The 136,908-nt window shown below is 47.0% G+C and overlaps 4 long non-coding RNA genes across 4 annotated transcripts in view; 2 read left to right on the top strand and 2 right to left on the bottom strand.

The window, feature by feature from the left end:
• LOC144145529 (uncharacterized) overlaps nucleotides 1-8,223 on the top strand; it is a 15,019-nt gene extending 6,796 nt beyond the window's left edge. The window contains exon 2 of the long non-coding RNA XR_013317513.1: nucleotides 7,981-8,223. This is a non-coding gene — a long non-coding RNA (uncharacterized LOC144145529). The remainder of the gene's footprint in view (nucleotides 1-7,980) is intronic.
• An 11,896-nt stretch (nucleotides 8,224-20,119) lies between these two features.
• LOC144147233 (uncharacterized) lies at nucleotides 20,120-78,181 on the bottom strand. The gene is made up of 3 exons (XR_013317871.1): nucleotides 78,092-78,181; nucleotides 28,748-28,805; nucleotides 20,120-20,362 (listed from the first exon to the last, which is right to left on the bottom strand). It is a non-coding gene; the product is annotated as an uncharacterized LOC144147233 (long non-coding RNA).
• A 9,959-nt stretch (nucleotides 78,182-88,140) lies between these two features.
• LOC144145528 (uncharacterized) lies at nucleotides 88,141-93,444 on the top strand. Its single transcript, XR_013317512.1, has 3 exons — nucleotides 88,141-88,285; nucleotides 89,906-90,175; nucleotides 93,143-93,444. It is a non-coding gene; the product is annotated as an uncharacterized LOC144145528 (long non-coding RNA).
• Nucleotides 93,445-116,484: 23,040 nt separating this feature from the next.
• LOC144147232 (uncharacterized) lies at nucleotides 116,485-124,187 on the bottom strand. The gene is made up of 3 exons (XR_013317870.1): nucleotides 124,055-124,187; nucleotides 120,277-120,334; nucleotides 116,485-116,713 (listed from the first exon to the last, which is right to left on the bottom strand). It is a non-coding gene; the product is annotated as an uncharacterized LOC144147232 (long non-coding RNA).
• Nucleotides 124,188-136,908: the final 12,721 nt, after the last annotated feature.

Genomic DNA, 136,908 nt, shown 5'->3' with positions numbered 1-136,908 from the left:
GTACAAGTCAACTAATGCTGTAGCATTAAAACCACTGTGGCAGTGACATACTGCACCGCAGCGATGGAAGTAAGCCACTTGAAAGGGATCTCGGGAGTGCCATGGTTGCTGTTCATTGCCCAAGACGTATGATGAGACGGCACTCTCATAGTCAAGTATCTTTTGAACGCGCATCGACAGGGGCTCTCATTGCGGAAAAACGTGTCTGCAATTTCCTTTCGTTATTCTCCTCTGCAATTTCCTTTCCTTTGCCGACCAGCTATGTACGTCCTTATTCTAAACCTCTGGGTCTGCCGTGCGAAAGAGGAAGTCGGGGAGCTAGAGAGCGCACCAGAAAATGCGAGTTTTCAGTTTCGCAATACGCCCTTTTCCGGACATTGGGGGAGCGTAGCGCCCCGGCAGGGACAGCCGGTAAGGCACATATAGTTATACGGTTTGGTGTAAAAGTTGGTTTGACTCATTCAGCGATAGGTTTGAAAGCAAAGCTTTGTACCCCTACCAGCCAACGGTTCTTTCGTGCGTGCGGGACAGTAAACGCCCAACGCGCCAGAGGTGGTGGCGGCGGGGGGGGGGGGGGGGGGGGGCCGAGGGTTTCACTTACGGACCATACTGTAGATGGCACGGCAAATTTACCGAGCGTTCCCCGCGAGCCGCTTCTTCTCACCTCGGCGGTTGCGTTGGTGGGACCGTTCCGTCGGATTAGTCGTCTCCTTTAATGGCGGTCGTTTAGGGCTTGTTCTGGCGCAACGTCGCGTCTATTGCGCGCTTTCGTCGCACGGCTTGATTAACTTGTTCGACAGCACCTCCTGGGTAAACCGGACCCGAGGGAAGTTTATGGTCATACGGCAACGATAGGTCAACGATTGGTTTCTAGGGCGGGAAAACAAAATATAAGACCACATACAGACATCTGTCCGCTGGAGAAACGCTAGAGAAATGCACTGCCTGCCACAAATGCTACTACCTTTTCTAAATTGATCAATACTGATTCGGTTGTGCATTAACAGGTATTTCAAAAGGCGAAAGGGGCAGCTGCTTTTCATAAATAGCGATTATAAAAATTTTGTCAGCTCTCTCGCAATTCTCAAACTTACTAAACTAACTAGTTTAAATCGGTATAATTCAGAATCACTTAGCTCACATGCCGAATTGTTTCGGTGTCTGAACTTGTGTCGCGCGGTGGTGTAGCCCCAAGCTAGCACATCACGATAGCTAGGTTCCGCTGTTTCACCATTCGAAAGGCGCTGCTCTCCGTGTTCGTTCTCCAGACTCACGGCCGGGCTACAGCGGTGGCGTCAACGGCTCTAGCCTGGCCGTGACCGACGCTGCTGCTGCGTTCGCGACGCCGCCCTCCCCTCCCCCCTTCCCCCAACCCCGCGCCCATGAATTTTAGGTGACGTTGTATGGGCAATGGTTGCGGGTGTCGCTTAAAACTCTGCTTTCCAATCACCTTCACAGCATGGCGTGGATTGGAGCTGCTTTTTTTCTCAGACGATTTTTTTTCGTGTACTACGTCTATAAAACCTTAATTTGTTTGCGTTTGATGATACAACCTTAAAAGCAACCTAACCTACGCAACCTGTAGCGTGGTCTGCTCATGAATCGACACTTATGTACGTCTATGACTGCGTACGTGTTTTGAGCGCGCGCCCGTTTATATAGAAGCTGGTCCACCTTACCCATATAGCGCTCGCGAAAGAGCATATAGGAAGCGGGTTCAATTCGCGGCCGCGGCGACCGCTTTTCTGATGAAGGCGAAAAGCACAAACGCACGTGTGTACGAGATTTTAGCGCACGTAAAGATACTCGTATGATCAAAATTATTCCGGAGCCCTCCCGTACGGTGCGCCTCATCGCCTGCGTAGCGTCGGCGAGTTAAACGCGACAAAATCCGAAAGAGCCAGCAAAAGTTGCGAGGATGAGGAGTGCATTTTTTACCTGTTATGGTTAGCTTCTAGTCGGTTAATGAGGAATGCTTTACCAAAGCTTAAATTTAATAAATCAATCCTTTCTTGGTCTAATTGATGGCTGTGTCAGGACCAAAACGCACTGAAGTAAAGCAAATTTTACAAAAAGAGAAGGCACACTATGACGGCGATGATTAAAACAAAACGCTTCCCGTGGAACGAATAAAACGCAGGGCTCTCGCGGTACGAAGCCGACGTCTCTCCGATTGTGCCATCATCGGAATCCGGTTGCTCAGCATTTCTTTTTGGTTTATTGCGGGGGCGTCGGCTCTGGGCCTTCCCGGAGTTGAAGGCAATAAATTGCGAGTCTGTACACTCTAAACTTTTTTTCCACCCATATACTCCCTAGAGGTTCTTTTTCGCCTGTCCTCTAGTGATCCTCCTTGTAGGAGTTTTTTTACTACATGGAACAGGGAGGTTTTGTTTACCTCCTCAAAACAGGGTGTTTTTAGGTGATAGAAAGGAGGTAGTTAGGGAGTGTTAAGAAATGTTAGGGAGAATTTAAGGAGATCAAAATGGAGTATTCTTTACTTCCTCAAGGCGTTTTTAAGTGATGTTTATGGACTTTTTAGGCGGTTGAATAGGAGCTTATTATGGCTCCCTTGGGAAGTACTTATGTTATTTTAGGGGCGTTTTGAGGAGGTTCAAGGGAAGCATTTACTTCTTTTGCATGGAGTTTTACGTTTTGTAGGCCTCGCGAGGGGAGTTTTTAGGAGGTTCAAGGGAAGCATATATTTCTTTTGAATGGAGTTTTGCAAAGTTGGGGCGGTTTTGTAGGCCTTCCGAAAGGAGTTTTTTCAGGGCCACAAGGGAGAGTTTCTAGTTCCCTGCGGGAGTACTGATTTCACACGGTTTTGCTCGGTTTCAGGTTTATTTCAAACGAACTTTCGCATACAAGTTTACATGGTACATGGTGTACACAAGGAGGCTCCGAAATAAAAACTTAGGGCGACCTCCTATAAGAAAGCAAAAATGGTAAATTGCTAAAAACACGCCAGTTAGGAATGGAAGACAGCAATAGAATGCTAGTTGAACAAACCGTAGAATTAATATTACTACAAGAACTGGAAATACGCGAAAAACAAAGATAGGCGCAAACACAACCACATGGTAAGTGAAATCATTATATAATAATAGCGGATCAAGAACGAGTCAGTACTTATCAGAACTTATCAGAACGCATCAGCACTCAGTACACAAAGTGAAAAAAATGGTTGCAGTGGTTTACAACAAACAAAAAAATTTCAGTTGGTGGTGAAATGAGCGATCTGTGTGCTAGTTGAACAAACTGTAGAAACAATATTGCTACAAGAACTGGAAATACGCGAAAAACATACAGGCACAAACACAACGGCATGGTAAGTGACATCATTATATAATACTAGAGGATTGAGAACGCGTGAGTACTTATCAGTACGCATCAGTACTCAGTACACAAAGTGAAAAAAATGGTTGCAGTGGTTTACAACAACAAATTTTTTTTTCAATTGGTGGTGAAATGTGCGAGAGCTGTGTAACGATTTGATATTGAAAGGTAACGAGCATTTTGTAGATGGTAAAGGCACAAGAGATAAATGATGTAGGAGACAGACAGCAATGAGATGGCTATGGATAAATGAGTAATATAAAGAACGAGAAATATGCTGCGGAAAATACCAGTGCGTTTTGATAAAGACACAAATGCGCCAAGAAAAGTGACCCAGTCTGAGGGGTTAATTGCAAGGATATAGAACAGAATGGGTGGTATCGCGACAGCTTCTTCAGAGTCAGAAGAAAAAGCCATGTAATTCGTGTTTTTCCGATAATTTTGAGTTGATTCATTTGGCACCAGTTGCCAACATTATTTAGATAATTGTTTCAAGTTATATTAGTTGGTTAATATTATTGCTTCACTAAAAGATAGCTGTATTATCAGCATACAGAAGGGCCCATCAAATATCCCCTGTTCAGTAAAAAAAAAGAAAACGTCAGAAACATAATACGAAATTCTTGAAACTACTATCCAATGATTACAGGATTGAAAACAAATAAAATATTGGTGAGGGATATTGATGCGATAAAAGTTAATTAGTTCTAAATCCTTCACACGTGGTTTGGTGCTGGCAAGGTCCAAAAAGGCATGTTCCACAAACGTTAGAGCTCTGTGTGCCTTCTTGGGATATTGAATGTTGAAAACCCAGAACGATGCAAACAGACTACACAGTCCTCCCAGTAAAGATGATGCAGTCAAGACACTCTGGCCATCGATGCGGAGGCTAATTTCCCATTTCGCGGAATGCAGGCAGGGAGTCAAAGGAACATCTACCTGAAAAAGAAAAACAGAAAAAAAAAATGCCCCACATGTAAAATTCAAAACAGACACTATGGTTAAACGAACTTGATAATTCGGCACAGTAATAAAATTGTTATGCCAGGTTCCCTGCGAATTTCAGTACTTAAATTATGAATGCAAAGGCTTCATAAAACCAAGTGCCAGTACATTAACCATCGTGGCTTTTGCAGCAATAAAAAAGATATTACTTCCGCACAATATACTCGAGCACAACTTTAAATGACAGTGAAGTTGAAATGCAAGCATCTCTAGGTTGATAGATTAGCTCACGGGGAACACTATTATACCCCTCTTACACCTGGCATTTTTTTTTAAATAAGGTTGAAACTAGCAAAAACACGTTTTCACCGGAAGGGCTTAAGTGGCCTGACGCGCACAACTTCTTTCTTGGCTGCCGCTGGATGGTGCTACTCGTCCATACTTGGGGTGGCAGTACCGCTTTCCAAGGGAGCATGCGAGCTACGCATGAGAAAATCGTTCGACGCCAAAACTTGCGAGGCCTCAAAAGGCCAATGTTCTTCTTCAGTGAAGCGTAAATACTGATCACAGGTCCAATGGAGAAACATTTTGCTTAGTGGTCTCGAACGGCAAATGACAGGGGAGTTTGGGGAAGCATGAGCGATTTGACCGGAACTGACCAAACTGCTTGGTACGTGGTAATGTTGTATTCAGTTGCTTGTATACTGCTATTAATCACCGCTGCTTCACTTGCTTCCGGTTTATCCTGATGCAAATAGCGACTGCAGTCGTGTGTGCGTCACGCTTGATGAGCAGTTGAACAGTGATTTCTCAGCACTTAAGGCATCTTGGTACTAAATCAATGCTAAAATGGCTATGCGGATGTCCGACTTCCGTTTGAAATCAACTTGCTGGTTGTCTTCAATGACCCTTTAACAACAAGTTACCCTTATGCCTCATCACAGCAACCGATTGTTCCTCCGTGTGGTGCAAAGTGTGTTACTGTGAGTATTTTCAACGCGAAACGAACCGTTTCTGTGAGATGTAGGACTGATTCTGCTATTAATTACTGCAGTGACAACAAGCGATGAAAGAAAATTCTGCCATCTCCACGAAGTGAATGATGATGAGAGGGGCGAATCTAAAATGCTTATCAGCAGACAATGTGACGCATTAAGTGCAAGCTGCTTTCATGGTGTGTGCATTGACATTAGGATATGGCCCCCTGGCAGAATGATGCGCTGCGCGAGATTTTGCCGTACCTAAAAGGACAGGCAACTCATTTTTACAGAGTATAGGATCTGTAAAAGGGTTGCGAGTTGGGCGAGTTCGTAATTATGCATTGCGAAAAACAAACTGCACGCAAATTAACGAGGACAAGAACACATGAAAACGGCAAAAGCGCACACTCGCAACTAGTTTATTATTGCACAATTCAAAGCTTTAAATGCCCAAGCGCCCAATTGCCGCGCCCCCAGTGCGTCACAGTTCTCGGCGCACTCAGCCGAAAATACTAAAAAACCGTAACAACAAAACCACAAAACGAACTTTGAGGCGCACGAAAGGCGAAAAATCAGCAAAGATAACCGCATCATACATGGATTAAGACCCCCCTCCCACCCCCAACACGCATTCCCAGAAGCACCGAAATAGCGCTCAATGTGCGTCTAAATATGCGACTTCTCGATTAAGCAGGGCGATAGAGGGATGATTGACACATTCGGAACCAGCTTTTCTGATGTGGCTGGCTTCTACAATTTCTCGCGTTTGCTGGTTCTTATGTCGCAAAAGGATGGCTGTGCGCTCAAACACAGGGACACAATCAGGTCTGCATGCGCGGCAATGAGAAGATAAGTGGCTCAGGTCACGTTGAAAAATGAAAATATATATATATATATATATATATATATATATATATATATATATATATATATATATATATATATATATATATATATATATATATATATACGGTACTTTTAGACGTCGTACGCTCGAGTTTGTGACAACGTACCCGTGTGCGGCTCTTTCCTGAAGTTCGGAGAAATGCAGGCGGGTTGTGTTATATTTCTCGTCTTGCATTACGCTTTCTTTTATATATTAGCGCGCTCTTCCCCGACCTCTCTACCTTCCTTACCGCTTCCGTCTGACTGCGCTGATTCTCGCCAGCACGAAGTAACCGTCACGTTGCTTTGGAACGACGCCGCGCGCGACAAACGATTTTACCTCGAATGCCCTGTTACAAACCAGCCTACAAAAGAATGCGAACGCATACCCCAAAACCCACAAACAAGTAAAATAATACGAGTGTGCGCTTTTTTCTTTGCCCGTGCGCGTACGAGCGGTGAGCGGCACGGGTACCCGGGTACTTCGCTGTTAACCCTATCCAAACGTTTGACAAACGTATCGACTGATGAAAGACCACTTGCCAGCGAGCTGTCCACACCTGTCGCCGTATCCAAATGCTGTTTGCGGCCGTTCCTCGTGTGACAGGGGCACATGAAAATCTTTCCACCAAATGGCACTACTAGTCCTTCACAAATAAGAAAAAACGACGGCCCAAGGAGAGGCTTGAAGCTCCGGCCGCGCCGAGTCACCGGCCGCGCTGCGTTGATAGCACAGAGGTTGTATACATCCGGGCAGCCAGTCGTGCCGCCAGGGCAAGTTGAGTCGCTGCAGTCGGGTGCGTTGGCGCGCTGGCACGGGAATTTAAATCATCTATGTATGCGCAAGCAAGCGAAGCAGATGAACGTTGCAATTGTTTGCAACGGCGAGAACTGCCTCTTCGTTAGCAGCAGAGTTTGACACCACCTATCGCCAAAATAAACAGATTGAGACAACACGGCCGCGCTCTCTGCCTGTGATCGCGCTGGTTGAAGCATCTATACGGGTATACGTACGGTATTGGTTTTGTAGCTGCGTGCAACCGTTGCGTCCTGCTTACTCGTTCTAATTAGCATTAGGCGACGGTTGAAGTGCTGGTGCACGGAGACAACAGAAGACTAACATGGCGACCGCCCGCTTGAGATGATTACCTCAGATAGGGCATTTATTGTGGACGTGGTAGTATACAAGGAACCGAACGCCATCTCACAAATGGTGTTAAGTCGTTCTAAATCCTCCCTTTTGCTACCCGGATGGGCAACGGTACTACCGTGGAGGTTCGTCCACTTCTTTAGATCATGCCTAGGGAGTACATTTTTTGCTATAGGTACTTTTCAGGGCACATTACTTGATTAAAACTCCATTTCCGGCTAGTTTGCGTTTACAGTGATATTACGTGCCACCTCTTTATTCAAACTACCTCTTTAGGGCATTATCTTTTCAAAGTTGAAATACCCTCCGTCTAACGACGACGACGGTCTCACGACGACGATGGGTGGGAAATGGGCCCTCAGCTTTTTTGTGAGTGAATGTCTTGCTGTCGTCTGAGTTTGTACTTTGACTGGCAGGCCATTTCCACTTTGATCGTTGAGGCTAGAGGTTTGACTCTTCGGCTGTTTGCACTTTGGTCATTCATGTTTGACTTTTACTGCAGTAGCTTTGGCTTTGGTACTTTGCCATTTGACTTTTTCACGCAAAAAAACTTCGTGTTTTAACCCTCATTGTCGTTAGAATGAGGGGATTTAAAATTTTTCATATTGGTAGTTTTTGTGACCCTGTTCTAGATATGTCGTACCTGGGACTTGGCATGCTCACAAATATGTATGTTTGCTTTTTCAGTGCAATCCCAACGTAAATGCCACGCGAAGCGGTTGCAATAATGGATGCACTTGCTTCAGAAGAGGCGACTATCCGAAGCACGGCTATTGTTTCGATGCAAACTTTCGACTCCCAGCTTGGTTCATTCACCTTTACCAGGTTGGGCAGCAGCGGAGATACCGCGTTCCGCCGGGAGAAGAGTAGTCATGCACTATTTTCACACGAACTTTTATGTAAGAGAGAAAATAAAAGTTGTTGTTTTCAGTGGTTGCACTGTGGTTCTTTCTGTTTTCAAGTTTTAAAATAGGTAATATGACGTGGATAAGGAGAAGTTAGGGAAGACACCAAAATCCAAGCAGGGAGGATACGGGTTCACTCGGAGGCACAAAATTGGTTCTCTTGGTGCAGGATAGGAATGGGTGGGCGCTCATGGGCATGCATATTTGTGACATGTTGTATATTTTTGATCTTTCGAAATCAATAGCAGTGAGGTGTCAGCTATGATGTCGTCATCTTAAGTAGGCAATGTGTTGTAAAAATTTGGCTTGCTCCCGAAGTACCGAAGTAATGTGTCAGGAGACTTGGACGCTGGTAGGTAACGAAATGAATATGAAATGCCCCTTGGGTATGAGGGGGTGCACAAAAGGTTTGAATGCTGCACATTGACTAAGTTAGAACATAGAACTCGACTGATGCTCGACAAACGTAGGCAAAACGTCCATACAGTTTGGTCTACAACACCATTACAGTTTGCAGTATAATCTTAGTCGACAAAGGGTAGAGGGAATCGGCTATGTGAATGCGCTTTGAATCTATTTCCCCAGTTGTGGTGAACGTGAAGCAGCATGCAAAGCGAGGAAACTATTGGGTTAGTGGTGCCCCCCTAAATCAATCTGCAAATTACTTAAACGTATGACATGTCATTAGTATAAACAAGTTCGAAAGGACAGTTTCACATCCTTCGTAATAGATACCGCTATGATCGATTCCAACTGACAATATTTGGGCATTCATGCAATAGATAACCCTTGTTTCCACTGAAAAGCGGATAATATTTTGGTTTTTGCAACCTAGGTAATTTGTTTTGTCGAAACAACTGAATATTTTTTACGCGAAATACAGGTGCTGCTCTCCAACTTTTGAACACAAAGAAGTTGACTCCCCCTTCGCGCTGCGCATGGCGGACGGGGCCGCCGTATACTGTGCATAGATTGCTCCACGCGGTCCTTCTTTTTTGGAAGGGATTCGGGATGACCAATGCGCGGTGGTCCTTGGGCAATATGGGTGTTTACGTAGCTCCTGCAGGGGCTCTTATGGCCGCGCTCGGGGCCGCTCGCCGATCGCCTCTGGGGCTCTGTATTACGCGGGTGACCCTCAAGTTACATGCATGCTGATCGCTTTCACGTGTCGCGTAGAAAGCGGGCGTAGTTGTTTCCACCGAGGCGAGTGAACGGCACGTAGAGAGGTCTGCTTGGGTATGTTTATCCACTGATGTTTTATTTTTGTGCCGACCTCTTGGATGGGTATAATTTCCGGAATTTTAGATTAAGTATAGACATAAAGTATAAGGGCGTCGCTTTTACTCCCGAAAGTTCCCTATTAAAGTAGTAGAAATATTGTGCAGCGAGATCAGAAAGATCCGGAAGAGGTCGCGACATTGCCTGAGGGGCCATTATTGCCCCGATCGTAACCTTTAGCTGAGCGATCTCTGTTTTCAAAGCCACTAACCTTGCTTGAATATCAGGAGTGTTTCATGGAGATAAGTGTACTCAGATTTTTCGCTCCGCGAGGGCGTGCTGGCAAGCGTCATCGACAGTTACGAGTCTGTGATACTCCCGCTAGACGGCTCTGATGCCTGTGTTGCGGGTCTCTTAGGGAATGGAGGCGTGGCGGTGGGTGCTTGTGAGCTCGGCACAACAGTTAATTTAGGATAATTGCGCTGCCAGTAGTAAAATAGGTAAGTAAATACCTTGAAAAAGTGTAGACTAACGCCTAAAACCTCGATGGATAGTTACCGCAGTATGCAAAAGTGAGAGCGGCACAACAAACGGCTCACTGCCTCACCGAACGATTGCTCAATTGGAAATTACAATACAAAATTACACAAAAGAATTCGGTAAAAAGAAATGGCACCGCATCTGTACCAGCGCAAGGGTGCGCTACGTATATGAGGAAAACCTGGACTTACACTGAACACCCCTTCGACCTTCAAAACAACAAAACGGATCAGACCCGTGTCATTCAAAAACTCGTCAATCAAACAGCTGGCAAAATCTACCAACTTTTGGATCGCTTTAGGTCAATCTGCATCCGAGATGATGCGAGAGTGGCTCACCAAGACTGGAAGAGAGAAGAAAACGAAGTGCGCCCCTTCAAAACGTCATGACAGGTTCACCCTACGGTCCAGACGCAGTCAATAATAAAGTTATTATAAACGCAGACGATATATCCATCGCTTTATTATTGAGTATTGCAATCATTAAGGAATTATCACGCTACCTATGCAGTGGCGCACAGATAAAATACCCTTTATCGACAGGCCCGTTAAGGCTATGGACCTAGACCATCTCAGACCAAAATCCCTTACATCCTGCTTTGGAAAAGTCCTCGAGCGCATTATGCTAGCTTGGCTTACCTGGCACGTTGACCACATGGATGCACTAGCGTGCGAAATATAAACACTGTCCCTCCAAGTTGTCGACGCAAGACCTATTGCTGGAATTATCCAGGGAAGTTGTACGGGTGACCAGCCAAGTTGACAGCACAGTACTGCTGGCACAAGGCGCAAAAAAAATTCGCTCCAATCCACGCTCTGAAGGTGGTTGGAAAGCAAAGCATAAAATGACGCCCTCAATAACTGCGCAAACGACGTCACTTGAAATTACACACGTGACTCTACAAAAAGTGAAACCAGAGGTTCTTCCAGCCGTTACCTGGAATTCGCGTGAGTGGCGTCGCGAACGTAGCAGCATCGTGCACGGCCGGGGTAGAGCAGCGGATGTAGTGGCTGTAGGCCGGCCGTGCGTTCGCGGAAAGAAAACAGAGAGGAGCGTCTTTCGAAAGGTGAGACAGCGGAACCTAGCCATCCTGCTGTGCTCCGGGCTACACCACCGCGCGACACAAGCGCAGTCACCGAAATAATTTGTCATTTGAGCTTAGTGATTCCCATTTTACCTATTTAAACTAGTTGGCCTAGTAAGTTTCAGCATTGCGAGAAAGCTGAGGGGAACTTTTGTAATAGCTATTTCTCAGATCCTTTCGCATTTTGTAATACTTCCTAAAACACAACCGAATTGGTATTCACGAATTTAGAAAACTGATTACCATTCGTGGCAAGCAGTGCGCAAAAGGTAGTGTTCCTCTTGGGGCCAGATGCGTGTATGTGGTGTCTACTTTTTGTTTTCCCGCCCGGCAAACCAAGACTTAACGTATCTTTGCCGTACGACCTCTTCATTCCGTCGGGTCCGTGTTACTCAGCCGGAGCTTTCAAAAAAGTTAATCAAGAGTGCTAAGAAAGCGCGCAATGGACGCGAAGCAGCACCAAAACAGGCCCAAAACAACTGTCGCTAAAGCAGATGACAAAGCCGTCCCACCGACGCACCCGAAGGAACGAGCAGTCACCTGCATGCGAAGAACGCTGGTTAATAGCGCCCTATCGTCGCGCCATGGAACTCCGTGAGGGAAAAAGCGCCCTCCCTATCCCCAGCCCCATTGGGAGTTTCTTTTTCCGCACGCCACGAAAGAACCGTTGGCAGGTAGATGTAAAAAGCGTTTCTTTAAAAAGAAGTTTTGTGAAGCCGAAATGTTTTACGGCCTGCACAACACTATTCAGACAGAAGGTAATAAGACCGAAAGAAAATAAGCGTGTTTCATGCTTTGGCAAAGCATGAAAATAAACTGAAATATTGCTACATAACTCTCATATTGCTTAATTTTTTTGATAAACATTTCAGTTTTGCCCTGATACTGGTAAATGCATTCTTACAATACTAGATTAAATACATCATGCAGTGGCGAGGCAAAAGAAATACCCCAAGGCTAACACAATTTGCTCCAGCAACCCAAGGGGTATGCTTGCTGTGTACCTAGCCTGTGACAAGCCCTGACGTGACAACTTCTCAGTGCTGGACTCAGTGCTTCTTATGGGGTGGAAATGCCATGAAATAACATGCGATCAATGGCCTGGCCGACCCAGCCTCCGCTGCGCTACCAGCCAGCTGGCCGTGTGCTTCTCGTAGCACTATCGTTTTCTCGGGCTGTAGAGCGGCCCTGTCTCTGAGCGAGAACCTGCACATCAAAATTCTTACAATCATAGAATGGACGTAATATAATTACCAGTAAGCCAGCTTGCTTCCTGCTTGCACATCTTTCCCTTCCACTCACGATCCGCTGACTTCATAATTCATACAACTTTCAAGGAATGTTAAATTTGCTTGATTATTTGTCCTTTCCTCTGAGGTCTAAGCTCTTGCGATAATTACTATTAATTTGCAACGCACCATGGATATGCTCGGTTCGGGTTCGGGCGCACAACAGGTGGGGACGTGCGCAACACCCTGTCTCGCCGCGTTGGGTTCGCGCTGATCAACAGTCGGTTCGCGCGCAAGAACAGGTGGGGGCGCTCGCATCGCGCTCTCTCGCCGCGGTCGGTTCGCGCTTAAACCACATATGTCGTTCGCGCGTGCTCCGATCGCTAACATCTGTGGCGTGATCGTGACGTCAACATCACGCGTTCGTGTGGTGGCGCGATTTTGACGCTATAACACTCTCTCACGAGGGGCATTGGATTGAATTCGATTGGATTGGCTTGGATTGGCTTGGCTTGGCTTGGATTGGATTGGTTTGGATTTGGATTGGATTGGAATAAAGTGGATTGCGTTGGATTGTGTTGCGTCATAACCGCGCCACGTTGCGTCATAGCCGCTCCACGTTGCGTCATAGCCGCGGCAGGGGGTTCACGGCACGTTTCACGTTTCAACAGCGACTTCATCGACAATGTCTACGCTGGAAGACAACAATTACAACAACAACCAATTCGTAATCCATACGACTTGCAGGCGCGCCCCCGCGGAAATGCTCTGCATTTGATCGTGCCCCTCGCGAGGGGGATGTTTTTTATGTAAACGACATCTGCTCCCCGGAAATCAGGTACCTCGTGACACTACAGAAGCCACCTGCTGACCTCGTTGAGCAGATCCAGCTGCCGACCCTAGGACCCGGTGCGTATGACGACTTGAAGGCCGCTGTCCAAAACCACTACGGTATAGAAACGCCTTTGACCACACCACCACGCCTTTCAACGGCATCCGTGGATTACACGTCGCCGGCAGGTCCACCCTCACCTGACCAACAAGCGCAAGCCCAGACTACGACTTGCGGCACTTCCAAATTGGCTTTTCACTTAGCCAACTCGACACAACACCATGGCGCAGTCCCACACGTGGGGCTGCTACACCCTACACCAACTCGTACCATCCTCCACTCCCAGCCTCGTCCACCAGAGGTTTCCCCACAACCCGGACGCTACCTCGCCGACGACCAGGACCGTGCCGCTAGTCAACCCCTGCCACTTGACCACTGACTTCCCACGGACTCTTCCTGACAACGGACAAAGTGTACATACCTGTACATAGCGCATAGTGCATTTTCGTGCATTGTCATTCACGTTTGTCACTTTCCCGCGCTTCACGCTATAGGGGGAGCCATGTAGCGCCACCATCATCATCAGCAGATTGGCCAGCTGGCACGGAAGACAGGGACGCCGGAACTATTTTTGGAGGGGGGGGGGCAAGTACTGCCGTATTTTATTGTTTCCACTGTCCAGACCAACAGGCCAGACCAAGCACGCTTATTCGCCTGACAGAACGAAAAGTCTAAACAATATGCACGCAGCACCAGTTTCTAAACAATAGCTGCATTTCAATACCACCAGTTCGCGCGTGCGATCTCCAATAAACACACAAGATCCACGAAATGAAACACAAACAGAACAACATGTCCGCATACATGAACTCATAAGATATGACTCACGCCTATATTCTCAGAGTGCAAATTGGTCGCGCATATTTATTGCATGACTTCAATTAGCCAGCAATAAAAACCCATTACAGCAGATAGTGTTTGCCAGTGTGCCAGGCAACCTGATTTGGTTAGGAACTTTTAAGCGAGTTTTTTTTATTGTCACTTTTAACATGTTATACTAGAACTTCAGAAAAATATTTTCCTCCCATAGTTTGGCTGGCTAGTGTCGAGAGCAATGCTTAGACATACCGCATAACTCAGCAAAGGGTACCAACCGTGACAAACGGAACAGGTACGACTACATATACTGGCTTACACAATGCACTTTTGGGGCCGAAGAAAAGCACACAGATTATTTAACCAACTATGCCACTATGCTTTAACATAAAACTCAAAGCATTAGTGTCCTCACTGATGCGATTGTACGCCAATATGTCCAGCAGGAAAGCAAACTTTCTTTGACGATGATTATAAAAGATCGTGAGCGAAGTGAGAAAAAAAAACGCTTCCCATTGCCGGAATCTTACCTGAGACCCTCGCGTTATGAAGCCGGCGTCTATCCCACTGCTCCATTTCAACATGGTCGAAACGGACGTCAAGCAGCATGTATTTATTCGTGCCGTACACCCCTAACTCATAGGTTAGGCCTACGGATTGCCCATCCAAAAGTTGCTGTGAGTATTCTCAGCCGATGCAATCAATAATGACTCTCAATCAGCATGCTGACGCCACCTACGCAAAAACTATCAAGACCAGTTGCAAGAATACTTCTCCAGCGACCCCCCCCCCCCCCACCCCAACGCAATATCCGTCTGGTTTGGGCCCCTGCCCACTCGTGCCTTCGCGGCAATGTCATGGCGCACACGACAGCCCGAGAATTAGGCGACCGGGAACCACGAGTTGACTGGCCTCAAGCGGCTCATCCCCTAGTAACCTACCAAAGCATCACTCAGCACTAGAATCTGGGTAGGCAACAGTATCATCCTGCCCACCCGTCACTCACCAAGGAACCGGAGCATAAACTCAGGCTTCTGCCGACAAACACGTTCCCACACCAATCTAAACTTCACGCCATCAATCCCACCCTCTAAATCACCGCCTGCTCACACTGCGCTGACATCTCTACCCCGTACCACATGGTTTGGGCCTGCAAGAAAAACCCCAGTGTTCATACAATTGCCAACCCTTCTCATGAGCAGTGGAAGAGAGAACTGGTTTTCTCCGGCAGCGAAACAACTAGCTTCGGCTGGTGGGACGTGCGGAGAAGGCGGCAAGCTTCAACGAGATCCTGAAATGAGCAATCCGACCACGCTCTCTCTCTCCCTCTCTCTGTCTCTCTATCCTTTTTTTGGAAAAACAAAGTGTACTCTGTCTCTCTTTTTTGGAAAAACAAAGTGTACCCTCTCTCTCTCTCTGTCTCACTCTCTCTCTCTCTCTCTCCTCTCTAAAAGGAGTGCGTGCCTCGAGTAGCACGTACTCGCACTGTGAAATTGCCAAACTAAAAATCCATCACGAGAAATCTTCGCATTCAACCACCCTCGTCGCCAGGTGGCGTGGTGCATTATTTTTTGTTTTACCCCTTCGTTTAATGAACTAGATTAAGTACCATCATTATTTTGAGGCATGCACACTCTCTAGTACGTCTACTCGTAAAATGCCTCTAAAACTAGATGCATAAATATTTTTCAGAATATTCGTTTGCGACTGTAAGTATACGCAAGACCATCAGATTTTGATTTTACGGACATTTTTGTAGGTTTTAGATCCATATCTTTGATGAAGCAAACCACAGTCATGTTATTCCACGTTTGCCAACACATACATAAGCTTGTTATCACGCATGCACACAACTCAAAGCAGGTGAATAGGATCAAAATATATGGACATTTCTCTTAGCGTATCCATGGTGCGTTGCAAATTAATAGTAATTATCGCAAGAGCTTAGACCTCAGAGGAAAGGACAAATAATCAAGCAAATTTAACATTCCTTGAAAGTTGCATGAATTATGAAGTCAGCGGATCGTGAGTGGAAGGGAAAGATGTGCAAGCAGGAAGCAAGCTGGCTTACTGGTAATTATATTACGTCCATTCTATGATTGTAAGAATTTTGATGTGCAGGTTCTCGCTCAGAGACAGGGCCGTTCTACAGCCCGATAAAACGATAGTGCTGCGAGAAGCACACGGCCAGCTGGCTGGTAGCGCAGTGGAGGCTGGGTCGGCCAGGCCATTGATCGCATGTCATTTCATGGCATTTCCAGCCCATAAGAAGCACTGAGTCCAGCAATGAGAAGTTGTCACGTCAGGGCTTGTCACAGGCTAGGTACACAGCAAGCATAGCCCTTGGGTTGCTAGAGCAAATTGTGTTAGCCTTGGGGTATTTCTTATGCCTCGCCACTGCATGATGTAATTAATCTAGTATTGTAAGAATGCATTTACCAGTATCAGAGCAAAACTGAAATGTTTATCAAAAAAATTAAGCAATATGAGAGTTATGTAGCAATATTTCAGTTTATTTCCATGCTTTGCCAAAGCATGAAACACGCTTATTTTCTTTCGTTCTTATTACCTTCTGTCTGAATAGTGTTGTACAGGCCGTAAAACATTTCGGCTTCACAACACTTCTTTTTAAATAAACGCTTTTTACATCTACCTGCCAACGGTTCTTTCGTGGCGTGCGGAAAAAGAAACTCCCAGTGGGGCTGGGGATAGGGAGGGCGCTTTTTCCCTCACGGAGTTCCATGGCGCGACGATAGGGCGCTATTAACCACCGTTCTTCGCATGCAGGTGACTGCTCGTTCCTTCGGGTGCGTCGGTGGGACGGCTTTGTCATCTGCTTTAGCGACAGTTGTTTTGGGCCTGTTTTGGTGCTGCTTCGCGTCCATTGCGCGCTTTCTTAGCACTCTTGATTAACTTTTTTGAAAGCTCCGGCTGAGTAACACGGACCCGACGGAATGAAGAGGTCGTACGGCAAAGATACGTTAAGTCTTGGTTTGCCGGGCGGGAAAACAAAAAGTAGACACCACATACACGCATCTGGCCCCAAGAGGAACACTACCTTTTGCGCACTGCTTGCCACGAATGGTAATCCGTTTTCTAAATTCGTGAATACCAATTCGGTTGTGTTTTAAGAAGTATTACAAAATGCGAAAGGATCTGATAAATAGCCATTACAAAAGTTCCCTCAGCTTTCTGGCAATGCTGAAACTTACTAGGCCAACTAGTTTAAATAGGTAAAATGGGAATCACTAAGCTCAAATGACAAATTATTTCGGTGACTGCGCTTGTGTCGCGCGGTGGTGTAGCCCCGAGCACAGTAGGATGGCTAGGTTCCGCTGTCTCACCTTTCGAAAGACGCTTCTCTCTGTTTTCTTTCCGCGAACGCACGGCCGGCCTACAGCCACGGCATCCGCTGCTCTACCCCGGCCGTGCACGATGCTGCTACGTTCGCGACGCCACTAACGCGAATTCCAGGTAACGGCTGGAAGAACCTCTGGTTTCACTTTTTGTAGAGTCACGTGTGTAATTTCAAGTGACGTCGTTTGCGCAATTATTGAGGGTGTCATTTATTGCTTTGCTTTCCAACCACCTTCAGAGCGTGGATTGGAGCGAATTTTTTTTGCGCCTTGTGCCAGCAGTACTGTGCTGTCAACTTGGCTGGTCACCCGTACAACTTCCCTGGATAATTCCAGCAATAGGTCTTGCGTCGACAACTTGGAGGGACAGTGTTTATATTTCGCACGCTAGTGCACCCATGTGGTCAACGTGCCAGGTAAGCCAAGCTAGCATAACGCGCTCGAGGACTTTTCCAAAGCAGGATGTAAGGGATATATGTCTGAGATGGTCTAGGTCCATAGCCTTAACGGGCCTGTCGATAAAGGTTATTTTATCTGTGCGCCACTGCATAGGTAGCGTGATAATTCCTTAATGATTGCAATACTCAATAATAAAGCGATAGATATGTCGTCTGCGTTTATGATAACTTTATTATTGACTGCGTCAGGACCGGAGGGTGAACCTGTCATGACGTTTTGAAGGGGCGCACTTCGTTTTCTTCTCTCTTCCACTCTTGGTGAGCCACTCTCGCATCATCTGGGATGCAGATTGACCTAAAGCGATCCAAAAGTTGGTAGATTTTTCCAGCTGTTCGATTGACCAGTTTTTGGATGACACGGGTATGATCCGTTTTGTTGTTTTGAAGGTCGAGGGGGTGTTCAGTGTAAGTCCAGGTTTTCCTGATATACTTAGCGCACCCTTGCGCTGGTACAGATGCGGTGCCATTTCTTTTTACGGAATTCTTTTGTGTAATTTTGTATTGTAATTTCCAATTGAGCAATCGTTCGGTGAGGCAGTGAGCCGTTTGTTGTGCCGCTCTCACTTTTGCATACTGCGGTAACTATCCATAGAGGTTTTAGGCGTTAGTCTACATTTTTTCAAGGTATTTACTTACCTATTTTACTACTGGCAGCGCAATTATCCTAAATTAACTGTTGTGCCGAGCTCACAAGCACCCACCGCCACGCCTCCATTCCCTAAGAGACCCGCAACACAGGCATCAGAGCCGTCTAGCGGGAGTATCACAGACTCGTAACTGTCGATGGCGCTTGCCAGCACGCCCTCGCGGAGCGAAAAATCTGAGTACACTTATCTCCATGAAACACTCCTGATATTCAAGCAAGGTTCATGGCTTTGAAAACAGAGATCGCTCAGCTAAAGGTTACGATCGGGGCAATAATGGCCCCTCAGGCAATGTCGCGACCTCTTCCGGATCTTTCTGATCGCGCTGCACAATATTTCTACTACTTTAATAGGGAACTTTCGGGAGTAAAAGCGACGCCCTTATACTTTATGTCTATACTTAATCTAAAATTCCGGAATATATACCCATCCAAGAGGTCGGCACAAAAATGAAACATCAGTGGATAAACATACCCAAACAGACCTCTCTACGTGCCGTTCACTCGCCTCGGTGGAAACAACTACGCCCGCTTTCTACGCGACAGGTGAAAGCGATCAGCATGCATGTCACTTGAGGGTCACCCGCGTAATACAGAGCCCCAGAGGCGATCGGCGAGCGGCCCCGAGCGCGGCCATAAGAGCCCCTGCAGGAGCTACGTTACACCCATATGGCCCAAGGACCACCGCGCATTGGTCATCCCGAATCCCTTCCAAAAAAGAAGGACCGCGTGGAGCAATATATGCACAGTATACAGCGGCCCCGTCCGCCATGCGCAGCGCGAAGGGGGAGTCAACTTCTATGTGTTCAAAAGTTGGAGAGCAGCACCTGTATTTCGCGTAAAAAATATTCAGTTGTTTCGACAAAACAAATTACCTAGGTTGCAAAAACCAAAATATTATCCGCTTTTCAGTGGAAACAAGGGTTATCTATTGCATGAATGCCCAAATATTGTCAGTTGGAATCGATCATAGCGGTATCTATTACGAAGGATGTGAAATTGTCCTTTCGAACTTGCTTATACTAATGACATGTCATACGTTTAAGTAATTTGCAGAGTGATTTAGGGGGGCACCACTAACCCAATAGTTTCCTCGCTTCGCATGCTGCTTCACGTTCACCACAACTGGAGAAATAGATTCAAAGCGCATTCACATAGCCGATTCCCTCTACCCTTTGTCGACTAAGATTACACTGCAAACTGTAATCGTGCTGTAGACAAAACAGTTTGGACGTTTTGCCTACGTTGGTCGAGCATCAGTCGAGTTCTATGTTCTAACTTAGTCAATGTGCAGGAATCAAACCTTTAGTGCACACCCTCATACCCAAGGGGCATTTGATAGGCATTTCTTTACCTACCAGCGTCCAAGTGTCCTGACACATTACTTCGATACTTCGAGAGCAAGCCAAATTTTTACAACACATTGCCTACTTAGGATGACGACATCATTACTGACACCTCACTGCTATTGATTTCGAAAGATCAAAAATATACAACATGTCACAAATATGCATGCCCATGAGCGCCCACCCATTCTTATCCTGCACCAAGAGAACCAATTTTGTGCCTCCGAGTGAACCCGTATCCTCCCTGCGTGGATTTTGGTGTCTTCCCTAACCTCTCCTTATCCAAGTCATATAACCTATTTTAAAACTTGAAAAGAGAAAGAACCACAGTGCAACCACTGAAACCAACAACTTTTATTTTCTCTCTTCCATGAATGTCCGTGGGAAAATAGTGCATGACTACTCTGCTCCCGGCGGAACGCGGTATCTCCGCTGGGGCCCAACCTGGTAAAGGTGAATGAACCAAGATGGGAGTCGAAATTTTGCATTGAAACAATAGCCGTGCTTCGGATAGTCGCCTCTTCTGAAGCAAGTGCATCCCATATTGCAACCGCTTCGCGTGGCATTTACGTTGGGATCGCACTGAAAAGCAAACATACATATTCGTGAGCATGCCAAGTCCCTGGTAACGACATATCTAGAACAAGGTCACAAAAACCATCAATATCAGACATTTTAAATCCCCTCAGTCTAACGACCATGATGGTTGAAACACGAAGTTTTTTTGCGTGAAAAAGTCAAATGGCAAAGTACCAAAGCCAAAGCCACTGTAGTGAAAGTCAAACATGAACGACCAAAGGGCAAACAGCCTAAGTGTCAAAGCTCTAGCCTTAACGATCAAAGTGGAAATGGCCTGCCAGTCAAAGTACAAACTCAGACGACAGCACGCCATTCACTCACAAAAAAGCTGGGTGCCCATTTCCCACCCATCGTCATCGTGAGACCGTCGTCGTCGTTAGACAGGAGGGTATGTCGACTTTGAAAAGAGAATGCGCTGAAAGTGTAGTGGGAATGAAGAGGTGGCATGTAATAGAGACACGCAATTTATTGCCTTCAACTCCGCCAAAGCCCAGAGCCGACGCCCCCGCAATAAACCAAAAAGAAATGCTGAGCAACGGGATTCCGATGGTGGCACAATCGGAGAGACGTCGGCTTCGTACCGCTAGAGCCCTGCGTTTTATTCGTTCCACGGGAAGCGTTTTGTTTTAATCATCGCCGTCATAGTGTGCCTTCTCTTTTTGTAAAATTTGCTTTACTTCAGTGCGTTTTGGCCCTGACACCGCCATCAGTTAGACCAAGAAAGGATTGCTTTATTAAATTTAAGCTTTGGTAAAGCATTCCTCATTAACCGACAATAAGCTAACCATAACAGGTAAAAAATGCACTCCTCATCCTCAAAACTTTTGGTGGCTCTTTCGGATAGGATAGGATTGTCAAGTTTAACGCGCTGACGCAACGAAGGCGATGAGGCGCGCCGTAGGGGAGGGGTCCAGAATAATTTTGACCACATGGGGATCGTTACGTGCGCTGAAATCTCGTACACACGGGCGTTTTTGCTTTTCGCCTCCATCAGGAAAGCGGCCGCCGCGGCCGCGAATCGAACCCGCCTCCTATATGGCTCTTTCGCGAGCTCTATAGGGGGAAGGTGAGCCATCTTCTATATAAACGGGCGCGCGCTCCAAGCACATACGCAGTCATGAACGTAGAGAAATGTCGATTCATGAGCACCCCATACTACAGGATGCATAGGTTAGGTTCGTTTTAAGCTTGTTTGAGCAAACGCTTTATGAAAGTAGCACGCGAAAAAAAAATCGTCTTAGACAAAAATGGCTCCAATCCACGCCACGCTGTGAGGGGAATAGGAAAGCAAAGCTTTAAACGACACCCACAACCATTGCCCATAAAACGTCACTTGAATTCACACACGTGGCTCTACAAAGAGTGAAATAAGAGATTCTGCCAGCCGTTACCTGAAATTCATGGAAGGGAGGGGGGGGCGGAAGGGGGGGTGAGGGATGGCGGCGTCCCGAACGTAGCAGCACCGTCGGACACGCTCGGGCTAGAGCGGTGGACGCGCCGCTGTAGCCCGGCCGTGAGTCTGGAGAAAGAAAACGCATAGGAGCGCCTTTGTAATGGTGAAACAGCGGAACCTAGCCCCCTGATGTGCTAGCTTCGGGCTACACAGCCACGCGACACAAGCCCAGACACCGAAACTATTCGGCATGTGAGCTTAATGATTCTGTATTATACCGATTTAAACTACTTAGTTTAGTAAGTTTGAGAATTGCGAAAGAGCTGACGAAATTTTTATAATCGCTATTTATCAGAAGGAGTTGCCCCTTTCGCCTTTTGAAATACCTGTTAATACAAACCGAATTGGTATTCATCAATTTAGAAAAGGGAGTCGCATTCGTGGTAGGCAGTGCGTTTCTCTAGCGTTTCTCCCTCAGCCAAACGTCTGTATGTGGTCTTATATTTTGTTTTCCCTCCCTCGAAACCAATCGTTAACGTATCGTTGCCGTACTACCATAAAATTCGGTCGGGTCCGGTTTGCCCAGGAGGTGCTGTCGAACAAGTTAATGAAGCCATGCGACGAAAGCGCGCAATAGACGCGAAGTTGCGCCAAAACAGGCCCCAAACGACCGCCGTTAAAGCAGACGACAAAGCCGACGGAACGTCCCGCCAACGCGACCGCCGAGGTGAGAAGCTCCGGCGCGCGGGGAACGCTGGGTAAATTTGCCGCGTGATCTACAGTGTGGTCCGTAAGCGAAACCCTCTTGGCGCGTTGTGAGTTTATTGTCCCGCACGCCACGAAATAACCGTTGGCTGGCAGAGGTACAAAGCTTTGCATTAAAACCTATCGCTGAATGAGTGAAACCAACTTTTACACCAGACCGTATCACGATATGTACGTCACCGGCTGTCCCTGCCGGGGCGCTACACTACCCAATGTACGGAAAAGGGCGTTTGCCGAAACTGAAAACCCACATTTTCTGGTGCGCTCTCTAGCTCCCCAACTTCCTCTTTCGCACGGCGGACACAGAGGTTTAGAATAAGGACGTACATAGCTGGTCGGCAAAGGAAACGAAATTGCAGAAGAGAATAACGAAAGGAAATTGCAAACACGTTTTTCCGCAATGAGAGCCCCTGTCGATGCGCGTTCAAAAGATACTTAACTATATGAGTGCCGTTTCGTCAGATGGCTTGGGCAATGAACAGCAACCATGGCACTCCCGAGATCCCTTTCAAGTGGCTTACTTCCATCACTGTGGAGCAGTATGTCACTGGCGCAGTGGTTTTAATGCAAGAGGATTAGTTAACTGTACTATTTTTTTCAGTATTAGGGTATACTAGACGAACACAGAGCCCCTGGACCACCTTGACTCTTCTAGGACCGTAAAGGAATACTGAAACGAATTTATCAAGCTCCCATTTTTGCTGCACTGCATAGAGTGGCTCAAAAAAACACACTTTTTATCGTTTATCCTGGCGATAAGGCTCTATTTTTTAATACGCCTGGAAGAAGAAAAACTACCATGCTGTTTGCAGCGGCTGCACCAACTAACCGCAGTGAAGTCAGGTAAAGGTGCTACGTGATTGGACAATGTCCAATATTAGCATTCAAACAAGTTTTGGTTTCGGTTCTGTGAAACAACATGCTTGGCATCCGACGTTTTGTTGGATGGGCATCCTCGATATCTCAGTAATCACCATACCACGCTCCTGTCATATTGAGAACTTCTTGCTGGACTAGTTGGTGATCAGTCGTCATGATTTGGAGCGCAACAAAAAACACGGACGACGAAACAGAGTAGACGGGACAGGCGCTATGAGAGGGCCGTCACAAGGCTTTATTACCGCGAACCATATACGGGTTTGTTTATTTATTGCTTGCTTTTAATGTCTGGCTGCGCCCGGATCTGTTATCTGTGTCCCATGCGAAGCGCGTGTTCCATTCTTTATTTTTATCCCGCACGGGCTATCTCATTCAGATAAACAGAGTGTTTCGCCCTAACGCCGCTAGCCCAGATAAATCTTCTGTGATCTACAATGTTCTGGATGTGAATCGACGGTTCCAGAAACTCTCGCGCCGAAAGATAAAAGCCTGCACAGCAGACGCCGCGGCATTCGATTCTGCGACACTCGCCGACGCAAGTCACTTTGTTGACCGCTGCTTCGCCGCCTCTGTATTCTTTTGAGTTGTTAGGGGAGCACAAGTTCGCTCCAATAAACTTGTTTCTCCTTCAAAACAACTGCGCCGTCCTTGGCTTCGTGACAATAGCCTGTCTCGTCTACTCTGTTTGTTCCTCTGGGCTTTTTGTTGCGCTCCAAATTCTGCCATATTGCCAGCTGTAAAATGCCTCACATAAGCCTACCAGCCTACCAGGACGGCTTAGAATCGTAGAAATCACTAGATGAGGCCTACACAGTGGATGAACGCCCTCCGCGTCACCTCAGAACTCAAATGCCATGCACTTTTCTCCGATCTTTGGAGCTTCCTTCACTCATGCCTGTATCGCAAAAAGCGTGTTCGCACCATCCAGGGGTCTGCTGATTCAAGAGAGAGAGAAACGTTTATTGTCAGAGCATTTGAGGTGTTCTTTTTCCCTTGCGGTGTTCCCTTTTCACAGGAATCCATGAGCTGTCTCAGCACCGGCTGCCGTCTCGGTGAGCAGGAGCTGGTCTGAGAGACAGAGGCTGGATACCAGTGTTTCCAACTACCCTTGAGGATTTGGGATACAGGAAAGGGGTGGTGGGTGCTTGTTTTTTCTAGACTCTAGAATAATATGTCTTAGTGTGCCAGGCTCTTGGCAGCATTTTCATTCTGCTGGAGAGAGAGACAGAGAGAGAGAGAGAGAGAGAGAGAGAGAGAGAGAGAGAGAGAGAGAGAAAACGTTTATTCGAGCTTTCAAAAGTGGCAGTGGTTCCCTAGTCCGGGAATCCATCAAGTGAGCGGAGAGCCTTCACTCTGGATGCCAGGAGCTGCTGGACGTCCAGATGGTCGCTGGTCAACAGGTTCTCCCACCGCTCAGGGGTGGGAAGATGGGATCGCAGAGGTGGGAGTTTGGGATTGCACACACACTGTATTATAATATGAGCTAGAGTTCCGGGTTGTGAACAAAACTGGCATACAGCAGAGTATTGAGTTGGAAACATATGATGCAGTCGAACTGGATATTGTGTGGGGGATATCTGGTGTGGGATATTGGATGCGGGAAGGTGTTGGTTTGTAAGAGTCTAAGTGCTGTTTCATGAGTTTTCGTATGATTGGGGGGAGGTAGCGGGAAAGTCCGTCGATTAAGCTTCTAATGCTGTAACATTTCGTGGCATGTTACAAGAGGTATAGGTTTCTCTAGTTATTCTGAGGCCTGGTCGCCAAGTTCTCGGGCCTTTTGGTGCGAATATTTGTTGCCCTCCATGAAAGCATGTGCAGGCGGCCACACAATTCTTACATTTCTGCCGGGGAATTCGGTTGAGATCATGCGGTGCGTTGCTGGTGCCACCAAATTCCACGTGAAGCTCCTGCACGCTTCCTGGGAGTCTGTTACAACCACCGTGGCGTCCGTCTGCGTGAGGGCCAGCGCCACAGTTAGCTCCACCGCTTCTTTGGTCGATGCGGTTATTACGGTGGCACTGACAAGGAGCTCTGCTTTGTGGTGAATACCACTGTCTTTTCTCTTCTACCACGGATGGCGGCTGCATCCGTGTAGGGTGTTTCCGGGAGGGTGCCGTATTTCTTGTCTAAGGCCCTCGCTGTAGCTTCTCGTTGACCGGAGTGGTGAAGCAGGTGCATGTTTTATGGCAGTGGATTGGATAAAACATTATGCCGCCACCGCTCAGGAAGCTGCTTGTTCGGCTTTACGTCTGGGGAGCTTCATTTGGTTCCGTGCAACAGTTTTTGACAGGTTTTTGTCCTTGCGAGCCGTGCTCTCTGGCTTGAGAGGTGGCCCTCTATGAGCTCGTCTACCGTGTTGTGCAGACCCATGCGAAGGAGCCTGTCAGTTGACGCGCTCATGGCGATCCCAACGGCTTTGTTCGTAGCTTTACGGATAAGGGTGTTACGTTTTTCTGTATCTATATTTGTCAGAGTCGTGTAGGGCACTGCGTACGTCAGCGTCGATAGAACAAACGCCTAGATAAGACAGATGGTATTGTGTTCTTTCATGCCCCGGTGTCTCTTTGTGACTCTACGAATCATATTCACATGTTGTTCGGTCGTTCTGGTGATGCGCTGGAGCATTATGTCCCATTTTGTGTCAGCTTGCACAAAAAGCCCAAGTACGCTGAGTGGGTTTCGATACCCTGAAATTATTTCGATGCTGTCCTTGTCACTTTTAGTACGACGACGTCGGACCACCAAGAGTTCTAACTTCTGTGGGGAACACTCCAGCCCGCTTTCCTTTGCGTACTACTTTACGGCGTCGGCTGCTTGCTGCAGGCAGTCTTGAAGTCTCCCGAGTGAGTCAGTGTAAGTCTCAATTATTATATCATCTGCGTGAGCCAATGGTTTAAATCTGGAATACTCTCCAGCCTTGCCGGGAGACCCATGAGTGCGATGTTAAATAGAAGCGCAGAGAGGAACGAGCCTTGGGTGTACCTCTACTTGCGAGGGTGATGGGATCTGAGGTGATATCTCCGACTGTAAGTGTGGCTGTGCGGTCTGAAAGAAAGTCTACATTGTAGTTCCATGTTCTCTCCCCGCATCCTGCATTGTTAAGGTTTCGCAGAATTGCCTCGTATTATACGTTATTAACAGCCCCTTTGAGGTCGAGCGCTAGTATTGCTCGCGGGAAGTGTCGAGAGGCGGGGACAAGGATTTCTTCTTTTATTTGAATCAGCACGTCCTGGGTTCCAAGATGCTTTGAAAATCCACAGATGGTGTCAGGCATTTGCTGGATTTCGTCCAGGTATTGCTCATACGGTTGAGCACAACCCTTTTCATCACCGTTCCCCACGCACGATGTGAGGTATATTGGCTGTAAATTATCAATGTGCGGGGATTTGCTTGGCTTTGGAATAAATCTTATCTCTGCTGTTTTCCACTGCTGCAGGATCTTGCCTCTAGTCCAAAGTCGTTAATAGACTTTAAAAAGGTCTCGAGAGCCTCGTCGTCAGGGTTGCTTAATACTTCGTAGGAGATGTGCTTCTGTCCTGGAGCGCTGTTGCGCTTGTTTTCGGCAGTTACAGCCCGTAGTTCGTATAGTTGGAACGGTTTGTAGAGGCCTTCATTCAGTATTCCTGTGTAAGGTAGTTGGTGATAGCTTTTTTCGGTTTGGAGGTACTTTGTTTCCAGATCCTTGAAAAGTTGGTTCGAGTCTCCTTGTATGAATTGATTGTGCGGATCAGGTGGCGATTGGTTGCCTCCTTGCTTGTTATAAGGTCGATCAGGTGACGGAGGAGAAAGCAAGTCTTTCTGGTGGATAAGGTTCCCGGCAGGCCGTCACAAAGCTGAAGGCAGTTTTCCTTGCATAAAGACAAGGCGCACTGCCCGCAAGCAGTCACTGCCAACGAGCATGCCAACGATAACAAAATGCCTCGTTGGCAACAGCCTGCCAAAGAGATTTCGCTAGCACGTCAGAGTCAGTCTGCGCGCGTTCTGTGAAGTCGCTCGTCTTCCAATGAACGTTACAGCGAAAAAATGGTGAATTCAGTATAGAAAACATCGGACGAAACCGAAGAAATCAACAAACAAAAAAAGAGAATGTGCTGTCGGGTATTCGAACTTGTTAATTGTAAAATAATATAACTAGCGCTACAGACCAATCGGCCCCGAGCCAGCGCTGCCGGAAATGGAAACATAAAGTATATATTCTATTCCAAGTTGACATTTTTATTTAATTTTAGCATTTCAAGCAGCTTAGATGACTATTTGTTTTATAGCGCTCGTGCAGTAGGCGTCCCCCAAATTTCCGCAATATCTCATGTCTACCAATTGCATTTCTTAAAATTGCATTCATTAGACGGGAAAGCGTTCGCACATGTGTGGTCGTGCTGCTGGCTGCTGTGCTTGTTCACCCAGCGCAAAGAAGTGCTTTCTGATCCCTAGTTTTATACTTTACAGCAAACGTTTTGGTTGATTTTATTTCTTTAGCACCTATATTAACTGCGCTGACTCGTCTTCCGCCTTCAATTGGCCTTAGATTTTCGTAATAGCGTACCAGTCAGCCAAGCGTCGCATGTGCAAAGCACCTTGTAATTGGTGCTTGATACAGTGTATTAACTAACAAACTAAAAAAGGCATACTCTTCCATTCAGAAAACGTGTCGTGGCTGTTTCTACTAAGCAAACGAATTGCGACGACAAGTCGGCGGCAGGCGGACTAAACGCTTGGCCGACTAACCCTGTCGGAAGGTCGGCGAGCCCTGGAGTGTCGCAGTCAAGCCAAGCCATTTTTTCTGGCGTCATACAAGACTCTACAGGAAATGGGCGATGATGCAAAGAGGAGGCAAGCATTTCTGAATTGATTTTTCTGGTTAATAAAGATGTGCAAACGCAGCGAGAGCGGTCGAAACATAGCCTACAGACTCCATGGACTACAATTTGCGCTCCTACTCACGCACTGTTTATTAGTCACTTCAGTGTCCCTTTAAAGGGAAACTAGAGAAATGTTGTCGCCTCTGACTTCAAACCCTGTGCAAGAAAGACGTACTGGTACTACACGGGAAATGATGGCATGGTAGTTATATAAGTACCCATTGCCTGAGTAACTAAAAAAGCGCGTTCCTGCTAATGGTGTGTGTATACTGCTATGAAGGGTGATTGCTCAAGCCGGTTAGTCATTTTAAGTGAAAAAAAAAGAAAACTTCGCAAAGACAAACGATTATAGTAAGAAAACTCATGCATAGTACTAGAGAGGCACCACGTCAGTGCCGTTTAGAATAAACAGGTTGAGTTTCCACGTGACAATGATTACGAGTTTATGTTCAGTAGAGATATGCTTGTTCTCGAAACACGGGTGCTACTTACGTAGCCAAGGCAGCGTTGGTGGAAGATCCCATCTGCACTGGGTGCCCAGCTAGTACACCTGAAAAAACGAAGGTTTCTAAGTCGTTTCACAACGCCGTAATAATAGATTGAATATTGCAAATGTGGTGGTCACTGTCTTGGTATCAATTCCCGCAATGCCCACTATCACCTTAACCTGCACCAGCCGGGACCACTCGAAGTACCTGCGTCATTTTTACTCACGCATCGGCGACTATCATCAGCTCATCCCACGTGCTAATGTGATCACCCTCATTGTTGTGGCTGAACTCGGAAAGGTAGGTTGGACCACTGCCCCTCAATAAACGAATCACTGCGTCTTTGGCCCGGGTATTAGTTACTATTCAAAATCTAGACTGTCGGGGTATTTAGAAAACGTGAACTCCTGCATATAGGGAGGAGTATATCCTGCATATACTGTATGTATATTTAAAAAGCAGCGTGAAAAAATCAAGTATTTGAAAGTGTTGGTCTTTATACCCCGTTGCTGCACCTCGGCTTTATGAGCGCGCTAGTTTAAAGCTCCAGAATAATTTGGAGTGCCTGCACAACTTTAACCCCTTCCCATAAACCGACACTGCGCCATTTTGTTGCTTTCCTCCATTAAAAAACGGGCACCGCGGCCGTCCCAAATTATTTACGTCCATCTGTTCGGCAGGACAACGCCCTAGGCGCTGAGCCTGCCTGGAGGAAACACTGAGATGATGGTGACAGTGATGATGATGATAGTGATGGTGGTGGTGGTGCTTGGAGGCTCAAGGGCTACTGTGTCAAAAACCGCCAAAAGTAGTGCCGTGTGTTTCGGTTGGAGATGCTTATCTAAAACTTTGTGCATAAGGCAACGGTAAGCGATTAAAAGTAGATATAAAAACAGTTTGAGGCACATAAGCACGCAGGTTCCTCAAAACAGGCGGCCTCGACGACTTTTTGCCGAGGAAAAAAATTTGAGGCCCCTGAGCATCACAGAAAAAGCCCTCGGCACTGTCTTCATCGCTGAGGATCATGCTGCGGTCACACACCGTGCGAACGTTTTTTTTTTTTTTTTTTGAAAAAACGACGTCCGCAAGGTAAATCAGCGCTCTTGTGGAATATACTATTGCTTCTTCCAATATGAGTATGCTTAAAGTTGTAAGATGTGGTTTTGCATAGGTCAGAAAATTTTCCGCGTCTTTCTGCTTCGATTTATCTACATACAGTAGCGCATGAACTACATACAGAGCACCATTCTCATCTATCAGAATTTGACCGTGGTGTCTTATTTAAAATACGTCTACGTGAGCAATATGTGTGCCCCATTGTTAAACGAGGAACTGCTACTTCCACAGATATGCGTTGATCTTCTATTGTGTACCTGCCTGCAATTTATTTATTACATAAAGCTTGTTTTCTGTTTGTGTATCGCCATCTTTTCTCCAGATTTCAGAAATTTTTCTTTTGATATGTAATTTCATGTCCGAGTACGGCACAGATGTAATGTCTACAATGTTACGAAAGGCTGGAGCAGCCGTCCTTTGAATTGTGATTTCGAGCCTGATAGCATGGAGTGACGTTGAGGGTATTTAGGAGCGAGTTCAACAATGCATTTTGCTGAGGCTTTGCAAAATACAGGGCAGCCACTGCTCTCAAAGAGACCTTATATATGTCTTACCGATGTATTTTCTATCGTATTAGAGGCGAACCTCCTTAGGGGCTGGCGTCTCGTGTCGTCGTTTCATGTCATCGTCGCTGTAGTTACAGTACCAAAGCACTCGTTTACGCCTCGCGCTAGAATGTCGTCATCGTCTTATGTCATCGTTGATGTAGTGACGGTGCTAAAACACCGGTACAACCATTTATTTAGGCCTCGCGCTAAAACGTAAAGCGTACTAACAGAACACACCTAGCTGAACGCTTGTTTTCCGGTGCCTCGCGCAAGAACGCTTTGTGCTTCAAAGCCCCGAGACTTTCACAGCAAAGCTGTTTAGGTCTACTTCCCAATGGTTTCATGTCCGTTGGCGAAAATACACCTAAAGAATACACCTAAAGATTGCATGCTTCGCACCTCCCCAGGTTTCACGTTAGTGGAAAAGTCCCAACATTTTTATGTTTTACAGCCATCACAATTCTATGAGCTTCACCTGAAATGTGCTGGTGTTAGCTTTAGGCCTTTCAGAGGCAAAGAAATTGGTATCCAAGCACCACAGGATACAGCAGTGTGTTTCGGGTGCCGCCATGTAAAATTCCGTGTAATGGTATCTGTGTTAAAGGATTCAAAATGTTGGTGTACGGAAACACTGGGCGCTTTGTTGTTGCCGATATTTGCTAATTACACGTCACATGCAATGGCGAACGTTTCTATGGTACACTGGCGTCAGTAAAGCTGATGTTGTACGTGTCTTTACACGAAATTCACATGTTAGGTGCGAAAGTGGTTCGAGATATTGCATAAATATGCGCAAGTAAAGCAGTTTTTTAAGAACATGCCTAGAGGATGTGTCATGTATTAAGTTGTTCTAAGAATCTTTTACAAGTGAAGTTTTTTTACCTGTGTGGCGTGGCGCGCTGTGTTTATATAACGTAAGTGCTCTCCGGCGCACTTACGCGCGACTGCGGACTCCGGCTCTCTCCCTCTTCTCGTTCCCACGCCGACCCTCCGACACCAGACGCCGTGCCTGCGGCCGCGGGGTGCTCGCCCCTCGTGTGCTCGCCCCTCGTGTGCTCGGAGCGAGAAATAAACAGTTCTTGTCTGACTGTAGAAGCGTTGAGTCGTGTCTGCGGCCCTGGCCGATCTCTTTTTCCCCAACGGCTGCTCTGCGCCGTCACATTTGGCGCCCGAACGTGGGACCAGGGATTTTAATTAAGCAGTTATTCAACGTATGTGGGGTCTACGCTCTCTTCGACCACCCCTTGTATCACCGCTTCCTACAGGTCAACGTCGCCCACGTTTTGTGAACATAATGGAGCTATCCATCGAAAGTTTCGCAGCCATGGACGACACGGACAAGACGGAAGCGTACAAAGCCAAAGTCGAAGAGGTGAGAAGTTTGAGGGAAGAAGTTGAAGGGATGCGGCGACAACTGACGGAGCTGAAAACAGCAGCCTCGCTATCCTCACAGACTTTTACAGTGCGTCAGCCGCCAGCAACTGACATTGAAGTGCATCTGCAAGCTACGAAAGAACTGATCGCGGATATGCTTTCGCCAGTGTTGTGCCGCCTCGACCAGGTCGAAGCAGGGATGCGTGGAGCTTCTTCACCTGCTGACACGAGCGCTTCAGGTAGTCAGGTGAAAACCAAAAAGAAGAAAAGCTCACCACAGCCAGGAACCTCGGCCAAATCTGAAACTGCAGGAACTCCAGGTAAAGAGAAGGCGCCTCTCACTTCCGTTGCGGCTGCCTCACTTCCACTACTTGGAAAGGACGTCACGGCTTGGCTCTACCAAACACAGTTTTGGTTCAAAACCTTCAGAATTGCCAACGACGTAGCCATCCTCCTGATCGTTTCGAAATTGCCACCGAAAGACTTCATGTGGATGAGACACCATTTGAAGGCAGCGGACCTCACAACCTGGGATCAGCTGAAATCAGTTTTCCGCAAGCGCTACAACCTGGATGATGAAGTTGAAACGACGCAGAAGATGTACGGCGCGAGCCAGCGTTCTGGAGAGTCATGCACGGACTTCGCCCTCCGAAAATTGGAGCTCATCGAGCAGTGCAGCTACCTCGAGGCCGAGGCCGAGAAATGCAAGCTGATCCTGGCCACTGTTTCACAGAAAGCCAAAAAGCATTTCTTCGACAAGACTTTGAAGTCTCTGGACCAGCTGTTCGATTCGCTAGTGCGCTTCAATCAAGTGTCGTCAACTACAGGTAAAGCGCCAGCACTCACCGTGACCATCAGTACACTGAAGGCTGCACCACCCAAAAAGCAAAGCCCACCAGTTTCTCCCTCAAGGAAACAACCACCCAACAGATCCGGAAGCACGCCCCCAACTTCGTCTCCTCGATCGCCGAGAAACGCTGCAGGGATGTCGCAACCAGCGTCACCTTCACACAGCGCTCAGCGTTCAACTCCCCAGCAGACACAGGTACGCCGTCTTTGCCTGAACTGCAAGAAATCTGGACATTTCGTCCCGCGCTGTAGACAGCCGTTGACACAGCAGTTTTTGGAATGGCAAGAGCGTTTCACCAGTGCCAGCCAGGGAAACGACGATGTGATGCCTCTGACGCCCGTGAGAGGTCATCATTAGTCAAGCGTGTTGCATGTCACACGGAAGCGGGCGGAAAAAGCATCGATGTTTCCATTGAGAGAAGAACGATCTCAGCACTTTTGGACCCAGGAGCAATGAGAAGCCTAATGAATGTTGTCTTGGCACAGCAGCTTGAGCTAGAAATTAAGCCATCTTCCCTGCATTTAAAAGGAGCAAACGGACAGCCACTGATCAATTTAGGAGAAGTGACTGCGTCTATTGTTGCTGACGGCCAAGCATTCCTCCAAACCTTCATCGTTGTCCCTCACCTCGAGAGCGAACGACTTCTCCTTGGGAATGACTTTCTGGTGACATCGAAAGCCATTAATAACTGGGGTACGAACACCTTTCAGGTGCCTAAGCCTCAGCGACTTTCGAAGATTAACCTTATAAAGAAGACCCACATTCCAGCAACATCGCGGAAGCTTGTAAAGGTCAAATTTGCTAGCTCACCCCAATTGGAAGAAAACGCAGAGGTGGAGGTTGGTGGAACGCGCTTGCTATTTGAGCGACACTCCGTTCTTCTCGAACCGGCGCTAATAAGCTCAACGGAACGAATATTCTACGTCCTCTTTACGAACTGTTCAACGCAACCTGTTATCCTGACTCCTGGCATGACAGTGGGATTGGCGGAAGTCGTCTCCGACATCTCAGAGTTAGATATCAGCGCTGACGAAGCAGAGAATATATTCCGCTGCACTACTTTGCCGTCTCCTGAGGATATGGAGGAACCAGCGTCCGCCCCTTGCAGTAAAGCTCAGCATCAGACCTTAAACTTGAATGGCATTTCATTCAATGCTGGTTCAACGCTGACACATAGCCAGTTCGAACAAGCAAAGGAGCTCCTCGCAGCAAACCTCGCATGCTTTTGCTCAAGCAGTACAGATGTTAGGAACTGTTCCGTTGAGGAACACACAATACCGACCGGAGACGCAAAACCAATCGCACAAGGCGCTCGCCGACTATCTCCTGTTCAACGCGACATCGTGAAAGCGATGATCAAGGACCTAATTGATGCCAAAATAATTTCACCATCCAAAAGTCGATGGGCATCACCGTTGGTACTGGTCACAAAAAGAGATTTCTCGATACGCATTTGTGTCGATTACCGGCGCCTCAATGCAGTCACGGAAGACACAGTCTATCCTATGCCAAGAATTGAAGACGCATTGCAAGCTCTCACTGGTTGCAAATTCTTCTCAGTCATGGACTTGGTTTCAGGTTTTTACCAGATTCCAATGAACCCTGCCGACACTGAAAAAACTGCATTTGTCACTTAATGGGGACTGTACGAATTTCTTCGTATGCCTTCTGGATTGAAAAGAGCACCCTTCACGTGTCAGCGCGCAGTGGATTCAGTCATTGGAGACCTCAAGTACGACAATGCTCTAGTTTACAGGGACGACTGTGTAATCTATAGCAAAACATTTGAAGAACACCTGAGCCACTTGCAAGAAGTATTCGACCGATTTCGCAAGGCTGGACGTAAGTTCAAGCCACAGAAGTGTTTTCTCTTTTGCACATCAATTGTTTACCTTGGACACGTAGTCACAGAAAAGGGAGTTTCTCCGGATCCGACGAAACTGACAGCTGTGAAGAAGTTCCCTCCACCGAGGAACGTCCAAGAGCTTCAGTCATTTATAGGACTTACGTCGTACTTCAGGAAGTTTATCCCCAACTACAGCGTTCATGCCGCACCTTTGCGCCCGCTGTTGAAAAAGGACACTCACTTCCAATGGGAAGACCCACAGCAAGATGCTTTCGAAACACTAATGGCTTGCGTTTGTGAGCCACCACTGCTGAAGCTATTTTCAGACGATTTGCGGTTAAACGTTCAAGTGCACACGGGCGCATCGCGGCTGGGTCTAGGAGCTTTACTTCTACAAGAGGACGAATGTAGCAAGTTACGGTCTGTAGTCTACCTGAGCCGTTCTCTTAAAGGCGCTGAAAGCAACTACACCTCAACAGTACTCGAAGCGTTAGCTGTGAAATGGTCCTTGGAACAACATCGCCCCTATCAAATGGGACGGAAGTTTCAGGTTGTGACTGACCATCATGCGCTCTGTTGGGTGATGCGCTAAAAAGAGGGAAATCAAAGATTACTCCGTTGGTCTCTTGTCCTGCAAGAGCTCGATTTTCAAGTAATCTACAAATCCGGCAGACTACACGGACCTCCTGATTGCTTGTCTAGAATCCCTCACTCTGAAGAAAACTCCGACCAAGTTCTTCAAATTTCTTCTGAAGACGTACGCCAACCGCTGGCAAACTTCGATGAAGCACAATATACAGACGCTTTCTGCAAAGAGATCTTCATCTTCTTAGCGGGAGAATCCGGTACCAGAAAACAGCTGAAGCGAGCACGATCTAAGTTCGTCATACATGACGGCGTTCTCTACAAGAGAGATCAGGGCCCGATTCACCAACGCTTTCTGATGTGCCTTCCTGCAAGCAAAAGGGCTGAAGTTGTTAACGAATTTCACGGAGGCAAGTACGGAGCTCACATGGCTATCCGACGCACGTTCGAAGCCATCCGCTTGAAATACTTCTGGCCGAAGATGTACCAGCAAATCAAAAGTTTTGTCAACCATTGCGACCTTTGTCAACGAATGAAGACCTCACCAGTTGCACCGCTAGGTCTCCTGCAGCCGATTGAAGTGCATTCTCCATTCCACACGATTGTTCTCGACATTGTTCGACCATTCAAGTCGTCACGGGGATACAAGTACATCATCGTTGCTATCGACTACTTAACAAAGTTCGTAGAGGCCAAACCGGTCCGCAACATAGAAGCCGTGACTGTTCAAAAATTCATTGAACGTCGGATCATTCTGAAGCATGGCTGTCCAGCGGTAATTATTACCGGCCGTGGCACTCAGATGATGGCAAAATCTACGGCAGCATACTTTCAGCACCGTGGAATTCACCATTCTCCTACTACAGCCTATCACCCAGCTGCGAACGGACTGTGCGAGAGGGCCAACAAGACACTGAAGCAAATGATCAGCATGTTGACCGCCAAAGGCGAAAAATAGGTTGATATCTTGCGATACGTTGTGTTTTGTTACAACACCGGCTACCAAGACACCATTCCGGAGACGCCCTTTCTTCTGGTGTACGGCAGAGATCCAGTGTTGCCTCTCGACGTCAGCTTCAATCGCAAAGAACTTGCCGAGCTCCGGGAATCATCAGATTACGCCGCGCTAGTACGTGAGTGACTGAACGAAGCTCGGACATTGGCATCAAACAACATCAAACTGGCGCAAGAAAGGCAGAAGACCTACTTCGACAGGGGCCGTAAGATTATCACGTTTGAAAAATACCAGCTGGTGCTCCTAAAGATACCTCCCGTCGGCATCAAAGCTCAGCGGAAGTTCACAGGTCCTCATCGTATTGTGTCTCGTGTTTCTCCTGTGAACTATGAGTTTGAACTCATGGATGGTTCGTGCCGCGAAATAGTTCACGTGGAAAAGCTGAAGCCATACTTGTCGCCCATTGCAGAGTTCTCGCAGCCGTGTTGTGACTCTCAAAACTAAGTGTTTCCTGTCTACAGCCCGCAGGGGAGTGTTACACATAAATGTCAGGACGACATTTTTCAGAACCCCGGAATGTGGCGTGGCGCGCTGTGTTTATATAACGTAAGTGCTTTCCGGCACACTTACGCGCGACTGCGGACTGCGGCTCTCTCCCTCTTCTCGTTCCCACGCCGACCCTCCGACACCAGACGCCGTGCCTGCGGCCGCGGGGTGCTCGCCCCTCGTGTGCTCGCCCCTCGTGTGCTCGGAGCGAGAAATAAACAGTTCTTGTCTGACTGTAGAAGCGTTGAGTCGTGTCTGCGGCCCTGGCCGATCTCTTTTTCCCCGACGGCTGCTCTGCGCCGTCACAACCTGTGTGTAAAAAGGCTGTATAGTCAGGCTGGCTTTGCAACGACCACATATCTCATTCTACATACAAGCTTTCTTGGGGCTTCTTAGAAAAACACTGCTCGCTAATCAAAGTCCCATGTGGCACACTAGTTCTAGGAGTTTTACAGTAGGATTTGGGGCTGATTGATAAACAACACTGCCGTAATCAAGCCTCCATCGAACTAAGCTATTGAATAATTTCAATTAGCAAGCTTAATCAGTCTCGTATAACTGGCCTGAGAGAACGTTCAAAATACTAAGGGTTTTCAAGCATTTAATTCTCAGACTTTTGATGCGGGGGATGAAGCTTACTTCTCATCCAGCTTAACGCCAAAGAACATCTGAATTTTTTCACCGGGTTGAGTTTTCCATCCCGAGTGACGTATGGAGCTTTTTGCATGCATCGTAGTTTTGAGAAAAGCAGGTATATAACGTCGTCCACTACAAATTTAAAATCGTTTTCATTTGCGCATCTCCACCATTCACTTCAACTTGCACGAGTTTCTCGCAAATGAACCGATTGCAAGACCCAAAACTTATCTGCACATCCTCCACGCAAACTGGATAAAAACGTGAGCGGGGTTAATAATATTTAAAGTAATAATTGAAAAAATTAAAACCGAGAAACTGACGACACTTTCCTGAAGCACGCCATATTCTTGAGTTAACATTCATGTATAATAGTGCCAAGCCGCATCCGAAATGTTCTGGGTGCATGGTAGTCCTTTGGCATATTAAACTTTTTGCCGCAAACTCTAAATGATACGAGATCACTTAAGATGCCGTAATGCTTTTCGGTATCATGGGCCTTTTCGAGATTACAGAAAATAGAAGCACAGTGTTGTTTATGTAAAATGCGTCTCTTTTGTGATGTTCACACCCTACAAGCCTGTAGGTGGTTGACCTCCTGAGCGGAAACCACACTGAGAGCTCTTTAAAGTTCCCTTTTGTTTAAAAAAATAGATTAGGCACCTGTTTTCGTTTTCATCTTTTCTAAAAGCTTACACAGGCAGCTCGTTAATAAAATAGGACTTAAGCTGCCCGCTAAAGACCAATCCTTTCTGTATTTCACTACTTGGACATCAATGGCTTCTTTCCAGCATTTCGGTACACGTTGGGCTTGCCAATATTTGTTGAATAAAAACAATTTTTTTGCGTGTCTTGATGGGCAACTTTTAACATTTCAGATGTAATATTGTCGGCCTTTGAGCCAGTTTTATGAAAGGTAGAAAGCGCAGCATGAAACTCGTGCTTAGTGAATTGGCAGTTGTTACCCATCCGTCTGCTTAAACCTTTACGTCTTTGTCTTCTAAAAATTGTGTAGTGTAGCGAGAAGAAGTGGAGACACCCTCGAAGTGTTCCCCAAGAGCGTTGGCTTGACCTCCAAGGTCGTCTCCAGCTGTGCTCACTACTGGTAGAGGGCTTGTGTTATCTCCTTGAAGAGCACTAATTATTTTCCAAACTTTGTGTCTGTCAGTGCGTGTGTAATGGATGTAAAAACCATTTTCCTACTGCCAGTTCTTACCGAATGTCTAATCCGCCTGCCCTTCACTTCTGCACGTTTGAAAGCAACCACGTTTCGGGTTGTAGAATACCTTCTACGGGTTGTCCAAGCTTTGTTTTGTTCCTTCCTCGGCATCTCGCGCTCCGCGTTTCACCAAGGCCTTGGCTTGTTTTTTTTTTCGTACAAAAAATTTGAGGAGTGGAGGACTGTGTAGCATCTAGTACGGGTGCAGTGACTATATCAAGAGCTTCGTCAATGCCTACCGTATTTACTCGCTTAATGAACGCAGTGTTTTTTCGCTTAAAACCGAAGCAAATTTGGGGTGCGTTTATTATACGGGGTAATTTTTTTATTATGTGGGGTATCAGTATGCCCGGCGTTTACTATGCGTTGTATCAGTATGCGCGCTGCTATAATCTCCTCTCACAGTTCAATTGGCACATCCTGATACCGTCTCACTAGAGGGGATGTCATTCATAGTCTATCTAGGCGGCTTCTCCCAGTGAGAGGTGACCCTATTTGTCGCAAGTTTTATAGATGAGCCTCGGTGACTATAGCCACTCTATTGTGAATACCCACTTTTAAGTTTTTATTCGAGGTGCTTACTTGGAGCCCGACAGCCTCCTTATATGTCTTTCCGAATAATGCGTCCAATTTAGCTGTTGCAGACCAATTGAGTATCGCATATTGAAGGCAGCAAGCCAGTCGGGATATCACAATGACTTCGAGGAGCCGAAGAGTGTCCGCCTCTTTCATGCCCATACACTGTCTTCATTCCTCGGAGCATGTGTGTGACTTGCTCGGTAGTGCGCTTGAGGAGGCTGATAAGAACTGCATTCCCGCCGTCCGTCTTGAAGAACATTCCTAAGATCCTGATGTCAAGGGAAGGCCTGGTGGTATGGCCATCTAGGACGATCTCGATGCTTGGGACTTGCCTCCTTCACTTGTGTGCAGTGAGGAGCTTTGATTTTTGCAGTGAGCAAGAGAGGCCGCCGCTCTTGGCTTATTTATTGACTAACTCGGCGGCCAGTTGCAGGCAGTCCTGCATCCCCACCAAAAGCCCTTACCAGTCCGCACCATTATATCGCCGGCGTACAAGCCGTGGCGCAGATTTGGTGTGACCCCTAGTTTAGTGGGGAGGCCAAACAGGGCGCTATTGTACAATATGGGCGACAGAACCGCTCCTTGTGGCGTACCCCGCCTTCCCCAGGTCGATGGGTCGCGAAGCCACGTCTCCTATCTTAATATTACTTTCTGTCCTGACTAGAAGTATCGGACATAGTTGTAAGTCCGGTTCCCACAGTTTAGACTATTGAGGTTGACTAAAATTCCCACAGTTTAGACTATTGAGGTTGACTAATATAGCGTGGCGGGTGACACTGTCAAAGGTCCTCTTTAGGTCGAGAGCCAGCACGACTTTTGGCGTGTGGCTGTTCGCTGGCATCATGATATTACCCCGAACCGTGCATTAGATTTGTTCTTTTTGTGATTTTATTTTACCGCCAGGCTGCGGCGGGCTGTGTTGTCTGTGCCCCGAGTGAAGCGCATGTTCTATTCTTTCTTTTTCATGCCAAATGAATTATCTAACTTGATGGGGAGAATGTTTCGCCCCAACGCCACTAGCCAAGAATAGTCTGCTTTTTATCTACAGTGTTCGGTATTCTCAATGTAGTTCGACGGTTCGAGAAACACCCGCGGTGAAAGATAAATGCAAGCAGAGCACACGCCGTGGCATTCGATTCCCTGACACTCGCCTACGCACGTCATTGGTTGACTGCTGCTTCACCGCCGGTGTATTTTTTGCGTTGTCGATCAGTCATTTTGCGTGTCGGTGGAGAACAAAGCCGTAAAAGCTAACATAAATGCATCGGCAAGGCCAGTCGCCCACCACTGAGCCCAACAAGAGAACGGGACTTTGCGGCACACACCCATTGTATGTTACCAATATAACCCTATCTTTGAAATGAAGAGTGATGTCTTTTTTGTAGGGGTTAACCCTCGCCGCCAAGACAAACGTAGAAATGAAAAAGAAAAGAGATGACAGGACTAGGTTTCTATAGAAGACGAAAGGGGAATAATTGAAAGCAGGACCGCAAACGGCGACTCGCTGATTCACTCCGTGATGGATCAGACCGGGAGAACCATTTACCCGAGGGAGGGCTACAGTGACGTCTTGCCTCCGTCATGGAGCCATGAAGGTCCAAAAAAACCGCGTATTTGGCTCAGCCACCAGGAGGCCATTTTCCAAGGATGCACCAAAGCCGTGCCCAGCCTGGGGTGCGGCCACATGCTCTCGGGTCCGTGGTTTGCAAGCACCAAATGTCTACAAGTATGTCAAGATACACTCCTGTCCATCTTGAGACCGTGGTAGCGCTACTCACCATATACCTCGACAACTCAAGGTGCCCCGTGCGTTGGCGTAGTATAAAGAACAAGCATGGAAAGCCAACGAAAGCTTAAAAATTCAGCGATAGGCTTCATTGTATGCAAGCTACATAGCATGTTCAACGAGTGACACTACAAACAGCTCAAAAATATTGAAATATTTTTGGGAAAACATTAACCGCGCATTCCTCATTTTGAAATATTCTTGAACATTGCGGGACGCGTAATTTATTATTAGTATTCCATTATCAGGCTATGATTACATTATGAAGACCATCAGGCAGGAACGAACGTCCAGGTAACCGGGGAAATATAACTGATGTCATCACTCAAGATAGACATCACTGATCATTGCGGCGGTTAGCAGACTCGAGGCAAAGCTTCTGGCGAATTCTCGATCAGTTACGAGAATCTGCGTAGTTCTCCCATCGCCTTTTGCTCAAGGTTGCTTAATAAAAGAGTGTTCCACTCAAAAATACTTTTCAAATAATTAAGGCAGCGCTGCGGTCGTCGAAAAGTGCAGACGTACTCACATCGGCTCCGGCTTCAATGTCTATTACCGCAGTAGTAATTAACAGTTTCCACGGTATAATTGCTACCAATTTGTGCAAGAAGTTGCGGGAAACCAACCGGCAGTGTTTTCGATCAAAGGGTACCATTTTTTTTTTATTTACGGGGACTACATTTTTCGAGCGACGGCGGCTTCCCGTTAGGCCTAACCTAGAGGCCGAGGACTTCGTCTCACTAGGCCTATGCCTATTAGACCTTACCCCGCCGTGGAGTCGTATAACATGGCGTCCCAGATGGAGATTGCAACGTCTCCGAAGTAGTCACCGACCCCTGGCCCTAACAATGGCGGCCAGATGTGCATCGAAGTACAGGTTAAGGAGTTTTCCTCGGAATAATTTAATGAGGGCACAGACTGGTCGCACGTTGGCCGGCGTATAAGAGCCCCGGCGGCGAGTTTGGATCCGCCATTACTCGCCAGTGCAATGTAAAGACGAGAGACTACACCAGAAAAGTGATCGCATCGATAACGATTGCAGCGAGGATGCCAGGCGTGTTGCCCAGAGAGGATATCAAGGTGATCGTGAGGCCGCGGGAGGCCTAAACATGGCAAGGACGCAGACTGCTGTCGTGGCATTAGTCATGATGGCGGTGGCGAGGGTCAAGAGACAGGACGGCGCGGTGGAGGCCTTCTGCCCCAACCTACACCAAAACATCATATTGGTGATTTCCCCCTTCGAAGGGAGGCTCTGTGTATGCCAAGCTTCAGACCATACGTGTTAGTGACAAGGTACATGGAGTGGGTGCGTACAAGACTACATTATTGGTATGGTCAAGGGCGTCATTAGGGGCATTTTTTATCGAGGGCAATCCAATGTTGATCGATCGGAACGTCGTTAACAAAAGAAATCTCCTAGCGTGAGGCGCAAAAAGTTTTGGCAAGACAACCACCGTTATCGTTGCCTTCTAGGGCGAAAAGGTTCCGAATTATATGTGTTATGGCCACGTGTTAAGAACGTGCATCCTATATCGCAAATACTTCAACACCTGCAAACAGTGCAGAAAAGGTACGCCACAAAAAGGACGTTTTCCCAACCTTGATGCCAACGTGTGCTTCGCCTGTGTGGTCAGTAACCCCGTCGAAAGAGAGAAGAGACAAAAGCTTTTATTAAATATTTGCACGGAGGCCTGCTTAGTCCTCACATTCCAGAGGACCTCTGGCGACGTCTTCAAGCCACTGCTGGATGTACGCCGCCAGTTGCCTTTGTTCTTTGGTGCTGCTTGTTGCGGTCAGCCATCCTTTGTGGGGTGTGTTTATAGTGTTGCATACGGATGTGAAGTTCCACAGGATGTTATCTTTGCCTAAAATAACGTTACATGCGGAGCAAGTAGGCGGTGGTGTGTCAGAATCTCCCCATATCTTGTGTAATCTTGGTGGAGTGTCGAAGGTGTGTGTTTGAGCTTGTCTTTTTAGGGTTGCTTGGTGTCCTATGAGCGTGTCCGAGAGCTGTGGTAGTCCCCTCCTTCCCGTGGTGTAGTCCTTCAGTTTAGGTTCTCTAACGACCATGAGCGTTTGATTTGGTTTGAGGTTGGCAGGAGCCCGGGCTGCGGCTTCTCTGGCCAGCTGATTAGCTTTCTCGTTACCTGCCATTCCTTCGTGCCCAGGTATCCAGTAAACTGTTACAGCTCCCTTGATGCTGTTGTTGATGGCCGTAGCTATGGGTCGGGGCAGTTCCATGCTTAGCAGTGGGTGACAGGCGCTTTTGAGTCCGTGTATATGTACGTGTGCTTCGTGGGGCTCGATGTGTGGGCAAGGGCAGTGGCGATAGCTGTGAATTCAGCCCAGATGGGTTTCATAGGGGGATGCACTGCTGGTACTCCAATTTTCCTTTGAGGTCAGCATACGCTAGACTTGCTGTTTCATTTCATTTCATTTCATTTCATTTATTTCCACCTTAAAGGCCCGAGGGCATTACATAAGGGGGGGCTCTTGGCCGAGGTATACAGCATATGAACAACAAACAAGGGTAAGAAAAAAGGAAGGCAAAAAAAAAATTAATTACAAGATAGCAGAGGTAAAACACAACTCGCAGAAGGGAACAGCATTTCACATGTTTTAAACAGAGTTTAATCACATCAGTATTGGTAGCGTACCAATTTGACAGTTTAGCTTGTCACGAAATGTTTTTCGGTTAGTACATGAGGCGATATCATCCGGCAATGTATTCCACATCGCTATAGAATGAGGAAAGAAGGACGAGTTCATTGATGACGTATGGCAAGTGATTCGGGCAATAGGATGATTGTGATTCAAACGGGATGACGTTCGTGGCGGCGGTATCAATGAAGCGTGTCTAGATTCAGGAGGGTAATAGAAAGCGTGAAGAAGGCAAAGGCGAGAGATAATGCGACGAGATGCAAGCTTGGGAATACCGAGGGTTTGTTTGAGTGATGTGACACTTACTTCGTTCGAGTACTGTGACGTGATAAAACGAGTTGCGCGGTTTTGAATTGATTCCAAATCGTTAGAAAGATATGACTGTGAAGGATTCCAAATGGATGATGCGTATTCCAGCTTAGGGCGAACGAATGTTAGGTATGCCAGCTTTTTAATATCGGATGATGCAGACTGAAGATTTCGGCGCAGGAATCCAAGTGTGCGGGAAGCATCAGAGCAGATGAATTCAATGTGTGGTACCCAGGATAGAGATGATGTAAGGTGCACACCGAGGTATTTGTACTTTTCAGTCCTATCAATCACTGTTGATTTGATGCTATATGAATGCTCGGTTATGTTGTGCTTACGAGAAAATGACATCACTTTACATTTAGAAAGGTTAAGAGGCATCAGCGCTTTATCGCACCATGAAGAAATGGAGTCGAGATCATGCTGCAGGGTGCTGTTATCGCTGGAGCGTTGGGTAGGGTTATATATGACGCAGTCGTCGGCAAATAACCTTAATTTTGTTTTAATATTAGTCGATAAATCATTTATGTAAATTAGAAAGAGCAGAGGAGACAGACATGCGCCTTGGGGTACTCCAGATGTGACGCTGGAGAGGGGTGAGTGTTTGTTATTAGCAAGAGTTAGTTGCATGCGGTCAGTTAGGAAGTGTTCCAGCCAGCGCAGCAAGTTCGAGGGAATGCCGAGGGTAGATAATTTAAGCATGAGGTGATTGTGCGGGACGCGATCAAATGCCTTTGAAAAATCTAAGAATATGGCGTCGACTTGTATGTTAGCATCCATGCAGTGAAAGATGTCGTGTGTAAATTCAGCCAGTTGAATCTCACATGATAATGATTTGCGGAAACCATGTTGGTGAGGGTAAAAGAAGTTAATTGATTCAAGGTACTTCATAAGGTTTGATGCTATGATGTGTTCGAGTAACTTGCAAGAGACACACGTAAGGGAAATGGGGCGGTAGTTAGATGGTACTGCACGATTGCCAGATTTGAAGAGAGGAACAACTTGGGCTATTTTCCATTCGGCGGGAACGATGCTGGAATCTAACGATTGTGTGAAAATTAAACAAAGTATCTGACTGGAAAGAAATATGGTGTTTATTAGTAGTTTGCTGTTGATTTGATCAACACCGGCTGAAGAAGAAATTTTTAGTGACTTGATAAGGTTAGAAATACCCTCAGGGGTGATCTGAAGTACAGGCATCGTGTTTGAGATAGGAGGTAGCGCGGAGGCGATGACAGAAGTGCCAATAGGCGAAAATACAGAACAAAAATAATCATTGAGGGCATCGGCGCATTTTTCAGTGCTTATAGGCATATTGTCGGGACCAATAAGTTCTATAAGGCTATGTTTTGACTTATTGCTAAGAATACGCCAGAATTTAGTAGGGTTCGACTGAAGAATAGCGAGTAAATCGGATGAAAAAAATTTATCTTTAGCGGCACTTAACTGTTGAATATACTGTTTGGAACATAGCTGGTATCGTTGCCAGACTTCCGGACTGTTAGTTTGGTTGGCTTTCCTGTACAAGCGTTTTTTTCTATTAAGGAGTGATTTTAGCTGTCGATTAAACCATGGGTGGTTAGAATCAGATTTGACAAGAATGTTAGGTACGTATTTATTTTTCAGGTTTAACATGATGTTCTTGTATATCTCCCAATTAGTATTAACTGAGCGGTTTAAGTACGAATTCTTAAAGTCTTGAAAGAAATCACTTAATTCCCTGTTAAATGCTTCAAAATTGCCTCTTTTATAATCAGATATAAACTTTTTCGAGGGTGACCTTTTGATCACTGGCAGTGAGATCGAAATATGAATCAGATTATGGTCGCTTAATCCAGGAAGGAGAGTTAAGCCTTTTACATCGTCAGGATTGGATACTAACAGCAGATCAAGTGTATTATCGCCCCTTGTAGGGCACGTAATGATTTGATGGAGGTTGAAGTCCAGCGCTAAATTAATGAACTGTTTGGCTTCACTAGATGGCGAACCACTAAGTGTAGTCAACAGCGGCCATGAAATGTGTGGAAAGTTAAAGTCGCCGAACAGGAAGACGGCAGCATTAGGAAACTGAAATTTAACAGAATTAAGAGATGATTGGAGGCTGGCACAGAAAGTTGGAGGGTGATCGGGTGGGCGGTAACAGATACCAAAGACTGATTTGACAGTGTTGTTGGAGACAAGAACCCATGTTAGTTCTATTTCATCGTCGTGAAATATAAGTGAAGATGACAGTGTGTTTTTGATGCCGATGAGCACACCTCCTCCTCGCCTGCCGTGGCGGTCATGACGGTACAGGGTCAAATTAAGATCTGCTGGAAATACTTCGTTATCAGAGATGTCATCGTGTAGCCATGTTTCTGTTAGTAAAACGATATCAGCAGTGATATCTTCAATGAAGCTGCATAATGAAACACGTTTGGGAATGATGCTGCGGATATTAGTAAATGCAATGTTCAAGTGCACACAAGATGGTGCTGAGCAGTGGGGCGAAACAGGGAAAGTTTGTTTTGTTCTGCGTCATTTTCCAGCATCAGAAAGACTTTGTGGTACACTATCTGCAGTAGTATCTGTAAGAGCGGCTGATGCACTTTCTGGTGGTAATTCTGTGCGGTTGTTTGTGCTTTCCATTACTGTGTCTGAAGCGGCGTCGTAGAAGTAACATTTTGAACCAACATGAAGTTTATCAAGCTGTAATTTAAAGGCACATTTTTTGGGTCGGATGAACTGCAACAATTTGGAACGTGCGAAACGTGTGACCGATGCGAAGTCTTCCCGTATGGCGTACTCTGTATCTTTTAGTTTCCGGCCACACGCAAGGATGCTTTCTTTTGTTTTGTAGTTGACGAGCTTGATGATAATTGGGCGTTTTTTGCTATCCTGAAATTTACCAAGACGATGAGCTCGTTCTATATCCGTGGAATTTATTTCAACATTTAACTGAGTTGTGCAAAATTCAAGTATCTTTTTTTCTGATTCCTTCCACGTTTCTTTTTCACAGTCATTGAGGCCTAGGAAAAGAAGGTTATTTCGACGCATGCGATTGTTCGCATCAATGTGTGCGGCTTTAAGAACTTCAAGTTCTTGTTTTATTTGACATGTTTCTTCCATTTCAGCACTCATAGTTGGTTCCGATTGTTTTAGTTCAATGAGGTTGATTCGATTACTCAGCGATGAAATCAGTTGTTCGTGGGCGGATTGGGCTGCTTTTATGTGAGACAGTTCTGTACGGAAAACGGTTTGGGCTTCTTCGAGGCGTTTAATGGAGGTGACTAGAGCAGCGATGTCAGGTTTAGGAGGGCCAGGATTTAGCTCTACATCACCCGAAAGCAATAAAAGCAACTCCGACAACATTTGGCATGCAATTGCATCAGAAAGCACAACAAGCATACTTCGGTGTCTGTTACTGCTGCATCAGCATATACGTGGTTCTTGAATTGTTCCGCAGCTGCTCGTTTATCCAGGTTTTTATCTCTATTGCTCCTTCTGACCCTGTTGCATTGCCAATGCATGTGTCTTGGTATCGGTGCATCTTTGAGTAGGTTGGCAGTCTGTGGGTTTAGACGTTTCAGCCGTGTAATAGGCTGCTGGGGTGTGTACCCCAGACACCGAAGTATCTGCTGCCCTGGAACTGTTTCTTGGAGTCGGAGCTATACTTGTGGACAGCTATGATATCCTCCAGCGTATTGTGCGTTCATGCCTCAAGAAATCGCTAGGTGCTGGCACTGATCAAATTCTCTTGCGTAATCTTCGTCGCCCTCCTAAAGAGAGCGTCGATTCTTTCTTCCTGAGTTTTAGTGAAGTTGGTGTAGGCTGCATAGTACCTTATTCGTGAAATAAGGACTGCATCCCGTAGTCGTAAGAGGTCTTGTTCCCTGAGTTCATATTCCCTGTTCGTGATTCTGCGAACCATGCTCAGGACTTGTTCTCCTTGCCGACGTATGTGCTGTGCTGTGGCATGGCCTCCCCCGTCGCTTTGAGGGCCACGGCCACGATTTCAGACCTACATTTAAGATCTCCGAGGGACAGCACTCAGCGGGCTATAGAAAATGCAAGAATGGTTTAAAACAACGTCTGTGGTAACGAAAAATTGTAGGGGTGCAAGATGGCGGAACAGCGAGAAATGCAGAAACAGCAGGCACGGCTAGCACCCTTGGAATTTCCACCACTGGCGACAGCGGGCGCGACCGTATCAGCTGTGCTCCGCGTATGTCACGTTCCAGGAGACACGCAGACATCAAGAGCGGAAAACGAAACCAGGGCGGAAGCCGCGGAAAATCCCAATCCAAACAGAGTAAGCTGGGAAGCATCGGCAAAACAGTGGACTAGTAGCGAGTAGCAGCAGCAGCCGCCGCCTCAAAGGGGCGGGAAGGCTAGGGTCGTTCAACCGAGAGAGGACGAGGCAATGAAGGGGCTCACACAGGTGAACGAGGCGTTACGAAGAAAGAAAGAACACCATGTTAGAAGTGACGTTTCAGAAGATTAACAAACACAGGGCGGAGATCAAGAGAATGCTGGCGGCCCAGTTACAGCATCAGCAACAGCCGCAGCTACCACAGCAGTAACACAAGCAGGCCCAGTTACCACCAACACAAGTGACTACCGAGAATGAACCACAGGCAGAAGAGAACTCGAGGACAACGACCGCGACAGCGGGTCCGGCGCTGAAGAAAAGGGCGATAGAAAATCTCAAAGTGCGTAGACCCAGCGACAGAGTCGCCATCGCCAACTCGGAGGACAGGCTACACTGATTCGAAAAGTATCTGAAGACAACCTTGACTAAGTTATTCACAGACTGTTTCACCACAATGGAACAGGCATGCCAGCAGGTGGCAACGACTGTGCAGCACTTCACAGTGCAATTAGAAACGATGCACCTATTATGGGTAGTGCAACAACAACCACCGCAGCAGCAACCCCAGTGAAAGGTCACACATCCTGGCACTGCAACTGCAACGGATATGCTGGGAAGAAGGTGGAACTTTAGCAACACATAACACAAGTCAAGAGAAAGACAGACGTAATCCTTTTGCAAGAGACCCGCACAGAGAAAGTCAAGCTCTCGGGCTACAGGCCGCAGGCCAGCCCGCCATTCCAGGCTGCCGGGCGCAGCAGAAGACAAGTTAGCGCCTAGCTGAAGAGAGGGATCACCTTTGTGAGACAGCTGTTAATCAAGCGCACGATCGAATGCGCCTGCGTGTAGGTGGTCAGGGGGAGAAGAAAAAGAAGAGCACACTTTTACTGGATGTGTACAGCAGCCCGCCACACGGAAAGGTGACATTCACGGCAATTCTAGACAAGGCGAGCAGCGCGGCGGTGCCCAAAAACAGACTGGTGGCCTGCATGCACTTCAATGCGGCGAACAAGCCCGGCATGAGGTTACCTTAAGGCACTAGAAAAGGGCGAGAATTGATGCAAGACGATACCGATTAGCGCTTCAGCTCCATTAACAATCCAGCGTACCCCACGAGAATCGACAACTCAGTCTGCAGAGACACGATGCCCGAACTCAATCTCGTCAGGGGGAATGCCGGCGGGGCCGACCTTGAATGGGGGAACATCGTCACGAGCTGGGCAGCGACCACTATGTCGGGGAGGTCATTGCCCGCTTGACGGTAACGAAGACGTCAGAAGCAATTGGAAACACAAATTACCAGTTTGGGACGCTTTCCGCGGTCTGTTACCCGTCGAGAACGCAGGAATTGAAGACATCGAGGCTTTAATGACGGGAGTTGCGAAGAGGGCCAAAGAGGCCACCAAAGAGATCGATACTGACGAGCGCATAGACAAAACCGACAGCCGCCTGGCGCACCTCATCAAGGCCAAGCGATCCATCTTGGCGAGGTGGAAAACAGAACGAACGAACCGAAGGCTACGCGAGAAGGTTGCCGACCTCAACAGCGAGATCGAGACCCACAGCAGAACATTATGCACGCAGCAGTAGAACGAGGCCTGCAAGGCGGCAGACGGACAAATGCACTGCCGCAAGACCTGGAGTATGTTAGCACACCTTCTAAACACAACTAATACAAAGTTGCACCAGCAGAACATCCTGGCCGAAATCGTCGACAGGGCGTTGACTGATCCCGGGGAAGAAGAGATGAAGAAACACCTCGAGGACGAGTACCTGCCGGTCACCCCCGCAGAAACGCACCAAGAATACTAAGGGGTGGTGAACGAACTGCTAGACCCAGACATCGGAGTGTGGGAAGCTCGGGTAACCCTGCATGACCTTAACTGGAAGTCCTCCGCGGATCGCGATCACGTAAGGAACAGAGTACTAAAGAATCGAAACGAACCGGCCATCGAATATATAACCAAATATTTTAATAAATGTTGGCGAGCGGGGTCGCTGCCCAGGGAGTGGAAGGCAGCCAAAACCTTCATGATACCCAAGCCGGGCAAGCCGCCAAACATCGAGAACCTCCAACCGATTCGCTCACGTCCTGCGTGTCCAAGACGCTACAGCACGTGCTTATGAATAGGTGACAGACGTATTTGAAGGGGACAGTGCAATCCTGGCCCAGGAGCTGAGACTGGAGATGGGAAAGGTCGTACGAGTATAGCAGGGGCACTTTGACGAGGCGGACCACCGCGATGAACACCGGTACCTGGGGTTCCAAGAGAAAAGGCTCGGCAGTGTTGGAACCCCCGAGGCTCGGTCATCTCGCCGTTACTCTTCAACTTAGTAATGATCGTGGTGGCCGAGAGACTCGTGGGTCGTGGGGTCCGACACACCATCTATACCGACGATATAACGCTATGGGTCCCAGGTGGAAGCAATGGGCACATCAAAAGAGCGCTGGAGGAAGTGGTTAACGCTATCGAGGAGCAGCTGGACGGGTCCGGGCTCATCTGCTCGCCAAGCAAGGCCGAGTTGCTGGTGGTACCGCCGAAGGGAACCAAGGGGAGCAAACAGCCCGCGAGGGAGCAAGAAAAGGTCAAGGTCACGACGACCAGTAATCACACAATACCGGAGCTGGAGAAGATCCAATTGCTCGGTGTGTTAATAGAGCGCAAGCGGGTGAACGGCGAGATGGTCAATTGCCTCGCTGCCAAAGACCCCCGCCATTACCCTCATCAATAGGGTATCGAATTAAAAAGTGGGCATGGAGGAGCGCCTGACTAGGCTGGTCGATTACTTCGACATTCATTAGCAACATAACGTACGTGCCACCATTCATGACTGGAGGCAGTGCTATATAAACAAGATTATTGGGGTCATTAGAAAAGCGTACAAGGTGGCGCTCGGCCTTTCCGACTTCCCGAACACCGGCAAACTCTTGGCCCTGAGGCTGCCTAACACCCTGGCAGAGATTGCCGGTGCACAAGGGACCGCTCAGCTGGGACGTCTCTCGGAGACTAGAAGGGGTGGGCAGGTGCTGTGGAACCTGGACCTGGAACCGACATCCGAAAAGTAAAGCAATGAGGTGCCCGTGCCGGATGTAATCCGCTGACGGTTAGTGGTGTGTCCCACACCAAGATACATGAACCCCAAAGATAACCACAAGAGGCTCTCCTCGACGACTCTTAACATCGATGTCTCTTAACAATATAACAAGAAGAGGCGCTCATAGCTCAATGACGAGCCAAGGACCTTATCCATGAGCCAAGGCGCTCATCCGCCGCCACGCCGGAGACAACGAAGCCGTGTTGGTGGACGTGGCGAAATATCACGATGGCAGGGCGGTCACGGCGGTGGTCCTGGGGCATCGACCGGTGCAACGGGGGCGGAGGCGAGCTTCCGGACCCAAGAAGCACATCAGGCCGAGGAGGTGACCATTGCCTTGGCAATCCCAGACATTCAGTGTAAAACTGTGTTGTGTGACTCCAAAACAGCAGTATGTAATTAGACCAGAGGCAGTGTGTGCAGTGAATGCGTGCGTGTTGTGCGTTGTCGATCTCGCGAGTGCAAACACAAGTGCGGTGATGAAGTGGTTTCCGGCATGCAACAAGGGGTCGGAACGCAACGCAGATCACAACGAGTCGACGAACGCGGGGCGAGGACTTGCCAACCGCGCTGCCGCTACCGACCCGTCTCTGATCTGGTGGAGGGAATTCAAAGCCCGCATGACCTCCTTCAGTGATATCGTCACGTTGGATCGTCAGTGAGATCGTCAAGTTGGCTGGAAAGGACTATGCCCTCACCTCACACGGGCCTGACCCGGGAGGAAGCAGTGTTATACCGACAGCTTTAGACGGGGTCACTTACTAGCCCGGTGCTGACGAGGCGCGTGTGTCCGAGTGTATACGTGATTGACCTGTGTTTTGTAAGGCAAAAGGAGATGGGCGGTGCGGCCCACATCCTTTCCGACTGTTCCAAGAATCCTCACGACACGTCAACGAGGCCAACGATCCCGCCGCTGATCGGAGCCCCATCGAGACGCTACAACCGAGAAGCTCAATGCCAGGCCTTCCAGCAGATCTCGGCGGCCATCGAAAACCAGCGGCCGATCGAAACCAGAGGGTGGCTGCCGCCCCAGAAAAGGGGTAGGAGGACGACCAAGGGGAGTAGTGAGGCCGCGGTCTGGGTAGAGACCGAAGACGAGAAGATGTCGAGGCCGCGTCGCCGTAACCGCCTGAAAAAGGTATCTGCTATGTGGAGGCGAGTCAATAAAGTCTTAACTCCCTCAATCAAGGAATGCAATTAATGCTACAAGCACCTCGTTAGCTACGAAGTGTTTTGCGCCCGAGAGATTTTGAGCCGAAGTTAGAAAACGCTAGTGAAACACCCTCAACTCGTCAGAGCTCGGCTGCCCCTGAAAGGGCACATTAGGGTGTTGGCCGCCGAGTTTGTGACCTACCTTTAACAGGCATCAAAGCCTTGAAGGCAATTTAGGTCTACCCGCGACAGAACTGATCGGGACCCTTTCGCCAGTGACATGTATCCGCTGGGCGGATGAATATTAGTCGACAGAATGGGGTGCAAGTATTTCGGTATATTAGCCCTCTGGAACAGCTTAAACATTGCCAGAGTCGTACAACCACATTTTAGTTTTGGTAAACAGCTTTCAGACCATCTCAGCAAACTAACACACCGTGGGCTGAACCTCAGCTCTGTTCCGCTTGCGCCCACTTCATTTCATCTGTTACAACGTGTTGTAAACTGTGCCTTCATTTCACTTTATTCATGCCATGCTTCGGCAGTGCTGTGCAGGGACACAACCCCTAAACTAGGTTCCTTGCAGGTGCATTGAATCTTTTTTCGCAAACGGTAAATAGACATGATGCACGTTTTGCATGCTACAATTGTCACTCTATGCGTGCCCCATGTAGGTAGCATTTTACAGCCTTTTAAAAAAAGCCAGTGCTTCACAGGTAACATGCATATTCGGCGCGGATAAAGTGCGTGCATATTGCAACGGATGTTGCATGGCTGCGGCATCTGAAAGACATGGTTGGTTTACCCGCAAGTGATTCCAGAGGCTGGCACGAGCAGGCACCACGCCAAAGGTGTTTCTCCAGGTAAAGCCCATAGCAGTATTTGTCTATTGGGCAGTGTACAGATGCTACTACCGAATAATATGAAATAATTGCGAGGATGAGCATGTATTTTGAGCTGTTAAAGCATCCACCGAAATGCATGTTGCAATTGGTAGGAAGCCTATACAGCTACAAAGGCCCAGCTTCGCAAATAGGAAGTTTTCTGCTTCATCAAACCAATCATAGTTCTGGCTCTTAAAAACAAAGCTTCTGCCCTCACCAGGCCACGTGAATGGTTTCGAGACACAGTACATAATTCCTAACAAATTCAATGTAGTTACTTAGGACCACTAAGCTTCTGGCTACACTAAACATGGGCTGTCCATCCGGTTACAGGATATGGCGCTTTCTGTTTTTGCAGCGCAGTTGTTTAGCCAATTGTTATTAAGCGTGTCTGCAGTTAAAAGTACCAAGAAAATGCCGAGCGCACGTGTGACTCATCCCAAGCGGCCACCCTCCGGAAGGTAAAAAACCAAGAATATGCCGATTGTTCGTGTGTGCGTACACCTTAAAAACCGCTCAGGGTCCCCAATGCACGTTTGTCGAGCCAAGAATGCCCACTTATGGAGATTGCCCAAGAGTACGGCCAGCGCTCGACAGTTTAAAAGCCAAGAAAATGTCGAGCGACCGTCTGCACGTGCCTCGTGGCGACCGCCCGGGGTCTTTACGCCCGCTTGTGAAGTCAAGCATACCCACTTAGAGAGATTCGCCAAGCTTGCAGCGACCCCGGGCAGTAAACAACCAAAACAATTGGGCCCATCTCCCCGCGAGGGGGACTCGAGTAAATGCGTCGCATAGGGGATGGGTGTATTGGCTTAACATTTAGTGTTTGGGGAGTTGCTGGTAGTGAATGCGTTGCATCAGCAGCTTCTTGACGTAGTTTGAATGAGTCAAGGATATAAGGCGCGTTCGTAGCCGCCCATTCTGTGTCGGCTTTGTGGCGCAGTGGGTAGAGCACCATGTACATTGCGTTCCGCCAGCAGGGTCGAGGGATCGAAACCAGGCGCCGGATAGTATTCTGTTATATACTGTAGGGGGAGGGGTGCGGACTACGACTACGGACGTCAACGCGGGTGACATCGTGAGTTACTGAAATGTTCTGCATTTAAAATGCCGAGCGCTCGTGTGTGCGTTACTCGCGGTGACGGCCCTGCATCCGCGGCGCAGTTTGTCAAGCCAAGCATACCCACTAATTGATATTGGCCACGAATGGCAAAAAACAAACTCCAGCGTTCGCCGTCACCGTGGTAACGCTTGCTCGGTACGAGAAAGACACGTCAAAGGGTACGCCCCTCCAAGGTGATGTCCAATTATTCAATTATTATCACTTCAAAAAAAAATCAAGGGAGCTCACACTTATAGCAGCAATGATGGAGTAAAGGTTGTTGCGACAGCGAGGAAGAACCGAATCGGCTGCAATCGTAGATCTAAACAGTCATGATGGTCATGAACGCTGCGTACAGCTTCGCTAACTACAAATCTTGCGCGTTAGTGTGAGCTTCCTTCATTTGTACTGCCCCAGCCCGGGAGCAGCGTTCCTCTGGGTTACTTCAGAATAGTGCATGCCCTTGTTCGTAACTGGACATAGCTAATCGAAATTGCGGCTGTATGCTGCTTTGCGACAATGTTTCTCATTACTGGATGATGGTTGTTTATACAGCGCCTGGCTTAAAACAAACCAAAACCCTTCAAGTGTTCCTACCGGCTCATTCAGAAAACCACCGTTATAGTCTCAAATGCAGAGCCTGTGAGTGACTGCAATAGAATATTGGCCAAATTATTGAGGCGCTACGCCCACAAGCACTAAAAGCAGCGTTCAGTACATGTTTTAGGTAGGGTATAGCGAAGCAAAGTCAGTGCACCATGCAATGGTTGCACTGAGGTGTGGCTTTTGTGTACAAGACCTTCACCTGGTTTCGAACGCAGGCTCTCCTTTGTGTAACTTTTAGAGGTGGCTGAAGGCGTATAACACGTTCTGTATGCGCGCGTGTGGTTTCGCTCTCCGAGAACATCAATATCTTACGGCTTAAAATCTGGCTTTTGTCCAACTCCTCAGTAGCATTGCCAGTTGGTATCATATTCATAGATTTTTTCTCGCCTGTCTCAATCATCTCACAATTTTTGGTTCGGGAGAATAAATAGGTTAGGTTTAATCCTTCTGGCATCTTAGGAAGAGATCAGCACCCTTGTAGTCTTGAAAACCTTTTTGTCCCTCAACATATCGAACGCTTACTCTTTCCCAACTGGCACTTGGTGTTTTTAGAATGTTCGCTGGTTCTATGGTTCTTTTGTATTTTATTGCATGCCCACCTTAGGATGTAACACCTCCAGTAAAGCACCTTATATCGCAAAATACCTGCCAACCCGGACCAATACGTTTTTGAATAATTAAGCTCAGAAATATGTTAGGACATATTGGGGACAAAAATTCATTGCATAAATATATCTTGTATTCTATTTACAGTGCGGAAACTTTCTGTTGACAAAATAGTGAAAAATACCATATTTCAAACCCAAACGAAGCTGTTGTAAGCACGTTGCTCCTTGGTTTATACAAAGGAGACTGGATTACACACGTTAAAAAAGAAACTGCTAAAACAAGGCTCCTTTTCGTTGTATAAAAGCAAGCGCGACTACACACGTGGAACAACTTTTTGCAGTTGACAATGCTAGCAATATCTATATCCAATGATGTGTTCCGTCTGGTAACAAAAAAAATATATGGCTCCATCGTCGGAGACGCAGCTGCGAACTGTTCAAACAGCCTAGCGCGGTGGAGCCCGCTAACGGTCGTTACTCCTTTCGTACAATGCGTATGAGGACGTGCATTGTGTTCGCGTATTGTACAATCCAGCACAAGGACGCGTAGTTGTGTACACAATCAGCAAAATAAGGTGAGCAAAGGTGCTTTTTTTGTCTTCAAGCCTCTGATTGCTAAGATCGATTTTTTATATTGTGTGGACAACTGTGAACACCCCTGAACACGAGCATGAGGCAGCTCTTGCAACCCGTAACGCCGCCAGCTCTTTTTATCCGCTGCACACGTTTTGCAATCTATGCAAGCAACATTGCTACACTACCTTATTTTAAATTATGCAGGTCCTAGCGCGGATAATCTTTTGTAACAAAATATTCGAGTGATTGAATATGCAGCGAGAATATCCGTCATCTTTGTAACTCAGTGGTAGCACCAAAGCCTGCCCACGAATGTCACACAAAACGACCGAGGACACAAATAAAAATGGTCAAAGAATGCGTTATTACCGCTAAATTACTCAGCAATGGTATTGTGAACAAAGTCATTCCGTTAAACACCAAAGATAGTCAATTTCAAACCAGGTGGCACTCCAACCAACCGCATCCAGATAAGAAACGAGCGCACATCTCGAACCCCACGCGACTCCACCCCTCTGTTTGAAAAAGAGTATACCGAGAAAATGCTTTCGAGCACTCGAGTTGGAAAGGTGAGCTAGAGCAAGGTACTAATGTACTAAAGTCTGCATAAGTAATTTAAGCTTGCTATTGGCGCCAGTAGCTGGCAAATTAGCAGTGGTGTAGGTTTCCGCTAAATGTCCACTTTGCTTGGCGGTGCGAACGCAAGTACGGGCCAGCCCGGTGTTTTTCCGGGCGTTCCGCTTAAAGCTAAGGCATCGTAAAACGGTACCTGTGAATATTGTGGTGAAGGTTCGGGGTAATCTCATGCACTTCGAACCAGGCGAGTTTATCGACCCACGCGAATGTCATCTGGAGACCACACCAGTGCACAACTCAAGTCGCCGCATTCGAGGTGAACCACCAGAATTTGCCCTGCTGGTGACGCCTCCATGCGTCATAACAACCACTACGGCATGCCAAACCAATCAGGGCAGTGGAGCCTTCTCGCCGCTGGTAGTGCATTTGCCGCACACACCGCGGCCGTTCTACGGCGACACCTTCCAAGACGTCGAGGACTGGCTCGATAATTTCGACCGGATCGCTGCGTTCAACGAGTGGGACGACACACGTAAGCTGAGAAGCGTTTACTGCTCACTCAGAGAGTCGGCAAAGACGTGGTACGAAAACCCCGAGCCTACATTTACAAGCTGGTTGGAGTTTCGGCGGCAATGGCTACAAGACTTCAAAAATAGTGAGCGGGAGGAAAACGCCGAAATTTCTCTACAGTTCAGGGCGCAAAAACCAAACGAGAGCGTCTCTGTGCTCGTCGAGGACATGACACGCTTGCTTCGTCGAGCTGACCCTGGTATGAGTGAAGCAAAGAAGGTGCGCAACCTGATGCGCGGTATGAAGGAACAGCTATTCGCTGGCCTTGTACGCAGCCCGCTAACGACGGTTGCTGATTTTGTTCGGGAAGCGACCTCAATGTAGCGGGCCCTGCAGCAGCGCACCGTGCAATACGGGCGTCAAGCCAGTTTGGCTGCCTGCGCTTCAGCGGTGAACGATGAACACGCCCTCCGGGAGCTCGTGAGAAGCATCGTGCGTGAGGAACGGCGACTTCTTCAGCAGGGTGACTGTCGACAAATTTTCGCTGCCTTTACCGACGTCGTCCGAGACGAAGTTCGGCGAGCAATGGCACCCGCGGCACCAGCCGATGTTTCAAGCCCTGTTCGAACGTACACGGATGTGTATCCTACGCCGGCTCAAGCAGTGGAACATTGTACTTACACGGACGTGCTGCGCACGCCGATCACAGCACCGCCCTAGGTGTTACCAACTGTGACACAGCCGTTCGGATGCATGTTGAACCCGGCCACACGGTATGAACCAAGACGTCTCGAACGGAAAGCGACCGTGTGGCGCACATCAGACAGTCTGTCCCTGTGCTACCCTTGTGGTGAAGAAGGCCATGTGTTCATCCCAGTCCTCGTCGACAACTATTCGGTAACTGCTCTCGTCGATACCGGCGCTGACTATTCTGTTATTCTGTTATTAGCTGGTCACTCGAGTCCAAGCTCCGTAAAGTAATGACGACATGGTGTCGACCGCCAATCCGACTGGTGTGTGCACCGCCCGAATTCAAATTCAAGATTCAACTTTCCCAGGCTGTTTTGCCGTGCTGCGGGAGCGCTCGAAACAACTTATACTCGGTTTGAACTTTCTCCGCGAATACGAGGCCGTGATCGACTTGCGGGATCTTTTGGTTACATTTTCGAACACTCTGCCAGTCGACGACGAGAGGGACCTCTCCAGGCCTGCGTTGGGCATTTGCGACGAGATTGTTACTTTACCTTCCCGAAACAGTATGTTCGTAACTGTTTAGTGTGAGCAATCACCTGTCAGTTGCGGTATCGCCGAACAAAACGTTTCCCTGCTGCTCGAAGGACAGGTCTGCGCAGCCCGTGGCCTCGTCGACATCAACAACCAACGAACAGAAATACTGCTTACGAACTTCAGTCCGGAACACCAGCATTTATCACACGGAACAGCAGTTGCATACCTGGACGCAATAAGCGACAAAGAAGGGAATCTTGTTCTAGGAGTCTTGTCCACGCAGAAGGAATCGGAGAAAGTTGCCAAAATTGACGTAAACCCTGACCTGCCGATGTCGCAACAGAAACAGCTTCATGATGTTCTCAACTCGTTTGGCGACTGCTTTGCTGTAACGTTTAAAGTTCGACAAACAACCATCGCCAAGCATCGCATCATCACCGGCGAACACGAGCGACCAATTCACACACACCCTTACCGCGTTTCAAGGAAAGAACGTGAGGCTATTCGTCACCAAGTGAAATAAATGCTCCGAGACGACGTCATCCAGCCGTTGACAAGTCCTTGGACATCCCCCGTCGTCCTTGTTGAGAAGAATGGCGGTACTCTTCGTTTTTGCGTAGACTACCGGAAGCTTAACAAAGTTACGAAGAAAGACGTCGTTGCTTTGCAGCGTACTAATAACTCGTTGGAGTGGTTGCGCCATGCTAGATTTTTCTCGTCTAATGATTTGCGCAGTGGTTATTGGCAATTTGAAGTAGATGAACGAGACCGCGAAAAAACAGCTTTCGTTACTCCGGGCGGCCTCTACGAATTTAAGGCCCTGCCGTTTGGTTTGTGCTCCGTTCCCGCCACTTTCCAGCGGATGATGGACACTGTTCTATCTGGACTAAAGTGTCAGACGTGCCTTGCATGTCTGGACGACGTGGTAGTGTTTTCGAGAACGTTCGAAGAGCACCTAGTGCTTCTCAGGGCAGTTCTTGAAGCCATCCGATCCACCAAACTCTCGTTGAAACCAGAGATGTGACACTTTGGGTACGAAAGGCTGAAGTTCTTAGGCCACCTGGTCAGCTTCCAAGGCGTCCGCCCTGACCCCGACAAGAGGGCTGCAGTCACCGCTTTCCCAACACTAAGCGACAAAACGCCGTACGCCGTTTTCTCGGCCTCTGCGCGTACTATTGTCGCTATGTGGAGACCTTTTCCAATATAGCGGAGCCGTTAACTTGCCTAACAAAGAATGATGTCCAGTTCAGTTGGGGCCCAAAAGATAGTGCAGCGTTCGACGAACTGAAAAGTCGGTTGCAAAGTCCACCTGTGCTCGGCCATTTTGACGAGGGCGCTGACACTGAACTGCATGCTGAAGCAAGCAAGATCGGGTTAGGTGCAGTGCTTGTACAGTGGCAAGATGGTGTAGAGCGGGTTATCGCTTATGGGAGCCGTACTCTATCACGCGCCGAAGCCAACTACTCTACAACCGAGAAGGAATGCTTGACTGTCGTGTGGGCCGTCACTAAATTTTCGCCATATCTCTATGGGCGACATTTCAAGGGGGCTACTGACCACCACTCTCTGTGCTGGTTGGCCAACCTGAAAGACCCGTCTGGACGTCTCGCCCGCTGGAGTCTCAGGCTACAGAAGTTCGATGTCAGTGTCGTCTACAAATCTGGCCGTAAACACAGCGACGTAGACTGCCTCTCCGGTGCCCCAATAGATAAATTCTCTACCGAGGAAGACGATGATGGCGGCTTTCTTGGAGCCGTCACGCCTTCTGACCTTGCTCAAGACCATCGAAATGACCTGGCGCTTTGCCCAGCCATCCATTCCCTCGAAAGATGTACCTCTCAGCTACCCAGATCTTTCGCACGCGCAGTACATCATATTGTCTGCGTAACAACATCCTGTATAAACAAAATTCGATGCGACGGAAATAACATACCTGCTCGTTCCACCAAGAAAACTACGTACAGAAAGCCCGCAGGCCTGTCACGACGAACCGTCTTCCGGGCATCTCGGCTTCACCCGTACCTTTGCCCGCATACGTCTATGGTATTACTGGCCGAAGCATGTGGTTGACGTCAAACAGTACGTACAAACTTGTCGAGACTGCCAGAGGCGGAAAACTCTGCCCGAAAAGCTTGCCGGTCTACTCCAACTGGTTGACCCTCCAAAATTATCGTTTCAGCAGATTGGTATGGATCTTCTGGGCCTTTTTCTTTGTCATCCTCTGGCAACAGATGGATCGTCGTCGCTATGGACTACTTAACGCGTTACTGTGAAACAAAGGCCCTTCCCCGAAGCACGGCCACAGAAGTTGCCAAGTTCTTTATCGAGAACATCGTCCTTCGTCACGGTGCCCCGACAGCAGTTATCACAGACAGGGGAGCTGCGTTCACAGCACAACTTCCTAAAGAAGTGTTACATGTCAGCTCCACAAGCCACCGGAGGATAACCGCCTACCACCCGCAGGCGAACGCACTAACGGAGTGGCTAAACAAGGCCATTGCCGATATGCTCTCTATGTACGTTGACGTCGACCACCGGAATTGGGATACCATACTACCATACGTGACCTTCGCCTACAATACCGCGGCGCAGGAAACAACACGGTTTACCCCGTTTCGCTTGGTGCATGGTCGAGGCGTCCTGACAATGTTGGACTCCATGGTTTTACCTGACGAGTGCTCTGTCGTCACCGCAGACGCCGAAGAAATCGCACAGCGTGCAGAGGCCACACGGGCGCTGGCTCGCCAGCGCATTCGATGTCAGCAAGTAAACGATGCCCGTAAGTGTAATGCGCGTCACAGAGGGGTGGAATATCGACCAGGAGACCTCGTCTGGGTGTGGAGCCCTGTTCTCCGGGAAGGTTACTCTGAAAAATTGATGCTTCGCTATTTTGGACCCTAGAAGGTTCTGCGCCAGACAAGCGACGTAAACTACGAAGTTCTTCCTGAGGGCATGGTACGTTGCCCTCGCACGACGTCACAGTCCGGTGTCGTCCACGTAGCATGACTGAAGCCGTACTACACCCGCTCGACTGAATCCTGAACTGCTGTGTTTGCTGTAAGACTCTCGGGACCATCAATGAGGAGGATGCATCGGGACGATGCTTTCTCAGGGGAGGGGGTAATGCCGCATGCCTGGGACAACCTCCCTGCTTGGGTATGTGTCTTTCAGAACGTTGGGTCTGAGAAGAAGAAGAGGCTAAGGTGCTACCACGGCAGCTGTGGTTGTGCGTCAGCTTCGGTGCCATCTGTAGGTCTTTTAAACCGAGTAAATACTGCTTTTCTACCTTCTGACAATATATGTACAATGCGTGTGACGTCTCTTGACTGCCACAAGGTTGCAGCTACGGGTACCTAACCGTACGCCTGCACGGTTACACTTAGAGAGAGAAAAAATAAGGAAACAACAACAATGATATTTTGTTCACAAGGAAAAGTGCTTTTCTGCGATGGAAAATTTGACATCCACCTAAAATCAGCCCGACAGCTACAAACTAAAGCTATACTGCTTTATCGGAAACATCACCGTTTGAGGTATTTGTCCTAGACCAAGAAGGATTTCCATCAACTGCGAAAGCCATCCTGAGAGGGCTGAAGCGCATAGGACCGGGCATACGGACATAAAACTATGTTCAAAGATTTCTATCGCACAGAACAGCCACAGAAAGGCTGGGTCACTTAGAATCACCAGCACTCCAGCTCCCGCCATTTGGCACAGAACAGGTGTCACTCTTATCACACCAACTGTTCAATCTAGCAGCGTCACACATAGCCTCCGTTCTGGATCAAGTCCCCAGCCTCGATTAGAGCATGTGTACAGACAGAGCCTTATGGGTCACTCCAGTAAGTGAAGCGTACATATAAGAAACCCTTCACGCTGGTGTTACAGCCGTCATACAAGAAGCGCGGCGCGCCTGCAGTCCTCTCCGACAAAGTCAAAATATTTAGGTTTGCATGCGAAAAGATCAGGACCCTCGCGAGAAGCTTCCATCCACGTTTCAGTGGACGGAAAGTCTGTAGCTTGGGTCACCAGCTTCAAAATTCTAAGACTCCCACTGCAGGGTAATTGGCGGAACACAGAGGAGGTCAAAAAGCACTTGGCGCATGTTACTCAAGTGATCGGCCTGCTCCAGAGGGCTGGTGCTCCAGGGCACGGCCACAATGAGCATGACCGCCTGAGACTCATGCATGTGGCCCTAATAAGCCAGATCACATACGTTCTTTCCTATCTTTCTCTCAACGACATCAAGATGAGACACGTAGGTGGCCGCATCAGCAAAGCATTCACAGCTAGGTCGCCCTTACCGATGAACGTTTCCACAGTCACGCGGGGGGAAGCAGGGGCATGCAGTACGGTAGCAAAACTGATTGAGGGCCGCCGCACGTGCAAAGTGAACTGCCTGGCGCGCTTCTCCGAGGGAATAATTTACCTAGAAGAACTGGGATTAGCCCAGCTTAAGGGCATGCGTTAGTTTGCAGCAATAAATCACAAATCAAAACTCGTATTCTCGGCCCACCCATCCCAAAAATATGCACGCATCATGCCATACCGAAAGGCATACGCACCTTGTCATGGCACTATCTCGATAATTGCCCCCTTGCCGAGCGACCCCCTATGTCGACGCCACAAAATATCGCATTACGTGGCGTTCGCTATCGCAGTTATTCACTCCTCATCATGTCCTCTTCTTGCTGCCCTCACCCTTCCTACCTGACACCCGCATGTAGCTGAAAGGGGGGCCGTAGCACTGGTATTAACCCAAAGGCTCACCCCGGAAATCAAATCCTCCGATTCTGAAACGGCCGTTTAAAACATTGCCAAAGATCTCATTTGCCAAAGGCCGCAAAACTTTGCCAAAGGTCCGACGCACGACATTTTCTCTAAAGTCGCACTTCCACACGGTACAACTATAACGGTTTCCGGCTCACACGGAAATTGGAGGGATAGAAACGGCTCAAACGGCCGTCCGAGCACTTGACACCCGGGCGTACAATGTCGACTCTACCCTTCATGTAGCGACATAACCAGGGACAGTCTCCTGACCTTCAGAGAGGTCACGCAGCATTATCGCCTCTTCCGCCGCAAGCTTCCCCCGCCCTCTCGTACCTCACTCTAGCAGAGAAACTCCTCTGGCGTCAAGTACAAACGGAATCCCTACCCTGCAGAGCCGTCCTCCATCATATTCACCCCTCCCTGTACCCATCCCCACTGAACCCGCGCTGCAATTAAAGCGCTACGAAACAACAGCAAATGGGGGATTGCTCAGAGGACCTATTCCCTACCCTTAACTGCCGTAACCATTTGATGGAGGCGTTGGGCCGCTGGGACCCCAGACCCAGAGGCAGCCCGTGAGTCGAGCGGCTGAAGTCGTCACAATCCTCAGGGTTGCATCCACCTCGTCCTAATCGATCATGAAAATAAAATCTATTTATCTTCCTCAGTCTTGACTGCGAAGTTTCCTGGAAAGCTGTATTGCTTTCCTTTGAAGCCATACAGCTTACATTACGTGGATGCCACGTTTTCGTTCGCAGAAACTTACTCCGCCTTTCGGATTTCTCCTAAATCTAGTCGACTAACAGCTGCCCTTCGCTTGGAGTTATTCATCAATTTGATCTCGCGCTACCAACGGCTAGCCTCCTGTCTAGCTCAGTTGGTAGAGCGACTGGCTTTAAATAGGCGGTTGTCCCGGGATCGTATCCTCGACCAGGGCGAATATTTCTTCAACTGGAAGCTTCCTAGAAAGCTGTATAGGTTTCCTTTGTAGCCGTACGGCTGCATTTAGGTGGATGTTAATTTTTTCTTAGCAAAAACTTATTTCACCTTTGGGATTTCCCCTAACTCTGGTCGACAAGAGCTTTTCACAACCGATGAGCCGTCTTCTAACACATGCCCTTGCCTCGCCCTGCGTCCGAGCAGTGGCCTAATGGCTAGCGTGTAATACCCCCGCCAACAACACACGCACATCTCTTCGGATTGCGGACGTTAATGTTTTCTTAAATTTTTGGTAACCCTTTCTTTACTCCAGAGCTTACATCAGCGAAGTTCTCGTATTCCGACTGCAATGCGAGATTTACGCAAATTTTACAGCATTTTGCTTATACAACAACAAGCAGTAACTCTAACACTTCTCGGTCTTAATATTTTTCCTCCCCGTACGCTGTGTATATGTCGTAATTTTACTCATATTATTACGCGATTTTTTATCTCGTCTAGTTTCCCAAGATTGCAAAATACCCCCGTATTCCCAAAATAGCAAAGGCCGACGAGACATTGTTTCCTGTTTACCGCTCCATTTTACCTACTTTGCGCTGTAGTAACACTCTCGAACGCACTGCACCTGACTACACTGCCATCTTTTGAATAAATACTTATGGCATCACTTTCAACACGGCTTTCGGACGTTTTTCTATAATGACGCAACATGGCTTATGACTGCTGCCATTTTTCACAAAGCAGCCAATGTCGATGCTATATTTCTACATTTCCAGAAATCTTTCATATTTTTTTTCAATGCTACGTTGTTACGCAAAAAACCTCTACCCCCCTTTCTTAATTTAAAACTAAATGCATTTTTTTTTCATTCTTGTCCAACCTCCCATAGAAGGCTTGAATGGATGAACACTCTCCTAGCTGTTATGTGGTGGTTTAACTGGTTTATTGAGTGGAGAGGTTGGAAGCGAGTCTGCTCTCGGCTACTCCATTTCACCAATACAGGGTCATAGACCCGGTCATACTAGTGCAGCCTCCGAGCTTTTCTTGAAGGCAGGGAGGTAGGCAATTTATTAATTTATACTATTTTATAACATTTAAATTTGTTGCACATATACAAACTTATTCGTTTGGTTACTGTATCTGTTAATATTATTACAAAGCCGTGAAGGTCCAACTACTCTCAAATACCAAACTTGGCTTTGTCGAAGCATGCTGTAAAGAAGAAGGGATGAAGATAAATTATTAAAATTTTCCATGCAACGCTAGTCTATCAATAGAGCCTGCTTACACTACCTTCACTTCGTTTCGTATTGTACATAGCGCGTTTTCAGCGAGTTCTACTGTGAAAATGAAAAATTCTTAAAACTCATTTTGTAAATAACACCATGTAATATTTCGACCATCCCCCCTGTAACGGCCTAATGGCTAACTGTATCAATAATGATACCTTGGCGACACCCCGGCAGATATTCTAAGCTGGAACAAGCGGCTGTTGCCCGCATTCAGAGACTATTATGAAAGCATGCTGTGATTAGAATTAAACTAAAATATCCCCTTTAAAATCATGCTACTCGCATTCATCCCTATTATACACGATATAAGAATAAAACCCGCCTGTCCTGCCTTCACAGGCAAAATTATTTTTGACGCTTGTGGAGTGATTCGGTGCTAAATCGTTAAGGTATTTTTCGGAGGGATCATTTTATGTGCGTCTCGACAAAAATGTAATAACAGCGTGGCAATCCAACACTTGAAGCGCTCCGTCAAATTAAAAAAGTAAAGTTTCTGTTCCCTGTGAAAAGTAGCCTACTTTCACTGCACCGCCCTCCCTACCATCAGCCACTAGCCATTCGACTAATACGGCATAGACACCTTTTTTCTCTAACTCATTCAGTACTCCTTCTAAACTTCTTTAAATATTTGGTCTTTCTTTGCTGAATTTGCAACTTGAACTTGCGACCATAGTCGGCTGCACCAAAAATTGACTCGATTCAAACATTTAAAAAAAGAGGCGTATTTTCTTACTAAAGCGCAAGCATAAAGCGAGACCGTTAAGGTACACAAAGCGGCGTTCTCACTACATGGCCCTAGAAATTCCCATGCACGAAGCCACGTGCGCGGGTGCCGCAACGAAATGTTTTTGTTCCAGTTTCTGTTTCGTTCCACCTATAAAAGTTCCGTTCCGATGAACTTCAGAACGAAAAAAATTGTGGCTCGTTCCAGTTTTAACCGGTTTGTGTTTGCGGACACGAAAAATTAAGGTCTGTGAAATTAGGTTAGAAATACTGAGAATTCTGGTTATTTTAAAATACACTATATGTATTGCTTGTTATTTTTTTTGTAAAAATCTCCCTTTTAATAGCTCAATTGCGAACACAAATAACTGAGGCCACCTAAGCCCGCCTTGTCATACAACTCTTCATGAGGCACCGGCTTATGACGCTTCAAGCTCCCACTCTGGCCACAGAAAATGCATACCGGCAGTCCTCAACCTGGTCAATTGAAGCACTATCGTGGATAAAAGATACTTTAGCGCAATTTTTTGTCAGGCGTGCCATTCCGCTGCGGTGTACTATTTTTAGGTACCAACACTCCAATCCTCCACGAAACCAGCGGGCTGCGCGCGTACGCTGAATTCTTGTGTATGCCGTCTTGGTTCGGGACGAACGCTGAAACCCTTCTCAATCAATCTGAGGCAATTCAAAATCCGGCTGTGCGCTTTGTTGCTCACTCGTATAGTTGTGGTATTAACATTACAAGTTTAAAACGCTCTGTCTAATGGGACATTGTCAAGCTTCGGCGCACCTTTGCTGTGTTTAATCTTAAAACAGATTGTTTGAGACTAGGTAGCAACGGGTAAATATCAGCACTTTCTGCGCCCAACCAATACATTCAAAGCAAAGGATAACAGCAAAAAAATGGTAAATAATAATGTCGCATATCCGCATTCCAAGCGTATTTTTCGAGGAAATACTAAAGGTAGGGACGTTCTGCCCGACACTGTTCTGTCCGCTCCTCAGGAAAAGTTTCCAGCTGCGCTTTGACAGCACTGCGTACAAGCGCAACATAATAGCTGTTTCCTTAGGGTGCGGCTGTATTGTATAGTTTTCTCTGCTAATTGTGTATGCTGCTGAAATCACCCCGAACATGGTATTTGTCTTCGTTTTTATGCCGTGTTTCAGAATAGTCGTGCTTATTCATGTATCCTGCTCCTTACAACAATTTTTACGGCGAAGGTAGGTAATTTAAGAAGATAATATACAAATAAATATGGCCGTGACGTATGCATCGCCACCTGATGCGTGCGCCGATCACCCGGGCAGCTCAACGAAATGGGTACAGACGGGTAGAGTATAGAGTATAAAAGGTAGAAGGGTATAGATGCAGACGGAGGGAGTAATAACGGACGCAGCAAGCCTGCCGGAGAAGAGAGGGCCCCACCGAGGCAAAATTGATTGATTGATTGTAGGGTTTTAACGCGCCGACGCAACGCAGGCGATGAGGCGCGCCGTAGTGGAGGGCTCCGGATTAATTTTGACCACCTGGGGATCTTTATCGTGCGCCGAAATCTCGTACACACGGGCGTTTTTGCTTTTCGCCTCCATCAGAAAAGCGACCGCCGCGGCCGGGAATCGAACCCGCGACCTCGTGCTCAGCAGCGCAACGCCTTAGCCACTGAGCGAGGCAAAATGGGATTTTATACCAGCAAACGAACGGCAATTTCGCACCACACTGCATTGAAATTGAAATGAATCCAGAAATGCCTTGACTTTCCTCACACACTGACAATCGAAACGAATTTGTTTCGGTTTTGTTCTTGCACGAAATAATTATTAGCGTTCAGTATTTTTTTTTTCCTTCCGACGGAAGCATCATTTTTTTTCGTTTTCTGGTTCCGGTTTTTTTTTGCGTGCCGACACCCCGCACGTGCGGTTATAGAACCCAGGGGAGGAACAAACCGCAAAAGATAAAACTAGCGCATGACCTTCTTCGTGGCCTAACAAAATCGCGGGAGTTGGAGCTATATAGCGCGTCTTGTGAAGCCGATAGTTTGCCTTGTGTTCGTGGAGCTCCGGGGGTTGCGTCACTCGTGGATCAATCGACCGGCAGACGAAGCCGTCAATTTTTCCTGTGTTTTTTAGACATCTTAGGGGAACGCCACACTCCTACTTCAGTAGCACGCTGGGCGAACGGCCAGTCTTCCTGGTGTCCGTTACAGGTGTCGGAGGGATTTCCGCCCTGCCTTTGGGTAAAATACGCTTCGACTTCAAATGTACCACCTGCTTTTTCTCCGGATATTCGCGGTCAACCATGCAGGCACATCGACATGGCCGAAACAATATAGGTGTACAATGCCAGTATAAGAAATCAATCGTGTGAATGTAAGCCACTTAAGCAAATTTAGGCGCCCTATATTTTTTTACTATTGTTTCATTTCTGAATGCAGGTGCACCGTATTCCTATCATTGTTCCCACTTGAACTGACTCTATCAGGTTACGTTATAAACCTTGTGTTTGGGGCCTTCAATTCCAATTGCACTCTGTACGTATTATTTGTTGAATTCAATTCGATTCATTCAACATTTCAATTATGTTTGGAGCGCAGGCAAAAAGCCTATGAAAGCTTGACAGGGCCTGCGTCCCAACGCATGGCCCACAGCACGGCCAAAAGAACAACACTAAACTGTGTTGCGAAAGCAAAGATAACAGCATGGTACAGCTCGGCTGCATACGGTACAAGTATACATACATACAGTGCGAAAAAACGTGCCAAGGGACAACTTTGGTGCGGAAATGAGAAGTGTAAAAAAGAAGCAACCAAACTAAATATAAAAACGTAATAGCAAATAAACATAAAAATGCACTCACAAATAAAACAACGAACGCGGCAAAATTACAATAAACCGTCAAGTATACACGGACATCTCGCGCACCTCCTCAATAGGTATGGACAATATACCTATGTTGCGATGTCGAACCACTTCATTTATTTTGGCGGAAGTCAAAATTTTACCATTTGTTTTCCTTAATTCGTGCCGCATTTTCAAATTACCCATTCTTCGGTATGTCGACTCCGGTACTGCGGGATACATTTTTCTAGACGGGATAATGCAGCCAACGCCTTGTGGTTTTCGCTTACCTCCAGCTTGTAATAGCGACAGAGTCAGAAATTACATATTTCACCAACGCAAAATATGTTGACTTCTTTAAACACTTTACGTGTGTGACCTAAAGAGCTCTACACATCATCCCTACAATACGTTTCTGAAGTGCATGTAACGGTTGAGTGTTACCCATGGTGGTTGTTTCCCAGAACAGTGACCCGTAATTGAGTTGAGACGAAAACAAAATGTTGTAGAGCATAAAATTGTTGGAAATTGGAAACATTAAGCCGTGAAGGCAGAGGATTCCAACCGTACTATATACCTCATTAAGCAAGTATTCCATATGGCTGTCCCTGGTCATATTTTTGGAGCATTACTCAGCTAAATTTTTGAAAGGTTTCACAACTTCTATTTCGATGTCATTTAGTATGAGGGACAGCCGTGCATGTAATTTGTTAAGCGGGTGAGCATGACTGCTTTGGTTTTGGTTCGGTTTAACTTCAAAGCATTATTAGCCGAAGAGTTTGGTTACCTCGATTAGATAGGTGTGTTCCCGACCTATCCAAAAAAAGGAGCTAGTGTCATCCCAATAAATAACGCACGTTGCCGTGTCCTCACTACGTACGATTCAATACGGTTCATCAGTACGTACGTGTCATCAAAACGTGCAAACACGCAATGGTTCAAATACTGTCTTGGGGGACACCGGCAGGTATTTGTGCCCACTAATTAGCGGAAATTCACGGCCTGCCATCCACTAATTTCCACGTTGTGACTAATGTTTTAGGCAAAATGAGATCAGGGACAGCACTGTTCCTTTTATGCCATAATGCTGTAATTTCAGCAGAAGTCTGTCATGATGAAATATGTCAAATGCTTTTTTGAAACCAAGGAAGGTGCCAAGCACGAAGTTTCTGTCTTCGAAATCCGTGTTATGAATTATTTCTGCACCAATAATGCCAAACCTGTCGGCCTATTATTGCGAAATATAAGGCGGGCGTTAAAATATTGTAATGCTCTGTAAAAAAACTCAGTCACATAATAGTCAGTTTCTCAAATTTTTCAGAAAAAATGGAAAAATAGAAGTCGCGCGGTAATTCAATCAGTCATTTTTGTCCTATTTTTTATATACTGCTGTAATTTTCGCACACTGAATGTTACGACGAAACGTTTTATATGCTAATGAAATATAAATGTGTACCGGCCAATGAGAAATTAATGCAATAGCATGTTTAACCGGCTGTACCTGCAAGTCCCGCAGATCGCTAGACCAACTGTTTCTCAAGTTGGTGGGAGCCATTACAACCTCACTCTCCGCAACAAATTCAAGAAACACACTATTGTCCAGGCAATGTTTTATATAGAGTAGTTTATGGGCATTTGCTCGTGGGTGGACAACATAATAAAAACAAGCGTTAAAAGCATTGGCCAATTTCGCACTTGAAAATCCCACACTATTCTTGTCAATTTTTGTAACAGGTTGTGACGAATTACCAAACAGTAATTTGAATTTTTCCAGACCTTCCTCGAGGACCTTGTGGATGAAATGAGAAGATTGTATTAATAGCGGCTATTAGCAGAACGAAGTTTTTTTGCAACGTTCTTTTTCCGTACTTTGTATTTTTCTAAAGTATCAAGACATTTTGTTTGGACAAATCTTTGGTAAAGTTTGTCTCGATTTGGTATGAGCTTTAATGGGGCACGTGTTATCCCTGGCTTACGGGCATTTTTCGATCAGGCAGTGATTTTGGATGTAACACATTGATAATAGAGAGATGTCAATATTTCCATCAATTAGCCGTAGGGTATTTAAGGGTTGTATTCGTTCAGTACATCACCCCATGCATCATTTCTATCGAATTTCTAAATTGTGAACACGTAGACGTCTTTCAGCATCTAGAGGAACACTGTTATTGCACTTGCTTCATATTCTAAACATGGTTCACTGATAACAATAACCGAACGTGAATACTTGTGGCGTAATTGATTACACCAGAGTTAACAGGACAAGAATATAGATTGGTTATGAAAATATCTAACCGGGTTTCAGATGCTTCTATCCGCCTTATTGGCAATGTAATTACATTACGACCAGTATCAAAAATCTACCATCCCTCTGTAAAAAAAAGTTGAGAGAAACGAGAAAGCGATGATTTTGAGCGGACTAAATAAACGCATCTACGAACGACCCGCCGCGGTGGCTCAGTGGCTAAGGCGTTGCGCTGCTGAGCACGAGGTTGCGGGTTCGATTCCCGGACGCGGCGGCCTCTTTTCTGATGGAGGCAAAAAGCAAAAACGCCCGTGTGTACGAGATTTCGGCGCCCGGTAAAGATACCCAGGTGGTCCAAATTAATCCGAAGCCCTCCATTACGGCGTGCCTCATCTCCTGCGCTGCGTCGGCGCGTTAAACCCTACCATCAATCACGCATCTACGAACGATCTAAATTCACACCGATACGGGATTTATGAGGTAGAGGTGTACTATTCTACACATCCCTCATTATCGATGCGTGTATTGTCTGAATTAGAACCATTCCTTTTTCACCATTTTCAACTGACTGTTTTAACACGTTGCAAGACCGGTTTCACGCATGTAAGTCGTCTTAGCGGGTAATTTTCATACAATTTGTTTCGGGATACTTTTGATAACACAAGAGTTAGAGGGGTTTTCTGCATTCCTACTACAGCAGATGTCCATATTTGACTGCAGGACAGGCAATATTACAAAGGCAGGTCACAAAGACCAGGCTTACACTGATATTGTGAATGTCGGCTCCATTCCTAAACTCGAAAGCATAGCTCGGAAGACATTTCTCTATGAGCAATTTAAGCCGTCTTATGTCAGAACATGAAGGCCCTTGCCCCTTTTTCTTATTTCTTCATGGCTTTTCGCTCAACCAACCAGTGTATGGGGAAATACCTTAGTTTTTTTGACAGGACGCCAGCGGCACCAGTGACAAAAATTTTGCTTCAACAAATAACTAAAGCGTCAGTCCAGAACAACAGTAGTTGCGCATAGCTTACATGCACCATACATATTGTTTGCTCTCCACATTGTCGCCAGACTTCCTCATGCACCTGGTGCTAAATGTGGCCTTCATTAAAGGAAATATTGCATCTTATATTATTATCTTTGTTCAAACATAAACCTGTTGAAATCATTGAGCCAGAGCCAGCTCGAAGACTGGAAATGCTGCCGGGCTCAAACTAAATGTGCGACCAGAAAGTAGGCTGTAATTGTTTTCTGCGATATGCCTGGAGTTTTTAATACCACCAACACAGCATTACTGCGCTATGAAGCAGATTACTTTACTGCTATACAAAGCACACTCCCCTGTTTTCTATTTTTTTTTAATTTCTTTCAACCCTTTCCCTTCACACGGAGACATTAAAACTCTCAAACGCTGCAAGGATTCAAAGAACACTCCGCAAAATAAATGCGCAAGAATCTTTTTTATTTCACGGAGCTCTGTGCTGTTGAACTTTACCAACACGAGACCGGTCTATGCACTCTTAAACAAAAGGCCGACTTTGATAAGAAACAAACTGTGCTTCTGTTTTGCTATGTTCAATGTCGGTCCGTGTGGCGTAATGTATAAGACAATAGACTCTTAAGGGCAGAGTCATCGGGAGGATACTCAGAGTCGCAGGAGCTTTTTTTGTACTGGGGAGCTCTTCGCTGCACAAAAAAACCTGGGCCCAAACTGTGGGCCCAAAAAACCCCCTGCATCAACTTTCAAGCCTCCAAATGTTACGCGAGTCTTCTTGTGTGTCTTCTGTCGATTTCACTTTTATGCTCTAATAATTGTCTTTACTACCTTGAAGTTCATTTCCACCAGTATGCATGGTGCTAATTATACAGGATGAGTAGACGACAGAGCCCTTCGAGTCCTCATACATGGTAAAAGTTTGATACAGTTTTAGGTGCGGAACGAAGACTATTTACACAGTAGGGCTGGGTACAAATACGACAAAACATTTCATGTTACCGCATCTATGTACAGTGTTTGTAAAAAATGGCTGGCATTCACGATACTCCCTATAGCGTTATTTAGGCGCCGCCGTGTAGCTGTTTTGCCTGTGCAAAATATGTTAAGACAAAGAATTTCAGGCGGACGTATTTGTACGGTTACACATATCTTTCATTTGCAGTGGCTGACGAAGCACCGGTGATGCCCCGATTGCCTCGCTCATTTTTCAGCACTCACTCGCGGTTCGGGCGTCCCCAGGGCTGAGCCTCCGCTCTGGCAGCTCGTCTAGTTGCAGCGGCTGGCGAAGCGCATGACCGGTTGCCTCCCTCGCAGTTAAGCACTCACTCCTAATGGCTCCAGTGCGCTGAGGCAGCACTCACTCGTGGGTTCTTTCTACGGCAGCTATAGTGAGCCTCTGTGTCGGCGGTACGAATTGCGTCTCACGAAGGGACCGCGAACTGCGTCTTAGGAAGCGAATGCACATCATCGTGTCGCGCATGACCCCCTCTCACATTTTCGACAAGCGTCGCGCTGTCGAGCGTCTCGAGTGGGCACAGCATACTGGCCCCTCCCCCCCTCACACTTTCGCAGAAGCGTCTCCCGCCACCGGGGCAAGCAGTCCTTCCCTCCCAATTTCGCGGCAATCTCCTCCTTTGCTTTCTTTCACCCTTTGATCTTGCCATCGTTCACTTGGTGATCAAGACGGCAACGCCGCTCAGCCCAGGAACGGGTGCCAAAGGGCTGCGCTCTAAAATACTCAAGACCACGGCGACGTATCTGGCCCACAGGGACTTAAAAACAAATGACTAACTTGGAATTCCTGCCACAGAAAATTCTGACAGTTAGAAAGCTGCCTTTGCCAGTTTTCTGGTTAAACTTTTGAGGCTGAATTTGAAATTGTTTGCAGAGCGAATTCTCTTTCCGTGGCCTGGAAGCTGTTGCCACAACTATTACTGTAATAACGACGGATCAGAGGGACTTTGTTCCCCTCGAACATTGTAAATTGACCAAGCTTGATCAAGGCAACTCAGAAAATTAAAATCAATACGCATCATCGTGTACAGCGTACACCCTATCACTGAGGTTTTTATATTCGCTACTGGTTTAAACATTTTTGTCACTTTCGTAAACGTTTTTCTGACAAAATACGCTCGGTATCCTCTACTATATAACCACAAAAGCAGAACTTTTTTTCTCAAAGTTTTGTATGAGGCATGGGTCTGTGTTCGGTAGATTCTCGACCATGCGTGTCGGTCTTAGCGCTTCTGTTACCTGCAGTGGAGTGACTAACATTAAAGGGTGGTCAGGATATTTCGAAACTAGCTCTGTTGTGTAGATATGTAAAATTGTGTACACTCTAAATATAAACTTTGCGTAGCCGTTCTGTTGCCCCATATCAGCAAGTAGGCAAAAAACGCAGTTACGGTTCCTCCGGGCTTCCCTCCTTTAGCCGTAAAATGAAATCATGTTACGCATCCAATCATAGCTCTCCATGCGTGCACAACATGTCGGCGTAGATGAAGCTTCAGTAGGGCCCGACGCAGATACATCATCGTCCCTATGATGAAATTCGCAGGCAACATAACGGGAAATGGCTGAACCCTGATACGACTGATCAACAGGCTAAACTCCCATTCAGTAACTCTTGCGTACCCGAGCAAGTGTTGCCGACACAAAGCCTAAAGAACAAGTTAACAACACAATAGAGCAAGCAACTAGTAAATTCAACATTTGTATATTATTCTCACAGTTTTGTAACATTCTAAACTGTCATTTTGCTAACCAATATTCCTGTTCCAGCATACCGCCGTATATATCACTTAGCCTCTGATGTGTGTGAAGCCAGGCAAAACTTTCTGACCTGACGACTGATGGCTTAAAATAAGAGTTCATGGCATGTGCACGTTTATGGAGATAACTTCGAGTTGTGGAGTAGTAAAATCAACCCTCCTTTGTCGCTAAGCGTTGAAATAACGAGCAAGAACCACGCATATATTGCGTCGGGTATTTTCGTCTCGACGCAGTTTAATTGTTTTTCTGTAATAAAGAATGCTCCCAACGGTGGTTAGTCAGCTGCATGTGTTTGTGGCGGCTTACTGCAGAAGCGTTCAATAGTAATCTGGTGGTTAGAGTTCTTGATAAATTATAATTTATAAAAACTATACCTGAGTGCGGTAATACACACACGCGCCGAGTTTTGTGCCACATTTTCAACAGCCCACGCTTTGTATGTTTCTGGCCGGGTGGTTAGGGTGTCCGAATTCCTTCGTGGCCTCTTGTATACTACTCCAATGCAAGCCGCCCAGATCCGGCGAATTCTATTAAAGTGCTAGGGAACATATAATAAACCAAAGCTTTAGTGACCTCACTGATGCCGTTGTACGCCAATACGCTCTGCAGGAAAGCGGATTTCTGTGACGATGAGAATTAATGATGGTCGGTGATGTTAAAGACAAAACGCCTCCCATGGCTGGAATCGAACCTCGGTCCTTCACGCTATGAAACCGGCATCTATCCCTTTCCCCCACCCTCAAGAGCAGTGGGAGAGACACTGCTGTCTAGCCCCTCCCTCGCCGACCAGGTCATCCTCGTCGAGAGGGAAGCCGTGGTGAAGATGGCCAATGGATTCCCGTGAATAGGGAACCACTCCCACATGATCTTCTGATCAATGCTCCTAATAAAAGTTTCTCTCTCTCTCTCTCTCTCTCTCTCTCTCTCTCTCTCTCTCTCTCTCTCTCTCTCTCTCTCTCTCTCTCTCTCTCTCTCCGAATGCTCCATGTCGACATGGTCGAAGCGAACGCCAAGAAGCACGTCCGATTTTCGCTGTACATCCCAGCCCCAAACATTGGACCTACGGAGCGCACACCCGAACATTGGTGTGGGTATTCTAAAAAAGTGGTGCGTACCTCCATAGCAGAACATGCTCGCAGTGTGGGACTGCCGAACCAAAGAATCCATCGCGAAAAGCTCGTGTTCAACCATCGTCATCGTTAGATGTAGGGGTGCAAGGCTTTTTTTAGCGGGTTTAGCCGGCAGTTGTGATACGAGAAAAGTAAGATTACCAAGATAATTCGGCAAACGAACCCAAAATGCAGCAGGAAAGCTGTGTGTAAAGAACCGGCAGGTTGGAGTATTTTTACAATGGTTGCCGGGAAACCGAAGTCATTATCGACGCGGTCGCGCCGCTGGTCACATGAATCCAGAATTGCTTATGACAATCCACAAAGGACGTGTTATGTTTAATATGGCTATAGCTTTAAAATATTATACTCAGGGGTACTTAACTCTCAAATGTTGTAACATGACGTCACTGTTAGTCTTACCGCTGACCGACTAAACGGCACGTTCTCTTGAGATGCGCTTTAAAATGAGCATTTCAAAGACGTCTCGTGACAACTAGAAGCAATGACTTGCTACATATATCCGGTAAATTTTCATATCTGTTGTCATCAAATCAATCAACAGTAGAATGTGGACAGATTCAATTGAAGTTTTTGCAAATATGTGGCCATACGACCGTTACAACGTAGGTCTGAACCCGAAGAATAAATAGCAGTTTAATGCCTTGCATACCTTACTATGTACGCGATCTCAGCAACCAATAAACGGCATGGTTTTTTTCCTCCTGGTGTAGATAAGAGAAAGCTGACTAGCACGCACAGAGTGTGATGCCCTCTCAATAAAATTTGTCTTCGAATATCGCAAACAGGTAATAGCAAAGTTTGATATGACATACAGATATAAAAACAATTCATTTCGGTTACGCAGGAAATAACATTCCCTTCGTACGCAACTACGCACAATGTAACATTTGTGTACATGCGACCTCGCAAAACATTTTTTATTAGGACCAGTTGTAAAACTTGTGCGTGCACCGAGAAAGCAACATCGTATATTTGGTTCCGAGACCTAGCGGAACTTCGGACAACCCGAAGGGACAAGTAAGGCGTGCGGGGCAGTTCTTACCGTACCACCCCAGCTAAGGCTCTCTCATCGCGAACGCCCTCTCACAATTGAGTACAAAATCTACGCGTGTGCACGAAAGTAATGACAAGGCACGCCTTAAGATCATCATCAACCCTGCCAACAATCATCATACATAGGCCCGCATGCTCCCTCAACACATTCAGTTCTTTGTAAAACAAGCACGGGAGCAGCTAGCGAACTATCCAACCCTGCTTATCAAACTGGTCAAATCACCTTCAGACCCCCTCGACTGCGATAGATGTGCCATTTGCGCCTCTGACGAGAGCTTTCTATGGGAACACCAAAAATATCGGGGCACCCTCCGTCGGAGAAAGGCGTACACTGCACCGATAGTGTCACCTGGACACGGTCCCGCCCGTCCTTACAAGACTGCAAAGCTGCTGTATTTTTGTTGCCAGTTTTTGCGGCCTTGTTGAGTCACGTTGAATGGCGGCATCAACTGTTAGGTGAGAGCGTTCACTGCGTAAACACACCTTTCATAATTTAATTGCTATCATTCCCTCGTTTGTCCTGTTGCTCTTTTTACGCTGCCACATAAAAAAACCCATATCAAGCGAGTAATAGTTATATGATATATTATGGCGGACAGCAATTCGTTTAAACAGTGCTCCTATCAATAATTTTAGAGGCTAAAAAACTATTCAAGGATAAATTCACAAATTAGTTAACCAATTTCTCAGCTCAAGTTGCCTACAATTATCCCAGAGGCACTGTTGACCGCCGCTGGTTTATTTTTTTGAGGCGACAGAAATTAGTTATCACTGGAGTTACATCGACCAGATTACGCTTCGACGCGACTATAAAATGCAGATATAAGCATTGATATAATACTTGACGCAGACACATAAATAATTTGGTTTAACATGCGTACTCACATAGCAGCCGTTACTACACCAAAAAGCAGTATAATCTGCAGCAGGTTCATGTTTTTAGTACTCTACAGATCCCCTTTGCGTAGGCGGTCCCAGAACACTTCCAAAGCAATTTAATACCTGCACTGTTCTTATATTATCCCTCATACGGCAATTACAATGCAGCATACAAACTAAGCAATGCCCTCTAAGATTTGCCTTCGTGTTTGACTTAGTGACTTTTCTGCACTGAGGTCACTCGGTGTTATGGGCAGGTACACAATTGGACAATAGGGTAATCGCTTAACTTTGCACCTTCACCCGTTCTATATTCCTAACTCTGGCCTGCTGGCCACGCGAAATTGCTGGAATGACGCACCTCCGAAAATATTTCTTTCTTTACGGTCACTTATTATACTGCCGCACGAAGGGGCAAAGTTCATGACACAGACTTGCGGCTTGGTTAGATTTAACCACAATAATTAAACTCCAGTGCGCTTCAAAGTCAGTTCAGCGACTGGAGATCAGCATTTTACGCGACATGAAATATTGAGTACCCTTTGGTTCTTCAAGGGCAAAAGGGATTGAAAAGCGAAATGCGTGGTGCCCTCTCTGCAATATTGGAGCAAGGAATTGTTAAATTATCATTTTGTGTCTCTAAGGTGCAGATATCGGGATTCGTAAGGGGTTTCCGAATGCCTTCTTCTGATACCTGGGTGTACATAGTGTGAAATTATTCAATGTTCTTGTAAGAATCTTCTTCAACAATTTTGGAAGAGCGAGAAGTATGAGTTGAACTATCGTAAGCCAAAAGAGCGGTTTCTCGCCACTGCCGTTTCTACCTGGGTTCATCATGATCCTCGCTGGCGCACGAAATTTTGCGGTAGATACTCATGATGCTTCTCTTCTCGCCGACGTCTGCAACCAGTCCGTATTGCGCTTCGCTAACGGATGCGTTTGTTGCTGCGTCACAGGCATAGCTTTTGGACGCACCCCTCCCCCTCTCCCCCCACACACACACTTTTCATTTATGGTTCGTGTCGTTGTTTATTGATTATTTTGTTTATAGGTCCCGCACTCCGACTACGCGGGAAAGAGATAACGGAGGAACTGTGGTGGGGTTTTTGCGCTTCCACACGGCTCGAGATGTCACACGTAAAGAGGATAACGTTGCAACGTCAGATTCACCAGAATCACAGTACGAAGCTTATTTGTAGCAACGCAAACCTTAAAATTCCGCCTTTTACGTTACACGGTGCTTTTCTGTTCGTCTTACTCGGAGCGTCCTACGACCGGATGTTCGCGTGTTTGAAAGCTTAAACTAATATTTCACCGCAAGAAGGAATATTAAGTCACGCGGAATTGTCGAACGGAGTTTGCAATCTGGAAGCACCTCGACGTCGACGTCACCTTAGTGCACCGCACGCGGTAGCCAGACTACGTAGTACCCCCCTTTTCTGTCATTACACCGGCACAAAAATCTTCGAAATGCATCAAATAAGCTACGGACCTCTTCAAAGAACTTCGCACGTTTTATTTTTGTAGAGTGTTTCTTAATAAAAATTCAGTTTTGGCCGAACGGGCCCGTACTAACACATTCGAACAGTCATTTTTCCTCGGCGCCTCGGAGACTGAATAGGCTACCTGCTCCAGCTGCTACTACCACCAACGAATAACCTTTCTAACAGGCCTTTAAAAAGCATGTCCTTTAGAAAGGAGGACATTGAAGAAGGCCCCATAAGTACTGAAAACTCATCTCGAGCTCTTTTCTTGCTCTCACACCCCTTTCAGGTGCCATGCCATGCCCATCCCTCATAACATATGTCCACGATACCTTTGAGGGATAAATGAATAAGCAACTATTATAGTCCTGAGAGCTTTCTTGTTTCTCGTGTGTTTTACTTCAGCGCATTTTCCTCTTCCAGCCACTTTAATATGAACTGAACGGCGAAGCGGAGGCCGCTGTCGTATCCTCGCAGTGCCGCCCGGCGAACTTTCGACATCGTGCCTCTGAAGATTTTCTGCCACACAAATGTTGTCTAGAAAGTTTATTTTGTAAATTGCGGCCTTTAGTCGGATAATCAGGCGTTTGCGATCACTCTCCCTGCTTTTCTGCGGAACTTGCTGTCTCAGCAACCCCACAAGTTTTAAGTGTAACCACAGACATGTCCTCACATCCGCGCACTCTGGATGTGCATGGCTATGGCAGTTTCGTCGGGACGAACATGAGTGCTTTGCAGTGTCATGCACGGCAAAGTTACGTAAGCCCCAGGCTGCATCACTCAACGCAATTTTCAGGCACATCGCGTGTTCCTATGAAACCACCGCATTACGGGGCGCTTCACGTCACCTCTCAACCCACATGAGGATGGCGCGTCAATAAACCGGGAAATGTGTTCATAAATTGACAGCGTCCTCAGCACCAATAAAACCTCCGCCACATCTCCACCTTAACGGGACGCAACTGCCGCTTCAAATCGCCTTACTAGTCCAGACCGAAGCAGTGGCGAACCGCGACCAGGGGGCCGACGCACTCAAAACTCCCTACCCAGAATTTAATGTTGGTTGTAACTTTCTTTGGGGCGACATTAGGCGGGCGCCTTGTTGTCTTCAGGTTTCAACCGTGGTGGTAATCGCAACGGAAACTCAATTATTTGAGTTTGTAACCCACCTACATCAGGCCTTTCGCAACGCATCCGAAATTCATGCCACATTCATAGAGTTTACAAAAGCATTTCATAAAGCACCTCATGAACGCCTAACGATGAAACTTGGCGCTCTTAAGCCTAACAGCGGCGTTATCAATTAAATTGCAACATTTCTACCCAAGCGCTGTCAATAGGTTTCAGTAAATGACCAGAATTCCCCTTTAACAAAATTCAAATCAAGAGTGTCTCAGGGCTCTGTACTGGGACCAATTTTATTTGTACTTTACAATAATGACGTGAGTAATAACTTTAGTTTTAATGTTGGGGTATTCGCTGATGATTGCGTGACTTCGAGACAAATTAACAGGTATAAAACTTTAAGCTTTACACACAGGCCTGTTCAATATTTTTAGCTGTTGTGAGCAGCGGCAAATGAAAATAAATGCTCCAATTACGAAAGCTATGAAAGTTACCAGGTCTACTAATATGTATCTTAATTCATATTCTATTAATAACATGCTGATCGGAAGCGTTACTACCTTAAATATCTATTTGTCTATTTGTCGTTTACACTCACGTCGAATGAACATACTGATGCTACAATTTCCAAGGCGAGTAGAACACTAGGCTTCATCAAACGAAGTTTGCATTTAACAAGCCAGTCAACTAAACTTTTAGCTTATACTTCACTAGTTAGATCTAAAGTTGGGTACGCGTCGATTATTTGGAACCTGGCTCAATGTCTCAGGCGTTCTGCTGCTGAGCACGAGAACGCGGGTTCGATTCCCGGCCGCGGCGGTCGCTTTTCTGAGGAGCCGAAAGGCAAAAACGCCCGTGTGTACGAGATTTCTGCGCATGTTAAAGGTCCCCAGGTGGTCAAAATTAATCTGGAGCCCTCCACTACGGCCCGCCTCATCGGCGCGTTGCCGCAGTAAACCCTACAATCAATCAAATCCTTATTTCGAATCCAAAACAGACATACTTAACAAACAAATTGGGGGCCTTACAAAATAAAGCCGCACGTTTCATGTCTAGGAACAAATCCCGCAGGTCTAGCATCATGCACTGTCCTTGAAGATTCCCTGCAGCTGCCCTCCCTCGAAAAACAAAAATTACTAGCATTACTTTCTCCTTTCCACCGGCTGCATCATACTGCGTCATCATTTTCTGCATTGAATATCAAACCTGCCCATCGCATTTTTCCACGTCTAGATCACCCTTTCAAAGTCATCCCCTTGTTTGCCAGTATTAACCTTCTTCGTCATTCCCCGCTGTGTTTGGCGATTATTCATTGCAATCGATTACCAGAAGGCATTGCAACAATTCATATTCATGAATCGTTTGTAGGCCATTTCAAGCGGTTTTTATGTAGACATAGCTGAAATTATCAGATTCATGAACCATGTACAATGTGCGCTGACTTTGTATGTTTTGGTTATTTACTTTTTTGGTGTTTTCCTACCTTTTCCTTTTACATTCCCGCTCTTGACTGTGTTTGTTCTTGAATTGAAATTGATCGAACACAATGTTACCTTCCCCCTATATAATGCCCTCCTGGGCTTTTAGAGTATATGAATGAAAAACAATGTAGAGCAAGGTAACGCCCTTTACAGAAGCTTTCGGTTGAAGCATAGGCGCGTCTGCTTTTTAGCAGCTCCATGTGCGGAGACAAATTTGTTCTGCCCTACCCGAACAGACCATACATATCATGTTTCCCGAAAGCGTACAGCCTAAGCCAGGCATATCTGCTGACCAGTGATTGCCGCCGCGCGTGCTTTCGCTTAAAATTCTTCGTTGGTGCTGATAACGCTAACCGTTGTCGCTCCCTAAACAATTGCTACGGTGGAGAAGGTACGCTCTCAAAGCAGCAAGATGGCGAAAACTGCGAGAAGCAGGCGTCTATTTCAAGCACTTGAGCTTAGTCTTCAAGCCCTCGGAAGGTAAGATGCACGCGGAATACGACCTAAGGCATCTCTCGGCATGTGTTGGTGAGGTGCACTTTCAGGTTTTAGCTTTTCGGTGTCATCTTGCCTTCATTATCTCACAGTGTTTGAAAAAATGAACTATTCGAATGTTACAATTGATTTTTATAAATTTGCTCCTTGTTGCACACTAAACTTTTTAACACCCTTTAAGGTGCTAAAAGGGTGCACTCAACATTTTGCACCCTTTTTGCACCTTCTAGGGACCAGAACATTGCTCCGGCGCCCAATCATGAGGGTGCCACAAATTAAGGGGTGTAAATCTTAACATTTTTACACCCTTTAAGGTGCTAGAGGGGTGTACTGAACATTTTGCACCTTTTTTGCACCTTTCCAGCGCCCAAATATTGGTCGGGCACCCCACCTCGAGGGTGCCAAAATTCGGGGGTGTAATCAACAGTTTCAAAGGGTGCTACGACCGTTAAAGGGGTGCTAAAAAGTATTTCTTCTCGATTGGGGTCTTACCACGGCACCCTATCGTTAGGGTGCCTAAAAGAACGGTGTGTGAATGCAAGCATGCAAAATTGCACAAAAACAGGCTGAATGTTTAAACCGCACATTGCACTATTTCACCTCCCGTTGAGAGGTTTATATATGAACTCTCCACATAGACCAGGGGAAATGCTCTAAAATTGCTGTTCGTAAATTGAACAAAACGTGCTGAATGCTTAAACTCCACTCTGCACTAATCTACTTCTTCGAGTGTATCACAAGGTTCGTTTCGATGTCTGGGTGCACGGGAAGGGAAGGCTACAAAATGCCTCTTGTAGTCCTATAAATAAAACTTTTACGCAAGGCATCCGTATCCTCAACGAAATCGAATTTGCCTAAGAATTTGTTCCCGTATTATTATGCCCCGGGCAAAAAGTCCAACAAGACTTTCTTGTTGGGCTCACAGCACGCCTGTGGGGCTAGTACGAAGTTCTGTCGGCACTCTATCGTTACAATAGCCTAGTCTTCCTAAACAGGGAGTTTAACCTTGATGGCGTTTGTGGGGCCAATAAGAAGCTCTGTCGGCACTCTATCGTCCCAACAGCGTAGTCTTCCAACAGGGAGTTTAACCGTGATGGCGTTTACCGGCTCGCCAACACGATCAGTGAACGCCAACAGACGCCTTGTTCGTAATCAGCGGCGCGAGCGCGCCATCAGACAGAACTGACAGACGCCCTGAAGGTGGTTTTTAGGGCCTAAACAGCAGCGTCTATGTCTGGCATAGACGCTAGACGTCAACGTTTGTGTTCTGAATTTTCCCTTCAATAAGTAACAGTCAGACGGACGATAACATAACGATGTGAAGATATGCTTTGGCTCATACCACGGCAAGCACAATCGTTTGTGGCTGCAGCCTCGGTTGCTCTTCGTCCACAACAAAATTAATCGGCTGTACAGCTTTCTTCGAGGGCGTGTATGCAGGGGTTCTATCTTCCTTTTTTGGGCAGGCCGACGGGGGCGGTCGTGTAAAATCATTTTCGCTCGTCGCTGCCGTAGGGTTGCCACCTTCCCGGTTTTGGACCGGCCCGACCGGTTTTTTAAACAGCGGGCTGGTTGCCGGTCCATATCTAAAACTGGCCGTCATCAGCCGGTTTTTTGGCTTTTGTGCCGTGATTATGTCCGTTTTGGCGTTTTATAAGCGTTAATTCAACAACTAAGACGATACATACGTGTCGACAAGCTGCGCAAAGACACGCGAGCAGAGAAAAAATTTCCCCGCATTTCCCCGAGGGGAAGAATGTGAAAGTGCGAATGCAGGAGTTGAATTTGCGCGGTTCGGTAATGTTCGCGAAAGAGAGATCACACACAAACACACACAACTACAAAGAAAGAAAGATGCATTTATTCACAGACACCTATTTGTGTTGTGGTTGTACTTGATTGCTAGAGCGGATCTCAGCTTTGAAATTTCGTGTCAGTACTCCTTTAGGCGGGTGCATTAGCCCTTCTCACGCCCGATTCCTGGCCAATCCCCCACGTGGGTATGTGCCATGTCAGCGGCCAGGCAGCCCGCGCCCATCTCCCCCTGTTGCCAAGGAAGACGAGGAGATTCCTGGCCAATCTCCCACGTGGGTATGTGCCACCTCCCCCCGTTGCCAAGGAAGACGAGGAGCGCGCGCACCCGCAGCTGTTGCTATGTGGACGGACGGCGGTCAACGGAATTCAGGGTCGCTTATAAAGTGCATTCGTACTTAAAATACGCGGGCGAGCGCGCTGCCTCAGATGGAGGGGGACCTAAGGGAAGAACAAAATAACGAAATTCTACGGCCGCGGTCAGGTCAGCAATTGCGGTTACTTTTCCGTGAAGCACATGCAGAGCGATTAACCAAACTCTCAATCACTTTCAGTACAAACGTTATGTTGATTTCTCTCTAAGAAAACACTACAATAAATGGCACTTCATGTTAAAAAACATGGCGTCTTTTTTCAACACAAATCCCCCTCCCCCCCCCCCTCCCCCCCACCCCGGAAGGCCCGTTTTTTTTTCGGGGAAAGGTGGTAACCCTACGCTGCTGTTCTGCCTACCTGCTTACTGTACCTATTACGTCGCCGCCACCGCATGCTTCGGTCGCGTTCTAATAATCCCCACTTGTTACAAACTCAGAGGTTTTCGCACTGTTAGCAGTCGTTTTACACGATGGGTTTGATGCGCCTGACATGCCAGGAGTGACATCGCTTGTAGTATTAGAGCGACGTTGCTTCTCTGCAAGACGGTACCGGTCAAACAAGCGTTATCAACGCCATAATTCTAACGGCACATTCCATTTATTTCGTGGCTACCGTGGCTTGCGCAGGAAAGGTCGGGTTGACTGCGATAGCTTTTCTTGAGTCAAATAATGGAGCTTTGCCTCAATCGCTTGCAGCGCTAGCAATGCGGCCTCGTCTGCAAGACCGGTGCGTGAGAAACAAGCGTTAGGACAGCCAGAATTTCAAAAATGCTGCATAAACTAGACACAAGCGACAATATTCGTTGAAAACTTACGTAAGTATAGAGTTGTTTTAGGCGCCCCGTACACGGCCTGCCGAGATAGCTGATTGTTAACGCGTCCGTTTACTGTTTTGTAGGTCAATGGTTCGATTCCTCGTCGAACGTGGTTTTTTTTTTAGGTGAGGGTTTCATTAGCTCCTTTTTTTACGACCAGGGTAAGCGCCTGTTCCTTGCTTTCTATCACGCCGACATTTACCGCCCTCTTCCTAAACCCAAAGTAGCTCGTTTTCTCGCACGTTCTCTCTTGAGAAGCCCGCCGTGAAAATAAAACCAAAACAAACGTCAAAACCTATTCACAATATCAGTATATATGTCAATTACTTTATGTGTATTCACTTTTTCTGTTTAAAAACCTTAAATTTAAGTTATAAACACATTTCAGACTTTGAAAGCAGAAAGATAATTACCAACATTACAGTACTAACACAATTTTCGTCAAACATAGAGGTCTGGCATTTGTAGTCTGGCAACCATCTCTCACTTTTTGTGTGTTTTTTCATGGCGTTTTGTGCCGAGTGGTTGGTGGCGTGATTTAATCTGTTTTATCTATTTCAAGCTTAAATCATAGTTATAGAAGCTTTATGGGTGATGTCTACCCTTCCAACCTACGCGTGTGTTGAACATAGGCCTCCTGCGCTGCCCAGGGGGCGCTGCGCAAGCGGCTTCCGGGCAGTACTTCCGGGTAGTACAAAGCTGCGCGGGTCCCATAGGATCCCGTGTTGACAGAAGCAAAATGAGCTCGACGCTCCCGATTATTCTGCGACGTGGTCACCAGTTCATCCCCGACGCGTCCGATCTATTTCAGCGATCAACTTGGCATTAGGGGAAAAAGCTTTGCAGCGCTTAACACGTTTACAGCGCCGACGAAAGTGCCGGGACCGTGACGGCGTCTGCTACTCGCAGGTTCACCGATCGATGGTCGTACGAAGTGAAATTTTAGGGGAAATTTCTAGTTTAAACTAATACTCTAGGTGACAGAGACTTCTCAAAAACAGCCAAGAAGAGTGACGCAATCGGTGATGATCGCGCTTTAAAAAGCCAGCGAGTCCGGCGTACCGCAGGCTCGCCTGCTGCGGTGCGCCGTTCTTTTGCGTACCTGCACACTATGCGTGCACTTTCATTAATTAGTGCTCGTTTGCGTCGCTGTTACGAATACATGGTGCAGCGTTAGCTTGCCGTTTTGTTGCGTGTCTAAGTGACAAATTGCCGCGACCGTCAGAAGCGTGAAATCTGTTTTGCGATTCCGAAATTAGTGGCCGGAAAACAAAGTGGTCGGGCGAACTAAGAGGCCGCTCGCTTTCCTTGTTTGCTCTCGCTTTACTTAATTACGCTCTTGCAGTATACATTCCCAGTTTGCACTTAATAGCCTAGAATGACGGTCAGCAACGTCCGAGTTCCGTGCAGCCGACACCGCGGAGGGCTGGACGGCAAATCGGAAAAGGGAAGGGGGGGGGCGGAAGAGGGGGGCTTTGAATGCAAAGAGAAAAAAATTCAGCGAATTTCTAATAATATTTGACAATAATCTGGCGAAGTGTGAAGATGGGGGTGCAATTCAACTGGAGGACGCCAGTTCTCTGTTCTTGCCTCGCTGTCTAACTCCATTTGAAGTCAAAACTGGCGTGTCGGCGTTCAGATTCGACGACCCCTGCACTAGAAAACCAACACAGTCAGTGATGATCGTATGTATACATTCGGGGCCCTGTGCCGTGTATGCGGCTGTGTTATGTTATGCTGTGTTATGTGGTGTTATAGAAGTACACATCTCTGCAGGCAGCGAGCGTGTGATTTGGTGCATGTTTTGCGTCCTTTAATAGCGCTTAATTTGTTTATTTGGCGCTATTGCCCCACCTACTTGCTAGTATACATGTACCCTCCCGTTCGTAAATCGTGCGGCGTAAAACGTTATGCATGAATCATTTAGTTTGCGAAAATACGAAACAAAATTTCCACTCGTTTCAAAGCCGGTGCCAGGCCAGCAGTGTCAGCTGAGTCGGCTGCGCAATTCTTGCGTCCGCTTGCATGCTCCCGTTGAAGCAACCTTTTGCAGTTACCTCAGGATATAGGATAAGCAGCGTTCCGTGTTTATGCTACTCGTGAACTTTCCTTTTTCGCCCTCACGCAAGAAGAAAAAACTGTAACTGTCGTGAAACAGTTAAACCACCCGACCTGGCGATACTGTCCCACGCCGCGACCATCGCGAAAGCTCGCTAAAAGAAAGCCGACAAATCGGCTTCTTTTAGCGGATATTATTTTGTTTAGCCTCTGCAACTACTTTAAGGGCTATTTCATACAATATGCAGTCATTTAAACTCGCCACACAGCGCCACAACCAACTTTCACTCTGGCTTGTAATTGAAAACACATGGAGGGCGGCGAGGGTCGTCTGCTTTTGTACTACCCAGAGGCGTTGGCCGCTAGGGGCGCTGCATGTCGCCAAACCTCCAGCGCAGGAGGCCTATGGGGACCCCGGAAGAACGATCATCGCCGGATAAAATACTGCGTGTCAAAAGTGGATGACATTGCATCAGAACAAAGCGTGTTCGTGTGTCCGCGAGATGAAGACGACAGTGAAGGAGAATTGTACGTTGGAAACATCGTTTTTGCTCGGGTAAGTACGCATTTTTTATTATTCTGTATTTGGTTGGAACGAGTTCTGGTGTTTATGGGTCAGTAATTCGCTAGACCCCCATCTCGTTTGCTCTGAGAGCCTACGTGAGTTAGTATACTTGTTTGGCGCCCAGTCCACCGTTTCCGCAGAAGTCAGCATCAATTTACGCTGAAGCTAGACCTTGGCTACGATGCTCGCGCTGTGGTACACGGCTGCTAATAATTTCACATCACGCAAGGCTCTCTAACACCGGGGCGTTTGTTTATGTGTCTCTCAAACAGTGCCTTTGCGGTTGCAGATCGCAGTCGCAATTTCGCGTGAGTGGCACAACGCTGTGATTAGTCCTCCCTCGTGAATACCCGCGGTATACCAAGAAATAACATGAACAGGAGGTTCCCTGGAAGTGCATGTGAAAAAGCGTACACTTGATTCCATGGCTGGCGTCTCGTAGGTGTTGTAAAATCTCCCCCCCCCCCTTTACACGAATTCCGTGCAGTGCGCTTCGGAGCTATTGCGCTCGCGAGACCGGCGACCGTACGCCTCGCGGTCTTCGGGCCGCGATATGTGTGCTGTTCTCGTGAAGCTCGACAACAGCGTCGTGAAATTGCCGCACTCGCTCGCCAACGCGCCCCGACAGCGTACGCGTCGACCGGGTGCTGACGGCGTTGGGCTGGAAGAAAAGCAGGCAAGAGATGAGGGCGCACGAGGTGTAGTTAAACAGATGAGAATTTACAAAGTGCAAGGTGGAGAAAATAGTGTGCAAGGGCCGGAAACGGTGAGAGAGTTCGGGCCGCGTTAAACAGATGAGAATTTACAACGTGCAAGGGGGAGAAAATAGTATGCTAGGCCAGGAAACGGTGAGAGAGTTCGGGCCGCGCGCCAGCGAGCGAGTACGGTAATTTACGTTGCCGAGCTTCACGAGTCTGACACGAATATGACGACGCCCGTCTGAGAGTTCATAGAGGTATAGAATTCACATACGTGCAAATTTAAGGTGAAATGTGCGCATGTGGCCTCACAGGGAGTTAGCATAGTCTCGGGGTAGTGGGGGAGATTTCACAACGCCTACGAGGCGCCTGCCGATTCCGTCAGAGTAGCTCTCGGGAAGTCTGGGGCTTGATATCAGAGGCATATGTATTGTTTAAATTAGTGCAGAAAATTGAGCCAATTCGCAAGTTCTCATTTTCGCAAAACCGCAGGCCATACAGAGACTAACAAGAAATCTGTAGGCACTCACTCAACTCGATTTATATTGGAGAATTGAACGTACAGATACAAGTCAGACATTGAAATGGAGGAGCCTTAACTATCACACACCAGTTCCGATTGAAAGCAAGGGATACAGATGAGCTGCTAGCATGCGTTCCATGCAAATTAGCTCAGTAGCTAGCTTTGCATATATCATGCATACCCCACTCACAGTACCTGCGGGTCTAATAAATACATTCTTACTGTGACCTCAATTTCACTTGGGGTGTTCCGGGAATGTTCTTATTAGTGCCTTGGAGGTTACTGTCTTTAAGCGATTAAAAATCTACTTGATGTAAGCATTCGTGCTTTGTGTGTGCTCTTCTTGTATTTCAACAAGTGTCAGCACACTCACAGATTATGCACCTGCAGGTGCTGCTGCTGGCTGTCCTGGGTCAGCTGCCTTCCAGTCCAGTTTCAAAGGCTTTGCCACGGCCTCCCTTGGCCAACCGACACTGCACCTGCTGTACCCAAGTACTGCCTGGCCTTTCGTTGGTGCTCCGTACGCTTTGCCGCCAGGAATGGTCATTCATCCATCATCTGGCCGCTTGGACCACCCGTTCAGAAGTCAGCGCATTTGCTCGACACATCGGTCCAGGCACTGCTGCCATATCGGTGCACCCACCGATTATGTACTTTCAGGTTAGTTATTGCATGTTGTGGAACCTGCCATGATGTATACCTGTTAGCAGTGCTGTGGCCTCTGATTATTTGAAACATTTTCATGAAGCAGTGCTGTGCGTATGGAGCGTGTCATTGCTTAGCAGAGATACTGAAGAGAATCTGGGGCCGACGACTAAAGGGCAAGAAGAGAAATTGAACTGACTTTGAAGCAAGTATTCGTATGTAATCAAGCCAAGCAAACATTTAGGATCTTTCGATATGGTTTTAAACTTGCAATACAAACTGGTCCACTTCAGATCATACTGGTATTAATCATACTATACCGAAAAGTACATCCCGCAGTCTGTAGAATTCTGACAGCGCTTTTTTCGCAGTCTCTCATGACAGGCACTATTCTCAATGGTTGGAAGATAGTCGAGGTAGCACCAGTCTTTAAATCAGGAGATGGTACTTTACCGTTAAATTTCCCTAACAAGCACCATATGCAAGGTCGGGAAACATTTCATCCACTCTGAGGTCGCTAATTATTTATAAAATCACAATATCACATTCGAGTATCACCGCGGTTTTCACAAGGGTTACTTGAGAAACACAACTTTCAGGATTTGTTCACGATCTACATTGATCCATTGACGCAGGCTTACAAACTGCGGTAGTTTTTCTCAAATTTTCTAAAGCATTCAATCGCATTGCACACCACAGACTACTTCTCAAACTTCAACCTAATGTCCTCACTTGAGCGAAAGATTTTCATTCTTCTCAAATGCAGTTTACTTCTAATAACTATATACTTGTTTTGCTCGTGCCACTTTGTTGTCCCCCCAGGCAGGTTGCTTGGTCTATCTTCCATGTTGCATATCCTCCCATGTAGGTCTATTTGCAGATGATGTTGTAATTTATCACACAATTTCTTTCAACTACTACCGTCAATGCTTTCAATCTGATCTTAACACAATTAACTCCTGGTGCTGCAAATGGCTAATGTCGCTTACCTCTAAAACAAAGTGCATTACTTTAACGGTGGCAAGTCTCGAATTGTAAATACTTACTTCATTAACAACAGCCTGATTACCTCTTGAGACAAAGGTGTTTTGGTAGGCCGGTAGGGGAGGGGGGATTGCATGGTGGATTTCAAAAGGTACATCGATTGGAAAAATAAGACGTGTGAAAAATATTTTCATTTGCACTCCAAAACTCGCTTTATTTTATATAATTAACCCACTGCAGTGGCTAGGGTGGTGTGCTGTGGAGGCGAATGTCGGTTAGATACCGCTTGGTGTGGCCGCTTTTCAGATGGAGGCAACACGTAAGACGCCCGTGTTTTGAGATTTCGATGCGCACAAAAATACCCAGATGGTGAAAATTAATGCGAAGCCTTCCCCTACAGTGCTCCCCATATCCCGAGTGTAGCTTTGGCGTGTTAAACCACCACCGTTTTTTTCATGTTTTTGGTATATTACCAGCTACTGTAGCAGGTGCAACTTAAAGGTAAAATTATACATAATGTTTCCAATAGCTAAATATAAAGGCCATATTGAAGTGCGTTTATGGGTCTATCTTTAAAGGTAAAATTATACCTAATGTTTCCAAGAGCTAAATATAAAGGCCATATTGAAGTGCGTTTATGGGTCTATCTCATAGCAGTAGTGAAAGGTTATATACTCTGGTGCAGGTTAAGAACGGCAATGGCTCATGTGGTGTAGTCCAGTGTTTGACGGAATGCCGTGTAGGCAGGTAAAAACATTATTGCAGTGATGAAACGTAGGTCATGAGACCAAGTAAAGAAAGCCATTTAACGGTTTGTTGCTTGTTATCGGTGAGCATGCGTCGTGGAAAACGAATCTATATATTGGGCATTACGCGGCGCAATGAGTTTGCATAGGTATGGTGCAGATTGCCATCCATTATGTTGATAATGTTGGGCGTCGTCTGAACGGTGAGGGACTCGAGCAGCAATCGAGAAGATAAAATGCACTCAGTTGTCAGTAATTTCGCCTTGTTCCAGTCGACCACGTGTCCCGTCCTCTCACGGTGCTCTGCCAGTGGACTTGTTTTTGCATGGCCCTTGTTCACTTCGTTCCAGTGCTGCATTAATCTTCTGTGCAGATTGTCCGTTTCGCCAATGTACACTGATTTGCATTCAGCGCATGGAATCTAATAAACAATACCCGGAAGCTTGGAGCGTGAGAGGGGGTCTTTCACGCTGACAATGTCAGAACATAGCTTGCTAGTGGGCACATGCACGATGTATGCACTGCGTTTCTTGAAAATGTGTGCGAGAGTTTCACCGATGTGTGGGACGTAGGTAATTGCTGCACGTTTTGATGCAGTCCTTGTGGCTGCCTAAAGCATTATATTTAGAAAAAAGCGAAGAGGGCGACTAGCAGGAATCCGCATTGACATTAGCAGGCAGAAGCGTCTACAAGGCCTGTGTCAAAACGTGCTGCAATTCTCGTCTTACACATCAATCAAGCTTTTGCACGCATTTTCAAGAAACAGATTGTGCACATCATTCACGTGCCCACTAGCAAGCTATGTTCTGACATTGTCAGCGTGAAAGACCCCCTCTCATGCTTCAAGCTTCCAGGTGTTGTTTATGTTTTGAAGGTGACACCTCCTGAAGGTGACACCTCCTTTAAAGGTGACACCTCCTTCCTTGCCGATTTATGATGCCTGATTGTTCAGTTTGTGGGGATAAGTTTAGCAGATTGCTCACATGTCCAACCTGTATTTGTGCTTGAGCAGTCAAACGCTGATGTTAGCAGTGAAGTAGGTGAAAATTGTACTTTGATTGTAGTTGTGTGCAGATTACTTACATTGTGTTAATTCGTAGAAAAGCAAAATTGAGGTAACCCTGCTAAATGTTCCACATTGCAGCATTTTATTATGCAAACGTTAAGGAGTTCAGCTGCTTGTTAAAGGTGAAATAAACAGTGGTACAAAAAGAAGAGCATCTACTAAACAGAAATATCTTCACAATTGCAGGATGCCAACGGTCCGCCTACCAACTTGTGTCCTGCATCGTTTCTGCTGGCTGGAGCGGCTCATGGAACATTTTCCAGCTTCTCAAAGTTTGTGGTCAAGCGCTCCTCCAAGTGAAAGATGCCGCAGGGGGATCTTTTGTTTTAATGCCACAATTTCACGTGCTCAGCAGCTAATTTACTCCTAAGGCTTTTTAAATATTCATCACCCAAGAGGGCATGTTACCTTCGTCTTTGGTGGAATGTGTCTGCACTCGGGTTATTTGTGACAGAAACAAGTGAACCGCGTCGTGAGAGTCATTGAGGCCTTGTTGATTGTGTATGCTTATGAAATGACATTTACATTCGGCTGAATACTTTCCGAATATTACGATTTGTGAACAAATTATAGTAAAAGTCATGATTAGTTGTATACACAGTGCAGGAAGGAAATGACAACATACGTTTAAGCACCTCTGATATTTCAGATCGTTGGCTGGTGAGCAATAAAAGAAAACTGAATTTTTTTTAAAGTAAAATCAAAATATTCGGTGTCACCAGTGCATGACCATAGTAAAAGCTATCTAGTCACCAAATTTAGAATTAGACACGAAATGCCAAGAAAAATAGGGAAATAAACTAGACAGCTCACTACAATAAACCAATTCGTAAAATTCCTCAATGTCTATAAAGTGATGATTCAGGCGGGTTAGTTAAGGTGTCAGTGGGTTTACACACCCAACGTGCAGGGAAGCACATGAGCTCTCAATATTAACATGTTTTTAGTGAAGACCGTCTTCCTTCATTAAGCTGCTTTGCACATTGATGCCAGTCTGATAAATGTAGTCCTGAATTTTTGTTATGATCAATCTTTGTATGGGAACCATATATTTTTATGTGATGTCGCTGTGTATTTCTGAAACTGTATCTAGTCACCAATTCCAATTTGTTGTGGTCAGGTTTTTTCAACTAATTCGTAGCTTTTTTAACAATTATGGTATATGTTGCGTGCCTAAAGGAATGCCTCATTGCATGTTTAGCCTATGTAGTTTTGAAAGCGGACATTTTGCTTCAAAGTGGAATGTCGGGCTAGCAACATGGTTTTTTGCGTGCTGCTCACTTTCATTCATGTCATTATTTTTTATATTATCATTTAAAATTAAAAGCCAACCAATTTGCTGTCGTTTTAATTTCGTCACCTACTTTATACTTTTTTTTAAGAGAACGACGGGACAAACTTGTGCCGTCATTCTGTTTTAACTGTTTCCTGTGTTTACCACTGGTTTTGTATGCATTCAAACATTTTTTATGAGTTTGTTGAACAGTGATTAGTTCAGGTGCTCAAACAATTTTTGGCTGCGAAGGCTCCCTGTAGCATTTATATAAGTGCTCTCTGCTCTATTTTTGAGCCAATACCCCATCACCAGTCTTCATGAGGTGGTCTTGTAGAAATGAAGTTGAAATAAATATTTGTTTGCATTGCTTTACATATTTTGAAAGAATTTCTTGTTTATTCTTGTTTTTTTCAACCCTGTTTCAGAATCCTGCTTAAGGAATTTCCTCTTTTATTTTTTTTCAGAACCAGGAAGGGTGCTCATCCTCGGTTCTTGTTGAAGCAGCAGTATCCATACTTCACACCTGAGCTCTGAACACACACTAATTATGGTATGAAACATTCTACCAGCATAAGCTTGCTTTGTAGAGGTAATTGTAGATGTCAAAGCTCTTGACAGTGTAGCCCAATGTCTGGTGTAACGCCCAATGTCTACAACTTGTAAAAATTATTTTGTGGCTCTAATGTTTGAGATTATTTTAAAATGCACGTCAACTACTATTAAGAATCACTCTAAATTGGCAGCCATTTTCCTGGTGGATACAGAAAGTGAAAAAGCGCATGTGTAGAGATTTCAGTGCACCTTAAATGTCCCAAATTTGCTAAAGCTAATCCAGAGCCCTCCCTGTTGTGCACTTCATATCCCATGTACAGTTTTGCGTAAAAACAGCTAAAAATTTATGATCAATTTAAACTTATTTTAACGTTTTTAAATGCAAATATTCTCAGTTTAAGCTGCTATATTTAGAGTAAATTTGCTTTTGGTTATGCACCTTCTTATCAAAGGAAAAATGTTAAGAAAGGCAGAAGAAACCAAAATATGGAAATTAGCAAACCCTAAAGCTGCGGATAGACTGAATGTTTTGTAGAGAATCTTTTGCTGATTTCAGTTCTAGTCAACTCTACAAAAGTCTATCGACGTAGAATGCTTGCCGTGAGGCACCTCGTAATACTAGCCAAAACTAATGGGCCCCGGCTGTTGGCTTTTCATTAGCAACAGTGACAAATGACCCCACATCTGCCGGCAGGGACATAATGCAAGGCACCATGTACAAGCTAGCATCATGATAAAATAAAGTTTTATGAACCATGACATTATATTTCAACCATGGGCTTCACCAGGAAACTTGTATGCATTGTTCTGTGATGTTTGCAGTTCTTGCTATTGCTATGGGGGGTCATTTAGTCTAAATGTATGGTTGTAAAAGTCCATATACCACCAAACCTTGCACGTGCTGTACCATATGAATATTTTTTTGTAAAGTAAAAAGAATAATGCAAACGAAAATAAATGGCTTGGGTACCCAACTTTTATAAGTAGATTATAAGCCGCAGTAAGGAGGGAACTATATTATGATCCGCAGTACGGAGGAAACAATACATTTTGCATTTGGTTTTCCTTCATATTGAACCTTCCTGCTCAGCTCAAGAATAAGGCACGAAACATTGCAGGTAGCTACCGTGATTGGAAGTTTGATGCAATACTGAGAAGCCAAGGGTTTTAAGGTTCAAGGAAGTTTTGTGTGGTTGAAGTGTTGCACACCTAATTGCTTTCACTGCATAGCATGGTTAAGCTGTGCAGTGAAGCTCGAAGGATGTGTACTGCAGTTCGGCAAAGTGAACATATAATTGGTTTTTTACGAAGTTTTGGATAATCAACTACCTCTAAAGTTATAACTCTGTACTGAGATGTGACTCCTGACTCTTCAAATATATGTTTTAACAATTGGTGACACAAGTTCAAGGAAATTATCAGCTGACGTTGAGCTTCATTAGAATGTCTCACAGAACCGAGCTTGGAAAGCACGAATGTTTCATACTATAATCGTGTGTCATAATGTGCAATATGTGGTCTCACACCTGCACCATTTGTGAACTGAGGATGACGCACCCTTTTTGTACCCCTTTAGGTGGGTGCTTTTGCAGAAGATGCTCCTACAGATTGGGGTGCTAAGTAGCACCCTAGGATACTTTTAGGTCAAAAAGGGTGTTATAAGGCACCTGTCTTCTGGGGTGCTTCACAAAGGGTTCTCCTGCGGCGACAGAATCCAAGCACCCTAAAGGGTGCAAAATTTTCAGTTTTTAGGGTGCTCCTGCGGCGACAAGCTGAAGCACCTTTTTGGGCGTAAAAATTTTTAGTGTGTGTAAAAGTACAGTCATGGTCAAATTAAACGTGAACACGAAAATATGAGCCAGAACACGGAATTAGTGCGATTTCTTTCACGCAAGTCAAATTAGCGCTTGGGCTAATTGCAGTAACAAAGATGGGAGATGTGGCGTTCCAGATATACCAATAGCGCGCAATTATTGGACTACAATGTGCAGAATGTTTCTATTTTGCAATTTGTTGCTTATATTTTCATGTTTTTATTTTGATTTGCCCATGACAGTACATCACCTAGAACGTGCGCAGAGAACTCAATATAGAAATGTGTTCGAATCTGAAGAAGTTCGGAAAAAATGCAGTGCTGTTTCACTCGGTGAAGAAGGGTGGCCAGCGAAGTGCACGAAACAAAACACTTTTGTTTGGAATTTGCGATTGAGCATATTTCCTAGTCAAGTAGCCCAATGGAACTTCGAGGAACTTGAGCTTTAGTAAAGCTGTAGACTGGGCTAGTTGGTTATTCATAGTGCACTGTCAAACACAGCACACAGTTTGTAGAATGTGTTCAAAATGTAGTTTATAGAATTCATTTGTCGTGCGGCGCGAGCTACGTGGGACAGACAGGCAGATGTCTCAATGAGCGTCTACGCGAGCATGCCAATAAGGTGCGTAATGGCAAGGAAGGTTTTTTGGCGCAACATGTCAGCACGTGTAGGGATTGCACTGCGCAGTTCTCTAGCACTACAGTTGTTGAGATAATTAAGGACAAGCAAGCACGCTTAATCAGTGAGGCAGCTCATATGGCGCGGGAAAAAAACGACTGTGTTAGCAAACCGTCGGTTGCGTTATCTCACGGTGAATTACATTTTCTGCAATGTTATGCCATACGTGACAGGTCACCGTGATTGTGAAGATGTTTGGCGCGGGTTGGGCGTACTCGATCTTTCTTTGTCAGTATTTTTTCGTTGTTGTTTTTTGTTTTTGTTTCTTACGTCTTTTTTGTTCCTGTTAAGGCTAAGCATATATATTTGCCGTCTTGTGAATAAAGAATCAGTTGGAAGTGAGCACTCGTCCGTGTGTATTCTCTCCGTCCCGTGTGTTTCTGCTGCGCTACATTTGTTCACTTTGAGCTTTAGTCCGGCTGACACACATGGGGGCTGTCCATCCCCTCCCGCGTCGTAGGCTTGTCACTGTCTGTGCGGCACACCAACCCAAACCGCTCGACCATGGGGGACAGCAGCCACGTCCCATTGGGCCGTTAGAAGTCACCGTATAAATCCCCCACCAACAAAACGGACATGTCATCGGTGAGGGCCTTAAGCCTGGCTGCGCGAGCGCAATCGGCTAATAACGGCGCTTGCGCCGTTGTTAGTTGATTGCGGAAACTGTGAAAGAGGCATCGCTGGCGAGGGCTATAAAACTTGTGAAAAGGCGTCTCCGGTGGCCAGCAGGAGCACAGAAGGGGTGCTGAATAAAGCGGCTTCACCGGAATGAAACGTGGGGGGAAGTGGGGGGGGCGTATTCATATAGAGCTTCGCTGTAAAGCGTTTCTCCCGGCACATCAGTCTGCATCGGTATTTTCAAGGCGATACCAGGCGTATTGTTATTCTGTAATGCTTAGTTCACTCTACGACATATTGTTCCTACCCTAATTAACCTTAATCGATCTTAATTCATCTTTTTCTACACAATCCATTCAAATACACCTTGATATTTACCTGAATTCACCCTAATCTTTCGCAGTGCACAATCATCTATCTTTAGTCATCTTAATCCTTACCACACTACCTTAATCCGTCTTAGTGCCCCTTACTCCTTCCTGAGTCATCCTTATCCACCCTAATCAACCTTGTTCTCACAATACTACTAATAACTATAAAATCGCTGGTGAGCGTACAGTGAACTTCAGCTTAAGACGAACTCAAGGGAACCATGATAATTTTTCCGTCTTATCAGAAGCCCACGCAAAAAAGGATTGGCAACACGCCCAGGTCCGTGCAAATATCTTGCTCCAAGGCGGGCAGTGAATAAGACCATACATGGAGGAAAAACAAAGAACTTTTTTGAGTGCGCAACTTGTTAGGAGACTTTCCATGACTGTTTATGCCTGCTTTTATCCAGTCGAAGCAGTGACTGAGGCTGTGCACCCGCTACGTCAAGCGACAACGCCGCAGGGACAGAGAAAGAACCCCTCGCTTTCTCTCCGGTGACGCGGTGGGACTCGCGACGCCACCTCACATGCCCCCGCTGAGAAACGGCATTGGTCGGGAGACCTGCTACGTCCGAGAACAGGAAGTCTCCGTTGTCGTTGTCAGGGGCGAAGCACCTTATGGACTCAGGCTATCGGCGTCTCGTGTCGTCGTCGTCGTGTGTCGTCGTCATGCGTCATCATATTTCATGTGGTCACGATACTAAAACACCATGACACTCGTTTTCCAACGCTTCGTGCTAGAATTTAACGCGTACTGAAAGAACACACCGGCACACTCGTTTTCCAATGCCTCGCGCTATAGCGTTTCATCTCAATGGGCAAAAGCACGAACTAAAAGAGCACACAGGGACACTCGTTTTTCGTTCGCGCTTGCTTGCTTGTTTCTATTTCGCTCCGCAATTGCTTTAACTTTAAAACTTGCCGTTCTCCGTTTCGAATTTAACTTTTCCTCCATCTTCGTAATTGTGATAGTATTAGCGCGCTCCGTCCGGCAAGAAAGCGACTTACAATCTTTGAATACACTTACAGACTGCATATGCTTCGCCCCTCCACAGGTTTCACGTTAGTGGAGATGGCCCGTTTTTTTTTACTTTTTTATCCTCCTAGTTTTCCACGTCTTTCTACTAGAGCAGAGAGGGCACAAAACTCGCCCTCGCTCTTTTTTTTATTTGCTTTGCCACTGGCCCTGCGGGTTGAAGGGCGGGAGAAGCGGTAGCGTTATCAGCCTGTATTTTTTTCTCGCTCCCCGCCTTCCTACGTGTCACGAATTCGCTTCGCTGTAGTTTTCTTTCACTTTTCTTTCCCTCTGATTACGTGATTGCCCGCCGCAACCCACCAAGATTAGCATGTTTGCTACCCGAATTGTCTGAAGGGGTGGTCCTTCCGAAAGTTGCTCCTATTAACCGAAGAGTACGTACAAGACTGCTCGTCTTAAGCGGAATGTTTTGCATTGGGTTATGGAAAACCAAACAACTGTTCCCACGTGTTCGGCATAAGCGAGAGCTCGCCTTAACCGACTTTGTCTTAACAGGAGTTTTCTGCATGATTAACCTTGGTATTCATTATTCGTCTCCTTTGCACGGTTGGCATGTGATGGTTCACTTCTGGCTTTTCTTGGTTGACCTGTATTTTTGCAACATTCTTGCCGAAACCGGGGTCATTTGAGGTCAGCCTTCTAATTGGTACAAGGCTTTCGCTTTAAAGAAGCCATGAAGAGAAAATGCAAGTTGGTTTTATTCGAAAGATTTCGTGTTTTATAGTGCCCCCAGCGCTTGTCCGGATAGAAACGGTGCTTTATTCACTGAGAAATTAAACAATTTAGGTTAAAATTTTGATTTTCCCTCTCAATCGTGCGTTTTCGTGGTCCCAAGTGACATCACAGGAAGCGACCGCTCTGCAGCCTAGAATACCTTCATTCACGCATCCGCCGTACAGGGTAGAGACATGTATATGCTGGCGCCGCCATTTTCGGTTGCTCGCTCGCCGCGGAAGCAAGACATTGTGTCAAAACCGCGCTAAAATTATCGCCGCAACGTGGTTTACTGAAGAAGTTTGAATCATATTGTCTGTTTCGCGTTGCTAGGTCTCGTGGGAAACAAAAACAATAACGCGTTGAGCCCGTTGGCCCAATTGCGGCGGCACGGGACCGTTCAAAGGTTGTCTCCACTCTGTACAGCGGTGTTGGTTTGTTCCCGCGTTTCTTTACGTTCCGTAACCTAGATGGCGCCACCATACCGTGGCAAGCGTTTGGTTTGTTTTTGCCCGCATTTAAACCTGGCTTGTTAAACCTGGCTTGTTTTTGTTCTGGGAGAAAATATTCGTTCCCTGAAACAGTGCTCGCTCGACAAATGGGGTCACGTAAGACACCGTTGCTTGCGTCAATCGGCCAGTGTCGTCTGACACAACCCCAAGCCCCATAGTGCTGTGCAGCTAAACCAAGCATGCTGTGCGCAGTACGAACAGCAGAACGCATCAGTACTTCTATGTTTACATGTGCTTTCGTAACTCCCACTGTTTGTCCCATCATTCTTATTGCTTTGTAAAGAATGTGCCCTAAATTTAAGCGCAAATCGCTCGTTCGTCTAGTTTGTAAGCTCTACCTAATTTGCGTCTGCTTCTGCCAGCCTCCGCCAATCGCAGAGCTTAGCTCAGGTGACATCATAGGTTCTGTTGCGGGAAATGAGCTGGTGGGTCGCATGACCATTCCCGTTTTTTTTAATTATGTAGCTTATTTGAGCGAAGTTTACGTTAAAAGTGGTGTCAGTATGATTCTAACGAGACAATCTTTTGAATGAACCAAACTTGTGTTTTCTCTTCATGGCTCCTTTAACGTTTTGGTCAGTCCACACGTTTCACGCTCGCCGCGGTCCACCTGCGTGCAATCAGGATCCGGCCCTTGGCACGCTGAAAATGCACTCTCGCCAATCTTGCTGCAGGTGGTTTCCGCGTGATCCCTCGCACTGGAAAACAAAATAATTTTTGGGGAGTTGCCACGTATCATCTTCTCGCATAACAAGAAATAGGCATGATAAGGTGCTTACAGCGACAAATGTTTTTAGTGCACCGCGCGACATTTACCAAGCACAAGTCCTGAGAAACGTTTAAGCAGCTCTACTAGGCTCCCTTTTCAGTGACAACCGCAGAAAAGAATTAGTCAGTTCCACGCCCTTGAAAGTGCTGAAACAACGGAGCTGGCTTCGGCTCTCTGGCAGTCTGCCAGAGCGGCGCCAGTCTCTCAAAACGCCACTCGATGCGGTATGTACGTACTATAAGCTTGCCCACAGATGCATGGTAGTTTATCGTTGTATATATATGGGCTGGCAGTGGGCCGCGTGCCCCAAAGCACAATCCAAGATCGTGCCCTGGACGGCCATCACATCGTCTGGGGAGCACTTCTGGGCCCGCGGTAAGTCTCAGTAGGTGGCGGGACTGCGGTGGCCGCGTAGAGTCACGATCAATTTGAAGGTGATGGCGGGAGCACCCGTCAGCTGGCCTTTGAAGCTCCATGGTGGCCGTTTTGAGAACTTTGGAAACAAATACAGCGCTGCCTTGTTCCTCTCAGAGTCTCTTGCATGATACAACTATGATACAACCCGTACCAGGGCGCTGCTGCTTGTATATGGGCCCCTCAAGCGATAACCTTCACATTGATTGTGGTTGTACAGCCGAAGAAGTACAGCCCATCCCGATAGTGTGCGGCAACCGTTCGTTTGACTACGGCCGCGGTATTTTGCGACCTCGGCACGCCAAAGCGGGGGTCGCTCACAACGCCACTCGCCGCAGTATGTACGTACATGAAGCTCACCCACGGAGTTCTGGCAGTTTATCAGTGCGTGTGCCGCGTGTCCCGGCCCACGAGCGAAGAGCGCCCACTCGACGGCCATCGAGGAGGTGGCGCTATATGTCAGCCCGGCGGGGTACTTTTGCGTGGAGTGACAGTTAACAACGGATATTTCGAGGCCCTAAAGAGCTCCGCTGTTGAGACCTCGTAAACAAAAGCGCGACACGCGCATGATGTGGCGTTTTCAAGGCGTCATCCCGCCACCCTCACCGTGAGTGGCGAAGAAACTTTCTGGACATGAAACTCTTACCTCATTAATTTCTGGTGTGTCGAGCAATGTACTGGTGTTCATCCGAAGAGAACCGACATATGTTCTACACTATGTTCAGCCACATGAGAGTAGCCAGTATAGTTGCCTCACGGTGAAAAATAAGGATTCATCCTTCACGCTAATAGCGGTTTATATATCTCTATCCGGGTGCTTCCATTGCCAGAGACTAGAAAAAATTATCCGAGGCTCCCCGGACCATGGACCATAATCGGAGACTTCAACGCACACCATATGATCTGGGGTAATCAGTGGAATGATCTAAGAGGTCGAAGACTTGTCTCACTGGCGTCCCGACATAAGTTTTGTTTTGTAAATTATAGCAGTCCAACTTGCCTTCGTGAAGTAGATATAGCGGCTGTCTGAACTTGGCATTGGTCTCCAGAAGCCCGGCTGACAGTGTTCAGTGGTTCACATATATTCCAACCCATGGCAGCGATCATTTTCCCATATACCTGAAGATTGTTCCTTGATGGTTTGCTTCCTGGAAAAATTATCCAAGTGATAGACTGGGAGTGTTTCATATTTCGCACCAAAGGCATCTGCAGCGAAGCGCTTTTCTCGAGCTTTGAAAATGCTATAATTAGCACTGCTGAGGACGCAACGCGTTGTGTTCGGATACGTCCCTAACTTACGGAGTTCGACGAAGCTTTATAACATCTAAGAGCGATTCGCCGTCGTGGTGAACGGAGATACCGGCGCACAAAGTCTATTCAGAATCTTGGTGAGGCCAGACGTACACGAAAGAAGATTCAACGCCGTATTTCACAAGTTCAAGCACAAGCATGGTAGTCTGCGGAAAAATTGGTCCTCGATACCTCTGTCTCAAATCTAGAACACTGTTAAGAGTATACGAAGAACGAAGCAGCAACGATGCCCGTTTAGTGCATCGGCGCTTCATTAGCAGCGCCTGGAAGTTGACGTTGCGGAGTACGTTTGCCTCAGAATGGCCCAAGGCACATATTTGCCAAGCCAACACTAGATACGTGTTGTCCAACATCACGGGACTCCCACATGAACCTGCTGTTTCCAATGGCAGAGCTCGACGCTGCACTATCTCTGCGTCGAGATACATCTTCACCAGAACCAAATGGGGTCACATACGCCGCCATGTGCCAGCTAGGTCAAGGAGCCCGTCACACCCTTCATTGTCGTGTAAACCAGTCTTGTAAAGAGGGCAGGGTCCCGGAAAAGGGGAATTCTAACCACCTGGTTCCAGTCCTCAAACCAGGCAAGTCTCCGCTGGACCTGGCGTCGTATCGCCCTATACCCCAAGCTACCTGCATAGAAAAAGTAATGGAAAAAAGTTACACCATCTTCCCGTGGGGAACCCTGATGAGGATGCGAAGCATCGTGGCGGTTCCGTGGGGTTCTATAGTGTTGCCGTTATGTTGAGTGATCTGGTTTTTACTAGCGCCAGAGGGAATTTTGCGTCCGGGTCCACACCGGTGTCAAAGGCACGCAAGTGCTGTTGTGTTACGGTGAGTAGGCGGTGGTTCTCGAGGCACCGAATCTCGTCCATCATGTTCTTGTCGATGTTGTCTCTGTGGCAGAATTGGTAGTCTCCGTCAGCTTTGGTGAGGTAAAGGTTGTTGACATTGGTGCACCGGCTGAGAGCAATGTACACGCCCTCCTCTTCGCAGCTTTGTCTTCTCGTTCTTCTTCTTGTTCGGCGGTTCCCCTACGGGAAGATGACGACGGTGGTTGAACGCGAACCTATCTCGTTCTTTGGTTGGCCAATCCCTAGGGGCATCCTGCCACAATCAGCATCAGAGGCGCTGAGGACGGGGCTGGTTGAGCTACAAGTCGCGTGGCGCTTCCCGCCACAGCTTTCCCACGGGAAATTCAGCATCCCCGTCTAAAGTTTTCAGTTCGTCGTTTCCGTTGACGTTCAGCTTCGCGTGCCTTTGTTGTATCAGTAGCTTCTTGACGTAGTTTGAATGAGTCAAGGACATAAGGCGCGTTCGTAGCACTTGCTCCTGTCCCGGATTTGTAGCGTAGTGGGAAGAGCACCGCGTACCTCCCGTTGCGGCCAGAGAGTCGTGGGATCGAAACCGGGCGCCGCTAACTATTTCTTTTTTCTATAGTGTAGTATCGCGGAGCTGTGGGTGTGAGGAGTAGAGTTCCGCATGCGCGGTGAGCGTGTGGACGGCGCCGCCATCAACGACGCAGGACCAGGTGAGCCTAAGAAATGCTCCGCATTTAAAAGGTTTCTGTCCCTCTGAAGCGGTATATTACGCCCCACAAGGTTAGCCCAAACGCTATGGCTGTATTCCGACGAGAGCGTTCTTCCATCCACAATGTTATTTACCTTGTGACTGTGATGAATGGCCACGTGAGTGATTCACCGTGCATTTGAGCCAGCTAGAACGACAGAGACGATGACCAGGTAGAGAGCGTGCCTGAGTGATCGCGGAAGCTGTATAGTCTTGGCCCTTCTTGAGCTTGTTTCTTCTGCGAAGCAGGCAATAATTCTCACGGATTCATTTTCCATTTTCTCGGCGCTTACTTTCACAACCTACATGGAGCTTTCGCTTCTTTATCGCCTTCCTCGCTCCGAGATGTTCGTTTGGTTTGCGTGCGTGGGCATAGGTATCTGGCCTAATGAATCGGTGGAAGCCCTGGTGGGAATGGCATTGGGCGGTCCAGTAGTGGAGGTTCTGCCACCCATTAACCTCATCACTTCGGCTCGCTTTCGTAGTCTGTGCTTACTTAGAACTACGCCTGATTTTGTTTACAAAGACTCGGAGCTCGAGCACCTGCGGACCTCATGGAAGTGCAGCATAAGCCAGTCGCGAGCTTGCGAAGTCACCTTCACTACCTTTCGCTTTCGCGTGCCCAATTTAAATTTTTACTGACACCGCCGTAATCTGGCTCCGTCGCCGTTATGCGCATTCCGCAACGAACCAGAAACGTTGACAATTTCTTCTCCTGCCAATGGTTCCCCTCTATAAAACAAAGGTATTTAGAAGACACGTGTAACTGGCTAAACATCCGACTGTCCACAACACTGATTTTATCATTCGGGGCTGAAGTACTAGGATTCTGCCAAGGGGACCTTTGCCCTGAGTTACACTCATTCATTCTAGAATCAAGCCACCTGTCATGTTAGCTATCATTTGGCCCTGTAGGGTTCCCCTGTCAAACCACAGCGCGTCTTGCTCACTGCTTCGTCTGTACCACATTCTCTCTTCGTGGTTTTTCATGGCTTTTTATTTCTTTTTTAACTTCTATATATAATCTCCTAACTTTTTTTGTAGTCATTCACTGTCTATCTATCTTTCCCAAAAAAACTACATAGTCTTATTCGGTAAAGCACCCATTTCCTGGCCAATCTCCCTGAGTGGGTATGAGCCATCTGCTTGGTACCACCGTAACCAACGGCTACGGCTGGACACTTAACGGTGGAACAAGGCGCGGTTAAGTGGAAACGACCCCGTGGGACGCCTGGTCCACAGGCCAACTGGAACAAGACCTTCGCTGCCCTCCGCCAAAGTTCGAGAGCGCGTCTGGTCGCTGTCATTGTGGTGCTGGAGCACCGACTACTGACACTAAGGGCTGGCTGTTGGGCGCTGCCGCTTCTTCTGTCGGGCCGCTAGAAGACATTGCATCGGAACGTGAGCCCGCTTGCTTATCGGGCATTGCCCTCGGACTTTCCAAACTGCTAGACTGTATAGGGTACATCCAAACTGTTGGCTGTGTTTCCGTGTACACCAAAACCGTCTATAACGGCCCACTGTCTACTGTCCTGTGTACGTACTTCATACTGCTAATATAATCATCACCGTGTTAACCAGCGTTCATCTCTCCGCCTGAGTGGTCCTCTTATAACAAAAAGTGGCAAGCCTGCCAGGATACCACCCGTAACATCTGCAGAAACGTTGAATGCTGTAAAAACACGTCATTAAAGACTATATCATGGATATCGAGAAGCTAGCGGCGATCGAGATGCAGCTAGGTCTTTCAGGACTGGAACTTCGCCAAAGTATCGACACGCAGCGGGCGGAGCAGCATGCAGAGAGGGCAGCTGAGAGAGAAGCCCTCCGAGAACCTGCATAAAGGAAAAAAGAGGAACGGTGAGAAGATGCCTAGAGAGACAAGGAAGCTAGCGAGAGAGAAATGCGAATCCTGGAGTTGAAGATTCGTCTTCAAGAAGGGTCGCAAAACAGCACCACCATTACTGCCGGAACGAAACCCACTCAAATGTACTAATCGTGAACCCCCAGGAGCTCCTACCCCTGTTTGATGAAAGACGCGACGATCTACACGCGTACTTGCAGCGCTTCGAGCGCGCGGCGACTGGTCAGAGGTGGCCGCAGGACAAATGGGCCATGGGCCTCAGTATGTGCTTGTCCGGGGAAGCGCTAGCCATGACTGGCTGCATTACTGCAGAGGACTCGCCAAGGTTAAGAAAGCGCCACTGCAGCGGTCTAGATTCACGGCACAAGGGTACCAAGAGAAGTTTCGGAAAGCTCGGGCCGAAGACGGTGAGACGGGAAGGCAGTTTGCGGCGAGGCTCTCGAGCTACTTCGGCCACTGGGCGGAAAAGGCCAACATTTCCAAAACGTATGAAGGATTTCTCGAGTTGGTGATTTCGAAGCAATTGTTCTGTTGCCACCCGGAACTCGTGGTCTTCCTGGCGGAACGCGAGTGTGCCACCCTGAGTGTCTTGGCCGACGTCACGGACCGTTTCCAGGAGGATCAAAACCTTAGCAACTTGGGGAGAGCTCGAACGGGCGCGCCGGACGTTACGAGGGGTGCAGCTGACACACCGGGAATGGCAACACAGAAATGCTTTTTATGTGATCGTCCTGGACACCGCGCGCAAGGCTGTCGCACTGTGATCAAAGTGTGCGAAAACCTCGCAAAGTGCAACAGGCCACGGAACAGTTCCGACAATGGTCGAAGCGGATCAGTAGACAAAGTGATCGCATGTGGCATTTACAAGCCTCCAAGTAGAACCTCAAAAACCAAGTGCCACAGAGGCCAGATGCCAGACTGTGACTGGACAAATGAGGGCGTCGGCGCCAGTGAAACGGGTACGAGCTGCTTAGGACGAACTCTGCCTTCGGAACCTCACTGCCTCATTTCCGCCGGGGCAGGGACTCAAGCCCTGCAGGACATACGCGCAAAGGCGCCACTGATGCGCTCTAACCTCAGACGGGTAAAACTAGCTCAAAAACAACGGGAAGACCCCACTTTGAAGTCTTGTTACCGGAAAGTTGGGAAGGAGTCTCGCTCCGCAAGAGGCCACGTCGAAGAGGCCACACTTTTCTAAAACGTGAGGACCTCTTGTGTCGGGTATGTCGCCTTTCAACTGGAAATACGTTCAAGCAGATAGTGATGCCAAAGACCCTCAGACAGTCAGTCCTCCGAGCCGCACATTATAGCGTCATGCTTCGACATGCGAGCATCCGGACGACGACTTATGAAATTTTAGGGGAGTTCTACTGGCCGGATTTCGGAAGAGATGTTAAGCGTTTTGTGCGACCATGCAACGCCTGCAACCGGAAAACGCCTGGAGCGCCTGGAACGCCAGGAGTCTCTCTGCCTGCGTGGTTCTTGGCCCATTCATAACAGTGACATCGGTGAAGCACGATAAATCGCTCAAACGTCTATCTTCACCACTTTTCCTCGATATAAAAGGGCCTTACCACAACGAACTACATGACGCCGTTTTGAATAGCCAGGAATATGCCGGAGTGGGTGGCCGAACGTACAGATGCATTCAAAGTTTTTTATCTGTACGATCATTTTTGTTCAGACCAGCGACGCCATAACCTCCAAGCACAACGTTTACCGGGGCTTTCCACAAGGCAGTATACGTAGCCCGACATTGCTCAATTTCACGTTGCCCGGACTGAAAAGAGCCATACCAATCACTGTACATCTCCCCATATGTGCTGTTGATATTTGCATCTGGGTTACAGGGGTTTTATGTCCTCAGGTTTGGGCACGCCTTAAGAAATCTGCGACCCACACGTGCGCATTCTTGCGTCCACAAGGACCTGAAGCAGCACCTGATAAGTGTGCAGTGGTGGCATTTACTCACAAAACATTGTCCCACTGTGTGATCTATTTAATTGGACACCCCATTTGTTACGTGAAGAGTCACCGCTTTCTTGGAGTCATTATCGATCGGGATGTACCATGGACAGCACCAATTCCATCTCTGAAAAAAAGGCTCACTGAAATTGTCTAGCTTTCAAATTTTTGCCGGAAAGGCGAGGGGCGTCTCTATTCGCCCGATGCTACATTTTTACAATTCGCTATTGCTCGGTGTTCTACGTTACAGCCTGCACGTTCTGTCCAAGACACGCAAAACCAACTTGCGCGCAGTTCTGGCGATACAAGCTCGAGGTCACCAGACGTGCCTTCGTCTATCGCGTTACTCCTCAGCAGTGGCCACCATATGCACCGCAAGCGATCATCTCATAACACCCTACGTGATAGGGGATGCACTCTGGAATCACATTACACACCTCGCTCGGCTTCCTCATCACCACCTTGCATCCCTGCCGTCAACAAGACCATGGGCATCCTTTTCAAACATAGTCGTCGCTCACTGCGACAGCCTCCCCTCAGAATTCACAACTGCGGCACGACCTTCATCACCGTTTTGGTGCATCTCGAAGCCACAAGTGAATCTTACCATCCCGGGAATAACCAAGAAAGCGGATATGCCACCACATGGTCTTCAACAGCTCACCATGCAATTTTTACATGAAGCCGTCACAGACCCGATTCATGTCTACACTGATAGGTCGGTAAAAAAACCAAATTCTCCAGGAGCTGTAAACGTTCCAGCCATGTCTGGAGACACCCACTTTAAACTGTCCAATTTGACAACGTCAACTGCATCCGAACTCACAGCTATTCGCGAGGCTCTTCTTTACCTAAACCAATAATCCTCGCAAAAACGGGCCGTACTTTGCTACTCTAGGCCAGCTCCCCAGTGTCTGCAGTCGGCTCTTCGCCGCTGCCCGTACGAACAGCTAGTGGAAAAGATTCGTCAAGAGCATGACTTCCTAGTAAGGCATGAGCACAACATTATTTTTCAATGGCTCCCAAGCCACTGCGGCCTTTCTGGAATGAATGTGCAGACAAAGCAGCTCATTGGGCCAATGGAAGTGCCCAAAGGGCCGACATACCGTTATCGTGCCATGAAGGTGCAAGGTCCCTGCGCTCCATCACCCGCAGAATCGCGCTTACTCTTCGCAATACGCCGGAGTTTTCAAACTCCCGCCTGCTTGCTCGACCCCACCTGCAGCACCACTTACCCATTAACATGCCATGCTCGGATGCCACCCTTCTGTGCCGCCTGTGGATAGGAGTTCCTTTCACCAAAGCTTACTCCTTCACTATCGGCATGGCAGACAGCTCTGCTTGGAACGTGTGTGCCATGGACAAAACATTAGAACACCTCTTGTGTCAATGTGCCAGTTTTGTAACGCAGAGACGGCACCTGACAACCGCACTCCGGAAACTCGACAATCAGCCAGTAATTGCGCATAGTGTTTTCTGTCACTGGCGTTGCCCATCACAGTCCCAAAGGGCCGCAAAAGCATTACTTCCTTTATTAAAGGACACAGGCTTGTCTGAATAATTGTAAAGACACCGCGTACAAATTTTCATTTGTCATTTGGTTAGCTTACCTGTTCAGTTTAGGCTTTATTATAGCCCATGGTTTTGTTTTTATAGTTACCGTTATTTTTCCTTTCTTGCTCGTTAAGCTCTGTTCCCCGTCTTTTCAATACTCTCTTTCTTCCTAAATCCCTTTTTTTCCCACTTCCCCTGCGTTGGGTAGCCAACCCTACTGTAATCTGGTTAACCACCCCGCCTTTCATGCAGTGTATTATCCTTCCTTTTTTCCCCGTGAGTGGCTGCCCCCATTGACTCTCAGGCAGGGTCCCAGGTAGGGAGCCTTATCTCGTGTAGCTTCGCCACGACCCCCTTCCATCTCCCTACCGCGTGAGGCTTATTTATTTATTTATTTATTTATTTATTTATTTATTTATTTATTTATTTATTTGACATACCCTCAATCGCTTTCGCATTGTAGAGGGGAGTGGGTTACAGAAAATACAGTTGACACAAATGCGGCAAAAACATACAAAAAAAATCGTGACTGACTTTGTCAATGATTTGATAACAGTGTTTAAAAGTAAACGAACAGAAACAACAAAACACAGCAAAAACCACGCACACGCAAAAATATAAAAACCCGGCAATTAATCAATCATGCGGCATCATCGCCCAAAAAGAAGGCACATAATGTTTGTCGAAACAGAGAAAAGTCGATATCTGGGCGATGTCACGGGGAAGATGATTCCAATCTTTGGAAGTATGTGGAACAAAAGAATCAAAAAAGGCATTCGTGTAACATTGTGTTAGCGCAACTTTATGTTGATGATCTACACGAGAAGAGCGATAGGCAGGCATCAAAATAAGTTCGTTTTAAGTGGAATCATGATTATAAATCTTAAAAAAGAGGCTAAGGCGACAAACCTTCCGATGAAGAGACAAACAAGGTAAAGATAGTGTGGACTTCATGGATGTGACACTAGCAGTGCGGTTGAAATTAGAGAGGATAAAGTGACAGGCGTTAGTTTGTACTATTTCAATTGTTTGATGGAGATTAGCGTAACTGGGATCCCATATGGCCGCGGCATACTCAAGTTTTGGGCGTACTAGTGATTAATAAAAAAGCAATTTTAAAGAAACAGAGGCTTTACTGAAATTCCTACGCAGGTAACCAAGCATTTGGTTTGCGCCATCAGTTATTGTCCCAATGTGGAGGTTCCATGATAATGTAAAAGCTATCTGTACGCCAAGATAACAGTAACACGTTACGTTTTCTAAGTTAATGTCCTGTAGTCTATATCTATATATTAGGAATCCTCATTCTGGCGTGAGACGTGCGTTACCTTGCATTTAACTGAATTTAATTTCATCTTCCAATTTTCGCACCAAGACATAATGTTATTTAAATCTTGTTGCAGCATAAATCTGTCGTGATCATTATGAATGTTGTGATGAATAACGCAGTCGTCTGCGTATAAATGTACATGGGAAGAAACACAGCTGGGTAAATCATTAATATAAATGAGAAACAGTCAAGGGCCCAATACTGAACCTTGCGGTACACCAGATGTTACTTCTGTTAGCGGCGAGTCGTGGTGATTAATAGAGACATACTTTTCACGTTTAGCAAGAAAGCATTCTACCCATGTTAATATTTTCTCGTCAAGGTTTATTCTATGGAGTTTTAACATTAGTAATGCGTGGTCAACTTTGTCAAACGGCTTCCGGAAGTCAAGAAAAAATGCAATCTGCCTGGCAACCTTTATCTAATATGTTGTGCAAGGAGTGAGTGAAAAGGACTAACTGAGTTTCACAGGAGAATGTTCGACGAAAACCATGTTGAGCGGTAGAAAAACACGAGTTCGATTCAAGGAAGTTAAAAATGCGAGTGTAAAGTACATGCTCTATAATTTTGCATGGTATACAGGTCAGTGAAATTGGTCGATAGTTGCGTGGAGAGTGTCTATTACCGGCCTTATACTGCGGAACTACTTTGCCTATTTTCCATTGTAATGGTAAGATCAGGAGGCGGACTCTTAGCCTTCAACCCAGCGTCCGGGCTAATTGCGACTCATGCGGCATATTCTCCCCTGGTGAGCCTGGGGAAACATTACTGCGTTGTTGTTTCCCTAGCAACGCCACCGCCATGTTGGCCTTGAAGGCGTTATAATTGCCATGGCAACAATGCGAGGGCGCGCAGCTTGCGTGGGGGAGAGGTAACGCTCTCCCCTCTCATGCCGGCTGGATTCCTTCCCCCCTCCCCGTGTCCCCCCCATTCCCACCCGGCATTGCCGCCACCGCCACCCCGCTGCCTCCAACGGGCAAGCCTCGCTCCGATGGTGACGAAGCCACGCCGCTTGAGCAGTAACGACGCCAGCTCAAATATCACTTGGACACTTTATTCGCGTTACGTGCGCGAACGCGACGTGCGGTGAGAAACACCGATGACCAATACAACGCAGACAAGGTTGTCTGTCTTCAAGCACAGCACACGCACGACACAAGTCCTATCGTTCAGCTCAGCTTCACGTACGGCATACGAACGACGTTCTCACCTTTTGCTAACAGCACTCAAAGAGCCTTCGCGTTACGATTCATCCTGGTGTTCTTGGCGTCCCTTTTGCAGCACCGTAATGTCCGAGGGAGCACATACGAGAAATCGCCCACTACATGAGACGCGCGTCGGCCACGCCACACTGGCCTCGCTGCTCGCCGTGCGGAAACAGCAACTGCGCCGGTGACCGTTATTAAGGTCCCTTAACCGTTATCGCGCATGCGCGCCCCCAGTCGCGCCGGACAGAAGAGCAAAGAAAAAAAAATGAGAGGAAGAATGTTTCCCCAGCGCCACTGCCTCTAGGCGCGCAATAATAGAACCGAAACTAGAAAAAGTAGCATTGGCCTGGTAAGATGCAGTATTGAAGTGACTGCTCAAATAACTTAGTTAAAAAAAGGGAGGAGTACACTTTAGTCTGCTTAAGGAATTTAGAGTTTATATTATCGATGCCGCAGGACGAAGATATTTTCAACGACTCGATAATTTTCATAATACCACAGGCCTTAAAAACAATAGGAAACATAACGGGAAAGTCATATTCAAAAACATTTCTAATATCATGAACACTCGTTGGCAAAGAAAATGCGCGGGAAAAAACCTCATTCAACAAAACAGTGCCCTGTGCAGACGAAACGGGCTCACCGGCATCATTAAACCTACGGTCTTGCTTCGGATTAACAATGTTCCAAAATTTTTGGGGGTCATTTGATACCAAGTTTGGCAGAGTTCTGTTTACGAAGTGTTCTTTAGCTTCACAAACTGCCTTATTATATTCCGCGTCTGCCGCGCGGTATCCCTCCCAGCGGTCCCTCGTATTGCGCAGTTTTGCTGCGCGGAAGAGCCTTTTCTTTTTCTTGCAGAGGCGCTTCAACGTGTTGCTGAACCAGGGCGTTCCCGGGTTTGACCGAATAAATTTTACAGGCACATGCTCATTGGTTAATTCGTTTATCTTATTCTGAAAGAGGTCCCAGTTTTCTTGTACACTCCGCTGTTCAAATTCTGTTAAATATGTAAGAAAAAAATTAGACATCTTTTGATTTATAATGTCGAAATCTGCCTTACTATAATCGTGGATTATTTTCTTAGTGTCCACACTACGAGGAATAGCGACGTTAAAAGAAAATTGTAACATGTCGTGATCGCTTAACCCAGGCAGGTATGTAAGGCTAGAAATAAGTTCTGGGTGTGTTGATAGAAATAAATCTAATGTATTAGAACAGGTAGCAGTACATCGGGTGGGTTCCTTAACCACTTGAGTAAAATTAAAACACGTGCAGAGGTTTAGTAAACTTTGGCCGACAGATGAGAAGGGATTAAGCAGAGGGTACGTACCGGACCAACTAATGTTCGGAAAATTGCAATCCCCCCTCAAAACAATAGGTAAAGAATTTTAACGACATACCATACTATTAATAAGGTCAAGAAGATCATCGACAAACGCTGGGAAAGCATTAGGAGGGCGGTAGCAGGCGCCTAAGACAGTTTTTTTGCTGTTAAATGTGGCACAAACCCAAACGCTTTCCAAATCTGAAAGCGCGCTAATATGGGTAGACTCAAGGCTCGCGGGTGCGATATTGCCAGGCTAGCTATACTGGGCTACAAGATAAGAATAATAGCTCAGGTAGTGTATTTCGCCGCCGAAGCGATGTAGCCCGATGTGACTGGCGCGCGCTTTTTGAAAAGAAAGTTCGCTAGACGCGTGACGTCTTATGCTCCTTCTCGACTGGCTTGTTTGTCACCGCTCCAGTATTTTATCAGCAGATGAAGCCTGAAAAATCAACGACTCGCCTCGCCTTCACATTTATCGCAGTAAGACACTCTTTCCGCCTCGGGGAGGAACAGCTGGCCGCGGAGATGAGGCTCAGGGGCAACTTCCATTGTCGTTCTCAACTTCTCCGCATAGCACTGTCGGATGCAAAACAATTAGGAAAGGTTGGGCTCTCGCGTAAGACTCGAGTGCGAAGCTGTTGTAGGTAAGCATTGGCGGACACTCCGTGGAGTTTGAGTATCATTTTTTATTTGCATAGTTGCGGTGCTAGTAACCGTCGTCACATGCATCAGAGGCCATCGTCTTCTTCGCGGAGACGGGGGGGGACGTATCTCAGCATTGCAGACTTCGACCAGCTCGACTGGCAGAGCTTGCACTAACTCGTGAAAGGATTCAACCATAGCGAAGCTGCAGCATTTCCTTCCACGTGAGCACTGAAGCCCGTATCACCACGCATTTTCGCAAGTGGGAAATCGTTTATTTACATGTTCCGTCGTCGCTTTGCACTGCGGTAGTAGTAGCCACCCTGATATGTGTCGACGTCGTCGTGTTACTCATGCCAAGCATTACATGGGCTGTTGTGCTTCACGACAACGCTGAAGTGTCAGTTTTTTTTTCACACGAAAATGTCTTTAAGCCCAGGTACACAAAGATATCAGTGACGTCATATGCTTCACGGGAGTGACGTGCCTTGAAAAAGTGTACATAAATTTCAAATCGCGCGCCATCAGCCGCAAAGGGTTCGCACAACATCCGACAGATGGCGACGAGTGTACTGGCCAGTAGGAAGCCGCAGTGAAAGATGCCCCTCGCGAGGGGCACGATCAAATGCAGAGCATTTCCGGGGGCGCACGACGTTAAGTAGTTTGCGTTACGTTAATGTTGTTGCACTTGTGGCAACTGCTGACGAGAGAGCGCTCGTCAGCAGTAATTTGAATGAGCCAACGATATAAGGCGCGTATATAGCGTCCGATTCTGTGTCGGCTTTGTGGCGCAGTGGTTACAGCACAATAGACATAGCGTTCCGCCCGCAGGGTCGAGGTATCGAAACCTGGCGTCGGATAGTATTTTCTTTTTGTATAGTAGGGACAACGACGGTGCGGACTACGGACGCCAACGCGGGTGACATCGTGAGTTACTGAAATGCTCTGCATTTAAAAGTGCGACTGACGCGGCGGCGCCCAGGTTCGAGCCCTCGATCTCTCTCGCCTCTCGCCACAACGGTAGGTGCGTGGCGCTCTGACCACTCCGCTATGAACAGAGACGTGAGCAGCGCTACGAACGCGTGTTATGTTCTTCCCTATGACTCATTCAGCTGGTGCTGCTGTCTAAGGGAAGCGAAGCGAAGCAGCGCATCATGACGCCAATGAGCGCAGACAGTTGGCGCCTCGATGCCAGCGCCTTCGTGTACGGGGGACGCGCGTGAATTGAGGCACCCTAGTCGCGTTGTTCCCATGACCGTTATGTGTTTCATGCTGCTGTTTCTGTGCATGTCCTTTTTGGTTTTGTTGTCCCGGAATAAACCTATTCTTTTCTTGCGTGTCGACGTCACCTCGTCTGGCGGGGTCAGGCTCACGAACCCTGCGCACATGCAGGAGGATCCTCTAACATTCGACTGCTCCTCTGAAGGACCCTTTCACTTTCGCGTTTTACATATTCCTATGAAGGAGGGATCAACATCAATTTTCGCTAAAGCCATTGCGCGTGCTGGGAACGCTCTAGGTGGTGGCCGCGAAGCACGGGCTCACGAGCACTACGCACTTTTTTGGTATTTTTTTCCCTGGAACATCCAACTTACGGCTAGTACAACAGCTCCTCTGGTAATATAAAACACGGGCGCACGCTGCCATAACGTCGAGCAGAAGCGGGCGCAGGATTGCCTTCTTAATTGGCTGAAGAGCTGGAAACATTTTCCCCTAAATCTTTCTTCGCAGTGCACGGTTATTGAAATTTTTCTCTAGCGCTTTGAGGGTGTTCATCTTTAGTTGCGTCACTTCAACAGCCCTGTAACAGAAAAGTGTACTTTTCCTACCAATCTCAGCCGTGCCTGAAAAACAAAAAATACCAAGTGCCGGCCACAGTATCAACTATATATTTTTCTGAGAGCACACACTGTTCTCGTTACAGAACCATGTTAGGAACGTTATGAAACATAATAACAGCCATTCCCATATAAACGTCCATCTTGTCGCACATGAATGCAATTTTTTTTGACTGGTCACTTTATTATACAGCATTGAATGCAGGGTTCTCCGGTCCTTTGCGCAAAATGCCTGTGTGATTCACTGGCCCATCAAAATAGAGGTTGATGAACCAAGATGGAAGTCGGAACCCGGGATTGAAGCAGTAGCCATATTGTGGGTAGTCTCCTCTTCTGAAGCAGAAACACCTTCCACTGCATCCGCTTTTTTTGGCGTTTGCATTTGGATTGCACTGCGACAGGCAAAAGAAAGCAGAATTTAAAATTATTCCCTAGATCCACAGTGCGCAAGAGCAAGTAAGGATGTTTTCATAATCCTTGTGGTGTCCACTTGTGGGAACCGCAGCGTCAAAAAATTGGCAATATCAAAAAATATTTTGTAACGGCAGTGCAGGACATTCAAGTTAAAGAAAGAAGAAAAAAAGGCCCAGTAGTGAGCTGTAACCCAAATTTTTGCATGAGTGACATCGATTTCGCACATAACTACGTACTTAGGAGAACACGAAATCATTTCGCATAGCATCTATTTCCAATCACAAGTACGCACAGGAATATAATCATATAGATACGCATTTCCTGTGTGCTGTGGAGAAACTGTGAGCGCGCTAATGTACGTGTCAGCCATTTCTTGTGTAAAGGTTTCCACCGCCTTTCCAGTTCTCTGGTGAGCGCATGCCAGAACAACATTGGGCTGTCAGCGAATGCCGGTGCGTGGCCGAACTCCCTTTACAACGCATCTAGACATGGCCGGCAGCCACTCCTTTTGTATCTTCAGTGAACATGCAATCAATATCTTGTTTGGTCTAAATAGGCGTGAGCACAATTGAAGGCTGCGCATTACACAAGGTTCCTTTTACAAGGAGTGGCTGTATGGCATGTTCAACACCGCGGCCATTTGTTTGTGGTAAGGGTTTGTGGTTTGACCGAGGTAATGTTTGTAGGAGTTCGTAAGTGCTGCGTTCAGCGCACCCGATGGTAGAGCGTCTCAAGTCGACGTTGGATTCGCTCTGGGAGCCTCATTTTCAGGTCACAGTCTATATGATATAGAAAATGGTGATGAGTTTTGGGAAAGGACCAGAGGCGGTTTCGAAGTGCTGTGCTTTTCACTGGAATGTCTCGGACGCGTAAGTTGAGCACTACGTATAATAATGCATAATCTTTCTTTAGTGCTGTGATTTCCAATATTTACCGGCTGCTGACATAATGCAATCAGTAGTGGGGAGTTGAAGTTTTTATGTACCCACAACCGCTGCGATGGTCAGATATTACCTTCGGGTGCTGCTGTTGCATCTTTTCGTAGTTTTTCTTTCCGTTAACCTTTTCAGTTTACGTTGTGGGTATGAAATAACGTATTGTAACATTCAGCGGTAACGGCGATCGCCGTTATTGCAATTTAAATCTTCAACATTACCAGAATCATTGGAGGACGGGACCGTGACTATTAAAAGTACGGATGCTTCGTATATGACCGAACCCAAACTCTGAGACAAGTTTTACATTCCCATAAGATATGGTGTTACTTAAATAACGTTTCTCTGGCAAATAAGATGTGAATGACAGCTTCGACGACGCAATAGCTTTGTCAATCTGATCGCGAGTGGCAACGAATATACAGGGCAGTGAAATAGATTGATCAAATCAATGTACTTCCCTGAATTTGAGGTGTCGCTGAAAATAACTTTCATAACACTAGGTCATAAGAATTAGTTAATAGATTCATAAGGATTGGATTCATAATGACTAGATTTAAGCCAATTTAGTGCAATGAAAGCCACTTAATCTTTCTGTTATATAGAACCGCTAGTGACGCCGCTGCTTTCCGCTCCTATTTTGTGGCAGTACAGGCGACCGCAAGAAAACAGCAGGTTTAAGTGTGCGCTAACGAGATGAAGTAAAATCCACGTGCGCAGCAAGCGTTCCACAGCGGTAGTAGTGATATGTTTCATATTTCCGACGTCGTGAAAATACAACGAAACACATTATTTTCGCAAATAAAATTCGGTAGCTGTGAAATTATCATTTTCCGCCATCGACGAAATTGCGACAATGCAGATGGAGTTCTTGGAGTCCCTCGATTAGTCGGAGCTCATCACACCACAAAGAGGAGCCAAAACTGTGTAATCAATCCATTAGCCATCTTTAATTACAAAAAAATACGAGCTATCTTTCTCTAGTGAAGCGAAGTGAGTCTTGTATTTGTTTTGCTCATTTGTTTTGTAAGTACGGTTTATGCGATATCTCTGCTTCCGTCCTTGTATGTTCACTGTTCTGAGGAATAAAATTAGATTACAGTCATTGTTCCTGCTTCACTTTCCACGTTGCATTGTTACTAAATTGCGCTGCTTTTCGCTCACGACATGCATTTACCTGCAAAACGAGCTGGCTATCCTACCCGTTTCTTTTTGCTTCTGTGGGGGAGACAACACCAATCTCAGCACTCATTACCATTAAAATCATCACGATACATGAATAGTGGAGTGTGGGGTAGAGGATGGAGAACCCTAAAACGCCGGAAAATGTCCCACTATATGTTTCTGGAGTTCCGAAAAATAGAGACCCCGAACCACCCGAAAGCGTGGTTCCGAAGTCTTCGGTTCCCAGCGGAATCACGTGACGTGTGTGATGTCACGTGACGCGTAATTATATTGTGCAACTGCTAAAAAAATTTGCACACACTAAATCTGGTGCAACTGCCACAGAGGCAACTGGCGTTCCGCCTCTGTGGATATAAGCGTCTTGTTTATTATTTTGTACTGCACAAACGTTTTCTTGTATCAATTCTGCGCGTTGTTGTGCTTAATAATGGTGATTTGATATTCTTTAGGTCGCTTTAGGTTCCAGCTCACGCTGTGCGCATTACGGTTTTCCGTTTACTGGCTACGAAAGTGATCTCAAAAATACTTCAGTACTTCCTCTCCACGCCATAAAGAGGAACACGATGTCACGTGCTAACGCGTTATAAGCGGCTCATATTCTTATACCTAATAGGTTTCTATTGTCTGGAAAAACATGCCGAAACGTTTTCTGCACATATAAAACTCTTCAAACAAAGCATTTGCCTTTCCAAGTCATCGTCAAGACAGGGTCCATGCACTGCGATCCGAATTAAAAATATTCGGACAAAATATAGAGTGATAATGGTCTCGGGGAAGGGAATGAAATGTAGAGAACAGTAGATTCAAAGAGGCGACATGTGCAGCTCACATGGGCACTTTGGCGTGTGGAAGTTCACAATTTTATAATTTTGTAACGCTGTTGTGCCCTAGGTTCCCCGACGTTTGGAATGTATTTATCTGGGCCAGGCAGGATGCTTTTAAAACTCGCGTCAAGAAAAACATGCATCCCCGGTAAAAAATATTCATATCCACAGCATCCGAGGTACTCCACTTTTTAACATGAACCATACATCGGTGACACATAGGTTGCCTTCACGCATGCCCCTACAGCTACCAAGCCATTAATACTACCACTAGTACTAGCCACTACCAGGTAAGCCACTACCAATTTAATGCAGGCTTTTCATGTAGTAGAAAGGAGGTCATGTGTAGCAGCCATCGCAACATTTGCTGAAGAGGAAATACGTTCACTTAACTAAAAAGATGGGAATATATCATTCGTAGTGCGGTTTTAGTCTGATGCATTTTTACTAATGCCACGTGCAGGCAGGAGTTGCTTTGAGTGTACAAAAGTACACTTTGTATTTCAAAAATCATTCTCAGGTGGCGGAGGATGTCATCCCTTTTTGTGTTTGTTGCCCCAAGTTTCGACCTTTACCTCACGAACATGAAGTACTTACGTGGGCTTGGCAAAACTGGTGGTGATACCAATTTGTGTCGCGTTCCCAGCTTGAGCTCCTGAAATTGCAATAGCAACAGTTCTTAGTGATGCTGTAGGCCCACAAGTTGCATAATTTATGTGAAGCTAGACGCGGAGCCATCTGGCAGCCAACTGGATGTCGTACCAAATTCAGACAGTATTGTCGAATTATATTTCTTTTGTTTTAGGCCAGCAAAAAATGTCTTAGTACGTGTGTAACTTTTGGACTTTCCTTCCATAAACTTGCGTACAACAGAAATTACTCGTTCTGTTCTCGTCAGTCTTTTCGGTTTCAGAAAACTCTGACACCCCGTCCCTGCAAGAAAGCACAACGAGTTTTTGTGCAGGCTTTCGAAACAAAAAAAGAAAAGGTCTCGCCCTTGGTGTACGTCGCGCCGATTTCAGAACTTGTAAATATTCATTCACCATGTAACATAAACACCGCGGTTTAAGAAAACAAATTCACGGAAGCTTTCACTCACGCCCAAGCCTTAAATGGCGAAGCTGTTATGGTTGATCACTGACGGACACAAAGTTGAATTTTGTATTGTTGTGGTGCTGCGGTTGACATCGCGGCATGGCATTTCAGTGACCTTATGTTGATCAAGGCCACAATGAGGTTGTCGTTTCGGTCCGTGTTTTCGTACTCCACTCTGCACGCACGACTTCTCGTCTCTAGCGGACGCTTTGCACGCCGAGCCGCTCGCAGCGCAGCCTCTTCCTCGGCCGTGCGAAATATCCGCGGCCGGGCCATGCGAATTCAATGATCGGCTACTGCAGCTTGGACATTCAAGTCGCGGCTCTTCTACGGTACATAGCGCATGTGTATGACGACACGAGGACAAACGAACGAGGGGGCGCAGGTAATGACGTGCATAAATCTGTCCAAGCAAGTGCTGCCACGTAACGGCTAACCCTGGAGTTTTTTGTGGCCAATATTGGCCAATCTTCCTAAGTGGGTGTGCTAGCGCGACAAACGTGCCCGCGGGGCACGCGTGCACGAGCGCTGGGAATTTTCTTGGTATTCTTAACTGCGGACACAAAACACGAAAGATTTGCTGAGCAGCTTCGCTGTTAATAATAGGAACGGCAGATACTACAAAACTAGTGGAGACAACTGTAGGATGTTAGCGTAATTGTAGCTTAAAAAGTCGGCCTTAGACAACTTCTGCGGTTATGTTGATGTCGGGTTTTTTTAATTACTTGCGATGTCTTCATTCCACGGCAGTCAGATTAGAAGCTGTTTGTCGGTCTCTGTACGAATCTTCCAGCCGTCGAAGGCAGAAATAACCTCGACGATTTGTTTTAGGCATCGCTCTCCAATCTAATAGGGCACGCATCCACAAAATACACAAACTGGCAAGTGTAGTTCTCGGAATAACAGATCTTCCCCTTCGTACCGCTACTTCCAACTACGGCTCAAAAAAGGTAATCTACTTTTCCTCGTACAAGCACTCATTTTTAGCCCCTTCAAAGGCGGCAGCCCCTGTTTTGCGATAAACAAGTGCGAATTTCATACACTGGACATCTTATTTTATGGAGTTGACAAACTACCGTTTCAACTCTGCACTACACAACTTCCATGGCCACACTTCTGCAGATGGTGGCACACGATACCTACGATGAATTTAATAGGCACACCAAATTAACCGAATTGCAAGACAAGCTCACGGGAACGGGTTGTCGCTTCCCGAAGCGGGGGGTGTATGATTTTCCGGACACCCAGATATCTGGCCAACGCATCTTATTACCCTCCGATGCAGCATTACTTTTGCTGTTTTTTGGTTCATTTGGAAAGTGGCTGGGTGGTTTTTAATGTTATATAAAAACAACCACTGCTAAAACACCCTGAATATGTACACTTTATAAATGTCTGGCATAATAACCGATATTTTCAAGCTCTGAATGTTTCAATTTCACGATGTGCACCACAGCTCTAGTATATTTTCCAAACAAAGGAAATGGACACAATAATGTTTTTTCCTAGCGACGCAGAGGTAGAATCTTTATAAATAGTAGAAATATACAGTGCACCACCAGCAACAAATAAACCAATGAAGTCCATTCGCTTTTTGCCTCACGGCACCGATCCCAATGCACACAAGGTTCTCAAGTAACAGATGCTTTTGAACTGTAAAATCACAGTCACTGACCAAGTAAAAGTAAAATGTTACACGTTCGCAACTGGTACTGTTCCCTGGTTCACAGTGCTGCGGACCAGGGGTGGTCGTCCATTTTTTTGCGTATAAAAGTATGGGCATATAAATTACCAACTGCCCCCAGCCCGCACCATTGTAAAAAAAAAACCGTATATGTTCTTTAACGTCGCACATTTTAATTTTTACTCTTGCCAGTGACTCCAACTTTACACTTCAAAATATGGCCCCGGACTAAAAGAAGGTTTGTCGAACACTTGGTCAAGTAACAAGCGGCAACGCACTAAGCATCGCAAGGTAACCAATTTATTCCTTCCCTTTTTTTGCTGTACACCTCTAGAATTACGGAATTCGGATTCTAAATTCTAACGTAGTAACTAGACCTAATATTATCCCTCCGTCAAACACGCCTACGACTAACCTGAAGACAATAGCAACGGAATGTCCATTCTTTTGAAATTTTTTTCAGGAATTGACACCCGTAAACTAGAAGTCATCGCTGCCATACATTTACACTGTACGGACGGGTTTCAAAAGCTCTCCTTATCTCACGGGTTTTTTCTAATTTGTTTTGTCATTTTCACTGACAACTTTCCTCCTTAATGCCTGCAGTGGTGACGGTAGCAGCAATGAAAAATATATAAAACAAGCCGTAACTTTCTCTCAGTATGGGTAATCTTTCGTCCTGGTTTCTTTTCATGCCCCGTTTTCATTTATACATAGAGATAGCACAGCGTTATAACACGTTAAGTATTTTCTTTAGTCTGTTTGCTTCTATTTTAACGTTACTTTTATTTGCAGTGTCTTTGTCCTAGAAGCTGTACTGAATTAAACAAAATAAAATTACACAGATCTCTTTTGTGTGGTCCTAGCTCTAAAAATAAGAGCAACTACCCTGAGAAGAATAAATGGCCCCGATCAAAAAAATCACTAAAGCCCTCTAAAGCGTATGCGGTTTCACAAACTCATGCCTTTCTTTAAAAAACTAGGCATTTCACATGTCCTGTGTGCCTTGAAAAGATGTGTACAAGCATTTATTTTCATTTCTGGTCTTGTAAGCAAATGAACTCACGTGAAGGCAAAGAGGTCCTAATTATATAGTCAAAGAAACACGTCACTCGTTACGTATTCAGCCACTTTCGATATCTATGCTTTTTTGTTAATGCAGCAGCAACGTACTGTAAAACCAACATTTCCTACAAAGATCCTAATTCCCTAAATAACGCTTAGCAAAACAACTGTCTCGGAATGTTATGTAGTTTCTCTAGTTATTAAGCAAAATTTATTGCCGATAGTTAACCTCTTTGTATCTTTCTTTAAAGAACCAAGTAAAATCGACACTTCTTCCCGATACTGAAACCACGGCAGCATTATGACTTCTGCGATCTTTGCACCAAAGCTGTGCATAACGTGGATGGTTGTGCATAACGTTGAACGAACGCCTGGGGAGGCAAGTGAGGCCCGATGCACTATTCCTTGCCGGCGCCTACTTCAGAACATGGCAAATCGTCACAAAGCAGGATAAATGCAACGCCTAGTATTTTCACCCTGAAATAGTGCAATAACACACAGAGCTGCGTTTTTTTTCAGCTTCATACTCACAGAGCCGCTGTTATCATTCCACAAACTAAAAGAATTTGCAGCAGAGTCATGTCCGTGACAACTTTGGTGATTTCGCCGGAATTAAAAGAAGTGTTCTACCTAAACGTCAGCTACGTCTATGATGCGCTTTTTATATATTCTTGAACTGGGGCATAAAAAATGGGCCCTAGCATTACTGCGAAAGGTTTCATTGTTGCAACTTTAGCAATTATATTTTCACACTCTATGGCCCGTCCAGGGGTTATTTGCTGCTTCGAACAATTGGACAATGAGCTTGTCAGTTGGGATTCCACAGCCAGCTTGTGCTCATACTCTATTTTTCTCCCACCCACTGCACGTGCGCATGTAATACCTACATCAGCGACAGACGCTTTAGCGTTAGGGCAATGACATCGTGAATAGAAATAGAATGCGACCATCCTAGTTTATTACGAATCAGGGTTATGTTGGTTAGACAAACGTTTCTTAGGAGATGGCTTTTTTTAAGACGATTGTTTTCCTCGGCCGTTAAACCAGAGCATTTTGGTCAGCCTGTATGAAAGTTTGTCTGTATTTTCGTCAATTCAGACCACCCTCCAGGGTGACCCATATTTTTCAACGAGAAGTTTGTACAGGCAAAACTTTCGAAATCACTAAATCCGACGACCTACTTTACACTTGTCAACATTGTTAAGCAAGAAGAAAACATCAGGCGTACTTCAGGCGAAACATCAATACGTAACTGGTACAAGGCAGCGTTCTTTTGTTTCAAAAATAGATGTCTGACGTTTGCGATAGCAAAAAATAAATACTCTTCGAAAACCATGATTCAACGCATATTATAAAAAGGGCTTCTGCCCAAGCCTAGACCTCGTGGCGTCATTCTAAGTGCAGTAGTAAGGAAAAATTCCAATAGGCTGTGCGCAAGCAGCCGAACGCGGGAAAATATATTTGACTTCTTTAGTCTCTTTTTGGCACATATTCTGGATATAACTACAGGTTTGTATTTATGTCCAAAATAGATTGAAATTGACAATTGGCTTTGAGAAATCTGCACAGAGTTCATCGTGGGATGCCCGAGACGGTGGAGAGAAGAGCGTGAGAAGTTGACGAGGGAGAGAAGACAGGCATTTAAGTGTCAAGTGTGGCAGATTACTGTCATCTTTGGACGACATTTGCAGCGAAATGACAAGACACGGGGCCAAGTTTTAAAATTTTTAGCGGATATGGTCGTCTACCTCCAGAGAAAGGCGTCTGTGTACGTACGGCCATTATGACGCATGCTCATTTTACTCATATTGGCCGCCTTGTACTTAGCCAGAAAAGGACCCCATTATTAGCGTGACGATGCAGAATATTGAGCTTCATCAGGATCACGCTATCAAGAGTCTAGGTTCAGTATCTCGAAAACGTGTTTTTTTAAAACATACCGTTCACACCATATGCCGAATTTTTTCGTCCTCTTTCTACTCCACCCGCCCCCCCCCCCCCCCCTTGTGAAAGTTCCACTTTAACCATTTATGGGGAAGATACAACCCTGCGTAATTTGAAGAATCGAGCCTTACTCAGCTTTGTTCCCGACCTACGGGACGTTGCTTCACCAGGAAAAGAATTCCACGTTTATATACCAAATACATGTCCTTTTCAATGACCGTAAAGAGAGAACATCTCACACTCCTAACGCGCTTCCCCAGTGATCCCGATCTATATACAGCAAGATCTGACCGTCTGCTTTAATCGGTACCTAAACCCCGATAAAACAACATAACTGTCGAATCCTGATAGCGTAGTGTCCAAAACCCTAGAGTGAACGAAGGTATCCTCCTGTTTAGTGATGACGCATTTCCTGTTGGGCTTAAACCTTCCCTCACGAGGGGCGCGTTTTGAACTCGATTTCAGAGAGCATGTGGTGCTGCGTTAGGTCAGGGAAACTTCAAACCTACAAACTGCCAGAAATTTTATATTCTATGCACTTCTCGATCCTGCTTACGTAATTAGTAAACCATATGCTACCGGCATTCAGTGTCCAAACGGAGCATACAAATACCGGAGCCATATAAACTTTCCGGCACAAAGTGACCCCCACAAATACTGCAACTATAATGTGCACGCTTCAGAAGTTGCGCGGGGGACAGTTAAACTGCTGTCATTGACTTTGATCTTAGTCGGACTTTATTGCCTTTACTACGACTTACTTGGACTAATGTCCAGCCTCTGCCGACATTGCGGTGAATTTGCGAAGCCTGTTTCATAAAACCTTCGGTATTTTCACCTTTGATGCTTCACATCAACCTTGCGCTAAGGCTGATGGCCAGCAGATCAAATGGAGAGAGTGACGCGGGAACGCGGTAGCAAGGCTGTAAGGCCTAACGTCACGCTCTCAATTCGAAGTGCTCAAACGGTCCCTCCGCTCGACGTTCGGTAGTTATGACGTGGCTTGGCTCAACCTAACACTCAATTTGAAGGTTACGTAACGTTGCTCCTAAGTATAAGACGTTGGGCCTAACATCGCACTTCATATAAAAACTTCCTAAGCTGGCACCCAGGAAACAAGTATTGATTATACTCTTCTTACGAGAAGGTTCGCTTGCCGCTTGACGTATTAAGACTGTAAAGCCAAAGGTTAAGTCAAGGCCGGCCCTTACCCGAGAGTTGTGGCTTTTATTCTAGACAAGCTATACGTACAGACAGCAGCAGGTTGTCAGCATTTTATAAAAAGGGGACCCGTGCAGTGAATCGTGTCTTCGAAGCCTGATTTCGTTTCTCATGTAAGAACAAGCTCGCCTCTTCCTAAACGCACCCTAAATCTACTAGTTCACTTCCTACATCTACTTCACTTCCTAGTTCACTTCCTACATCTAAAGCTGTTTGGGCATCTTGAGGTGTGGCGTATCAGCACATTTGGTTAACCTCTACACCGCACGGGAAGAGCCTAGCTTGTAGCTATATCTGAGCGAATCGTCGCGTTTGCGTACTCAGAAGCCGACGAGTGTTTTATACGCAAAGTGTAACACATACTTGCTGTGTGGTGTTGGTTTAAGCTTTCTCAGCAGGAATATAGAACGATATCGCGTGATATTTTACGGGGGGTGCATACAAACGGTCTATTAATTTTTGTTATTTATTTATTTATTTATTTACAATACCCCTAAAGGCCCTCGAATGAGGGTATTGCATTTCGGGGGAGGGGGGGGGCGCTTCGATAAACAACCAGAATACACGTACATTCAAGTGCAGCATACACAAAGGAAAGAGATAAAAAGGTCAACAACAACCAGAAGTTTTCTTGCGTGTGCGTGTGCGTTGGCACGTAACAAAGCAATGCAAATCATCACTGCATGTGAAAGGGGAAAAAACAAAAAAAAGTAATAAAATAAAAAATAAAATAACGAATATAAAAGCGTGAAGAGCAAGCAAGAACTTACTACGCATCAAAAGTATCAAAAATACACAGCGAACAAAGAAAGGACAACACTGTTATCAGGACATCACTGTAGAGCAAATTAAATCCTTAAACTTGGCTACATCAGTCTCTATGGCTATGTGTGAGGGTAAATCGTTCCAATCAATGATAGTGCGTGGTATGAAGGATTGTGCGTATGTGGATGACCGATACAAAATGTGTTTCACTTTGTTAGGGTGATCACGACGAGGAAAAATTAGCGGAGGGAACTGAAAAAATCATCACGGAGCGCGCAGTGGTGGAAAATTTTATGGAACAGTGAAAAGCGCGCGTGTTTGCTACGAAGGCTCAATGATTGCAAATCGGCTCATTTCTTCAATACTGTAACACTGGTGAATGTAGAATAACCTGAAAATATAAAACGGGCAGCACGGTTCTGCAGGGATTCCAAATTAGTAGCTAAGTATGCCTGATGGGGGTCCCAAATGGCAGCCGCGTACTCAATTTTGATGCGAATGATTGTGATGTATTCCTGCTTTCGTACGAGTGGAGGAGCTTGCTTGAGGGTTCGTTTAAGTAGTCCAAGGGTGCGGTTAGCAGCAGCCAGGGTTAAATTAATATGGTGATGCCATGTAAGGTCAGACTGGAGATGAAGGCCAAGATATTTGTAGGAAGTGGTAAATTCAATCGTGGTGTTATTAATGAAGTAAGTGTTTTCAGTTCGATACTTACGGCCGCTAAATGTCATTAACTTTGTTTTAGAAGTATTAAGCGTCATAAGCAATTTGGAGCACCATACGTTAATTGCATCAAGGCCAGATTGTAAGCATTGGCGATCTATATAAGAGGAAATTGTGCGGTAAATTACTATATCATCGGCAAAAAGACGAACCCGGGACGTTAAGCAAGAAGGAAGATCAGTAATATAGATTAAGAAAAGCAGAGGACCACGTACGCTTCCCTGGGGGACACCGGAAGTAACATTGGCCAAAGAAGAACTGTAGTTGTTAGCGAAAGTAAGCTGCATTCTGTAAGAAAGAAAATCTTTAACCCACGCGAGCACGTTAGGGTGAATGTTGAGGCATGTAAGTTTGAGAAGTAGTCTGTGGTGTGGAACGCGATCAAATGCTTTAGAAAAATCAAGGAAAACTGCATCAATTTGTAAGCCAGCGTCGACGGATGAATGTAGGTCATGAACAAATCCGGCAAGTTGGGTTTCACAAGAGTAGCCCATGCGGAAACCGTGCTGATACTGATATATAATGCTATGGCTTTCTAAGTATTTAGCAGTTTGAGAGTGAATGATGTGCTCCATAACCTTGCATATGGTATTTGTTAGTGAGATAGGTCTGTAGTTGCATGGTGAAGAACGATCGCCTGACTTAAAAAAGGGTGCTACCTTGGCTATTCGCCAGTCGTTGGGGATAGTCCCTGTCGCAAGGGACTGTGAAAAAAGGACAGTTAGAATACTACACATGCCTTGGGATGCATTTTTCAGTATAGTGTTATTAATACCAGTATGATCAAATGCAGGACAACGTTTACGCTTACTTAAAATAGAAAATATGCCCGCCTCAGTTACAACAATGTCTGGCTTGTCAACGTCTAATATACTATCGCTCATAGGTACGGTGGTAACATCCTCGCAGGTAAAGACAGCCGTGAACGTCTCATTTAGAAGTTCTGCGCATTGTGATTCAGGAAGTGAAGCGTTGTTGCTATCGGAAAGAGTGATATCAGGATACTGTTTTGGATTCACAACGCGCCAGAATCTTCGAGGGTTATTTGTAAGCATAGATGTCAGGTCATGGCAAAAGAAATGACGGCGTGTGGTTCTAAGTAATGTCTGGTATTCTTTATCGCAGGCTTTGTAACGTAGCCTAGAAATCGAAGTAACGTTTTTATCGGCCCGTCTGTAGAGTCGCTTTTTTTTGTTGTTTAAACGCCGAAGCTGCTGCGTGAACCAGGGAGCGGTACGTTGGCTTTTGATTGTAATGACAGGTATATACTTTTCTATTAGTTGTTTGAGAAAGTTTTTGAACAGAAGCCAATTTTCTTCTATCGTATTGATAAGTGACTGTCAATAAAATGCTTTGAGAAACTTAATAATTCTGAATTCATACTAGCGAAGTTGGCACTGGTATAGCATCTGATTGTTTTGTTGGCGGTTTGTCGTGTGTTAAACGGGCGTGTAAGGCTGCCGGTGATAATGACGTGGTCAGAAAGGCCATCTAAGTGGGTGATATCGGAGCAAAGGTCAGGATGGTTTGTAAGGATCAGGTCGAGAATATTTGCCGAGGTTGGTTGGTCTATAATTTGTGTTAGCGAATGGTCTCACAAGCATTGAGAAACTCGTTCGCTTCGGCATCATTGCATGCAACTGAGAGGTTTGACCAGTCTATTAAAGGAAAGTTAAAGTCGCCGGAAATAATTAGAACTGAGTTGGGAAATCGGATTATAGTAGCATCCAGAACTCTGCGAAATTCACTCGCGAACGTACAGGTCATATCAGGGGGGCGATAAATTACACCGATTACAAAAGATGTCAGGCCACACTTGAGGGAAACTAACACGCATTCAAGGAAGGAATTAACAGAAATGGGAACAGCCACTATATCATTTTTATAGCAATAAGAACACCGCCTCTCTTTCGATGAGGCCTGTCACTGCGAAAAAAATTAAATTCTGTACCGCTGACTAAGATACAGTTGTCGGGAACGGTATCATTCAACCAGGTTTCAGTAAGAGCAACTATAGAAGGTGAACATGAATCTATCTGTGAAGACAGAGGGACAGTTTTATGCAGAACACTTCGTATATTAGTGTACAAAAAGCCAACATCACTTGACGACACTTGCTCATTAGTTAAAGAAGGTGGTGATTTTATGGCGGGAAAGCAAGTATGTGGGCGTCACTCATAGTGGTCATTTATAGCAGTTGCATTTTCTGCGCCACGTGCGTTGGTGTCAAGACGAACTGCGCAGTTGTTATAAGAGTCCCACACGTACAAATCTTTATTGATAAAGAGCTTAGTGAAAACGAGCTTGGTGCGATCGCCCTCTTTCTTAACACTTTTAGTGAACTTTAGGAGTTTGCGGTGTTTTTCACGAACAGGGGCGGAGAAATCGCGGGAAATGCTAAAAGTAGTGTTCTTTACTTAATGCCCATGCTTAAAACAGATTCCACCTCTTTCTCATTAAACAACTTTGCTATAACTGGGCGTTTCTTGTCGGCCGAAAATGCGCTTAGTCTGTGCGCTCTCGCAATGGTGTTCACAGTTAGTTCGAGCTTATCGGAGCAAAATTCACGCACAAGTTTTTCGGATTGTTGCCACGTTTCCGCTTCTTCAGTATCGTCAATGCCAAAAAACACAACGTTGGCAAGGCGCGAGCGAGTTTCTAAATCGTCAATTTTGTCCTGCATGGCCGAAAATGTTTTTTTCATAGGACTCGGGAACCTGTGCACCAGCTCCCATGCCAGCCTGTGACTCGAGCGCAAGGACTCGCTTCTTAAGTGTTTCGACATCATTTTGCACGGTAATCTGCATGGTCAAAACTTTGTTGACAGAATCCAAAAGTTGGGTGTGGTTTGATTCAAGGCGTGTAATTGCATCAAACACCGAGTTAAGCTTATCCTCTTGCGCTTTAGTCATTGTCCCCGGGTTTTTCTCAATATCACCACTAAGCAACAACATGCTCCAAATACACAGCACAGCACCACGAACACGTTTCAAATAATCATGGGGCCACGACACTGCTATCAAGCATGCTTCATCACTACGAAACTTGCACGACTTGTAATAACTCACCTGGGTGTACATTTTCGGTGAGTGCGCTGACACAGCAGCAGTGCCGCGGCCCGGAGCGCCGACCAAATGAGCTGGCTTTTGAAGGGGTGCGCCAAGTGGACCGGTGCCGGATTGCCAGACAGTGGACGACGGAATAGCTTTGTTGGCGGCGAAGCAAACGGAGCGTCCAAGAAAACGCCGGGCTGTGCCCGGATCCAGCCGGGACAGTGTCGACTGGCAGGGGAGGCTCGAGTGAAACCGTTGAAGTTGAGTCGGAAGTCGGATAGACCAGGACAGCCAACAGCAGCACCTGGGTGTACATTTTCGGTGAGTGCGCTGACACGGCAGCCGTGCCGCAGCCTGGACGCCGACCAAATGAGCTGGCTTTTGAAGGGGTGCACCAAGTGGACCGGTGCCGGGTTGCCAGACAGTGGACGACGGAATAGCTTTTTTTGGTGGCTAAGCAAACGGAGCGTCCAAGAAAAGGCCGGGCTGTGCCTGGATCCAGCCGGGACAGTGTCGACAGGCCAGGGGAGGCTCGAGTGAAACCGTTGAAGTTGAGTCGGAACTCGCGTAGACAAGGACAGCCAACAGTAGCACCTGGGTGTACATTTTCGGTGAGTGCGCTGACACGGCAGCAGTGCTGCGGCCCGGAGCGCCGACCAAATGAGCTGGCTTTTGAAGGGGTGCACCAAGTGGACCGGTGCCGGGTTGCCAGACAGTGGACGACGGAATAGCTTTTTTTGGCGGCGAAGCAAACGGAGCGTCCAAGAAAAGGCCGGGATGTGCCTGGATCCAGCCCGGACAGTGTCGACTGGCCAGGGGAGGCTCGAGTGAAACCGTTGAAGTTGAGTCGGAAGTCGGGTAGACCAGGACAGCCAACAGCAGCACTTGGGTGTACATTTTCGGTGAGTGCGCTGACACGGCAGCAGTGCTGCGGCCTGGAGCGCCGACCAAATGAGCTGGCTTTTGAAGGGGTGCGCCAAGTGGACCAGCGCCGGGTTGCCAGACAGTGGACGACGGAATAGCTTTTTTTGGCGGCGAAGCAAACGGAGCGTCCAAGAAAAGGCCGGGCTGTGCCTGGATCCAGCCCGGACAGTGTCGACTGGCCAGGGGAGGCTCGAGTGAAACCGTTGAAGTTGAGTCGGAAGTCGGGTAGACCAGGACAGCCAACAGCAGCACCTGGGTGTACATTTTCGGTGAGTGCGCTGACACGGCAGCAGTGCTGCGGCCTGGAGCGCCGACCAAATGAGCTGGCTTTTGAAGGGGTGCGCCAAGTGGACCAGTGCCGGGTTGCCAGACCGTGGACGACGGAATGGCTTTTTTTGGCGGCGAAGCAAACGGAGCGTCCAAGAAAAGGCCAGGCTGTGCCTGGATCCAGTCGGGACAGTGTCGACTGGCCAGGGGAGGCTCGAGGGAAACCGATGAAGTTGAGTCGGAAGTCGGCTGGACCAGGACAGCCAACAGCAGCACCTGGGTGTACAATTTCGGTGAGTTTGCTGACACGGCAGCAGTGCTGCGGCCCGAAGCGCCGACCAAATGAGCTGGCTTTTGAAAGGGTGCGCCAAGTGGACCGATGCGGGGTTGCCAGACAGTGGACGACGGAATAGCTTTTTTTGGCGGCGAAGCAAACGGAGCGTCAAAGAAAAGGCGGGGCTGTGCCTGGATCCAGCCGGGTCAGTGTCGACTGGCCAGGGGAGGCTCGAGTGAAACCGTTGAAGTTGAGTCGGAAGTCAGGTAGACCAGGACAACCAACACCAGCACCTGGGAGTACATTTTCGGTGAGTGCGCTGACACGGCAGCAGTGCCGCGGCCCGGAGCGCCGACCAAATGAGCTGGCTTTTGAAGGGGTGTGCCAAGTGGAGAGGTCCCGGGTTGCCAGACAGTGGACGACGGAATAGCTTTTTTTGGCTGCGAAGCAAACGGAGCGTCCAAAAAAAGGCCGGGCGGTGCCTGGATCCAGCCGGGACAGGGTCGACTGGCAAGGGGAGGCTCGAGTAAAACCGTTGAAGTTGAGTCAGAAGTCGGGTAGACCAGGACAGCGAACAGCAGCACCTGGGTGTACATTTTCGGTGAGTGCGCTGACACGGCAGCAGTGCCGCGGCCCGGAGCGCCGACCAAATGAGCTGGCTTTTGAAGGGGTGCGCCAAGTGGACCGGTGCCGGGTTGCCAAACAATGGACGACGGAATCGCTTTTTTTGGTGGCGAAGCAAACGGAGCGTCCAAGAAAAGGCCGGGCTGTGCCTGGATCCAGCCGGGACTGTGTCGACTGGCCAGGGGAGGCTCGAGTGAAACCGTTGAAGTTGAGTCGGAAGTCGGGTAGACCAGGACAGCCAACAGCAGCACCTGGGTGTACATTTTCGGTGAGTGCGCTGACACGGCAGCAGTGCTGCGGCCCGGAGCGCCGACCAAATGAGCTGGCTTTTGAAGGGGTGCGCCAAGTGGACCGGTGCCGGGTTGCCAGACAGTGGACGACGGAATGGCTTTTTTTGGCGGCGAAGCAAACGGAGCGTCCAAGAAAAGGCAAGGGCTGTGCCTGGATCCAGCCGGGACAGTGTCGACTGGCAAGGGGAGGCTCGAGTAAAACCGTTGAAGTTGAGTCAGAAGTCGGGTAGACCAGGGCAGCCAACAGCAGCACCTGGGTGTACATTTTTCGTGAGTGCGCTGACACGGCAGCAGTGCTGCGGCCCGGAGCGCCGACCAAATGAGCTGGCTTTTGAAGGGGTGCGCCAAGTGGACCGGTGCCGGGTTGCCAGACAGTGGACGACGGAATAGCTTTTTTTGGCGGCGAAGCAAACGGAGCGTCCAAGAAAAGGCCGGGCTGTGCCTGGATCCAGCCGGCACAGTGTCGACTGGCAAGGGGAGGCTCGAGTAAAACCTTTGAAGTTGAGTCGGAAGTCGGGTAGACCAGGGCAGCCAACAGCAGCACCTGGGTGTACATTTTCCGTGAGTGCGCTGACACGGCAGCAGTGCTGCGGCCCGGAGCGCCGACCAAATGAGCTGGCTTTTGAAGGGGTGCGCCAAGTGGACCGGTGCCGGGTTGCCAGACAGTGGACGACGGAATAGCTTTTTTGGCGGCGAAGCAAACGGAGCGTCCAAGAAAAGGCCGGGCTGTTTCTGGATCCAGCCGGGACATTGTCGACTGGCAAGGGGAGGCTCGAGTAAAACCGTTGATGTTGAGGCGGAAGTCGGGTAGACCAGGACAGCCAACAGCAGCACCTGGGTGTACATTTTCGGTGAGTGCGCTGACACGGCAGCAGTGCTGCGGCCCGGAGCGCCGACCAAATGAGCTGGCTTTTGAAGGGGTGCGCCAAGTGGACCGGTGCTGGGTTGCCAGAGAGTGGACGACGGAATAGCTTTTTTTGGCGGCGAAGCAAACGGAGCGTCCAAGAAAAGGCCGGGCTGTGCCTGGATCCAGCCGGGACAGTGTCGACAGGCCAGGGGAGGCTCGAGTGAAACCATTGAAGTTGAGTCGGAACTCGCGTAGACAAGGACAGCCAACAGCAGCACCTGGGTGTACATTTTCGGTGAGTGCGCTGACACGGCAGCAGTGCTGCGGCCCGGAGCGCCGACCAAATGAGCTGGCTTTTGAAGGGGTGCGCCAAGTGGACCAGCGCCGGGTTGCCAGACAATGGACGACGGAATAGTTTTTTTTGGCGGCGAAGCAAACGGAGCGTCCAAGAAAAGGCCGGGCTGTGCCTGGATCCAGCCCGGACAGTGTCGACTGGCCAGGGGAGGCTCGAGTGAAACCGTTGAAGTTGAGTCGGAAGTCGGGTAGACCAGGACAGCCAACAGCAGCACCTGGGTGTACATTTTCGGTGAGTGCACTGACACGGCAGCAGTGCTGCCGTGTCAGCGCACTCACCGAATTGTTCCACGTCCGATTGTTCCACGTCCGAAGGAAAACCTCAGAGCAAGGTCACCGGCCAATCTCATCCACTGGAAGCGAAGGAAGAAGAAGCGCGGAGCTCGTTTGAGAGGAGAATAAACATGGCGTCGTAGGCATCGGACGTTGGTTCATTACAAGTGGCGCCGCCGACACGCCTTCAAGTCCCGAGGCGATCCAGCCTCCGGACCTGTTCTCCCTAGCGGTAATCCAGCCGCAGGGACGGCCCTCAGCAGAGGCCAAAGCCTTGCACGTCTTCCAGCCCTGCTGCCCGAGTTCATCGGTGGGGCCGCGGTCCCGGCACAGGCGCTGAACTCAAGGACAGCCCAGCCCAAGGCGAGCCAGCCTTGGGTATGACCTTCCCCAGCGGCCGACGTCTTCTTGACTCAGTGCTGCGTCAGCGGTTCGCGCCGTGATTTCTGTGGATTTTGGACTCTTCTCCGACAGTGACCAAGCTCTCGTAATGACGACCACTGCTGTGAACGCCAGCTACCTTTTTTGGACAGCCCAGGCCCACACAGCGGATTGTCAGCGGCTTCTCGACGTCATTCCCGGTCCGGAATACGCAGTACCGCGCAGCGCATTATCCCCGGCTCGCGTGGACGTCGTCCCGGTATTCCGAGGTTTCCAGGACGATGCTGTTTGGTGGGTACAGGAGATCGACGCCTTTGCCGCTCGTCTCGCATGGCCTGAACACGTCAAATGGTCGTTTGCCCAAGAACGCCTACGTAATGCAGCCCGAGCATGGCACCTGTGCGAAGGCCACTCGCATTCGATCTGGGTAAGTTGGAGCGGTTTATTAATTGCGGCCTTTCGTGATTTGCCGGGAACATACGATGACCGCTTCATGCAGATGTGTGCCCGACGCCAGGCCCCTGGCGAAAACGTCGTCACCTACGTCTACGAAAAGCTATACCTGCTCAAATGCTTCAACCTTGATTGGACATCCCCTGTCGCGATAAAGTACGTCGTCGATGGCCTGGCTGACCCAATACATGCTGCAACCTTGGCGGACAAGCCGCCGCATTTAAGCCTGCATGACTTTATTCGCCTCGCTGCGGAATTGCAGCACAGTGCAACCAAAGGAGCCACGTGTCCCCAGTCTCCGCACCAAGCCCAGAACCAGTCGACGGCTTCCTCCGTACCAAAGCAATCCTCCATTAAAGACGAGCCACCTTCGACCCGTGAAGGTTCGGAAAGGCTGTCGCCGACGGAGGGCCGGCCACCACCGTTACTCAACATCTGCCTGCTGGAAGGCCAACAAGAAGTGTTGGAGACAACCGAGCTGCAAATGCCCAAAAGCTTGGCCAGTGAAGACATCCCTTGCGGACGTCACGAAGGCTCCTATGCGCAGCTCGACGGCAACAATGTGACGCGGAACGCGAGCGGCTCCGAACTTTCCCAGTCGGCCACCAGAGGTACAGCGGAGCAGCGCCCGGAAGTGTTGTCGCCCACGTCCATCACTCCGAGTGAAAACAAGAAACGATCCTGCCACTTCGCGGACATCACAACGCCCGTACTATCGTCCCCAGACAGCATGAAGCCCGGGAGGCTTTTGCAGCATTTAAACTCCTCTATTGGAACGACGGAAGATAACGTTTCCTTGCCTAAAACGTATGACAGTAACTACCACAGGGAGCACTTCTTGTCGGTACCAGATCACGACAAAACGACCGAGATCGACACCCCGAGCAGCCCATTCGCTTAAGTCTCTGACATCTTCAACAAACAACAATCTACTCAGCGCCGCTCGATGGGACCGAACGCAAGGAAATGACTTCAGAAGACAGCGATGGGGT

Source organism: Haemaphysalis longicornis, unplaced genomic scaffold, assembly GCF_048455015.1.
Source record: "Haemaphysalis longicornis isolate Haplotype H1 unplaced genomic scaffold, Haemaphysalis longicornis Haplotype H1 scaffold_7, whole genome shotgun sequence".
Taxonomy (NCBI): Eukaryota; Metazoa; Arthropoda; class Arachnida; order Ixodida; family Ixodidae; genus Haemaphysalis; species Haemaphysalis longicornis.
This window is presented reverse-complemented; position numbering and strand designations above follow the sequence as displayed.